Source organism: Clytia hemisphaerica, unplaced genomic scaffold (assembly GCF_902728285.1).
Source record: "Clytia hemisphaerica strain Z4C2 unplaced genomic scaffold, Clytia hemisphaerica genome assembly, whole genome shotgun sequence".
Taxonomy (NCBI): Eukaryota; Metazoa; Cnidaria; class Hydrozoa; order Leptothecata; family Clytiidae; genus Clytia; species Clytia hemisphaerica.
In genome coordinates this window covers 169,877-314,055 of record NW_027103307.1, presented here as the reverse complement: position 1 = coordinate 314,055, position 144,179 = coordinate 169,877, and the positions used below count along the sequence as shown (strand labels likewise).

Here is a 144,179-nt window from a genome sequence, read left to right as displayed (position 1 = left end):
TTCTAACCCTCTATCAATATGGATATTAAACGAGGTCAAGTTATTTGGTAAGAACCTTTACAGGATTGCATGAAATAATGGAGAAGAAATCAAAAAATGAAGTTCTGTCCCAATTACTTTGGCTTGCTGTGAAGTTTCGAATGATAAGAGCTATTGCACAATAACTAAAGTAGACACTGTCATAAATTGAAGCCATCATATCACATCATCAATTGTGATTTTGTTCTCTAAAGTTCTCATTCCTCCAAAGGTTGACCCTAAAAAAAAAATGACCCTCAAAGCGAATATTTACTCAAAATTTTGAAGTCTTCGTTCAAAAGAATAATTTTTAATATGTTAATACCCTTGAATTTGCCGAGAAACTTTTCAAAATCCTAGCAAGATTGAAATTCTCCCCCCCCCCACGAAATGGAATCGATTTCCCATTAATTGCAATAACATTGAGATTTGGTAAACTCACACAATGCATGTTTTTGAAACTTATTCTTCCATCAATCCTGGACCTTCAAAATAGTATTACCGTTTCTTTGTCATATCACATAGGCTTGATCTTCTTTGTTTTACCGCAGCCTCTTTTACGCCCCTGTCTCACAGCCCCGGTGAAACTTTTTCCCAACAGTGGGGATAACATTCTTTTATTGAAAACCCAATGAGGACTTTAAAGGGACTTAAATTTGAAGGTGTTAAAGTAGTTGGTATCAATGGCCACAATTGGCAAATTTATAAAGTTCAAAGTCATGTTAGGTTACATAATCTCAATGTTGGTCAAAATTTATGGGGAAAATCTACGAAGGTAGTTTTCCTAGAATCCTGTATCTGACTTAAATGTTATACTTTTTTGTACTTCATACTCTTGTCCCCCCGAATAGACCCCTGCTAATTGTTAAGAGAAAAAGAAATCCAACCCCCCGCTCTTATTAAGACCCCCCCCCCCGCTAATTAAATTCAAATACTTCAATATTTTATTACAGTGCAGATAGACCTTAAACTTGTTAAAAATTTTCCTTTTTGTTAGTATTGGCATTGGTCACAGATATCTGTAAAGCCCGAAAGGCTAGATAGGCAACTTTAAGCTTTCTCCAGCAAAAAAAAGTGAAGCAAAAATTTGACTTTTTAAATTTCGTGCCGATGGATAGGATCTAGCATTTTAATTGTTTTCGGAGCGCGAGATCAAAAAAAGTAGGCGGCAAACGCTATTTCACATTTCTCAAACCGGTGAAATTGCATATTTTAGTCACGTGACTTTGGTAGGAAATCCTTCCAAACCTAGGCTTCACTTTTCGATAAAAGCCGCAAATCTAGCCCTTCGGACTTTACAGATCTGTTGTATTGGTTCTTATTTTACGTGTTCATTTGTGAAAGTTTCTTTTTTGTTGTTGAAATTGATATCAGTTAAAAAAAATTCTGTCTTCAAATTAGCCCCCCTCTTATTCCATCCCCCGCTTATTATAACTTAGAAAATTTTTCTACCGCCTGCTTATTCGGGATACAAGAGTAGTGATTTAATATCTCGTTGTTAAGCTGTTTGTATAATTCGTAGTTATTTATTTAAGGCACTCATAATGCCCTTGAATATAATGGTTTCAAGTTTCGAATTAAACTAGAAGTATTTTTTTGGTGGAAGTTTTATTGTTTTGTGATGACAGAATTTTTCAAATTTAGTTATCTCAACAACTCTTTTCATGCATGCATGTTCCGTTCAACCAATTTTTGACGAAATTTCTGGTCAAAAAATTGAGTTTCGATGGTAATTTTCAATTTTCAATTTTCGAGTTAAAAAATTGAAAATTGAATTTTGATTAAAAGTTTCAATTTTAGTTTTTTATTGCCAGAAATGAAGTGAAATTTCCAGTATCATCTTTGATTTTCTAATATAAACTTTTGCATTGAAAATTGAAAATAATATTTTCAATTACTGAAAATTCTGTCGTGAAAAATTGAATTTGATAAAACCAAACCAATTTGTAAAAAAGACGTCTCGGATAAAAAATTGAAAGTTGAAAATGATTTACAATCAGTTACAAAGAAGACGAAGGAAACAATAGTTTTATTCAGTCGCTTTTTTGTTAGTCTAATTTATCTCTACCTCAAGGAGTTAGGTCATTTGAAACTTTCTGATTACGCAGTACGTCAAAGGTCCCTTAGTGGGGCCCCCCAGCGGTTTGCGTGAATGCGTGAATGGGCTTTTTTGGTTGCGTGAATGCGTGAAAATCGAAAAAAAATTGCGTGAATGCGTGAATTGAAAAAACTTGCGTGAACGTGAAAATCCATATTTCTATTGCGTGAATGCGTGAATCTGCCCTGTTTTTTGCGTGAACGCGTGAATTTTTCCTTTTCACAGTTTGTAGAAAACCCCAAAGTGCGCACCTATTCCAAATTCAAGGGATGCCAGGTGAAGGTGTACAAAAAAATAAGCAACTTTCAAATTCTCTATTTTTTAAAAGTTAAAACGATTCATGATTTAGATGCGCTTTCTAGCAATCTAGACACCTTAAATTTCCAGATTTTTTCGCTCGGGCCAAACATGTATTGGCCCTCGAATCTTAAATAACTCTAATTTGCCCCCTTGAAAGTGTTTTTTTAAGATAAAACCATGGATATGCATGATGAGTGATCCAAGACCAGGGCCAGGGCCAGGGCCAGCCAGCACCAGAGTCACTGGGGGCAGGAGGCGGCCATGACTTCACCACGTTTTTGCAAATAAAAAGAGACTTATTTCAAAGAAATTTTTACCCATGACTTTCGATAACCTGATTTCTTGGTGAAATTAGTCTTAAATGGAGTCGTATTTAAGCACCTCAGAAGGTTAAAATAGAAATTTTCTCCTGTCGACGCAAAACATGGTTGCGCCTCATTAGTCACTATGTTTTCGGCCCCTCCACGTTAGGAAATAAATTCGCGAGCCCTGATTAAAACCTTTCTTTTTAATTTTTTTTGATCGCTTCGCTCGCAACAAATGTTCATTCTTTTACCTCATTTTACAAGCTATCAAGCGATCGTACCTTGCCTCTAACGAATTTAGACTACATTCTTTTTCAAAAGTGTTAAAGAGAGCATTTTTAGCCAAACGCGAGTGACAGAAATTCAAAAATTTCCTCTCTGCGTAAACCATGGTTGCGCCTCCTTACCCCTGAGCTAAGCTATCATTTGTACAAAAATTCGCCTGCGGCTCATATCTTTTCACTTACTATCGCGATACGTTAACTGCAGAAGCTTCACCTTTTTCCAAACGATCGTGACAAGTTAGAAGAATCAAATATTTTGCGTGATGGCATGTGATTAAAGTTGAAAAATTACGTAACGCTTTCTATTTGGGGGCTTCTTATGACGCTACCAAACACAGTGTTTTATAGTCAGGTCTACAGGAAAAAATCACTACTGAGTTAAGTTTTTCTCAAGTGCATGACCAGATCCGGTCGAATAATATCTCGAGTACAGCCTTGTCATCTTGTCATACTTTTTTATGCAAATCGAACGTTTTACTCCATAATGGCGGAAATTACGTAAATTACGTAACTTAGCGAAATGTGCAAGACCTCTATTTTTGACATTTTCCCCGAATTTTTCCGAAAAATTTCCCCGATTTCCCAAAAAATTGGGTTTGCGTGAATTTCGAGAAAAACTTGCGTGAATGCGTGAATTGCGAAAAATTTTTGCGTGAATGCGTGAAATTTGGGTCCGCTGGGAGGGGCCTCCTTAGTTGACAAGTAGTTGTGCCACTGAGGTTGAAGAAATTCCTAACACAGTCCTGTGCATCCTAAAGACTTAATCATGCACTTTCTAAATAATTACAAGTTTTTTTATAAGAACCAGTAAGTATACTTTGGCTCAGGCTGGGCTGTTCTTAATTTTTTGAATTTTTCAGGCTTAAATGTTCTTACGATGTTTTTTACTTGAGAACTTAAAATAGATTTAAAATCAGTACTTTTTTAGAAATCTGAGGCTCAGATTGTTCTTAATTTGTTCTTAGGTTTTGGCCTAAATTCCAGCCTCGTGTTCTTGTAAAATTGTTCTTATAAAAAAGGGCGTTGCTCAATAAAAAAGGCACACTGCAGGACTGTGTTTGCAGACAAAGACCAAAGAGTATCCGAAGAGTATATATTACGTAAAGGAAATTATTCCAACGTGAAATTTATGTCATAGTGTATTTACCCAGAAGGAAATTAAACTGGAAAAGATCTGGGAACAGCAACAAACAATAAAACATTCTACATTTTTGTTCTTTTTTGGTACCGATGAAACACTACTTGTTTTGAGCATCTGTTTTCATGGAAAAGCAAGCGTGATAAAAAATTGGTTTTGTTTTGTCAATTCAATTTTTCACGACACAATTTTCAGTATTTGAAAATATTATTTTTAATTTTCGATGCAAGAAGTTTATATTAGAAAATCAAAGATGATACTTAAAATTTCAGTTCATTTCTGGCAATAAACAAAACAAAAATTGAAATTTGCTATCAAAATTCAATTTTCAATTTCTTAGCTCGAATATTGAAAATTGAATATTACCATTGAAATTCAATTTTTTGACCAAAAATGTCGTCAAAAATTGAATGAACGAAACATGCAAATCCGTGACCCGAAAGTATCATTTGATTTTTGATTTAAAATCAAATCAAATTTCAGAAGAAAATTGATTTTCAATTATCCCTCACCAATTAAAAATCAAATTTCAAACCAATTCTTGATTTTTGATTTTTAAATCAAATATTGCATTTATCTGAGATGAGAGCCTGTTCTTGGGAAGCACACTTGTCCAAATGGGACTCGGTTATCTTTCCATGTCACAGACACACACACATGGTACATGAAATTTTGTCCGACTGAAGCAAGCGTACAATAATGAATTTTAAAAATCACTTTAAATTTATAATATTTGATTTAAGATTTTTAACCTCTGAAAAGAGGTACTTTGCGCATAGATACCGGGTGTTTAAAAAAGTGTGAATGTAAAAAAACTAAAATGAGTACACTTTTTTTATAAGAACAATTTTATAAGAACAATGAGGCTCAAAATCGCCAAAAAATAAGAACAATTTAAGAACAATGCTTAGCCTGAAATACTAAATTTCAAGCAATTTAGGGGTAAAAAGGGTAAAAAGGGTAAAAATTGGGTATAACGTCTAAAATACCTTAATTTTACCCTATAAATAAGAACAGAATAAGAACAATTTCAGGCTCAAACTGTCAAAAAAATAAGAACAACCGAGCCTCAGAAAAGTTTTACTGGTTCTTATAAAAAAAAAGTGTATGGTTAAGCTCTTAGATTAATTAACTCGATAACTCAACTCGTCTCTTGTAACTCGGACTCTATTTGAGTTGGACCAGAATATATTTTTCCATACAGGTATGAAAGCTTCACTAGAACTCTCAAAAAAAAAATTTTCAGAAGTGCGCAGTGTCTGTTTGAGCCTTCTGGGCCATTGACCCCAGGACAGTTCCAGTTCTTATAAAATTTGTGAACTGGAAGTGTGTCAGAGCTGAAAGTACTCCGTGAGCCTTAGGGGCCATCGTATTTCCGCACGAAGATTCTTGTCCCCGCTCCGGAATCTTTGTAATTTATCTTTATAATATGCCTTGTATTTTTGACGACGGATTGAATCTAGCAATTCCTTTGATTTCGATAGATATTTTTTTACGAGATTCGGCGGTAAATTTTAGTATCAATCTAGTCATTTGTGAAAATCAGGGTGAACCGCTCAAAAGCACGCAACTTTGATGAGATTTGCTTGTTTCAATTCCCATTCAATTCCCAATTCCCATTCAAAGAGATTTTAGTCCTTCGGGCTTATACTTCGTTGGTGTTTACTGATGAAATAGCCTAACTTTCCAGTCCTGGTCTTTTTCCGCTAGAAGGTGTCAAAAGAATCTTAGTGCGGGAACTTATATCAAACGACGACTTATATAAAAAATGGCGAAAATAAGAACATGTTAAGAACATTTTTAGGCTTAAAACTCAAGAAGTTAAGAACATCCAAAGGCTTCAAATAAAAAAAAAATGTGTTATGCAGTTCTTAGATTAAATAACTCGATAACTCAACTCGTCTCTTGTAACTCGGACTCTATTTGAGTTGGACCAGAATATATTTTTCCATACAGGTATGAAAGCTTCACTAGAACTCTCAAAAAAAAAATTTTCAGAAGTGCGCAGTGTCTTTTTTGAGCCTTCTGAGCCATTGGCCCCAAGGATCGTCTCACAGCTTTATTGAGGTTTGATTGAAGATAATCGCTGACTTGATTTATTGTCGAATCGGTCTATAGTCGTCCAGAAACACGCGGCTGCGTCACTTTTCAGAAACATGCGGCCGCGTCTTTTTTCAGAAACATGCGGCCACGTCTTTTTTCAGAAACATGCGGCCGCATCTTCTTTCAGAAACATGCGGCCGCGTCTTTTTTCAGGAACATGCGGCCGCATCTTTTTTCAGAAACACGTGGCCGCGTAGAATAACACATGGGTGTGTAATTTAATTACGCGGCCGCGCTTTTTTAGATGCTCCCACATATTTCAACATGCGGCCGCGTTTCTCAACAAAAACGTGCGGCTGCGTATTACAAAAGAAACACAACTGAAACTACAAGGTCCAATTCAGCCACGGTACGTTTTTCTATAAAGAATAGTGTACTTTGACTGATGATCAACTATTATTAAGAAAATTAATTTCCCTTTCTAGACAGCCTATGTGAGTGTTTCTAATATACATTTACATAAACAAAAGAAACCCGGGGGGCGCACTGGGTTTGCCGACTGACGGTATGTGTGGCGAACAAATTGGCTTTTAGAATCGCAGCCTTACAGTGTAGCAAAAAATCGGTGAAATTCATACCCTTACAGTGCATTTTCATCCTTTTTCAGAGCAAAAAATTCAGACAGATTTCATTTTTGTAGGATCATTTTTTTAACTTTTTTTAGGTCTTATACCTGAAATTTTCTCATCACACTTTGAGGAAGGGATTTTAATTTTGAAATGCAAATGCATAAATAATCTCTTTCGTTTTAATTAGATTTATTTTATTCTTCAAAAAAAGACAACTTTATTGCCGTTTGTTAAAATTGATTACATTTTTGTAGGATCATTTTTGTAACATCTAGTTTGGGAATTATACCTGAAATTTTTTCATCACACTTTGAGGAAAGATTTTGAAATGCAAATTTTCATTATTTTTTTCGTTTTTTACATTTGAATGTCAGATTCAAACTTTGTTTGCATTTATAAAGATATTGTTTTAAATTACAAACTTGATTAAAAGTTTACATCGTCTCGTAAATCTAAGAAACTTTTCGTACAATTATTATTAGAACTTTTTCGTTTCATGATGAAGTATTCTAAACCCAAAGCATTCGAGGCATATTATTAAATTTTTCAAATCAAAACTTGAAAAGAATTCTCTCGTAAAAAATCTCGAAAATGCTAAAAAGAAATTGGAAAACTTATGAAAGTGAAATGCTTTAAACGATAAAATGTTAATTGATTAATTAATAACAATGATTTAATTAAAAGATGTTCATTTGAGAAATTCATTCAATTCATAAAAAATTTTTGTCATTGATAAAAATCCAGCATGTCAATATGACGCTCTCATCTTTTCGACCAATTTCATTATGAATATTTTTTAACCCTAGTTTTAATGGGTGGGGATTTCGAATTTTATTGTTTACAGCTCAATGATCCAGTGGGGATTTCCAAAATTTTAATGATTTTCCCAGTGGGGATGAGGGTTCAGTGTAGTTTTTCAAGCGGGATGGAATTTCAGACTAATTTTCTCACCGGGGACAAATTTTCGGCCGATTTTTCGGAGGGGTCCCACCGGGTCTGTGATATGGGGGTGTAACTACCCCATTTTCTTAGTTCACTAGGAGTAAGAAAATACCCCATCATCATAACTTAATTCCAATAGATTTCATTTTAGAGAAGATTTATTTAAAAAAATCCTCAATTTGGGAAGTATCAATCAACTTCGATTCAGATTTTTGTTGGAAAATATTAATCCAAGTTTCAATTTAATGTCTATAAATGATAATAAATAGGCTGCAGTATGTTCTGAAAAAAACTTTTTATGAAGTTGAACTATCGTTAGGGCTACAATGCTAAAAATGAAAAAACTACATTTTCGGGGTTTACTGCATTCTCGGGGTCAGGTGCTACATTTTTACTTTTTTCCAACAGGTGAAAATTTGCTGATGACATCGCTTTTTGGATGTTGTCATCAAAATTTTTTTCTTCCTTGAAGTTTGTGTCGTGATGGAGAATATCTGTACCAAAAAAGGCTGGGGCCAATAGGGTTAAAGTAAATTCTTATAAAAAGCATGTAAAATGCGTTTTTCGCTAGCTTAGGGAATATATTAATGTGAGAATAAATTAATGCGGTATTAATAAATGCGGGATTAATTAATGCGAATTTGGCCCTAATTCGCAATATTTAACCCGCAATTCCTAATATTGTGTAATTCGCATTAATATAATCCGCATTTTTGTTAATTCTGCTGTCATTTCAAATGTCCAGAGTATGATGTAATCTTTGCATGTCTCAGCCAATCAAAAGTTTATTTACTCGGCGTTTGTTTGTGACTTTAGGGAATTGGTGTATTAATTGACCTAGCGCGCAGTGGAATGGGTCTATAAAACGCAACTGGTCGAAAAGGTTTGACTTTGTCGGGGCCTGTGTGCGCAAATATCAATTGACGAGGCCAGGCTAAAAACCGAATTATATGACTTACTATTACATGCATAAAAAAAAACCACAAATGATTAACACTTCCGGCTAGTTCGAAAAACGGGTCACGAGATACGGGTCACGGGGCACGGGTCACGGGGCATACAAATTACAGACCGGAAAAAATATAACGATATAATGACGTATAATTCATAACACGTACTATATAACACATATAATAGTACTACTACTAGTATAGTATGTCTGAAACAATTATATATGAATAGTATTATCATATCATGAAAATTTTTTAAATAATATGTCACCCTTTGGTCACCCACAAATTTTGACAAAATGATATTGAATGACAAACTATTGTCAAAATCATGAAATATAAGACCTCTGAACCAATTTACAGCAAAATGTTTTTTCATACTCAATAGGATGCTAATCATGTGACTGGATTGACATGTTTTAAAATGATTAAATGCTGCAAGATAGGCCAGATAGTGGTTTTAGAGATATGAGTATAATTACGTCATTTTTATTAATAATAATAATAATAATAATGTTTTACAGATTTCCAGGCCACCGTGCATGCACATGGGCCTCTATAAATCGCTCATACATTGGTTTGGTTTATTACAAAGGTTACTAAACCGATCTTGTTTTACAAAATATCTTTTTTAAATATAATCCTCCTTGAGGACTTCCTCGCACTCTCCATTTGTAATCGCTCTGCGGCATTGCTCGATTTCTCTCGTTTGCTTTACTTCTCCATTCTTTTACTTGGTCTCTTTCCATTATTGTTAAATCGTCTGTGATGCTCATGTTGGCGTACTTGTCGTACTGCTTCAATTCCCTTAAGTTTCTCATGAATTTGTATTTTACATGCCCGCCATTAAATACAACTTTGATTGGTCGTGTACGATTTGATTCTTTACCAATACGGGAGACGTAAGTTGGCTCTGTGTTTATTTTAACTTCGTTTAGGAGTTCGTTTACGAAATCATTTTCATCTCTATTGCCATTCTCTTCCACTCCATGGATGATGATGTTAGCTTCCCTTGATTGCTTTCTCTGTTCTTCCATTTGTTCTTCGACCTTTTCGCTGCGAAGTATTTGTTTCATGCTGGATATATTTAACTCGTCATTGGTTTTCGTGATTTCGGCAAAACTTTTCTTTGAATTTGTTTTCGTTTTGTTATCTGTAGGTTTCGCATTCATTGTATCTTCGATTTTAGTGGTAAGTTTAGTTTCCAGCGCTAAAAATTGAGCTTGAATTGTATCGGCAACATGGTTCCTTTCTTTAACGTATCCCTGACATCTAGCTTGTAATTCTTTAACCGCAACATTCAACTTCCTTTCATTCTCGTTTTTCACCTTGATAATATTTTCGCACGCTTCAATTTCTTTACGGCTATGTGTGCAGCTTTTGATTTTCTCTGATTGGTCCAAGATTTTTCGGTGTAGCTCTTGATCGATGGAACAGCAATTTATGCATTGGTATTTTCGATAGCCTTTATTCAGGAACATTTGTATTTGGTAAGATGGTAGTCCTGTGCATGCATAATGCAGTGTTCGTTGACATTTATGACATTCTAATCTCATTTTGTCGTCATCTTTTATGCAATTTTGTTCTGTACATCGATTTGCAACATTTTCGATTTCATCTCTTGTTGAAATTCTGCTAGGCGATACCGTTTTTTGTTGAAATTTGGTCGTTTTTTTCATGTTTTTCATGAAAATTTATAATGGTAGGTGGAAAATATTGACACATTTATAAATTACCATCATTTTTACGTTATTATACATTAAAATTAAATTCATACTCAAGGTGATGGAGGGGATATAATGAGATATGATTTAACAATAGCCACACTATCATTTTCTTGAGAAAGCTCGGTTTTCAGGTGATGGGAATTGTAAAATGTATATTACTTACGTATAACATATAACATGTATATAGCAATAAGAGGGAATTATTGATAATATAAGCTTGTTATATGTATGTAATATGTTGCGGTGTTTTCTGGTCTGCGTTGTACACGACACAAACTTCGAAAGCACGTGGAAAGCACGTGGTTAGATTTTGACGTTTTAAATAGTCATACGTGGATAAAACACCTTCAAATTGATTTTTTCGATAATTTTTAGCGTTTTTAAAACATTTTCTGTTTGAATTACTTTGATCAGAGCTGCCCCGTCACCCCGTGACCCGTTCCCCGTAACCCGTGCCCGTGACCCGTGTTTCGAACTAGCCGTAACACTTCCGAATATGGTCAAATCTCTCCCATAAAATCGGAAAAGATACATTAGTCAAAAGAATAAATTTTAAAGCACTTAATAATTCTTTATCATGTCTTTATTAATTGTTTGCCCGATTCGAAAGAATTTCCTCCTTTAAATCTAAAATAAGTTGAATGGTGACTCTGCAACATAAAATATGTTGAAACTACTAAAACTACTGGGCCGCCTAAACGCTACTTAGGCTTTCTTGTTCCACATTAATTTATTAATTTATTTTTGCATTTATTTTATCCCTAAGGTAAATCGGATACCGCATTGTTTCGGATAAACTAACAGAGAACTTATTATTTTTCTTTAACTAAAGCAACAAATTATGATTATTAGGAGCATTTAAGGAAAATCGCTTACACAATTTCTTTTCCAAATTTAAAAGATTCTCTCCTCTTTACGTTCCTCTTTCTAAAAGGTACACAAACCTACCACGTGTAACAATGGTAATAACGAAGGAAATAGTCAGGTAGAATTGCATAACTACCCGGACAAAAATGGTGTAGAGAAGATATTTTGCGCAGAGGTCCAGGAACATATCAGGAATCACCAAAAATCCAAGCCCCAGGAACACCCTCAAATTCATAAGGATGGACATGGTACTTTTTAATACAATTATTAATGAAGATACATCCATAACTGTTCTTAATTTCTAAGACTTACAACCTTTATACCTTGTTTCAACGATGAAAACTCAAATACAGGCTGAAACTGTTTTTATTTACATTTTTGAGCCTTATTATTCTCATAAAAATGTTCGAATAGAATGCGTGTCTTTCTTAGAAGATTAGAAAATCAAAAATTAAAAATCAGAAATTGAAAGTGATTTTCGAAATTCATTACAGTATGTTTGCCTACGTACTTTTAGTCGGACAAAATTTCATGTACCATGTGTGTGTGTCAGTGACATGGAAAGATAACCGAGTCCCATTTGGACAAGTGTGCTTCCCAAGAACAGGCTCTCATCTCAGATAAATGCAATATTTGATTTAAAAATCAAAAATCAAGAATTGGTTTGAAATTTGATTTTTAATTGGTGAGGGATAATTGAAAATCAATTTTCTTCTGAAATTTGATTTGATTTTAAATCAAAAATCAAATGATACTTTCGGGTCACGGATTCATGCACACACGTCTTTTGCACCTGCTCTTAGTGTTATTTTTGGTCAACTGGCCGAGTAACTTTCTTCAGAAGCCTTTGAGCCGCTTAGCAAAACTTTCTGAAACTTTTGACTTCACTTTGGTTTGTTTTTGATTTATTCATGATTTATTTCTGATTTATTTGTTATTTCTTATTTATTTTTGATTTATTTTTGATTTATGATTTATTTATGATTTATTTTTGGATTATTTTTTATTTATCTCTAATTTTTAAATAGAAGTAATTTTATGGAATTTTTTTTTTTAATTATAACGAACTGATTATCAAGATCATTGTCAAAAAATTAAAAAAAGTTGAAAAGTCAATTTTTTTTTCGAAAGATTTTTTATTTATTTCTGATTTATTTTTGATTTATTGATTTATTTCTGACTTATTTTTAATTTAGGATTTATTTTTGATTCATTTTTGATTTATGATTTATTTTTGATTTATTTTTGATTTATAAACTTGTGCACGAGATTTATCTTAGTGATTTGTCCCTCGAATTTGGAGAGAAGTCAAAAGTTTCAGAAAGTTTTGCTAAGCAGCTTGTTAGCCAAAGAATATGGCTCCGATTTTTTTCCATATTGTTGGCAATGGAGCTAGATTAACCTGCACATCCCTTTTCCAAACTTTATGAAGTGACATGGTTATAAAGTTTTTATTGAAATATTTTTATCTTTTCATCTTAAAAATATTCTTTGTCTTTTAATGTGATATTGCGATTTCCCAAAAGTCATTACGCGTAAAATACACCCCCTTCTCACAGACTGACTGGGTCCCCTTTGCCACTGGAAAAATTGCCCAAAATATCGTTCCTAGGGAAAATTATACCCTAATTTTTGTCCTCACTGAAAATTTTCATATAAAAAATCCTTACTGCAAAATATTGTGCCATTTTGTCCATCCCCACTGAATTTCCCCGGCCCTAAAAACATGAGCATATCAATCCCCATCGAGTTTTGCTCCGTTTTTTTACCCCAACTGGCTGAAAAATCCCACCGGGTCTGTGAGGAGGGGTATTAAATTTCTTTCTCGAGATTTCTAAGCCATTATAAAAAACGAGTGTAGAAACTACGCCAGGTCTGTCCTGGCGACCAAATTCGTTGCTGAAGCTGTTATCCCTATCATAAAAATCTTTTCTAGTGGTGATGGTTTTTTTACGTGGGTGATTTTTCACCAGTTTTTTTCATTGGGGAAAGGAGCTCATTGGGGGTGTGACTCTGAGCTCAAAAGTTTGTGGGCTAAACATTTATTTTATGGAATGATCAAATAAAGTAATTCTATCCTATTTCTTTCAGGTTATAACAGGTTCATCACGTTTATACGACAATGTTGTCATGAGAAGCCAGATATCCTCGGTTCTTTTCTGAATGACGTCACTAACCGTCAAAAACATCCTGTATTTTGAAACCACACAACCTATGAGGAACACTTTGAAGAAAAACTTCCTTTGCTAAACAAAATTGTCTGAAAATGTAAATTTTAAGCAAAAGCGTCACGATAAGAAAATACCATGAGTACTGTGAATTGGGTCTCTTAAAAATTTCAATTCGAAAATCATTGAAACAGTTTACCGAAAGAATTTAGTTAACCCAATGCCCAATGGCTCATCTATAAAAATACACCCAGTGGGTACTAGGTTTGAGAGATGACGGGTATATGTCGCCCGGCTTTTGGCGGTCGGACCCTTAGGGAACTTAAAACTTAAATGGAGTAAAAACTCGAATTTTTGTGAATTTTGTGACCCTGATTGGGATATTTTTTATAGAAATTTAGTCCTTTGAGGGTCACAATATAGATTCTGAGCTGTTTTTACAGCCCATTTTACAACCCATGGAATAAAATCATGCGATTTTTACAAACATTTAGACTGAAATTTTTTATAAATCAATAATTCTGAGAAAGATTTCGAATTCAACCTGCATGCTGGGGGCCAGTTACTTTACATGTCGGAAAATTGTATAATTTGGTTCATCCGATATTAAAATAAGAAAGTCTGAAATATTATTTTAGGCTAGTTGATTCAAAAACAAAGCTGGTTTTACCTAAAATTACCCAACAAGCTCTTAAAGCTTTTCAATGTTATTAAAAGAACAAGACTCAGGAAGCCTTTTCTGCGCAATTTGGTAAAAATGGACGAAAATGCAACGATCCTCGTAAGAAACATTTTTCTAGGCAACAGTATTCTAATGATTGCCAAATCCGGAGGAAGATCAGATGAAAATCTTTGCAAAAAGACTGCGAGTGAAAAAAAGAGCAACCGTGTTGTGACCATTGCCTGATTAGCCTTGTTTGTCCGATTGAAAAAGATAGCGAGTAATTTGGTTCAGTAAGTTTCGGTACTATTCTAATTCCGAAACAATTTTTGAATGTCTTATAAAGCGTTTTCTGTGGCGGGAAGTATGTATATTTTAGCGTATGCGAGTGTATAGAAAATTAGCAAGAAATCGAAGTCAATTGCTAAAGAAATAAAAAGAAAAAGATCGAGGGACCGAAAATAAAAATCACATGTCGATGTTGCACAACCCTGTGACACTACAACACTAAAGGACTTCAAAAATACGTTATTCAAAAAATTTAAAAGTTCTAAAGTTATAAAGTCACAGCCATTGAAATCTGTAGTTAAAACCACACCAGAGTTCGCACTTCATTGAAAGTAACGGTACGTCTTCTGGACATACGCTGAACATGGACACGTAGTAATCAGTGGTAACCATAATATCTTTAAATACACCTTAAGTAATCGTATTTCTAAAGTGGCTGTATCACGTCATTCTAGCTGAATTGAATCGGCCAATCAGCTCCTTTGGAGTGATAAGATGACCAATCAGAGCTTACTTTCCGTTGATGTTGACAGACATAACATATATGCATGATGTCATCCGACACTCTTAAAATAAACAAATTATGACCGTATAATCAAAATGGACAAAAGAACCATCAAATTTTACGGATCATCATAAATTCTTATTCGAACAATGTCTAACATAAAAAGGTATAAAAGCTCGATCAAAATTTGTCTGACACATGAGTACATTTTGGTGAGAAGAGAGAAAGAGTTAAAGGTTAATTGAACGCTGAAAGTTTTCCGTCAGTAAAGAAGATGAAGATTCAATTAGCTTTCTTCCTCGTTTTAGTTGGTAAGAAACTTTTCTTAGTCCTCTTTTTCAGATTGGAAGGCTTATGAATTCAAATATAGAAGGTTTGGACCCTTTACCAAAATTTCAGTACGCCTATCGTTTGTCGCAGTAAACTTTCTCAATAAATTTTGCATAAGCAGATCGAGCTAAGGATGTTTGACTGTTGCATTGTTGATTTTTGTCAATTTCTGATAATCAGTCTATGCCTTGATTTCTAGGGTTGGCATTGTCCGAAGCTGGCAAAGGTAAAGGGAAAAGAAGGAATCGGTTGGCGCAAGCATGCAAAACCTGGACCAAAAGATGTCAGACATCTTTAGAGAAAGGTGCGGACAAGAAAATGTTTTGTGTATTTGATGGAGAAAAGTATATAGATGTGGAGGACACTTTTGCATGCATCAAGAAGGACGTCATGGTTTGCAGCAGGGAGAAAAAGGTGGTCCACCCTGGATCATGCGGTCAATGTGATGAATCTTTGTTTTGTAAAGAGAAAAATAAACCAAAGAAAGCAGGCAAAAGAGCGGGCAAAAAAAATAAGGGACGCAAAAACAACAAGAAAAAAGGAGGTCGAAGAGGAATGAAACAAGTTTGTGATCAAACCGGTAAAACATACGAAAGACGTTGCGATCTCCATATGGCAAGATGTCAAGGTGTCGCCGAAAACATTCCCTTCGCTGATCTCCCAAAATACTCGCCAAGAAGTAAGTCCTTTCTGCCACTTAAATAAATCAATACACCACTGTCTCGCACAGCCCCGGCGGAACGTTTTCCCACAGCGGGGTTAAAGTTTTATTGCAGAATCCCAATACGGATAGATTGTTCAAAATATAAAGAATCCAGTGGGTTTTTTTTGGAGTGCAATTTTTTACAATTAATTTCGAATGATGATGTAATCAAAGTCTGTTTCACAGTGGGCCGAAACTTTGGGTATTTTACCATGGGAGGCGAAATTTTGACCAAATCTTTTATTTGGGCTGGGGTCCCAGCGGGTCTGTGAAACAGGAGTGTATCAATGCTTTATTAGCCAAAAAAGTTCTTCTACTTTTATCTCCGAGAAAGTTTCAATAAGTCTCAAGAAGCCTTCATATTGACATAGTTAAAAGGTTGACATTTAATCACATTTTTCTAAAACTATAAAACTTGGATAGGGGCATTATGATAAACTCCATTCAAGGGGTTTGGCATTGAATAAGAAATGCAGATTTACCATCTCAACGTGAAGAATCTCTAATAATCAATTTTTCTTTCTCTAGAATGCCCAGCAGTGGAACCAGAAGCTAACCAAGCTTGAAAATACGATATCGTGAAATGTCAAGGGGCTTCAAATGTGTAAATAATTTTTAACAATGTTATTTGCGATTTTCTGAGTGAGGAAGTATTGAATTGATTCCTTTTTATTATATGACCCTTCCATGGGAATTTATTTTCAAATTTTAGAATATTTAATCTTGTTATTTTAGACGAATTGATACAAAAGAGATTTCAAATAAATCGGTTGTTATCTTTCCTACTTAATCTTCATCGATAAGACAAAGAATGTCAAACGAGGGGAACCACTTTGACCATTTTTAGAGAAAATGAGAGTTCAAACAAACCGAAAAAACTCTTGTGATCAGATATCTTTCAAATCGTCGTAAAGTAAACATATTGACCACATTAGACACTTAACGATATCATATTTTGCATCCGAATCGAATTTTAACTGTTAGGGTACAACATTTGACTGCAAGTACCAAAATGTTGTGTAATTCTGGGTCAAATTTTTCGGGTAGCACGTTCCCGTTGACCGTCATAACCATTTGTGTTAGTGGTAACTTTGTAAAAGTTTTGCTCCTGAAAATTTCGCCAAGAATAACATCACATCCCTGTCTTTCGAATTTCGAGGTTATTTACCCAAAGGTCATTACTCGAATGATCATCACGTACGGGGAAAAATATCTCAAATTGTAGACCAGGCTATTTTAAGCACTAAACTCTTCTAACAAATTTCATGTCATTTCAAAGTGTTTGAGTTTTAAAATGACTAAAATAAAGCGTATGTACAAATTTATATTATTTTACATTAAAAATAAAGACCGCGGCTTGAATAAATATTTTCAAAATAAATAAGGAAAATAAACAGTGAACTCTTGCTAATTCAAACTATTTTTATTCCAATCTCTCTATAAATCGAGATTAATGAGATTCGTCGTTCGAATTAGCGAGAGTCCATTACACACCAGTTGATTGATTAACCAGAATCGAACAAAAAATACACGAAAAAATTGAAGAAACGAAAAACGACGAAAAAAAGATTAAAATAGGGACTTGCGTAAGCGTTCTCAGGGGGTGTTGGAAAATCTGTGCAGTAGAGTAGATTTTTATGACAAAGTAATTATCTATTCATAACATTTAAAGATAATTACTCCGCAACAACATAGTATACTGTAAGGTAACAAATTGTGCTCTCCTACACAAAAATTCCAACAGCCCTGAGAAGGCTACTGTGGTGGTCGGAATGAGTGGCTTATATTGGAAAAATCACCAAATCTTAATGAGTAGAGGTCGGAATAAGGGGGAGGAATGAGGCTGGTACAAGAAGAATTGAACGATAGAAGGAGATGTTGAAAATATTAATTGATAGAGGATGCTTTCAGTACCCGAGATGAGTTTTACGACGAAATTAGAAAGGTGAAAGCTTGTTAAATCAGCTCCTGAAGTAAATCAATAGGCGAAATTTTTGCGATGTTTCTTGCCTCTATTCTGTTCTTTTTTCAGTTCTCGCTCCAGCAGAGCATTATAAAGCCATGATTTGTCTGGAATGTTCATATCACCACCAAGTTCTATGGGCAATGCTTCTGGTTTGATGTACTTCTGCAAAGCGAACATGTCTTTACCATGGTAGTATATCTGTAGAAAGAAAAAAATATTGCAAAAATTTAAAACCCTTTACTTTCCTTTTTAGAGATATGAGTGTTAGATTCACGTCTATGGCTTGTAAGTCCTGGGTATGAAGGTTTAGTCTTCACAGGAATCATAACAAAGGGCAAGGAAATTTAGCCACACTTCTGATTAACTGGTTGCGATATTTTATTGCTCCGATTATTGAAGTTTTCAAGACGAATAACCGCACCCACTTAATTGCTTAAAATTTGGGATGGAAAATATAATGGTGAAAGCCAGTACGGAGATTTTTATCAGAATGATTGCTTCATTTGCATTCTTATCAGCTCCTTATCAGCTAAAGGAACTGCTGAGACAGAAGTGTCTTACTTTTTAAACTTAGTAAACCCCACTGTGAGCTAAATGTTAAGTCATAAACAAAGATTAAATTATTGACTACTTACCCTATTCTGAGCTTTGATTTTCAAGGAGGGTTTGATAAGTGTTAACATCACCCTCACATACCACGGCTGGTTGATCAAGTGAATCCCTTTAAATCTGGCAGGAAAACAGTTCTGGAAAACATTGACAGCGTCCAGTAAATGTTGTTTGTTTATCAACTTTGTGTCTCCTAATTTCCATCCCGTAAAGTCGATCACTAGAGTTACACCAAACATTTGTGTCCTTTCGCTTTCGATCAAATATTCAACAGTCAGTAATAACGCTCTTAGAATGTCTTCAAAAGTATACAAAGAAGTATTCCAGTTGCCAGAAAACAAGAAAATAACACTCCTTCCTAACTGGTCCCTTACAGGCGATACCATCGGTAGTCCATCTTCAAATACAGGTCGTAAACATGACACTTTCAGCGATTTGAAAAACATTTGATGTTTCCGTCTGAACTGACAATAATTACAAAGCAGCTCGAAAGCTTTATCTTTGTTGTATTTGCGCGCCCGAAGAAATCGTACGAGAAATTCATCATCGTCACGGTTAATCAGAATATCGGGACGAAGTTTGATACGATCTCGGATGGCTTCGATATCCAGAGAACGGGTATCAATGTTTTCATTCAGTTCTTTTAAAGCAACTTTAAAGCAATCCTCTTGATTTTCTATCTGGTTCATCTTGTTACGAAAGAGAAAAACAAACCCCAACAATATATCTCACAACATCAAACTAGCATTTTATCTCACGAGAAACTTTGTATTGACATTTCATGCTGTTGAAACTTCGTCCTGATGTTCAAAAAAAATATTCCATTCAGTTATAAAAGTTGTCTTGATGTTAATAAAATAATTGACATTACATAAACATGACAAGATGACTCTGTACTCACAGCTGGACTTATATTTAATCTTTTTGTCACAGATGAGAAATCTATTCACAAAAAATAACGACGTCATTTACATAATTGGCAATGTAAAGGCATCTCATTAGAAGTTTTTGATAAATGAACAAAATCAAGCAGTGGCTTTTTAAAAGGCGTAGGTAAAGAGGGGGACGATGAATCTCAGTAAAACCTGTTACCATCAGTTGTCTGGGCTAGAATAAAATATCATTTTTAAGCCAGTTATAACTAACATATCATGTGATTTGCTTGGCTATCATATAAAAGCTGGATTGCAAGTAAATGTGCCACAAGATTTTGAAGGCAAAAAAAAACAGATTAAAATCAAATCATACTCATTACAGCGCAAATCTTCTATACACGTTTTTTCATAAGAACATCCAAAATTTTTGAAACCTTTGGATGTTTTTAACTTTTTAAGTTTTAGGCTTAAAAATGTTCTTAACATGTTCTTATTTTCATCATTTTGTGAGTATTTTTGCCCATGTTCTTAAGAAATGGGGTGTTTTAGGGATTTAAAAGTGTTCCTACCATTTTGGCCATCAAAGCCTTATGTTCTTATGTAGTTTGTTTTTATAAAAACGTGTATTATTACCACAATATGTTCTACTACCGTATTTCCTGTAGTCTCTTCGTTCTACGAGCATCATTCTCTTAAGAGCGCAGCACCCGAAATCGTGAAAATTGTGAAAACGTATGAGAAAATGATGATTTTTCCATTTTTCACATATTGATTTCTAGCCCTTTTTTAGCGCTCTAATACCCTTTCAAAAGAAAAGAAGATTTTGCTTTTAAGCGCAACGAGTATGTACGAGCAAAATATAAGTGCATCAAAATGATACCATTCGAAAAAAAAGTGCAGTTTTAACCATTTCATCCAATTTGTATTTCTACTTGGTACTATTCGCCATACTTTTCACCCTCCATGTTTTTCCAAGATGTCTCTCTTCATATATTATATTTGAGTCTATCTTTCTTTTGATAGAGAAGAAGAAGAAGACGACGACGAGTAAAGAAAAATCACCTGCTTCGTGAAACCTTTTCTTCGCTCTGTTCTTCCTTTTCTCCTTTTTTCTTTTTCCATTTCTATTTTTCTTCAATGAAAAGAACAAGATAGAGTGGAAATATATTTTCAATTGATCGTAGCGAAAATTTTTGACGGTGAAAGAATAAAAGGGCGTTATGTGCCATGTTGATTAAAAAAATTGAATAATACCTCTCCCTAGTCACACGAGCGGATGATTTAAAGCTTCTAAACCACTATGTCCGACATTGATAATATGTTCTCATTCACGTTAAACTTATGTCTGAGTCAGAATTCTGTGAGTGCAACTTGTGCATGTCTGTGTTGGTGAAAAAATATATCATCCTTTTAAAGTTCAACAATATACAAAACAGAAAAAAGTAGATTTTTACATTTTCACCAAAACCTTCAACAACCCTCCCCTGTCAACATCATTCCCTGGTGGTGGGGGGGGGGTCGCTGACGCTCAATTTTCGAAAAATTAAATACTAAACTTAGAGATATTTTTTATTTTCATGGTTTTTGTACAACCTCGTACCAAGAGAAACTTGCACCACTTCCCGATCTTACTGAAGGACGCGAGCGCTACCAGAATCAGCTCTCAACAAAAACAGGTCTCCTCTTTGACGGTGATCTTGATATTTTAATAGTGCAAAATTTGCTGCTCAATAACGGGGAGAGTACTTTCACATCTAAATAGAAAAGGTGTTCGCCAAATACCGGTGAAATAATGCATTTCATTGGAAAAAAGTAAGTAAGCAGCCTCTATTCTGTTATGGAATTGTAAAAGAAGAAAAAAAACAGTATATGTGCAAAGTTTACAGACGTCAAATGGCCGCGGTGGTTATCGCAGAAAAAATAGTGACGGTGAAAAGTTTGTAACTTACGATAAACATTCCGTCATCGTTTTTTTTCATCTACCGGGTGGGCCATAAAATCGGATTTTTGGGGTCATATTCCACCTTTTTACTGTGCCCTCTAAAAATTTCAGTTGTGACGGAATCAAGTTCTGAAATTTTGATGGCACCATATTTTCAATTTGTCTAAGAACTGACGTCAAAAAGATTTTCATAGATAAATGGAAAAATACCTCGTGTTTTATTATCGTGCGTGCACTGTATTTGTAGGGCGCGACAAAAGAAAATCATCGGAAAGTCTTCGAAAACTTTGAATTGCTGATACAGTTTTTAACGTACTTATCAGACTTCTTGCTTCATCTCAACTTTTGTTCGTTAAACAAAGAAGAACAGAAAGAGCTGGTGCTTTAGCAGAAAGATTTTGTCACAAACGGAGTATCGAAAAGATGGTGTCTCAAGATGAAAAGGACTTTACACTTGATGTCTTGATCAACCATCAAAACAGCAAGTTTATGGAAAGGGTGACATGATTGATATATGGAAAGGGTGACATGATTGATATATGGAGACAAGACACTTGGCAAGATCAGAAACATAAGACTCGCCCAATTAAAGCAAACTACCTTGGTATTTCAAAATCATCCATCTTTCTAGGAAAGACCAATCCAGCTTGCGATGCTACATCCTGCTATCCAGCACCTACAGATGACATCACTGAATCCTTGGTACTCGCTTCCATCCAACGTCAACCTAATAATATCCCACCAATCAATTGGGATCAGCTTTTCGGAGAAAGTCAAGAGAATTACTAATATTGCAATCACTAATCGAAGCCATCCGTATCCAAAGATGTAGTTATTTATGACGATCGTGTTGCTGTCCCATCATCACTTCACCCGGTTGTCCTTGAGACGCTACATGCTGTCAACCAAGGTGTGTCAATGATGGAATCTCGTTCTCGTGCCATTTTCTTTTGTCCTAGAATGACAGCTGACACCGAACAGGTGCCGAAGAACTGTCAAGCCCCGTCACAACCATGAAGCTGCTTTACCCTTCACACAACCCTCAAACCATTTGAGAAAGTTTTCGCAGAAATTGCTGGACAACACTATCTTGTTGTTGGCGATCTTTTGTGAGCTTGATGTGATGTCTTCATCTGCTCTCGTGGATCGCAACAATCGGGTGATGTAAGACTGAAATCGTGCCTTCAATATTACTTCGCTCTCTATACTCATTGTGAAAATATATTGGGAATGTAGCTTATTTTTTCGTTTTTCGAAATTTGGAGTTCGGGCGAGAAAGTCACTTTTGGGCTAATTGATAAGTTTATTCGAGTATTTCAATTCGAGAGGGGTTTATAGACTTCCAAACTATTGTACCATTTTTGAACTTTTGAATCCTTAGATACTAAGGTCCTAAGTTTTAGGTCTAGCATTAAAACTCTAACCTTCCAACCCAATTTAGAGCGTTTGTGGTTGTAGGAATTCCCCTTTTCTCTCAAATATTACGACCATGATTGTAGCAAGATATGTCATACGAAAGAAATCACCTCCTAAATCGAAAATAGACTTCTCTACTATTGAATTATTTCATGAGAAAATGTCTAATTCACTGAATAACATATTAAAAGCTATGAACGGAATACTGATTTGAATAAAGTTTTCGTAGATTGTGTGGAAACAAATGCTCTTTTGCTCTCTTCCTAGAGCAAACAAAATACCAGACATCTTAGCACAATGATGAAAAGCTTAAGCTCTTTGCAAATGTCTTCATTTTCTTCTTCATTAATTTTTTTCAATGCAATTTTTGAATTTTCAGATTCAGGAATAGTTTGTCTAACAGAAAATGTATAACATGCCATAGCTTTGTTGGTTACATCAGTCAGAAAACAAATTGTAAACACGACAATTATGAAAAACTCACTATATGGTCATAGCCCTTAAATTACTTTTCAATAGAAAATCGGAAATTATTCTTTTAAATGCCGACGAAAACTGATAACGGCCATTCGTACTAAGATAAAAATACAAGTCGGATAAACACATTGGCAATAAGCAGACAACTTGATATAACTTTTTTGGACGTGTCTGCAGCCAAGAACCCACCTTAAAACCAGTTGAAAGCTCTTATCCAACCCAAAAGTTCATGAATAATTTTCAAACACACTTCTATTCAAATGATTCGTCGAAAGATTCGAATTCAGATGAACTGCACGATAAAATCCCGATGTTTGTTAAGGAATTACAAAAACTGTCTGACGATCTGAAAATTGATCCACCCGGCATTGAAGAAATAGAAAAACACCTTCAAGCTCTGAAACCAAACAAAGCCTCTAACGACCATCGCAACACTCCGATAATGTTTGAAGTTATTCATCGAATAATTCTCAATCTATGGAACAATTTAGATCTTCCAAACATGTGAGGTAACTTACACTTAAAAACCATTGGAAAGGGAATGGGTCCAAGAGAGATCCGACAAAATATCGTGGCATTTGCATTGGGTCAACTGTATGCAAAATAATCATCAGCATTGTTAACCTAGATTTTTTGACCTGTTATTCTGAATTCTTTAAAACCCTTACTCCTAGAATTATCTATGTACTCGCTGTTCCCTTAAAACGTCAAACTAAATTTAGGACCCCTTATGCTAGACATTTGAATGTGTTGTTCAGCTAAAATCTACTTTCTTCTCCCTAGTAAAAGTGTATTCATCTACAGTTCTGTACTTCATCCGCTTTTCATATCTGCTGCTCGACCCTTCCCCATTATCTTATGTGCTGTACCGCTTGCTGGCTCGCTTTGTTGTTGCCTGACGTAGAAAATACGATTTACTGTTCATCAAATACGTCATCATCTAAAAATTATTATTTGGTGATACAGGGTGATATCCTTCATCTAAAAAGATATCATCTGCTGTTCATCGATGATCTCTATCTCCAGATAATTTGAAGCTGGATGCTTCTTCAGTTACCTGGCGAGCAGTATGGTTTTCGACCAAACCGTGGGACAACGGATGATATTTATGCGATTAAAAGAACACAACAGATAACAAACCGTAAACAACAACCAGTTATATCTCCTTTTTGTTGAATTAAGAATTGAACATTTGACCATATTCCGTGAAAATGGCTCTTCAAATCTATCTCACGAGAGAAGCCCTCAAATGTTTCGGATTCTTGGGACTCTTTACAGTTCTACATCCCTTACTTACTAAGATGTCACATTCCAAACAACGTCATGTGTCAGACAAGGAGGACCTGAGAATCCTTTTCTTTTTTTTTCAGATTCTGTTTCCCGACCTGATCGATTAAAAATGAGAGAGATAAATTCAAAGCTATGTGGATCCTTCTTGTTACCTTTGTGTGGATACGCAGATGATCTCCTACTTTTCATGCTCTTAAAGCCTAAAAAGCCTAATTACTTCTTCAGTGCTCTCTTTTCTGATAATTTCTGATTCAAAATTCTTAGATTCCTTTTCCGTCAAAAATTATTGAACAAAGTTTCAATGGGCTTTTCCAGAAAAAAACGTATATCCCCTGTTGAGGAAGGCCATCCCTATGTGGCTGGAAATGCTGTAACAATTTCAGGTTTAAACTCCTCTCTGAATTTTGGTAGAATTTAAAAAGCTTGAAATGCATTACTTCTCCGTACCAGGACTTCAGAATGCTTCAAATCTCCTGAATATAGTCTTCTCCAGATTCGGTCTATCTATAAATGTGAATAAAACAGAAACAATGATTCTGAACCATTCTCTAGCAGATTACCCTTCAAATGTCATTAACATCGACAACAGACAGACAGAGAGCTCAATAGTGTCTCAGAATTCAAATATCTCGGCTCATACATCATCTAAATATCACGGATCATACATTACAACCATTACTATTGGGTAGTAATAAGCACAGGATACAACTTGTAACTTCAAAATTCACCCAAATGGACATGCAGTCCTGAAAAATACAAATATTGTTTTGGGAATGAATTTCTAGCAACTATTTGATCAATTTAAGTACATTTGAATTGCATTTACAATTTCAATCCACCATTCTCCGTTATTTTTGATCTGGAAGAGCTATGACCATGAAACTTGGTAAGATGCTCACCATCGTGACACAAATTTCCAGGAAGAAAAAAAAATCTGATGACGTCATTCAAAAAGCGATGTCTTCATTGCAAATTTTTTTTCCCGTAGACGGGCGGAAATATCTTTAATGGTCGGAAATATCATAGCGTAATGGTCGGAAATATCCAAAACTCTGAAAATTTGAAAATTTAATGGTCGAAAATATCATTTGATGGTCGGAAATATCATTTGATGATCGGAAATATCATTTGATGGTCGGAAATATCCAAAGCTCTAAAAATTTGAAAATTTAATGGTCCGAAATATCCCGCGCTTTTAAAAATGCTTCATCAGCAAAAAATGTAAACAAAGAGGGTAGCAAAGGTGGTGTTGTGTGGCCAACTCGTTGTGTGTGCCAGACAAGCCTTTTAGGGAGAGAAAGCGGCACTGACCTTTTTTTTCACCTTTTCCTTTTTCACCTAAATTTGTGCTCATTTCGACCCTATTACTCTGGGAAGCTTGGAAAACTGCCCCTATGGAGTGGTATCGATGTCAAAAATATCCAGTTTAGATAATAGTTGGAGATTTAAAGTCTATTCACGATAAGTGTGCACTCTTTTTTCATTTACCTATAACTTTTGAAGGAATTCTTCAATCTTTATAAATTTGGTATCGCTGGAAAGATATTAGCGAGTGGAACAATTTGAAATAAAAAAATCTTTAAAATAATTCTAAAAATGAAGATGAAAATGAAGAAGAAAAAAATGAAGATCTTGTAGAAAAGTGCTATAACTTTCATTTTCACTGGAGAGATTCTTTGATCTTTGGAGGTCATCACTGTGAAGAAATTTCACTAAAATATTTATTCAATACAAAGTTATGATACAAAGTTGATAAGTGATTGACCCCAAAAAACAGCAGAAAACAGCAGAAAACAGCGTTTTTAGACGTCAATTAGCTTGTAACTTTGTTTGATATCTTTTGACTGAATGATTATTTTTGAGAAATTTTTTCACAGTGATAACGTTCGATAATCAAGGTTCCACTTCAGTGAAAATGATAGTTATAGCACTTTTCTACAAGATCTTCATTTTTTTCTTCTTCATTTTCATCTTCATTTTTAGAATTCTTTTGAAGATTTTTTTATTTCAAATTGTTCCACTCACAAATATCTCTCCAACGATACCAAATTTATAAAGATTGAAGAATTCCTTCACAAGTTATAGGTAAAAGAAAAAAGAGTGCACACTTATCGTGAATAGACTTTAAAACTGATTTGGTCGGTTTAGAAGGTGATTGGGGGTCGGTTTAGAAGGCGATCGGGTTGGTTTAGAAGGTGATTGGGTCGGTTTAGAAGGCGATCGGGTTGGTTTAGAAGGTGACTGGGTCGGTTTAAAAGGCGATCGGGTTGGTTTAGAAGGTGATTGGTTCGGTTTAAAAGGCGATCGGGTTGGTTTAGAAGGTGATTGGGTCGGTTTAAAAGGCGATCGGATGAGTTTATACTTCTACTCAGTTTAAAGATCAATCGGAATGAGTACCGGTTTAAGTTGTTTCGGATTGCCCGGGGAATCAGAATACTTAGTTCTCTAAGTCTAGTCTGGTCTGGAAAATCTCACATTTCACTGGATATGATTATGATAAAACCACGTGACAATTTTTTTCCCAACACATCAACACCACACATCAACACCAACATCAACAAATCAAGGCTTTCAACGCGCCATTTTTGTTGTTTACATCCCCAGCTTTATATTTATTTTACAATTTTCCAGGCTGTACGTCAAATCTACAGACCAGATTCACAAAATCGTAATCCGATTACCCGAAAAATCCGGCACTGTAAACTGGCAACTTTTTCGATTGGTTTGTGAGTAACAATCGAGTTCTGAACCGACCCAACCATTTTTTAAACTGACCAATCGACTTTTAAACTGACCCAGATTGTTTCAAACTAAGCTAATCGACTTTTAAGTTTGCCAACTTTTTAAAACTGACCTAATCGCGTTTCAAACTGACCCAATCGCGTTTTAAACTGACCCAATCGCGTTTGAAACTGACTCGATCGATTTTAAAACTGATCATCTTTTAAAGTGACCTGATCATCTTTTAAACCGACCCAATCACGTTTTAAAGTGACCCAATCGCCTTTCAAACCGATCCAATCGCCTTTCAAACCGACCCGATCACCTTTTAAACCAACCCAATCAGTTGTAAATCTCCGACTATTATCTAAACTGGATATTTTTGACACGGATACCGCTCCATAGCCCCTTAAAGTAGGTCGTTTTACTTTGAGCTTCATTTCTCAAAATCGTATGAATCCTGAGAAGCTTATATTGTTTATGTACTTTGGCGTAAGCCTTTTGGGAACTTTCAATTATAAAATGGAAGGATGGCTAAGAAAATATTGATTATAATTTTGAGACTTGTTTTAGATATATTCTTTGGTTACAATGTTCCCTCACACTCATTTACACATTTACCCCAATATAAATAACTTGTTGTTTTTAAACAATATTCACATCTTGAAGAAACACGCTTGTCAAGGTTTCGCTTTGCATGCAACATGGCGCTATAATGAAACGGCATATCGGAAACATCCACAAAATCTGTTCCAGATATTCTCTCGTCCTTTACTTTTCTATCTTCTTTGGGTTGGAAATTCTTGAGAGCTGCCCATAGAACTTGTAGTTGACACATACCCTTTCGTCTGCTGCTCTTACATTGATGCATCATTCGAAATAAATCATCCTATCAATGAAAAGAATTTAAGTGACATGTTTTTACAAAAGTAGATTTTTTTCGGTCAGAAAACGGACAACTTAAGTTGAAACTTTGTTAAAACACCCAAGTTTCGAACATTAGTGCGCTTGTATCAAAAGAACTTAGGATCCGATGTGAAAACACACCCCTGTTTCAATGGCGAATTCCACTGGTAAAAAAAACTAGTCTTATCAATCAATGTTCTTAATGTTTTTTATTTCACAATTTTTATGCAATTTCCTATGGAATTAGGTGTTTCAGGGTCAATAAAGCTTTCAAATGCTCTTAACTTTATCTTAATATTTTGATCATCGAAGCATTATGTTCATAAATTGTTCATATACAATGTATAATCTATAGTAATGTGCCCTCCCGGTTATTACCATAATGGCTTTATGGCAACTCCTGAACTTGGGCACAGGATGTTCATGAATTGTTCTTATATAAAGAAAACGTGCATTATCCAGCGCCTCAGTTTAGTACTTACAGTTGTCAGTGGCTTCTCTTCTTCATAATTTTCTGTGTCATGCGAATAAGATAAACAAATGAGACAACCAATAAGAATGAAAGTAGTGATATTGTCCATAACTCAATGGTCAGAGATATGCCGATCTGAAGATTGGATAATTATACTGTTAGAGTAAAAAATAACACTTAAACAACAAAGTGATTTGCCAAATGAAGATTTTTATCAAACGATAACACTTTTTATATCAAACCTGCTCTTCGGATATATCTTTTGAAGCTTCATCGGCGGCTTTTCTTCTCAGTAATATAAATTCGATGTTTTTGGTGAAAGATATTGCCAATATATCTTTTTTTATTGCAAAAGAGTTTCATGATTAATGTAAAATACGAAAATTGAGAATTAAAATTTAATTGTTTTTTCTGCTCGTACATCGTTTAAACAGAAAAATGTTTCAAAAAGCGGGGAACGATCAATATGAACCTTCGCAGAAAATAGATATGAGAAATTAAATATTGCTTCCTTTATTTTGACGTCATCAGTTGGCTTTTTTGGTACTGAATGTTAGAATATCATTAGCAAGAGGTTCCTTATTTTCCAATAAGATATACAGTCAAGTCAAAGTCTAATGAATGGAACCAACCTTGAAGCCCTAACTTTACGCTTTCTAATGAGCACCCCCCCCCAACTTTTTTCTAGCGTCTTTCTATTACGTGATTCGAAATTTTTTTCTTTGTGATTGCGTGATCAGAGGTCAAATAGTCTGAATCGCAGACCTCTATAGCTATACTTCTTACATAAGAAACTTTTTTTTCGCTAGAGGATGAGCAGAAGCCTAAAGGTCAAAACGTGATCTTGATTTGAAATTTTTTTGAACCGTGATGCGTGATTTGGACTTTCTCACAGGGATGCATGATTATCCAAGTTTTTTGCAATTTTACGTGATCGTTATTGAAGACAAAAAAAGCGTGATACCGTGATCAGACCGCTGGGAGCCTCTTTAACAGAACATTGTAGCCTAAAGCCAGATAATGTTCTCAAAATATTCTTATTCCCACCATTTTCTGAATATCTTTATGCAATTTCCTAAAAGATGGAGTGTTTTAGAATCCGCAAATTAGCACGCAGGTTTTGGAACAAGGCTAGGTAAAGAGTTCCAACACACAAGGTCCCATTGAGCACTTACGAAACCAATGCCTCCTCCAAATCAAAAGTTGTCTTCCGATTGAAAAGCCAAAGTACTTCCTCAAACTGTTCATTGATCGAGGGCTTGAATTTATTTTTCCAAAGTGGCCTCTAAAGTAAAAGTAAAAAACTAATCTTTGCAACATTTAAAATATTTGACCGAACAAAAATGACCTTTTTTAATTTTCATTTAAAGTTTCTGAAAGTATCCGTCAATCAAAAAGTGGCTTCTACCTTTTTCAATGATGGTCTCAAATGTCAAATTAGCTTTCTTTCCAATTTTTCTTCCATAATTTTTGAGAAAAAAGGGAAATTCCCACGAAATCTTACAACCACAAACGATTTGGAAGCGGGATTCTTTTTTGCTTTTAGAAATTCAAAACAAAATTGAAAAATCTCCATTTGTTCAACTTTGATTGTATTTTATTGAAAAGTACTTTTTCACTGGTCAGCGATAATTGTAAAACTTTGTGATGAACCCAAATTTTTTTCTATGGATTCCTTATATGGTAAATAACATAAAGTTTCAAGTCCATAGCTTTTCTAGATCAAGAGTTATGCAAGGCTGGTGGAAAACACACCCCCTCCCCTTGAGAACAGGAAGCTCCAAAAAGCCTGATAATAGTAAGGGTTAACTCTGAGTTTTAACGCTAGACTTAAGAAGGACTTTAAGATCTGTCCATCCAAAAGTCCAAGAATGGTCCGATAAGGCTCAAAATATAGCCTGGAAGTCTATAAACCCCTCCAGAATCGAAATACAGTTGAACTCGTGTAATTCGAACTCCTATAATTAGAATTATCACCTAATTCGAACCAGTAGCGACCTGGCTTAATTTTCTTGGTGGTGCGAACTATGAAATTGGCGCCCATGGTATTTTTGTCCTTATTTACACCCTCCATCATTAAGTGAAAATATTAACTGTAAGAGCAGTGACTGCGGTTGAAAGTAACGCCCGAAATCTTTAAGTTAAAAAACTTTTATTTATACAAAGGTAGTAGTAATGATAACTTATTATCTATTTCTTTGCTATAATTTGAAATGTCATAGTTTTCTGAACAAGAAAAATCTTTCATTTCTCAACTTTTAAAATGTCTAGATATGCCCCAATTTAAACCGATTCAGCACCAAAAATAAAGCTCCTCAAATAAAAAACATGAGCTGTTGATACTTGAAATGGAAATTTTATACCTAGAAAGTCAATTTGGTCTATACTTTTGTTTTCTAAAACTTTATTATAAATATTAGCGGATTACACCGTTGGTCTTACTTTACGCTCCTTGAAAGATCAATGGCTGGAAGAGGCCCCAAAATTGTCAGGAATAAGGGTTCTTTGTAATTTTGGCGCCACAGGCCCGGGGGGCACTGGGTTTGCGGACTGACGGTATGTGCGGGCCAAAAATTGGCTTTTAAAATTGCACCCTTACAGTGCAGCAAAAATCAGTGTAAATCACACCCTTAGAGTGCATTTTCTCCCAAATTTTCGATCCCTTTCGTCAGTGGCGTGGTGGGAAAATTTCTCTGGGGTGGCCAAGGCAAATATGGCGCCTTTTTTAAAGATTTTTTGTTTTTGGCGCCCCTCTCTATACGCTCATTATGAACACAAAAAAGAGATTGTGCGAGCGAAGCGAGCCAGAAAATTTTGAGTTTTTGAGGTGATGAGGGGCGCCATTTTTGTTTTTTCATTTGTCAATCTTTCGATATGGGCGCCTGAAAAATCCTTCTTGGCGTCCCTCATTTTTGGGCGCCCCTTCTCAAAAGGGCTCCGCTGGGGGGCCTGGCCCCCCTGGCCCCCCTGCCACCACGCCACTGCTTTTGTGCTAAAAATGATCAAAATTCTAGCATTTTTGGTCAAAATATCTAGATTTTTCAAGAATTTTCTGAAATTTCTACCCTTACAGTGCATCTCTAGTTTTTCCGACCCTTACAGTGCATTTTAAACATATTGGAATAGGTACCCTTAGAAACCACACATACCCGTCGGTCCTTTTGCCCAGCTGACCCCTCCCTCCGGGGCCGCAGGCAAAAAATTTCGGTGTAAGAAAGGTCAAGCAGCTTAAAAGATCTTCTAAAAAGGAGAAAGTTATTCATCATAAGACCACAAAAACAACAGCGAGCATCATCAAGTTTCGATCTTTTTGACCATCTCTCATTTTGGGGGTGAGCATCCTCTCTAACCCCTGGTGGATACACAACACTTCTCTTGCTTTGGCTTTCAATGTTGTTTCTTTCAAATTTGTTCGCGATTCAATGTTGATAGTAGTTTTATGAAAAAATTCAAGAGAAAGGATGCGACAGCGTAAAATAAAAGGAAGCGCCTCAAAAAAAAAAAAATTAACATTACATTTATTAGAAGGCGCGTGACGTGTCGAAGGGCGCCAAATCGCTCAGTCATAAACATCAACAAAATTTTGGCGCCCACTTGGAAAGCTCTTTTGGCGCCCCTCTTAGATCTTTCTGGGTAGTTTTATGTCTGAAAAATTCAAGAAAAACCCATGTAATGCACTGCACACCCTGCCAGGTCGCCACTGATTCGAACAGATTCTGTGGTCCCCTCAGAATTTACCTTGAAAACCTTACAAGAAAACTCTTTTAATTCGAACCCATGTAATTAGAAAAATCAATTAAATCTCATCAAGAAATTTTAATCATTGATTGACAAGACTATCAACGCTCTAAGAAATATAACCTTTTTCGATTCATCCCACTGATTCAGAAGATCTCCGGGGAGATTTCCAAGAAACGAGAGCAGAAAATGAAACAATCGATAATATCAAAGACTTTTTTGAAAAATTATTGATTGACTTTTAAATTTCAAAACATGTCTGTTCATTGTTCTAGCTCGAAAATACAGAAATTGTTCCAAAATAAACCTGGGAAAGTCATTTTTCATCAAATCAGGTCAAAAATATGAAAACTCACTGAGTTCGAAACTCATGTAATTCGAACAAAATTCTCGGTACCTTGAGAATTCGAATTACACGAGTTCAACTGTATTCGAATAAATTTATCAGTTAGCCCATAAGTGACTTTCTCGCCCAAACTTTAAATTGCTAAAATTCTCAATATATTCTGACCAAGATTGTACTTCGGGGAATCAATTAATTTAATATTTTATCGGGTCATGCAAGTAGTGAGGTCAATTTCGTGTACACCGTCCACTATCTTCCCGGGGGGGATACTTAGGCAAATGGAGGGTACGGTATGTGCCGCCCTTAAGGGTACCTTTTTGAGAACTTCCAAAGTCCCGCTAAGGGTCGGAAAAATCAGAAAATCAAATGTCAGTCCCACTAAGGGTCGGAAAAATAGGACAAATTCAAATTTTTACCCTCTGAAAGATCGAAATTTGGTCAAAATTGGTCAAATTTGTCCCGCTAAGGGTCGTAAAATTCCCAAAATTTTTCTTTGTTTTCTCCTTTTTAGTCCTGGTAAGAGTCCAAAGTTGGAAAGTCGGGCAGTACCCCCCGTCAGGTTGCAACCCTAGTACCCCCTCCCCCCCCGGGCCCCGGGGTATCTTCCCTTGCGACACGGAAACACTGCAATCGATTAGTGGCGCCTTCGGAGAGGCCTCACAGTTTTATGGTGACACATTCATTTTATCTAGAACTTTTTTGAAAATTGAAACTTCAAAGCTTTCCTTTAGCACTCATTACGCATATTTTGGATTGTGAGAAAAGTCGTCTGTGACGACGTTTGGGAACGCTAGTATTGAGTAAAAGTTATGCAAGAACGTTTGATCCGATTAGAAACTATTTTAACTATTTTTATAATATTTTGATAATTGACTGTTGGTCATAAATAGTCTGTCCATCCAAAATCCTATTTGTCTTTTTGATTTACTCTCGCATGGGATCCAATTTCCATTTTTATCTTTCTATATAAGAAAACGAACAATTATGGACCAATAAATGCTTTTAGCTCTCACCCTAACTTGATCCTCTAAATTCTACCAAATAGGCAACATGGGCATAAATCCATGCTCATTCCAAGCCCACTCATAACACTCTTTTTGCAAACTGGGTACCATTTACAAAATATAAATGCTACTACTAAGTTCTGTTTGTCATAAATCGAACAAATTTCCATTCCCTGTCAGTGGTCATGTTATTTTTCAAAGGAAAGATTTTTCGGTGAGGATAGCAAACCATCCTTGTGTTAGCTCCTAAATTTCTGTATCTGTGCTAGCTTCATCCTATGAGATATGTGTAACGCTATTTGATATTATGAACGCTAGTTTGTTTTAATATGTTATGCTAATTTGACGTAATGGCTCTCAATGGTCTGCTTTAATGCATGAATGGGTATTTTTAGTTGCGTGAAAATGTGAATAGAAATCATGCATGAAAACCCACTTTTTGATTGCATGGATATCTATCTGTAATTAAGCTGACCTTCAGTACTACTGATGCAGGAGTTTGTAAGCTTACTACATCTAGGAGACTTATGTAGTAAGGTTAATCAGGGGGTAATGATCTTGAAGGATGGTAAAAAGTAACCATGTATTGATGTTGAAGGTCGAAGCAAGTACGACATCAACACGAAACTGATAGTGGGGAAGAAAATTGTTCTTATAAGGAAGGAATTTATGAATAAATTCAATTTCAGTTTCGGATTTCATCTCTCTTACTCCTTTCCCCTCTTTCCTCTTTATTTTGACCTTGATGATATTTACACACAAGTTGATTTTTTTGTCATGTCAAGTCCTTACATTGTTTGCTATTCTTTCAAAAGTATGGAGGAAAAGATATTTGTTTTGATTTGTAAAAGCAATGTGAAGGTTAATGTAACATGTACTTGTCAATGAGTATGGGATTATACAGAGGAAGGGATATTGCAATACTAGGAGCTTTAGTTTGTAACTTTGCTGGTGCATGACTATAGATTTTGGAGGTTTAAAATTTATTTACCAAAGATTTTCAAAGGCAATTTTAGTGATTTTCAGAACCTTTGATTTATTTCGCATTTGAAATTTAGATTTTGAGCAAGATTGATAATTATTTGATAATTCTGGAATTTTTATTTTCTGGAAATTCCCTGAAATTGAAGTAACTGTCCTGCATGATGCCGATTTGTGATTTTAGCAAAATTATTTCTTTCTTTAGTTTACATAGCGCAAATTCGCAATTTTCAATAACTCTTTTATTGCCCCTATTTTACCCCACCTTAGTATCTTAGGAATGTTATATTTTTTGTTTTCATGATATTTCCATTTTGATTATACTGCGTTTGATTAATAACTTAAATGGAAATTTTTTTCTGCTCTTTATCTTAAATTCTATTGGTTATTGGTTAGCCCGGGGGGGGGGTACTAGGATTACGAGCTGACAGGGGGGAGTGCCGCCCGACTTTCGAACTTTGGACCCTTACCGGGACCCTTACCTTAGGTAGGACAGCTGTTGTGGATTTTGCCAATTGTGGTTTTAAAGTGGCTACACACATTTTAGGACGTTTAAAATTTATTAAGCCTTTGGATACTCTTTTTGAGCTTTAAAGTTAGACCTTAAGGGCTCTGACCATAGTGAGTTTTTGATATTTGCCACGTACAAAATATAAATTTCTACTTGATGTAGCACTCAAAACCGTGGCATGTTATACATTTCTGTTAGGCCAATTATCCTTGAGTCTGAAAATTTAAGAATTGCAATGAAAAAATTTGATGAAGAAGAAAATGAAGATTTTTGGGAAAAGCTTATTTTCGGCGAAGAAAAAACATTTTGAATTTATTTTGCAGTAGATGGTGTATCTTTTACCGAACTAAAAATATATTTTCGGAAAATTTTTCTAAAAGCTTATTTAACTCAAAATTTTGAAAATAGTGCTTTTTGACCCATTTTTCACCCCAATGCAACATATTATTAACGTCTTTTTAAAGTTCATAACGTCATTTTTGCAATCAAATTCTTAATTACTCTTTAAGGGATTTGATCAAAAAGAAATTTATTAAGGCAATTCTTTGTTAATAGTGTTAAAGAACCTAAAACATAATTTTTATGTTCTAATACTAAAATTCAGAGACCATAAGCCTAAAAATGTTCTCAAAATGTTCTTATTTTCACCGTTTTGCGAGTATTTCAGTGTAACATCCTAAGAAATTGTATGTGTTTTAAGAGTCCGCAAAATCTTTAAATGTACTTAACATCGAAGCCTTGTGTTCTTATAAAGGGGCTATAAAGTGTAATAGTAATATGTAACATGCTTTTTCAGCCTTGTTATTATTTCGGACGTTAGATGGATCTTGTGCGAAGGTCTTCCGAGTTTCGGTTGCCAGCTAAGGTGGTAGTTAAAGTAAGTAGAAGTAATCAAAGACCCTTAATGGGATACAAAATAATAAAGACGTAACAGAAACGATCCAGCATTATTTTACAAATTCTTACTTTTCTAGAGGATTTCTACCGATAAAGTGCTGGAAAAACTGTTATTTTGATGCTCATTCTTCAGTCTTCTACTCATAATTTATTTCTGGCTTTATTTTGAAATTTCATCAAAATTTTCCTATTTTCTGTTATAACATATATGTAAATATTAATTATCGATAGTCGAAAACTTTAGACTTTGCAAAGTCTAAAACTAATTAAAGGGCGAAAAAAGGAATTAAAATAACCAAGAATTAAGGAAAATATTCACGCCTTTATAAGCGAAATAAAAATTTTCACTATTCTTTGTTTTTATTCAAAAACATTGTTCGTTTATCTGCCCTTTCCCCATTATTTTGATTTTAGTTTCACCTAAGTTAGATTTTCAAAAGAACAGCCTCGACAATTACAAGAATTGGACCCCATAAGGTTATGAATACAAGAAAAAGAAAAAGTTCTTCAATGTTTTATGAAGACGAAATAAAAACTTTGTCTTCATTGATCGTCAATGCAGAATCAATGAATATGAACCATTACAATAAGCAGGTGTGTTTGAAATATTATAATACCATAGAGTATTCTAGTTACCTTTTCGTCTACCTAGAAATATAGAGTGATGTTGCTTTTATAAAGGTAAGTACGGATCAGATGAAAGCTGACTTTAAGGCGAGAAAAAAAGTAGAAATTGTTTAAGACAGGAGAGTCTAAAATATCCGTTTAGCAGGTTTACAGTGAAGGGGCACAGGGGTTCAGCAAAAGCGTATGTCTACGTTTTCTGACGTCATTTCCATTTGTTCTCTCCGTACAAGAGAAAGGGGAGTCAAAAATTTGGGAAATTCTTGCGTACGTAAAATATGGAAGACCCCTTTGCTGCTTCTAATTCGTTTTTTTTTCTGGATATACAAAACATGTCAAAAACATATAGGATTAAGATTCTTTTGCTCTGAAGCTGCTTAATGATGGTTGATATATGATTTCAATATCTCATATTTTTCTTTTTTGAATTTTTAGAATATGAATAAAGATGAAGACTGAAGATTCGGAAAATGAATCAAATCGTTCACTCGAATCAGCAGTCGGTAACAAAAACGTTAAAGTTGATGGCCTGAGCATGAGTCAGGATCACCAAGCATTCATCTTCAATGAAATCAGAAATGATGTTGATCATTCCAAAGATGATGGTTTTGAATCTGACGTCGATATTTTCTTGGATACAAATGAAGACGAAGATGTTCGAAAATTGCTGACTAAAGATGAACATTCGTTGATGAACAAAAATGAAGATATGTTTAAGAGAAGTGACAGATTTTTTGATAAAGATTGCGACGATGATTGCACCAGGACACCGCTTTCAAATGTTCATGAAGATGTTCTGAAAATTTTTGATCAAAATTCTAAAGATCATTGCCTAAAGTTATTGGATAAAACTTTCGACGAAGAAGTTACTCAAAAATTGTTGATTAATGTTGAATCCCCCAATGTTACTTTGGACGAAAGTAACATAAACGTTTTACATAAAAGTTTTGAAAAACTATCAATTGAAGCCAATCCCCAAACTACCAGCAATGTTTTACTCTCCCGAGCAATTGATACAAATTGCACATGTGTACCAAGTCCAAGCTTTATCGGATCATCAAACGGGTTTAAAAACATACTCGATGCAAGTCAAACTAAAAATAAAACAGTCTCTCCGAAACATAACTTATCAACTTCTTTAAAACACCAGAAAACGACAAAATGTAAATCTCCCAAATCAAGAAATCTTGCGTCTAATTTTCCACCAAGGGTATCGACGAAGAAGAAAGAAACTCCTCCAACATCTTCAGAGTCTTCACCGAGCACTAGAAGTGAAAATCAATCTAACGAACTAACGGTAACCAGACAAGCAATAGACCCAATAACAGTAAAAAGACAACTGTTCCAAAGCCCTATAAAGAAAGTAACGCACGACTCCAATATGAATAAACCAAATAAAACAGATACCGAAGATTTCAAAATCAAAATGAGACATTTAAAAGAAGCCTCTTTGTTGAAACAAGCAGCAAAATCAAGAAAACGCACGAAAAAATCGGTCTGAGCTTCAAGAAGATCAAAAACAAAAAACAGCAACATACTAGATATGGAGCTCCAAGGAATAAACGATTTCAGTCTTGCAATGGTCTGTGGGCAATAGACGAAGAACCTGTTACTAATGGATATAAATGCTCCTCCTGTGGCATGTCTTTTCGATATCTATCAAACTTGAAATCACATATCATTTTAGTCCATAACATGGATAGAACAGAAGATTCAAATGTGATTTCGATTTTAAACTTGGAGAACTCAAAGTCTCAGATCTCAAAACTGAATACAAGACATAACTCTGAAATTATGAATATTGACAGTAAAGACAGAACTAAAAATGGGAATAGAATGTTTTATGACCAACTGTTGTTTGGTAAAAAGAGTTCACTTTGCTTCTGTGACATCTGCGAGAAATTCTTTAAATTTGATATTAACCTTCAAATGCATAAGAAATCGGTCCATTCAACACCAGCAAGTTAATTTCATTGACTTTGAATTATTTGGATAAATTATATAAAGTTTGATCGGGTTGAAACCTGATAGCCTAAAATTCTCCCGAAAAGTGATGTCACCAACGAGACCATTCTACCAGCAGAAGTTGTCTTCCATAGAAGATCTTTCAAAACTTTGGTCAATTTCTATGGTCAAACAGGCGATTCTCTGAAAGTCAAATGCTAAATGTTAAATTAAAGGGAACTAGATCCCAATGGATTAAAAACTATTCAAGCTACGGTGGAGACATTCGAGCATGGAGATTCAAGTTGAGTAGACTCGAGTAAAGTACGTTTGAATGATCATTCGGTTTTATGAATTGTATAATATGTGAATACACTTTGAACTTTTTAATGTAGACTTTTAGTTAATTTTATACAAACTTTTATATAACAGTGCATTAGAAATCTGTACAAATACGGTTAGAACAAAAGATAAAATATTAATGCTTACAAATACAAAATGATACATGTTTTATTATAAGCATTGTACTTATAAGCATAGCGAGGCTCAGATATAGCAATTGTTAAGCATTACCTGAGCCTAGATTTTCGCTGTTTTTTTCTGGGATTTTACGGATTTTTGGAAATTCCCTAAAATTTTGCTTGAAATATAGCATCCATCAAGCTTTTTTCAGCCTTGTCAATCTGTCAATTTAAGCATCTCCGAGTCAGTCTTTGGATTTTTGTATGCTTATAAAAAGACATGTATTGGCTTAATATTGATCTTTTTTTCTAGAGCTCCTTTGGGAAACAAAATTTGACGGTCAAGAATCAAGTCAATTTCGAAATCCTAAGAATTACATACCGTCAGTAACAGACTAAATTTGGACCCATTTAAATGAAATTTTGAAAAAACGGGATCCTTACCAGTAACTCGCCCCTGTACTTTATTTTATTTGCATGACCCTCTTCCAGTACCAGATATAAAACCCTGAAAAACTCATAATAAGTAATGAAATTATAATACAAAACATCGAATAGCTCTCACTAGCAATCAAATATTTTTCTCGTTATATAAGTCTTTAGTGGTGGCATGTTGTTGTTCATTGGAGAACATTCACTGTTATTGATGTCCTAACGCCGCTTCTCGCTGAGATTAATACATTTCTGCAATTGGTCGATTAACTGGTCCAGCCTCGTTTGTCTCTTCAATAATAAACATACGATTGTCACGACCTTGAGGACTGTCATTCATCGCCATATTTTGTCGGGACGTGTTCAAGTTAAATTGTCGTTCACGACTTTGTTTCTTCTTGAAATAGATAAAGAAGACGATGAAACACAAGACAACGACACACGATCCAATGATAATTGCCATCTGCCAATCTGCCATTGAGTTTTCATCTCCTGTTTGAGAATCTAGCGTACTGGTGATAAGACAGGCTTTCGAAGTACCTTTTTCGAAGCATTGGCAATGTTGTTGTGAGAATTCACAACCTGCTTTACACGTCGAGACACTGCATGTTCCGTTAAGTGTTGGTACTGAATGCGATGGCGATATGGTATGTAACATAATTATTGAAGATACTTCCAAAGGATAGTGAGAGGAAGGTTGAAGCGTCCCTGCTTGGGTGGTTTGGTCAACATCATTGCTGATTGAAGGCATTGCATGAGGGTGTTTGGAAGATGTCTGATGGTCAGGCTCTTGCATTGACATACTGCTTTCGAGCTTTGGTTTAACAGTTGAAGGATATTGGTGATTTAGTATCTCTGTTGTATGATCATTAGATTCAGAAGAGATCACTGGAGCTGCTGACGATTGAGGAATGATTGAAGAGTTTGTGATAGAAGTAGACGGTACGCTCAGTTTTGAGACGGGAGTTGGTTCAATTGAATTTGCTGGAATTACTGATGACATGTCTAGTGAGGAAGAGACAGGCCGGAGATTGTATGAATCGGACATTGACGGGGAATAAATTGAGATTTCTGAAGATTGTGCCATCGTGCTTTCGGTGCTAAGTACATTTGTGCTTATTTCGTAATTTGAGCTTGGTGATATGGCTGATTCGTGCAGTAAGGATTTTGTCATAGTGCTCAGTGTTTCAGTGTGAAATGCATTTGTGCTTGATAGTGTTGTTCTCTCAGATACCGAATTAGATTTTGATTTGTGAAGTCTATTCGATGAAGATACTGAAGTGCTTAAAATCATATTAGAGCTCACAACTGATAAATCACTATTTGCAAGTACTGTTTGTGTTAAGTGGGATGAAGGGATCGAATGCATTATTGTACCTGGTGAAGATGATGCTGAATCTATGTGATTTGTGTAAACGTGATCAGAAACCGAGTCTGTCAGCAATGTCTGAAACACCTGTATCTCAACTGATTTCGATTCACTCATTGATGAGCTCACAATGTTACTCGATGGTGATGGTGAGGAATTGTGAAGAATACTGCTTGTTGACGATGATGATGAAGATGAGAATTTTGGTGATGATGAACTTTCAATATTTGTTGCAACTACTGATGAAGATGATGACGATGATGATGGTGATGCAAATGTTACCGATGTCGTAGGTTCTGGCGGCATCGGGGGCCAAAGATCACTCGTCGATTCTCTAAAACTTCCACATACTCCTGTATCAGTGCATGGCGACGATGCAATATCTCCTTGTTGGTTTGTTTCTGGATTAATACACGTTTGAGAAATCCCGAATGCGGTGAAAGCAGCCTTGGTTTGACAACAACATTTAATACCATCGTCAATTTCAATTGTTGGACTGCTTGTTAAAGGTGTAAACGCGTGCGAGGAATAAACTTGGATGTCGTTATCGGAGATATCCAAATGCTTTAAGTTTGAGAGTCCAGCAAAAGTGTTATTTGAGATTCGAACCATGTTGTTTGATGCTAGATTTAATTCACCTAGATCTTGTTGATTTTCAAAAGCGTGATCATCAATTTCTAAAGGAGCATTAGGTGATAAGCGATCAGCTCGAACATGCCTTAATAACGGCGAGTTGCTGAAAAAAGTTCTTTTGATTCTTGTCAGTTTATTGTCGTTGATATGTAGACTGGTCAATTTTGTCAAGTTATGAAAAGCATCATCCTCAATAAAACTTATGGTATTACTCCCAATACTCAACAGTTCTAAATCTTTTAAATTGGATAGTTCAGCTCTTTCAACTCTCTCTATTTGGTTTCCATCAAGATATAACTTGGTCGTCGATTCTGGAATCCCATTCGGTATTTTCTTTAGAAAGTTATACTGACAGATAACTGAGGTCAAATAGCACGTGCAATCTGCTGGGCATGCGTAGATGATATTGACAAAGATTTGCAGAAATACCAGAAAATGAGTAGCTTGCTTCAACCACATATTCCAATATATTTTGATTTATTTTCTTTGTACCATTTTGAATCTAAAAGAAATAGATGGAAAAATGTTAAAAAATAAAATTCCAGGAGATAATATATACAGCGTAGTTATATCAAGCCTAGATCACAACCGAAAAATTAAGATAATGTCGAATCGTTACCCTGATTAATAAAGCGTCCTCCTCAGAAGTAAAGTATGACCCACTACTTTTTTCAAGGATGAACTGAAATGTAAAATACTAAAATATAATACTTCTTGCAAATGTTAAATTTCAAATTTTTTAAAAGACCTTATGAGACAATGTTGTCACGTAGAATGAACATCTTGGCCCTTTTAGTTAGATGTCGTCGTTCATAGTTTTGATCCTGCTGGCTTGTCTAAATCAGGAAAAACTGACTCGCCCTTTAAGAAGATAAAATCAAAATTTGACAATAAATTGAGTCACGTCTTTGGTTTTTGATCACCTTTGGTGGAGACAAGGTCAATTATGCAAAACCATTTAGCTGGTCTTAACTCATAGTTAGATATACTGATAAAAGTCACGCTACATCTAAGTTGGTCTTATTAGATAATATTGAGGTATACATTTATGAAAATTGAAATTTTAGCGTATGTCGAAATATCAATTACTAAAATTTCCATTTTATAATATGTGGGTAGCGCAGTCAAATCTTTAATTTAATCTTGAAGGCTTACGATTTTTACTGAACTTTAACTCGAGAACACCCCTCACTGTCTTAGTGACCTGATGAAAATTTAGTTGGGATTTCGCAACTCGTAAACTACTTGATCCTGATAAGAAAAGACTTCAGCGTAATGTTTATGTATTCTTCAACAGGGACAGTTTTCAGTTTTCCAGTGGGGAGCCCTGTCTCACAAACACGGTGGAACTTTTTCAAAACTTGCAGTATGAAAAGAAGCTACACGTTTTTTTTTATTAGAACACCTAAAATTTGGCTGAGCCTGGATGTGCTTCACGGTGGTCAAAATAGGCTTTTTTATTACCACTTACTTAATGACTTAAATCCATTATCCTGTTCTTTATCATTCTTATAGCCTTAGAATAATTTTTTTTGCCCTAAATATTTTTCAAACTATTTTCAAAAAAAAATCAAAAATTTTTTTGAAAAAAAGTCATCACGTGACCGAAAAATACGTCATCAAAATTTTAACGAAAATTTGAAGTTGGTATAATGCTTATAGCAACATTTCCAAACGATAGATCTTGACGAGTTGTGCTTAAAAATGGGGTCACTTTTAATTTCAGCTTTTGATTAACTCAAGAAATTTAGAATTAAAGGTATGACCATATATGGTAAAAAAACGGATTACAGAGTTTAAACTGTATGTTCCCGATATACTTAAAAGCTGAAAACTGACATGAAGGAAGTTATGGTTAAAAGGAAATTTTCTATCTTAAGACTTAGGGAATTAAGGCTTTTAATTTTCTGCTAGGTCTGATTTTTTACTAAAGACGGGGGTAAAAATGATGGTTTTCCGTTTTTGAAAATCGGGAAATCGGGAAATCTAAAAATTTTCAAGACAAAAATTTTTCTTTTATTATTTTGAATTTACTTACCAAGTTTGAAGGCATTTTGATGATTCTACAAGGCTCTGTAAACCTAAACATAATTCGCTGTGTGACGTCACAGGCTAAGTCTATGTGGGCAGAATACAGCTACTTTTAACCACCGTGCTTATTTTCTTGGCAGGTTTCCGCCTATAATGTTCTTAAATGCGTTCTTAATTTTTCAGACTACTCTAAATCGACAATATCATGCAAAATAAAGAGCACTTAAAATTGGTAAAATTTGGACAATATTTGACTCTCGATTTTAGAAAATCCATCCCTGAGTTCGGTTAAAACTGCTTAAAAAGAGGAAAATTGTAGTTTCTTGTCATTTTTTACCAAACTGAGGCTGGGCATGTTCTTACGATGTTCTTAATTTTTTGACAAATTTCAGCCTCAATGTTCTTATTATAAACTGGGTTCTAATAAAAAAAAAACGTGTACAGTTCAAAAACATAAAATTTAAGATAAGAAAGCAGGAGGTAGCTCAACATTTTGACGGGGTGGAGGAGTGGGAGCAGGGGAGTGTTGACGTCAATAAAAAAAATTCCTCAAAAAGAGATGGTGCATGTCTGGGTAAGACAGCAGTTCCCATATTCATTAATAAATAGAGGATCTAGTCGTACTGAAAAGTCCAAAATCTTGAAAATATATAATCGAATTCAAATAAGCAAACTTTAAATCAAAAAAGGAGATTTTCCAGGTGCCAATGTAAACTGTATGAGTCATTTTTTCGAAACAGTAACTTCAATTCTCAGTAAAGTCTCGAAATTCTATTATTCTGCCAAAAAAAGTTGACGACAAATAAATCAGGAAAAATAACAGCACAAAATATGAAATCCAAGAAATTTTGAAACATTTGAAAAACTTGAAAAAAGTAGATAATAATGACTTGAGAAAAAGGTTGAAATAATATGAGGGGAGAGAAAAACGGTAAAATTTATTAAATAATTGATATGATATTTTATCAACCTACGTCTGTACCCTATTAGATTCGGTTTTAGGATGGATAAAGATAGTAACTTTTTATTTAAGTGTATTTGGGGTCTTTTGATCTTGATTGTGCCTTAACCGACGCTTTTAATTCTATCATTAATTTATGAAATTTATGGCTTTCTTGGTCCCGTTAAGATGAAAAATTTCCAAAAATGGTCACTGAAAACTAAACATTTCCATAAAAGGAATAAAGAACATTTTATAAGAACATCCAAAATTTTGGATGCCTGACATGTTCTTATTTCACCATTTTGTGAGTATTTTTGTCCGTTTTCCTAAGAAATTGGGTGTTTCAGAGTCCACAAAGCCTTAAAATGTTCTTAACTTGTTCTTTTATATTTTGGCCATCGAAGACTTATGTTCTTGTACAGTTTGTTTTTACATAAAACGTGTTTGTTGCGATAGTGTTTTACCTGCATCTGATGGCACCCTTTTATTTTAAAAAAGTTTTTTGCTATTCTATTTATAAAAGAATGAGGTGGTAGTTTAAATCTAAATCAATCTTAGTGTTTTAAAGAATATTTAAAAATACCTGCAGTATATCTTCGAATCAAGGTCAAAACATATTTAGAATTTTAGGTATTTAAACGGTTTTCAGAATATAAAGGTCCGGTGAAATTGCTGATATCAGTACTTTTACATTATTTTATTTTCGTTGGATACTTCGACACCCCCTTCTCACAAATCCTTCCTACTGGAAGAATTGGCCAAAATATCGTCCCCGGTGGAAAATTATCCTCCAACTTTTATCCCCACTGAACAAAAGAATTGAAACCCCTTTCACAAAAACTATGAGAAAATCAATCCCCATCGCGTTTTGGTCCGTTATTTTTATCCCCACTGGCTGAAAAAATCCTACTGGGTCTGTAAGAAGAGGGTGTATTTTGATTTGGGAGCATGCAAGCCGCACATCTTATGTATAATAGGGGGACGAGTGGCCTCAAATGCTACATATGAGATTCGAATCTAGCCTTCTGGATATACGATATTGCTGCATTCTATTGGTAAAGTCCCGGGGGGGGGCACTCATATGGTCCGACCAACGGCATGTGCCACCCTTAAGGGTAGTTTTTTCGGACTCTTAAAATGCACTGTAAGGTTGTACTTTTCATAGAGTGCACTACAAGGGTCTTCTTTCAGCTAAAACACTGTTGTTGAGTTGCAAGTCTGCCAGTAAAAAATATTAAAATCTTTATAGTTTTGACTCGCACCAATTTTGATTGGTTTTGCGCATTGTGTGGACATCTAAGTCTCATTTTCAGGTGGCTTTAGCAAAATAAGATATGAAAACAAACTACACTGTAAGAGTCAGAGACAATCGGTAAAATGCACCGTAAGGGTACCTTTTCACTAGACGAGGGCTGCACTGGAAGGGTCCGATTTCGAATGTCATTATTTTGGTGGCACATGCCGTCATTTAGAAATCGAGTCCCCCCCCTCCGAAGATAAAATTAATCTCAAAAGATGTCCCCAATGAGAATGATATATCATTTAAAAAAACCACACGAAACTCGCCATTGACAAGTAACTTTCTCACCTCAATTGTTGATTTTGATAAATTTAACGTGGTAGTCCCAATATGCTATCAAACGAGAGATTTTATAATGGAAGCATTTAGAAACTATCCCACTATAAAGGAAATTCTTGATGAAACTCCAACTTTGCCTGACATTAAAGCTTAGTTTCCTCGGTAAGATATATTACATCGGGTCAACTCACTAGTCCGACACTCTCTAGTCCGACAGCAAAACAGTTCGAATCTTGACGAAATTGAATCAACCCAGAAGTTTGTCTACTTCGACTGCTATTTTGTCCGAAAATTGTCGCCGATCCGTTATCATAACAAGCCTCAACTTTTGTTTAACAGCGGTCTACCCAAAATTAAGACGTCGTAGAAACGAACTATTTCGCCAGTTCATCCATTCCTCTACTTTGTCATTAATCAGTTAACGCTCTCACTTCCACCAGCAAATGTGTTTTCTAATTGCGACTAAACTGAAAGAACGAATTTATTTCAGATATATAAGCAGTTTTTTGGTAAGCCTGTGTAAAGGACGGACAGGCTTATTCCCTGCAATATGAAAGAAAAAATTATTTGGCTGGCTAGTACAACATGCTGCTGTTGTTTTTGCTGAAACACACATTCTTTCTATCACTCGTTGTCGGACGAAATCTGTTTCGGAAAACTGGCGCAACGGTCAAATGTATTGTCGGACTTTTTTGCGTTCGCGGACTAGAAAGTTTCGGACTTCTGAAAACTCCCCATTACAGCAAACAAAAAAAGATCATCTTTGAATTATGTCTGAGAGGACTGAAAAACTAAAGATTCAAATAAACATTAGACTATAAAGTTTCATCCAATTTTATCCAACAAAAACCAAGAAAGTTTTATGAAAAACAAAAAAACTTTTAGTTCCCTGATATCTGCTTGAAAGATGAAAATTCATCATCAACGGAGCCATTTTTCATTATGATGGAAAAAATAAAGATTTCAAAAAGAACTCAGCGGTAGGTTACCCCTTTAAAAATATAATTCGAGAATGAAATATTGCTTTCATAAAAAACCTTCTATATAGAATTTGCTTAGCTTTTAAAAACACTTCTGCAATAAGAAGAACTAAGAATACTATACCTAACTCAAGTAACATTGATTCAACTTTACAAAATTACCTTTCTGTCAGAATTTTTCTTAACTTAAATAAAGCCATGGTACAAAGCAAAGAAAAGGAGACGAAGTGTAGAAAAATCCTAAATAAATTATAACATCAGTTTCATAAGGACAAATGGGAAAAGGAAGTGATATGAGAGAAAAAGTGTGAAAGCCGTCTTATCTAGGACAAAAATCTTTTCTTTTTCGAACCCACTAATATCATAAAGTATTGAAATTTCAAGATAACATTTAGGGATATTGATAAGGGTCATTTTGAAAGGCCATTTATATGAATGCGTTACCTTGACTATATTTCAATTTGGCAAGTTTTATACCACTCAAGAAGACTTATTTGCATTATTTTTTTAAATATATGACGTCATCAGTTACGACATTCCACTTTTTACCTAAAGTGTCGTAAAAACAAACTGCCAAAAGCTTTAGGTCATGTTAACCTATTTGCAATCAGGGGTATGTTCTAAGAGTCTTTTAAACGACGCGCCTTACGCGCCCAAGCGCCTGAATTTCGACGCGCCTTTAAGTTTTGACGCACCTTCTTACGCGCCTTATTATCGATGTGCCCTAAATTTTTGACGCGCCTTATTTACTTAGCTTATTACCGACGCGCCCTGAGGTTAAGTATCAGTAGATAACTCAGGACGACGGACGAATTTTTGAAGCCTTCGTTCGCGCTACGGCACTTTTCTACAGGCTAACCCGAAAGCTAGGCAGACATACCCCGGGCAAAAATATCGGATTTGCTCTAGAACGAGAAACTGAACGGAAACGTGTTCTAGAGCAAAACCGATATTTAACCTCGCTATTAGTTCTTTTCAAAGCAAGTAAGGAATTGTGTTTAATGTCAGCATATTTATTTTTCTTATAAGCATCTTCTTTATAAGAAACCAATCAATAACTTTTGATTTGAGGGGATTAGGCTTTCGGTAAGCAGTATTTTCAAAGCAAGTAAAGGGACTGTGCTTAACGTGGGCATATTTATTTTTCTTATAAGTATCGTCTTTATAAGAAACCAATCAATAACTTTTGATTTGAGGGAATTAGGCTTTCGGTAATTAGTTCTTTAGCAAAGCCAGGAAAGAATTGTGCTTAACGTGAGCATATATATTTTTCTTTTAAGCATCGTCTTTGTAAGAAACCAATCAATAACTTTTGATTTAAGGGAACTTGGCTTTCGGTAATAACTTTTTTCATAAATCAAACATAGCATACTTGTTTTTACAAGCATCATTTTCGTAACAAAACTTTCAATTAGTTTCCTTCAATCTGAATCTCCTATAATTCCTAACAATTTTTCTTTAATTATGTGATGCCGAAGCTTTTGTCAAAAATAGTTTACTTCATTTTGAAGAATGGTAGAATATGTATACATAGGCATTACATTATTATTGGTCAGATAGGTCTGATTGCGTAAGCATACTTTTAAAACTATTGATTTAAAGATGCATGGTAAGCAGCATTAACTATCGCTATAAATGCCACTATAGCCCTGAATTTATGATAATTTAATAAGGAATGCTACTTTTAGCCTGAGTAATCGCCCTACCGTTACGCTCTTTTATTTATTTATAAGCATAACGCTTAAAAGCACAATTTAGCTAAAATTTGGAAAATAATAAGGCATAATCAATTAAGTATGAACTCGCAAGAAAATAACACACTGAGAATTCAACCAGAAAATGAAATATTGATAAAACCATGTGTCATTGAGTCTATAAATAAATTTTTACGAAGTGTTTTTGATAAATATGATAAATGATAAAGAAATAAAATCACTTCTGTTTCATGAAGAATGCTAAAAAATTTGGATTAGAAATCAGAAAAAATGAAATGAACCGCCGTTGTTGTCGTCTTTTTTTTTGAATAATTTTTTGCAGAACATTCGCCTTTCACGTGCCGGGGGGCAATAAAAATCACGTCAAAATTTACAAAAATTTAAGGTAGTAATACTGTAAGGCACGTCAAAAATTTAGGGCGCGTTGATAATAGGGTGCGTAAGAGGGCGCGTCAAAATTCAGGCTCGTAAGGCGCGTCATTTAACAGACTCATGTTCTAATTATCCGATCATCGTTTGTTTAGACACCCTTTCAGCATTCCATTTTGATTCTTAGGTATCCAGTATAAACTAATTGTATTCATTAAACTATACCCATCGGCCATTGGAAGGTGGGGTCGAATATAATTGATCCTTTTTTTTATTTGTTATGTTCCCTATTTTATCATATAAATACTTCTATATGATTTCTTAGATTTATTTTTCTTCCCTTTCTACTTTCTTTCGATTTCTAAAACATTTCAAGACAACGTCATAGAAATTTGGTCACACGGTTACCAATAGCAACTACTAAAACAAATATTAATAATTTAATATTCACCTTTAAAAATTGTTCTATTTACCACGTTAAAAAATCATAATAAATGTTATTTAAAGCCCTCGTTATTGTAAGAGGGTCTATTTTAAGGGGATTTCGGTTTGTTCAAATTAGTCTAAGCATGTTTTTAAAACTTGAAGACAGCACCTTTGGAAGATTATGCATCCATGCCCTAATATCTACCGTGAGTTTCACAGTGTCTGAATAAACACTGTGGATAAAGAGCGATACTATTCAACGCACATTCAACGAGAAAAAAGTAGCTTTGGAAATAATACAGGATTTTCGATGGAAACCGAGCCAATCTAATCACAACAAACGTACCGGGTGCACTACAAAAACGTTTCTTTCTTTAAAGTTACTTTTCTTGAGGTCTGAAAATTTTAAAGAACCATTCCTTTTTCATTGGGAAGAATAAAGGAAAACTTAAATTTATGGGTCAATTAAAATCGGATCATTGGATCAAAAAATATACCCAATTGAATAAAAAATTGAGTGAAATATTGAAAATCGCATTCACTTTAAAGACAGAAAGTTATTTGTGGCGCACCCGGTAGAAAAGATTCAATGTAAGAATTTTATCTCAGAACATAACATGCAGATCTTGTTCTTATGGTGCTTAAAATCCTTGGGACAGAATTTGAAAAAGAAACACTTCCTCTACAGTTTCCCTTCCCTGAAACATCAAACTCCAATGTGTCGGTAAAATCTGGTAGTTCACTCCTTGTTCAATGTGATTCAATGTGAAACTTTCAGCAAATTAGAATGAGATCAAGATTCAGTTAGAATCAAATGTTTACACAGTAGCGGCCTGGCTTAATTGTCTTTGTGGTGCAAACTATGAAATTGGCGCCCCTGGTATTTTTGTCCTTATTTGCGCCCTATACCATTAAGTGAAACTATTAAACTGTAAGAGCAGTGACTGGTTGAAAGTAACGCCCGGAATCCCTGAGTTAACAAACTTTCATTTATACGAAGGTGGTGTAAGTGCTAATGATAATTTGATATCTATTGCCTTGTTATTTCCTGGTCTTACTTTACTCTCCATTAAAGATCAATGGCTGAAAGAGGCCCCAAAAAATCGAAAGTTGGCAAGAATAAGGGTTGTTTGTAATTCTGGCGCCGCAGGCAAAAAAATTTGGTGTAAGAAAGGTCAAACAGCTTATAAGATATTCTAAAAAGGAGAAAGTTAGTTCGCATAAGACCACAAAAACCACAGCGAGCAGTTTCGATCAATCTCTCATTTTGGGGGTGAGCATCCTCTTTAACCCCTGGTGGATACACAACACTTCTCTTGCTTTCACTTTTAGCAATTAAATGTTGATAGTAGTTTTGAAATCGTAAAATAAAACGAAGCGCCGCAGGCGAAAAAAATTTACATTGCACTTATAGAAGGCGCTTAAAACGTGTCAAAGGGCGCAAAATCGCCCAACTAAACATCAAAAAGAATTTTAGCGCCCCCTTGAAAAGCTTTTTTGGCGCCCCTCTCAGGTCTTTCTGGGTGGTGCACTGCACACCCTGCACCCCCTGCCAGGCCGCCACTGTTTACAGCTCTGAAAATTCAGTGTGCTTCTTCCAGTGGGGAGCAAATGTTCAGTGAACTTTCAAATTCTGAGTTTCTTGGAAGTTTCCTCTATACGAGAATGTGCAGACTATTTTAAAGACATTAGTTTGAAGATATGAAAAGTATGCACTTCTTTTATGCTGACAAAGCAGAAACAATCAAAATCAATGTCTCAGTTTTATTGCTAGCGTGTCACATGAATGCGGTGAAAAGTTAATCCGTTGTAAACAAATGATGAAATGTTAGTCTAATATATCTTGTTGGGCCTTTTTGGCGTCATTTTTTTGTGAGCTGTGTAGCTATAAGTGTCGCCGTAAGGGATCGGAATTAAATTTGGAACAATTTGAGCTTAGGTGTAATCAGGGCAGGCGTAAAAGAAGCAAGCATTGATACAGGGCAGGTGTATAAATGGACGATAAATAATTTGGAAGTTGTGCAACCAAAAATAACTCCTTTGGTGTTTGTAAACTATCAAACAGGGCGTTATAATAATACGCCTCTAATACGCCACTAGTATCCAAAACAAATATTTATAGTTCATGAACTCAAATTAAGACAGAAAAAACTTCAGACTTTTGAATAAATTTGTAACATGCAAACGTTAAAATTTATGAGATGTACTCCGTCTTATTAGCTTTTTTAGGGGGAATAGTTCCATTCCCATGCCAAATCGTGCGAAAAACAATGATGGAGATATTTTTTCAAGTGGAATGAAACGATTTTCAAAAAGATGAATCGTTTCACAATTTTGGTTAAATGTTTTGGCATTATAAAGTCTGTGATTTATTTTTATTTTTGAGGTATAATTATTCAAGATCTGGAGTTTTGAAAAGGGACCAAGAAAATGAATTAAAAAAATTATCTCATTGAGTGAAAAATCTCAGATATTTTTTGGATTTTTGTTGCTGCCAATTTGAAAACTAATTGGTTCAAGGTTTGACGACATAAAAATCAAGCCGGTATAGTCAAAATGGGTTCAAATAAGCAAGGTGAAATGCAGAAAACTGTCAAAGTGAAAATCGCAAAAATAAACAATAACAACAACAACAACGCTAAGAAAACAAAAGCACCCAACCCACCCAAAATAAAAACAGTCATCACTACAAAAACCAAAGTCAAAGAAACGAAAACAAAGGAGACAAAAGTCAATATAAAAAACACTCCAGGAAGCAGTAAAACCACCATAAAAACAACAACAAAAACTGGGCAGAGTTCAGGATCTACTGTAAAATTACCTAATATCAGCATCCCAAGAATACCTACACCCACAGTTGCATATGCTCAATTTAAAGCCTTGAAATGGACTAAATGGACCAAGATGGTTTTTGCCTTTCTTATTTTATTGTTTTTCATGCAAATAGTATGCACATCGACTACGAGTTGGGTTGCTTTTGGATCAACACAATCTCATGGATTGTTTCGTGTTTGCAAAGAAGAAAGTGTTGGATCAGGGACAACAGAATGCTCAGATTATCAACATTTGGCTGGTAAGTTAAACACTCCCGTTTTATAGATCTGCTTGGAATAGTCATTTACCCACCGTAAGGTCCCTACTGGCAGTGTCCAGTTAAAAAATGAACGTAACGTAACATACCTCTTTCCCTGGAATGATTGTTTATTATATAATTGTCATGGCTTTACATAAAGTAAAGGGTTTAGAAATCTTACAATATATATTGTTTTGTTTGAATGTGGTCTAAAAGGGAGTGACATATTCTTCTATTCATTTTTCAGACTTCCAGATTCAAATGCAAGCATTAATGATGGTGTCAATCTTCATGTTTTTGTTTTGCTTCGTTTACCTCATCTTCTGGATGAAAGGAAGAAATCTTCCACTGATCGTTTTGGCTGTGCTGGTTGAGATTACAGGTACTTATTTGTCACGAGAATACTCCCTTGTTTCGGACGCTCTTATTACAATTACATTACAGTTGACGCTCTCTAATTCAAATAGCTATTCGAAACGGTCCATTATTCCATAACATTGAAAGTCACTTTAAACAAACTCTCAACTCTCTATCGATAGGCTCCGTTATTTGCTGAATATATAATTGCCCTTAAAATAGAATTAGAGTGTCAACAGTACATTGTCGTTATGGTGACTAGATTGCTTGGTTTTGCGATTCTGTGCATATTTAGGAGAAAATTGACTTCGACTTAACCTACTTCTTTTTTTTTCAGCCTTACTAATCGTGGTCTCAGCTTCTATATTCACTGACAAACATTTCTGTGCGGTGGGACGCTCTAAACTTGGAACATTTGGTTGGAGCTATTACCTAGCATGGGCTACAAGTCTTGTTGCTATAGTTACTGGAATATTGGTCACCAAAGTAAGTTGATTGGTGTACTGTAACAAGAAAGTTTGTGTATGGTAATGATATAGAGTAATGGTGATTCATAGTTGAGAGTGGAAAAATTCATTTTCTTTAAATTAATCTGCTGAAATAGCAAACCAAAAAGACATTCCCTTTATTTATAAACGTTTCTTTCGGCTGCCAGTAATTTTGATTGAAAGAACCTAATTCAAAAAAGTGGCAGGCTGAAAAGATTGATCTACAATCAGTGCCATAACATATTGGCACTTTTCGCTAATTTACCATTTTACGAAAATTGAAGTTCGAGCGAGAATGTCAATTTCGGGCCCTCAACTTGATTTCAACGATTATTTCGATCTGGGAGGGATTTATTGGTTTCTAGGCTATATTTCAAGCCCTACTGGACCATTTTTGAACTTTTGAATCCTCACATCCTAAGGTATAGTCTTAAGTCTAGCGTTAAAACTCAGAGTTAAAACTCTACCCTTCGAACCTACTTTAGAGCACTTGCAAATCGATTGTGGTTTCAAAACACCCCGGTGGGTTTCCTTTTTGTGCCAAGTTTTTCGTCACTGATTGTAGAGAGAGAGGTTTTGAACGAGCCCAAACATGGTTGAGGTGAGGCCTGTTGAAGTTATCATACTATCAAATGTTGAATGATTGGTAGAATGTTGTATTTCTAAGACAGAGGGTTTCAATAATTTGCAGTTACCTTGAAATAACTTTAAATATATATCTTTAAATTTCGTAATATTTGTAAATACTAAATGATTTTTTGAATAGGAAAATAAAATGAAAAAGATATACATAATATATCTGGATAATAAAAATATGTTTTGTATAATAAATCTATGTTTTTTAAATTGTATGAATAATCAGAAAATAAATTATATTTGAAAAAAAATAAATACCATTGTTATCAGGTAATAAAATATTTCTGTAGGTATTTCAAAGAATTGGAAATATCAAAATCAAGGTTTTGAATAAAAAACTAAACACTAATATTTCAATTTTATGAAGATGACCGTTAAAACATTTTCATGCTACAAGCCAGGGTTCTCTTGTCAGGATTTTCCAACAATTTTTCCAAACCATTTAAATCGGTTGCCATGGAAGCAAGCGTCGAACCTTCTCTCAGCATGTTGACCATACCCTGTAAAAAAACAAAACAAAAAAAATTCACTTTCTGCTTATGTTACACCCCTGTTTCGTAGTCTCGGTGAAACTTCTTGCCGCAGTGGGGATGGAATTGTTTATCGAAATGGGGATGGAAATCCTATTGTTCTCAAGTTAAAAAATCTAGAGGGGTTCATAGTCGCAATAGTGCAATCTTTTCCATTACATTTTTAAAAGAAATGAAAACAACTGACCCCGGGCGCTGAAAGACAAGAGGTGCAAAAAGTTCCTCTGTTTACTAATTTCGTAACTTTCTAAAGTAATACTAACACCTTAGAATTAGCAGTTTTTAGAAAGATATTTTGTTCAGTTTTGTTCGAGTCAGCACGCTACTGACGCTAACGTGACTTAACTTTTTAGCATTTCAAAAGAATTTAAGAAATAATGTAAAAACGTTTATTTAACGCACACTAACGTTAAATGAACGTTGATACAACATTGCGTGTCAGCTTACGGTTGAAATTTTGCTGAATGTTGATGTATGCTTTGGTTTAGGAATATCCATCCTCTTATATGCATTTGAAGCTTTGGATGCCATCTTTGTAATGAAGTCTTCAAAAGATTTAGATTCTGGCGTCCCATAGATTCTGTTCAATTCACTTTTAATGAAATGCGCAGCAAATTTGTCTTGAGAAGCAATACGGCCATCGATGATCTGATTCCAGCGTTTGATACCTGTCAAAGACGTAAAAGATTGTTCTTATTTGGACAAGAACTGAGAAGGACAGCCCCAGAAGACACAAAATACTGAAACAACGTCCATTCTATGCCTACTTAATCATACAGAACCATCGGAAACATTGTAAAGTCCTTTATGCGTTAATAGGAATCACAAAAAGACAAAAACATAACATCTCAAGAATATAATTAAGCCCCAAGTACACATTTTTATAACAACAAATCATACATAAGAACAAAAGACTAAAAGATTTAAGCACAATAGTTAATGACATTTCAAGGCTTTGCGATTTCATAGGAAAATGATGAACGAATATTCCTAGGCTTAAAACTCAAAAAGAGCATCCAAAGGCTTCAAATAAAAACATGTAGGATCAGATAGACTAAAATAACATGTATTGATGGTAACAAGTGGCTTTGCGATACCTTGCTCGGTGATGTTACTCCAATGATGCATATTTTGTTCGTCAGTACTATCCATCACAACACCTCGTTCTATAGAATAAAACGAAAACCACCAATACTTAACAACAATAGCAAGTTGAGTAAGTTACTTCAGCCCGCATTTGATTTGCGTAAGGAGTTGCCTCTACAAATTTGAACGTTTACTTGGCGGATTTACCTTAAGTTACGTGACTTTGGCTAAACCTGAATAAGCTCAATACCAACGTATCAATGACCACGCGATATATTATCAGTAGAAAATAACATAAACAACAATTGAACGTTTATTTTAAAACATAAAGACTAAACGATCCTATCGTCTGCGCAAGGTCATTAAAAAGGGAATATTTTAGGAGAATGGATTAATTTGGAAAATGGAGGTTATCCCGAGTTGAAGTAAACAGTTACGAAGGTGTTTACATTGTTTTTCCAAACTCTGAGACCGCTATTCTTCCCGTTTCACACCCACTACGGCTTTTACATTATACACTTCGCACATACATATTTTCCGTGTTTTCTATCCCTCTAACGGAAGATACTATCGATACTACATAAAGACTTACTAATAGTTTCAATATGATTTCTCATATTAGCGATTTCGCTTCCAACAAAATTCACCACACTATCCATCGTTTTTTGATTTTCGCCATAAGAGTTAATCCATTTCCTGACGTATTGCATCATACCTTGCATGTTGTCAATACCGTTACGAGCTACAGCGCATGCGTTGTTCTCTAAACATAAAAATTAACGAGAATACTTGAGTGATCGGCAGCAAAGCCTATTCGGTTAAGCCTTTCTTAATCCGGACGAATATTATTTTATTTTATAGCAATATATTTCACAGGTCTATTGACTTCTATGAAACAGAACTTTTGATTTTACATTTTATAAAGTTTTTCCTCCCATTTCTTTATCAAACGCTCTTTGAAGACTTGTAAGGATGTTGCTTAAACAATGTCTTCTTCTAGATCATTCCAAAGTTTTACACTTCTCTAAAAAAGAGTGCTTGGTAGCCTCTCATACCGTGTTCAGGAAAGTTCCTTTGCAGCTCATAATAAGGCTGACGTTGTGGTCATGTCGAAGAGAAAATTTCTCTGATCTTATGGACTCGTGATAAATGTGGAGGTTCTACCACGTCACCAACTTGTCACCTGGTCTTTAGGCTGGGTAGTTTGATGAGTCGTAACTTATCTTCGTATGAGTAGTTTCTATGGCAACTAACTAGCCTTGTAGCTCTTTGTTGGACGCCCTCGATTGCATTGATATGTTTGATTAGCCTTGGAGACCATACTACATGTGCGTATTCCAAATTGGGTCTGACAATTGCAATGAGAAGCGTTCGAAACATATCTGTTGCGAGAGGTTCAAAGCTCCTGCTGATCAAGCAGGATCAAACCATCGATGGAGTTAGCTTTCTTGATTTTACTAATTCAAAGGTCAGATTAATATCGATTATCACTCCTAGATATTTTTCTTGGTCAATAGAACTGAGTGATCCTGCTATGGGATACGGTAAGCACATCTTTTGTTCCAAAATTTACCCAGTTTTAAAACAAGACATTCTAAAACATGAAATTCTAAAAGCCAGACCTTTGACCAATTTTCCATGTCATTAATATCTTTAAAATACTTTATCTTCGACCAGTTTTGTATCTTCAGCAAACAGGAACATTTCTGCTTTCGTAGTCTCTGGTAAAGCATTGATGTACAAAACAAAAAGAAGTGGACCAAGTACACTTCCTTGTCGAACTCCACCAAAACTTTACATCTTCTCGACAATGTTCCATTTACCCTTACATATTGATAACGATCAATGAAAAAGGACTGTATCCAGTTGAGCTTTTATCGTCTGACTCCAGAAGCATCAAACTTATTCATCAGTCTGCGATTGGTAGGGTGACAAAAAGGCCTTCTTCGCCTTCAACCACTTTGAGATCGAGTCCGAACATTTATCAAGATATTTAAGTACATAAACCCATGTTGTTTACTAGAAAATAGTTTCTCATCTACCAAGTGTTTCATGTCACCTCAATTAGTCTTCCAAGTGATAGATGTAACACTGACTGGTATGTAATTTTCTGCTAGATTTTTGCTCCCTTTTTTGTATATTGGTGGCACATGAGCAACCTTCCATGCATCTCACAGTGTTATTTCTTTAAATGATTTAGTCATAATCATGTGGAGCGGGACAGCTGTGTAGTCGACTAACTCCTTCAATATAGTTGGATGAATGTCCCTCAGATTGACTTATTTTGGATTGAGACTTGTAAGTTCTTTCTTGACCATTTCGAAAGTGAGATTCAACTCTACTTTAGAATTGGTGCGTGATTGAAAGTCTGGAAGACTATTATCGGGCTTTTTGGTAAATACAGTATGCAAGCTTATTACTTTTTCCGTACTATAACCTGAAAATACTTCTTCTAGAAGAAGTTCTACTTACCATCAACTTTTTCAAGTGACATATTTCTGAATGGAGCCACCTTGAAAGCGACATACGGGTCTTTATTCTCAGCTAATACCCATGGAGAATTTTTCTTAAAAGAAGCCACCGTTGCTTCCGACGTAACGTGGAAATTTGACGTCGGGTAAGATGAGAGACGTGATACGTCAAGTGATTTATCATCGATTGATTGGATTTCATTACGTTTGGTTGCGTAAGAATCCATCTCTTCCTCTAAATCCTCGATCATCTTCGGCACGCTGAAGAAGAAGATATAACAAGGAATAATCAAATATATGACTTAACGGCAAGTACTCTATGCTACCAGAAAACATCGAGAGAAAAAAATTACAGAACTTTTGTACCTTTATTTTAGGTGAGAGTCCAAAGGGAAGTTTAAGGTTGGCTTTAGAATGTTAGGCAGTGTCTTTTGTGTGCGCTGTTTTTTTTCTAAATTCAGTATTTTGGCTTATTTTGGACGCATATACGTGTCTCTCGTGGTATAAGGATTAAGTCAACGCAAAATTCTCCTCCCCTTTAGGAAAAACCCTTTACGATCTCAAGCCGGCTATCCTGTGTAAGAAGAAGTCGGAAATTTCTGGGAAAGTCAGTGGAATCTAGTCAGGGAAGTGAAATCTTAAATTTTAAACGACGGTAATTCGCCGATGGTTCATCAATAACATTATAATCACTGTCTCTGCCTTTAACTTTTACGAGATGAGGACTTCGGTGATCATTTAAATCAAAAGTGGAAAAAGATCACAGAAGCCTCTTAGGACAAATATTTTTTAGTCGTATAAGCCTCGTTATGAATGAAAGTTAACGGTTCAATCTTGTACCTCTCAGCTACTTGCTGTAATTTTTTCTTATTAATTAATAGGTATGCATGTATGAGGACTATAAGAAATGGGGGTTTATTTTCCGACTTTATTTTTGATAATGTCTGCTCACTGTAGTCACGTAAGTGGAATTTTTGAAGTAGCATTGCTTACTCTAGTTTGACTTCGGAAACAAATGTTTTCAGCTGCTCCAATTCATCGTCAAATGCATGATGGGAAATAGTGTGGGCGGCATTGGCGGAAAAATCGCCCCCACCAAAACAAATGGTCAGTTCGGCGTCAGCAGCCGCACGGCTGTAAGAGGTATCTGGTGTTGAGATCATATACGAAACAGTGAAGGGTAGACATTCTGGATGGCTAAGGTAAAACGAGAAACATTTTATCGTAAGTTTTATGGAGAATATCCTTTCAGAAAAGTAAAGGTTTTAAAGGTCTATGGTCAAGGAATCGTATTGGAAATAAGCTTTCAGAACGTTCAAAGATAGAATTTGAAAGAAAAAGAACAATATTCTGGAAGACTTTGGAAATTAATAAATTTAGAAGTTTAGTTTTGATGCTATTCTAGATTTTGCTTCTGATTACTTGATTTAGCCAAAGAAGTAACAATCTTATTACTTCTTTGGTCTAGCATATCTGTGACACGTGACACGTAGACGTGTGGACCAACTGTAATCTTTGAAATTGACTTACTCGATTTCTTTGAATTTGAAATTAGCAGTCATCTTCGAAACTTTCAGGGCACTTGATGATGATTTCTCAAGTTGTTGGATGAAAGGATCTTTTCGTTCAGGTGCTTGATAAGAACGTTTGTTAGCATACATATCAGCTATTTCTTGTTTCTTCGACACCGTTGCAGATGCAATCTATGAAGAAATACAAGTTAATTTAAAGAATAATTTTAGGCATCAAACCCAAACAAGTTAAGAACAAACGGCTTTAGACAATCTTTTGACGACGTTTTTTACAAAAAACATAAACTTTCTAAATTTTGATTAATTCATAATTCTCATGACGTTATAGGTTATACCCCGGACGTTTGCTACTAATTCCTTTTTTTTCAAATAACCAGACCTTTTTGGATGCTCCCGTATAAGGGGGGGGTGGCGTACGGGTTTGACGGTGTGACGGTATTAACCCTTTTTTCTGTCGGTGTTTCGGTGTTTGAAGAAAAAAGTGACGGTATTTCGGTGTCAAACATGCCATGCGGTGACAAAATAAATGATTTTACCAAATTTTGCTGTCGGTGTTGACGGTAATCCAAGAAATATGGGTCGGTATTTCGGTGTCTCCGACCCCCGTACGCCTCCCTCTATAAGATATTGCGTCATGAATATTATGAATTGACTTACCCCAGCTTTAGTGTCTAGTGATCTCCTTTTAGCGAATGATTGAACTCTTTCCGATTCACATTTGGATAAACAACCGACATTCGACACTCCAGTGTATTTGTCCTCGTTGAAAGATACACATCTAGCCTGTCTTCCATTTGCAGCCTTGAAACAATTTTGAACATCCAGACCAGGCATTGAAACTAAAAGATTATATTGCAATGAATCAATATTTATCTTTTTCTAGACCTTTAAAGGGTGTCTTTTCCGTATAACTGGACTGTCATTTCTTTTTTATTAGAACCAGTAATATTTGACTCAACTTCCACTCCTCTTTTTAGGATTTTTAGGCTCCTCAATTTCCTCGATCAAGGGATTTAAAGCTGTTTCGGGCCAGAATTGCATTAACCATACCGAGTCCTTTGAGGCTAGAACTGTTCTCCGGGGGAGTCATTTAAAAGCCTCGACTACCAATGTTTTTTCGACTGATTGTAGATAATGTAAAACATAAAATGCATTCTTCATTACCTAAGGGGCATTCTTCAACACATGATTTGGAGTATGCTTGGATTGCTCGTTCTCTTTCCATTCTCAATACAGAAGCTTCTTGCCGAGCTCCATCTGCAGCTAGCTTCGATTGATGCTCCAATGCTTTCAATTGGGCATTTAGGCTAAGAATATAAGTAAATAGGGAATTCCTTCAAACTCTGGTGAAAAAAGGGGCTTATCCAGGGATATTTAGAAGGTTTTTCCCCTTAAAACTTATGCGTAAAATAATTCTTTTGCAAACGGTTAAAACTATGATAGAGTATCAACACGTTGAAGTAATGGAAAAGCAAACTACGTAAGAACATAAGGCTCCAATGGCCAAAATATACAAAAACAAGACAAGAACATTTCAAGACATTGCAGACTTTAAAACAACCGATTTCTTCGGAAATTACGTAAAAATACTCAATGGAAATTAAGAACATTTTAAGAAAATTCTTTTGGTATAAATCTCAAGCAGTTAAGAACATATTTGGTGTGCTCAAAATTTTAGATGTTCTTATAAAAATGGGTATTACAAAGTCAGTTCTTTACCTATTCATGGTATCCAAAAGACTGTTAGTTCTTGTGAGATCATATTCTTCTTTCAATTCTTTGGCAACGCCCTTCAAATTTTGTGAAAGGTTGTCCGTAACATCTAGAGTCAGCTGGAAGAGATAAATCCAATTCAAATGTTAATATTCCAGTATACTAAATTGCAAATATTTGGGGATCCTACCTACCTTCATGTAGGCTTAAACGGCCGTCTCCCGCCTGACTGAAATCGTTTGTATGTGTCGAAATTTGATCAATTCTTGGATGATCAATTCTCGGATGATCAATTCTCCATTCGCTATAAGTGAACTCTTTTTTGCTATAATGTTCTCGACCATGTAATTGTAGTGTGTTATTGTAGTGTGGAAAGCATGTAATTGTAGTATGTAATTGTAGTGTGGGAAGCGTGTAATTGTAGTGTGTTATTGTAGTGTGGAAACAATGTAATTGTAGTATGTTATTGTAGTGGAAACCATGTAGTTGTAGTGTGTTATTGTAGTGTTGGAACCATGTAATTGTAGTGTGTTATTGTAGTTATTTGCTTGAGATTAATTTCCAAATGATAGCAAAAAATGATATATATTTCGGAATGACAGCACACTTTAAGCAAATGGGCTTTAGGGCAACTCTCAACCAAGAATAAAACTACATACATCAAATTCAATATTTGCAAAGCTATTGCATTCGTCTTCGTCACACACTCCTTGTAAATTTAAAGAGCCAGTCACTTCATTGTAAAGGTCTGTGTTCTTTTGGAGGGAGTATACTTTAAGTGGGCAATTGTTGGTACATCTTGGACCTTTGACGACGTCAATTGTTGCAGACCCGTCATAACCAACAAGTGAAATGTATCCTGTAAATTACAATAGAGAGACTGTTGAGTTAAAGAGGAACCTTTCACCTTTCTCAAGCAAGAAAAGGTGAAGCCTTGTTAAAACTTGAGCCGTATTGGAGATGACGGGTTAAATTTAGTGCTTTCACAGTTCTCACACGTCGTTTTATGGACATTTAGCCAAAGATTCTACTTTCAATCCGCCGTTTGTGTATAAATCACGCCTTTTGGAATGGAAACAGATGTCTTCATTTCTCCTTCATATTAAGTCCTTTCTTCATTTATTTTCTATTCAATTAAGTCTTGTTACGATCTTACCGGACAAAGTTCCTATAGGATCATTAGAACCATAAGTGAGGGTGAGTTTGGGTCCATTTGTATAATCAGATTTTGAAGCATAAAACTCGAGGGCTGTTTCTCCTTGTTCTCCCTCCTTATTTGAGACATATTGATCTGAAAAAAAACAACAGAATAATAATCGTTTGACTGACTGTATTTGATAATGACAAGAACAAATACGGTAGCAAATAATCTACCAAAACAAACAAGGAAAATTAAGCGGGAAAAAACGGGTGTAGGCTTAATCGGAAAAAATTGGAAATGTACTCAAACTCTACTCGCTTGTAAAAAGATGAAAGATTTACCGAAATTATCGAAAATCGGATCCTCTTTTGGTTTGTAGGCTTCATTATATTTCATTCGTTGTATTATCGGTGGTACTGTCATTTCCAGCTGAACTTCATCAGTAAATGAAATCTTGATGTTATTATACCCTCTGGACGACCCGTAGAAATGGAATCCAACGGCCGCTTTGATGTCATGTGATTTGATCTCCCATTGTAATTCTATGGTAAATGAGGATCAGAATTTAAACACAGTTTCTTTTAAAATGGTAAGCAATCCACATTGAATTAAAAGCTATGACTATTATGAACTATCACTTTTCAGTAAATAAAGCTTAAAGTGAGTATCTAATGAAAGAAATATTCGAATTAACAAGATTCCCTGTACACACTTGAGGCAGCGATTTTGGTTTGATATTGTTCTTCAATGACACCAGAGATTGGGGGAAAGAGGATAAGAATCGACGCTGCCGCTCGCTGTTTTCTCATTGTTGACCATTGACCCATTGAATTCGGCGTCGTTTGAAGTCACTAGGCTAGGCAACAATTTGGCCGAGAAGGTACTGCAAAAAAATGGCGTCATGTGCAGTATTAAAACGGCTAACTACATATTTGTTTTACCAGCTTCTTTTTGTGTTTGAATGCAATGAATTCTTTACTAGTAATTATTTCTATTTCTACAATATAATCTGTTACATTGGTTTCGAGCATTCCTTGAGGAAAGTATTTTGGCTAAAACTGAAACTTTTGGCTCGACTAACACTGTATCCGCCCTGTCCAAAATGAAAAGTGCTTATAAAAACCAAAATCCCCGATGTTAGAAATATTTTTATTTCACTTTCGATATCAACCACGGCTGCCATTTTTTGCTTGTACTTCTAGTCTTGTGCGAATAGAATAATCAAGCGCTCCGATTGGTTCAGAACTAAAACAATCGATCGGGCGTAGATATTTCAATAGAACAAAAGGTTTCCTAACCTAGAGAACAATAGCTGAATAGCGCAATTCTTATCCTCTTTTCCCAAATCTCTGATGACACTCGAGGTTGTTTAACGTGTATCTAAGTTCACAATGTCCATATAATTTTAGATGAATGTTGAAACAACATTGAGTGCCCGTTGAGCACGGATATACCTCCTTCTGGATGATTTGGTGGGTTGTAGGTAAAACAACCTTCAACTTCAATATCTCCAACAAAATGCTTCAACTGTTTCCCAAAAGCTTTGAAAATTTTCTTAATGGTAAGACCCTCGACACACGCTAACAGTCGATTGAAACGATTTGTGTAGTGGATGAATTGCTGGCTGTTTGTTGGAGCGATCTTGTCATCTGATTTGGGTAGGTTACCAATGAGTATGTCGCAATTGAGCTCTGGAAAGGAACAGAATAATTCCGTAATGGAAAAAATTACGTGAATTAAAGTTAATGTAACTTCTATACTTCACTTAACACTTTTGCAAATTACCGACAGTAATTCAAAAGAGTCATAACTTGATACAGAAGATTTTGCTCGCATTTTAGGATTCTTCGTATAATTTGTCGAAAAATTCCGACCTCAGCAGCGAAAAATAACTGACCAAGTACTTCCATGTTGTGTGCGTTCGTAATATCTTCTCGATTCTTTTTGAACGTCGTCATCTCAATGAATGGAATACCAAAGCTAGAGGAAGATGCAAATCTTCTATTCATGTCCGACTCAAATGATTCCAAGTATACATTTTCACCAATGAAATTCAATTTAACTAAAAACAGAAATGTTAAAGACTGTCAGACTTAGTCCTTGTATGCCTCGCAGCTCTTGACACTATTTGTACTAAGGCTTTCAGGGGTGGTTCAAAAGTAGAGCGGTTTTTCCTGTACTACCTCTTTTAATTGTTAATTTAGTTGGAATTTTTGACAAACGAGAAACCTGTTATAAAGGAATGAACAAGTCGACATAAGAAATCTTTCGATGACATCACTTGTCATACTTAAGTGGAGAAACAATCAATAATATTGTCTGCTATTGTAAACTAAACAAAGGTGTCAGCAACAGTTTAAAGGGCTTATCTTATCCTAAGTATTCTTTAAACTACTGTTAAACCGTATATTTGAAATAAAACAATGACATTGTACTGAAAATGTGTTAACCTTACTGCCAGCAGAGTCGGTTGAGATATTTACTTTACATACAATCATTTACTCACCAACTCCATATACGCCTGCAGTCTTTAAAAATCCAGACATGTAATCAAAATTTGCCTTGGATTTCATTGGTGTAAAAGTTCTGCTGAGATGTTTTATTCCTCTTCTTCCTCCGCTAAATGGCGCTTTTTTTAAAGAAGAAAAACGATACATTAGTTAGGGTGAAAATATCTGACATTTCACAAAACAAGAACATGACACACCCAAAAGATGTTTTGGATATCATTTTGACTTCATTTTTGAAGTGCCGTTCCCGTTGTGTCAGGTTGCTTTCAGGATTGGTCATGAGAGATATCGATACGATTAAAATGGATCAAGATCGACTAAGATTAAAATGTTCGCTGCCAACTACGACTAGACCCTGTAGTAGAGGGGTCAAAGTACCGACAATATTGGTAGTACCTTAATGGCAAAACTTTTGCTTGCTTTTTTATTGAGTTTCTAGAAACTGTATGGATTGGTGTTCAGTTTTCCCCGGGGGGGGGGGGCAGTCAGGCAAATTGACCAACGGGTATGTGCGGCGGTTAAGGGTATGTTTTTCATAATATCAGAAATGTACTGTAAGGGTGGACTTTTGATAAATGCACTGTAAGGGTGGAAATTTCAGCAAATCTGGGAAAAATTGCAAATTTTTGCTCGAAAATGTTGATTTTTTTGCTCTAAAAGAGTTTAAGATTTGAAAAAATGCACTGTAAGGGTATGAATTTCACCGATTTTTTTCTGCACTGTAAGGGTACGATTCTAAAAGCCAATTTTTTCGCCGCACATACCGTCAGTTGGTAAACCCATTGCCCCCCCCCCCGGGACAGTTTTAAAGCATTCGAAACAAAACTTCGGACAAAAAGGGTACAGGAGCTTTTGAGAGACTTTCGATGAAATTTATAAGGTCAAATAATCAATTTCTGAGAAGAGCTTAGCAGTAAACGTGTTAATCAGAGACAATTTGATTTGTAGCTGATATGATTACCCTGTAAATAAACGTTGATGATAAGATACTTACCATTTATCAGACTGAAACGTCCAATTTTCAAGGTAAAACTTTCTGTTAAGTAGGATTTCAACATAAACGTATGATCTGCAAAGATACGTCCATAATACGTCCCTGGAATGAGGGTCTTTCGGTTGTTTGCTATATACAAGAACTCACATACTGCGTGGTAAGTTTCTGTGTTTTTTGTGTGACAATCAGAGAGATCAAGGTTTGTCATTTGAACTATAAGCCCACCGTCGAAATCTTCTCCTACATGTAAGAAAAATAAATAAAGTCAATAAGGGGATAGCCCAAAAGATGTTTAGACAGTCTTCTTACGAGGTCTATGACTGGCTTGGTAATAATGAACTGAACGGAAAATTGTAAGTAACCGGAATTCGAATCGGAACATTATGTTTTCAGGCGCTGAGAGCCTTGACTTATACTTATAGATGATTCTTTCAGCTGCCGGCCATTTTGATTTAGGATCTTGTTCAAAAAAGGTCTTGAATATGGCTTTTCAACGAACCCAACATAACTTATTTTCCTCAAGCCAAAGCTGAGAAAATTGCATTTCAAGTTGAAACAACTTACTTATCTTTATACTTATCTTATCGTATACAGTTTAAAATTTACAATAATATATTCTCCAAAATTTTGCCATCTTAATTAGATATTTTGATACCGATCAGTAGCATTGGGTGGAGCTTCTTATTATAACGATCCCAAATTTGTAGTATTTTTTATTTCTTGGTAAAACTACAGTATTTAGTTGTTACGCGTATTGAAACGTAGAATTTAACATGTAAAAGAATTAGGATATTCTTGTTATGAACGTACTAAGAAAAATTCCTTTAGCATCTTCTTCGGCTGTTCGACAATTTCCAATCTTTTCAAACACAGGATCTCTATTTCTTTTGGCAGCTTGTCTCATAATGAGTGCTATGAAAAATGAATGACAAAATTTTACTGGTACTTTTAGACATAATGAACAAATATTACTTTGCAGGAAGGAATTTGATCACACGACGTATAAAAATCCATCTAATTTGATAGCTGGGTCAGCTCTTTCTTTTGGACCCTGACGATCAATAATATTAAGCTCGCTGACTCAATGTTAAAGCTAGTCTCAACTGCAGACCTATTCAAGATGAGCAGGTAGTATGTATAGAAGATATGAGGAGCACGAATTAGTTAGTGAATATCAAAAACTTAAACTAATCCCAACTGACATCATTATTTTAAACCAATGTCAATTGAATATAAAAATTTCATTGCCATTTAGTTAAAACAGCCTCCATTTAGCGTCAAAAACATCCACATAACATTAACTGAACGTTCTCGACGACTAACAGTAGCGAGTTACGGGAGAGTTGCCGTATTACTTCGAATATCGCCCCCTCGAATAAACGCCCTCCTTTTAGGGTAAATTATTAATGAACACCCCCTCAGATAAACACCCCCTTCGAATCCACGCCTCTTCCTAGTATGATATGAAGAAAAAGATATACAACAATAATTCTATTGTTTTTTTATTCGAACTGGTTTTGACCCATTTCTACATCCTTAAATTGACATCTTTGTACTCAAATAATATTGCAAAGGCAAATTAAGGCTCAAATTTTCGTTACTAAAGTGACCTTGTTCATAAATTATTTAATAATTGCCCCTTCTTATAAACGCCCCCTCGAAAAATAACCCCTCCTAAAATCCAAATTATTTAATAAACGCCCGGGGATTATTGGAAGTAATACGGTAATTATATGTATTTTCAACGACGGTGAAGGTTAGCTTCTGATTTGTCTACATCCTGATTGATTGATGACAATGGTAAATGAGCACTTTTACCATCCTCAATCTTTCAGGTCAAAACTGCCGGTTTTTTTAAATCGCTTCAGTCACTCTGCCGTCCTCAAAAGTGCATATTATACCAAATACATATTTACCCGCTACTACCTAGCTGGCATATGACGCTGTTTTAATGTTCAGCACATCCCTTACGTTAGATGAACATTATATACTTACTTCCATCTGAAAAAACCTTCCACGTGGGAATCAAACCAGGCATATACATCTGAGACAAAAGTTTTGCAATTTGAGCTTTCTCTGATTTATAAGCACAAAATGCTAATTCTGCTCCAGCCATCTCATTTGAAAAGTAGACAAACTGCGCTCTGCTATTTTCGAAGCCAGGTAGAAATGATCGTCCTTTGAAGCTAAAGATTAAGTAAATCTCTTGTAAATAATTGCATTCTAAAACCAGGGATCACGCTACCGAGGGGCCAGGAAGACAATGGCTTCCTACTCACTTTTTTCAAATAATTTAATGTTTCTAAAATACAACGATTTATACTTTTAATAGCTTTGTTTTGGGGAAATAAAGTCTGAAATAGCGTCATTCCAAAGCATATAATATGGGTCAAAATCAAAAGTTGCGCCATTTTTTGGCGTGGGCCCTTCTTATAAATCGAGCTAGATATCCAAGGTTACCGTGAAAAACACAGGTCAAAATTGACGCTGTGCCGACGAATCGAGATTCCATCCAAGATCTTGGATGAAGTTCAAAGTTGATATTTTGATTCCTGTCGTTGAAAACACAAGTCATCAATGCTTTGTAAAAAGAGTCAGTGATAGAGAATCATAACATAAAGTATGTCTATTATTTCGATTCAATTAAAGTGACATTTCCATAATTAAAAGTTTTAGTAATTACTGTTATACATTTGGGGATCATGTAAAAGATTTCTTTCGAAATAAACTCATTTCATTTACACTTGGAGGTTTCTGGGGAATTCGTAAATAGTAAACTGCATACTGATACAGTCTGCTAGACATTAATATGGTAATATTTGCTCTTCATCTTTGATTTTTTCTACAGTGATTAGATTGACACATGCGCAATAAAATTTCTATTATTGGTCTTCAGAGGTTAATATATTCTTTGAAAACTTAACCTCTGATACTTAGGGTAATCCAAGGTTGCTTAATTCTGTTTTTTACTCTTTTCCAAAATAATAACACCCATGTCTCTGTTATTCATTGAAAATTTAGTCCTTGCAAAATCAAGTCAGTGTTTTTGTGAGCGATTTTCCCGGAAAAGGTTGAGGTCTGAGCAATTTCCTAAATGGGATGAAATTACAGGAAATCCTTTTCTCAGAGGACAATTCATTTATACATCCAGTCTGGAGGAGATTCCCAGGTTAGTCTTACTTCGTGTTCTGACACACACCGTTGGTTCAACGTTCATCTAACATTTATAATGGACGTTGCGAATATTACTTAAACGTTGAAACAACGTTATGTGCCAGCTTTGACACATTTTGCATATTCGCATATTTGTTTCCACATAAATCTAAATGATTTTTACTTACAAGGCAGATCTCTTTTTGTTAAAGAATAACTCAATCTTCATATCACCAAGTCGGAAATCATTCAAATTCGAGAATTTCTTTTTGGTCCATTCTGGTAAATAATCAGCACTAGCTCTGCTTTTCACTTCTTTGGCAGCGTGTACGTTGTAGTCTAACGTGGTTAGTCCAACTCTTTCACCACCCTTGTATTTGACTTCAACCTTTGCTTCTAAGTTCCAGAAAACCTCCTTGCCATTTCCTAACAGTAACAAAGAATTGAAAGAACATGGATTCATTGATTTAATTATTTATTACTGCTTTTCTTTTAATTTTTCAAATTACCAACCATTCAAATCACTGATAGGTTTGTATACGATCCTACGATTCTATTAGGTACTAAAATTAAGCCGTTCCTTTATTTGGCTGTTAGTCACATGATTGTGACGCCTAGATTCTCTTCTTAGGGCCTATGTTAGCCTTTGTACTTACGGGGCCTCTGTATCATGCATGCCGACCGAGTACCCACATGTTTTAGTCACCTGTTAGCCTTGGTACTTACGGGGCCTCTGTCATATACCGACCGTGTACCTTACTTTCCTATAGGAGTGACCCCAATATATCCGCCACAATTGTATATAGCAATAAGCCTACATTGACATGAAATATATAATCTCAGGGTCAACGGACTCATTCTCGTCTCCATTTCTTGTCGCCCGCCCACTAATCTTGCTTTTAAGAAGCTATATGGGCGTTAAATAAACGTAAAGTGTTTACGTTGCTTCTTCCAACCTGCTATGTAGCTTATTGACACTTTCCTCTTGAAAAAGAAATGATTTAACTAGAAGTAAACCTCGCTGAAAATCTAATCTTAAGTGGATGATTTTAAGACTGATTTTGTTACCTTTAAAGTTCCATTTAGATTTTTGGTTTTTATCGTAGCATTGTGAGATAATTGTATCTCGCATGAACATTTTACTAAAGCCAGAATCATCATCATCATCATCATCATCTTCGGCAGCTCCGGTAAAAACTGTGGTTGATTTTTCGTAAATCAATCGATATTTTTCTGATGGTTGGAAATTTTGGCACACCTCGGCTTTACCAGTGTCACTCTATATAGCGATGTTAGTAAGAAAAGGATTAATGGTCGGCTAGCTCAATCAGCAGAGCATTGTCAAATATCTTCAGTAATCTCTAATTTCACCCAGTGTTACTGTTTTAAGACAACGCAAAAAGCTCTTCTGTTTTTATCACATGTTGATTATCATCTTGATATTGTTGATTATTTTCTTAATATATTCTTACTTTTTTTGCCAATTTCATCGTGAATATGTTCTTATAAAGTATATTCTTATGAACGCATGTATTAAAAAGAAAGCCAAACAACTTACCCTTGATACAGTGATGGAGTCGAGTTTGACAGGAACATCGGTTCCAAATATGTTAGGACTTTGCAATGCCAAGTTGTTTGGGAAAGCCATTTTTTCAAATCCAGCATTATATTGAAACTTGTTTCCAGTCCAAGATTCGGGGTACTTAATCTCAACATTACCATCCAAGTCAATGCAGGCGTTGATCAACATGGGACCTTCATATTCTCTGATAAAAGGAAGAATGGCTGATGTTCTTTCGTTACGGAATCTGAAACAATAGCCTGGAAGCGCAAATTGCTCATACGCACTCAGTCTATTTGATTCATCAGTCCACAACATTGGTGTGAATTCATCTAATTCTTCCTTGAGGTTTGGGAATTCAACACCGTGGTTTGAGATGTGCAGGGATGCAGCAGTTGCTTCTTTAATAAGAGGAATTTCTGCCAGTTTTTCAGCAATATCGTCATCGACTCCAACCAATTTGAATATATTATCGTCGGAGTAAACTAAAAATGATAACAAAAGATTGGTTTTAAATTACAATCAATTTACCATCAAACACTATTCTCAAAAGATTTTAGTCTTTACTTAAAATTTATAATGTTCCGGCTATAAACTTCTACAGAAACTTGAACAGTATAAGAAGCACAAAATTTCTTTGATGTTGATGACACTACCCGTTATAAAAGACATCAAATGTTCTTGCCTTTTTGAGTTCAAGCCTAAAAATATTCTTAACCTAATCTTATTTTCACCATTTTGTGAGTATTTCTGCCCAATTTCTTAAGAAATTGGGTATTTTAGAGTCAGCATAGCCTTACAATGTTCTTAACTTGTTCTTAATATTCCTAACATCGAAGGGCCTTATGTTCTTAGATAGTTTTTTCTTATAAAAAACGTGTATTAAGGCTACGACAAGCAGATTCAACATAACTTACTTCTCTTAAGGTCAATAAGCGCAGCTATACCACATGTTGGTTCCAAATCATGCTGGCTATCTTTATGCTTGGACGATTTGCAGTAGATCATCAAAGGGTTGAATTTATAAGTTAGTGAAACAATTTCACCACTCGTCATGATTGACATCCTAGATGAGACGTATGCGTCCCAAGCTCCATTTGCCATCAAGATCAATTTTAATTTTGGTTCATAACCCCCAGGAAAGACAGCATTATCTAATTTCAAGCTATTGACAAATTTATCCTTTCTGTGGAAAACTGAATCACTATCCAGACCAAACATCTTGAGGAAAGTATTGATTTTGAGATTCCCTGTAGCAGAAGATGAAATATAGATATCAGACACGTCGTCCAAGTGTTCACGCTTTGATCTTGGTTTCTTGATATCAACGGATTCACTTTGATAATATGTGATCTGGAGCTCACCAACACCTTCAAATTCGATGTCTAAGTGTGGTTTGTCAGTGGAGACTCCATCATAATAAATTGTCATTTGTGACATACTTATTGAAGAGAATTTTAACCAATCATAGCCCTAAGGATAAAAGTTTTAGCATCATCATTAAAAATATGGACATTTCCCAAAAAGTTAGACAGAGGAGTTTTACGTACTGTTGGGAAAAAGTATGTAAAAAAGCATAATGGTATATTTAGAAAACTTTCTTCTCGTATGATGTTCGAAGGGTCATCATCATGCAGGCTGAGGTTGGTGATGGAAGTCTATTAACGAATAGAGCTTTCACTGAAATTTACACGTGGAAATAAAATCAGATCAAATCGAAAATGATAAAGTGTACCCGTTGCGTGGTGACAGTCCTCCATGATTTACTCAAGAAATTTTCAATCTTCACATATGTTTCCGTCACTGTCAATTTACCGCCCAATCTACCGGGTAACATCACAAAGTTTCCAGATTGTGATAAAATACCCCTTGTTAATGATGCTAAAAGATTTTTCTCATCGGGGAACATATCTTGAAATAATCTTTTGAATATATCACCAACGTTACATTCCACACCATTATTTTTAGTGAAGTCCTTGAATTCTCCTGCTTTGCTTCCTTTCGAATATCGGCATGTTCTGAAGGTAGGGTCAAATCGATGTTGGCTCATTAATCTAAGCTCTTTGAGAGCCGTGTTGATTCCAGATTGGCTTGCACCTGTTTATAAGGGGAATAAAAACGAAAAGCTTAAAATTTAAGTTCTCAACTTCAGTTGAGCTACAATCTGATAATGTCTGTCTGTCTGTGTGTCTGTCTGTCACAAAAACTTTAGGGCAGCCTGGAGACTTCAAAAATGTTTGAATTTGGCTGAAATTTGGCACACTCTTTCCTTGGGTAAATATCTTGGGGTCATTTTTTCATTTTTTAAAAAATTTGATTTTTGGAGCCTGGGGACGAGTTTTTCGCCAAAACGAGGCTAAAACTTTGGGGCAGCCTGGAGACTTCAAAAATTGTCGGATTTGGCTGAAATTTGGCACACTTCTTCATTGGGTGAATATCTGGGGGTCTACAATTGGGCCTATGAAGAATTTGAAGACACTGAAGTTGAGCCCAGTTCGTTGCGCACGTTCGAATATTTGTATTGATCAAGCATTTTGAGAAAATACACTCCTATTTCACTGCCTCGGTGGAAATACTTCCCAAAGTCGGGATGAAAATTTCTAACAATAACCAATCGAATAAAGATCCCAATGTCTCATGAGGTGTAAACAACACAATTATCATTGTGAATATGTAATTTTATAGCAATGAAATCTGTTTGAAAACGAGGACAACAATAAATTTATGCATCTCGAGAAGAGTGTATTTTATTGACGAATATATTTTGCCGAAGAAATTTCTACTATTAAATTATGAAAGACCGACCTCGTTTTGAAACAGTGCTTGCTTGGTCTTCAGGATCACCAGAACCATCTCCTTCGACTTCATTGTCACCAGCTGCAATCGAAGATGGTATAATATACAGTAAACTCTCACTTATTCGAGTAGAAACCTGCTTAAGAGTCTTTCTATAATTCAAACTAGTTTTTAGTCCCCATCAAGGGAAAAACAGTATAAAATACTTTCTATTATTTGAATCTGTCTGTTATTCGAATAAATAAGAAGATTCCTCGTTCGACTTGGAATTAGCGAGAGTCACGCAACTGTAACGCTTTATGCGGGTTTAGGACAAACCCTTAGAATCAAACGCGACAACCTATATGCTACACATGTGTTGCTTTTAACATTCATGAAACATGAAAAGAAAATCATGGAGGTATTAAGGCTGTGGTTAATTTGCTTATTACTGAACTATGATTTGGGGGAAATTTTGGTATGGTAACATGCAAAATACTGAAAAAAGAAACAGATTTTATCAAAACTTACAAAAAGTGTTTTTACCATATAGAATTTCTCTTGACCATGCCAATGATAGACGAGTGCGAGAAAGTCTAGAACTAGGTTACACTCACGAAAACGGCAGACATGATATTACAATGCAGTATATGTTTTTTAAGAGCATCCAAAGTTTTGGGATGTTTATAAATATTTGAGCTTTATAAAATGTCATTGAAACGTTCTTATTTTCACCATTTTGTGAGAAGTTTTGGCAATATCTTAAGGAATTCGGTGTTTCACAACCCGCAAGCCCTTAGAATGTTCTCAATTTGTTCCTAATATTTTGGCTAAAGAAGCCGTGATTACTATGGTTTGTTTGTATGTAAAAAAATGTGAATATGTTTACAATCAAACAAACCTTCTTCACCAGAATCACTCTCAATGCCATCATTGCTTTCTTCATTAGAGTTTAGTTCTTCTGAAGTTGAAGTTTCAGTTGATGGTACCGGAGACTGGGCACCAGTAAATTGTTGTACTTGATCCTGATTGGTTGATGGGTCAACCTCAACCTTAAGATTTGTATTTGAAAGTAAAGGATTGTTATTTATATTGGTTATAGTGCTCACACCTCTAGGTAGTTTTATTTTGATTATTTTGAATTTTAGTTTTTAACTTTCAAAATTGTGACCTCGTCAAGTGCTCCTAGTCTACTTCACTAGACTCGACGTCATTTAAGATCATCAAAGCAAAGTCCAGCAAGAAATAAGCTCTAGTCTAGTTACTAGGTTATTAAGTTTGAATCATTAAACAATATATTATGACAGTTGCAATAATAACCTCTTCAAGGTGCCGAACCTGTTGTTGAAATGCTTCATTTTGCAATAGAGTTCCTTCTTGTGCGTTGAAAGTCACATCTCCATCTTCTTCTGCAAGCAATCCTTGTACCAAAGCAATAAGTACAACCAAATCAAAGAAAAGTGTGAATGGGGCTTTATTTTTTAACCTCCTCATCTAAAGTAAAAAAGGATAAAAAGCAAAAAACGTAACAGATAATAACAGTGCGATCTAGACGGCACAATAAAAGCGAATTAAAGAAATTGCAAAAGAGTCGTCTCCGACGACGCCGGAACAGCTAGTTTTTTTTATAAGAACATCCAAAATGTTTAAAGCCTTCGGATATGTTCTTAACATGTTTCTATTTCCCCCCATTTTGTGTATTTTTATCCATTTTCCAAAGAAATCGTGTGTTTTAGAGTCCCAACAGCCTTAAAATGTTCTTAACCTGCTCCTGGTATTTTGGCTATCGCCATATATTCTTATATAGTTTGTTCTTATAAAAATCGTGCATGTGTAAATCTTCTTTAATCCAAATTTCTATTTCAAATCATAAAATAAAAAAATAAAAAGATCGATTTTTGGCAGAAATATGTATTTGTGAACGGTTGACTGCATGCAATAATTCATTTGTGAAATTTTGGAAGTCAAAATATTTCCAAATATTTGCTAAAATATTTCCAAATATTTGCTACTTTGAATGTTGAGTATAGCTATAAAGATTTTTCTTATGGTGGAGAGTTTTGATTTTTGATTGTTTCCCTTATAAAGGAATCTGAGACGCTCCATTGCAGTGAATAAAAAGTTATGTTTCATTAGTTTATAAATTGGTCAGACGTAATTCATGGTAGTAATTTTATAACAGAAAGCAATCAAAATATATCGCAGCTTCTGGGTCAAAAAGAAAATAAAAAACAGAAAATGTTATGAATTCTCTTACCAGGGGGATCTATGCACTTATTATTTCCTTTGCTTTGATGCATTCTCGATGTTGAGTCTTGACCCATATGTTGTTAACATGTTTCCTCTAATCTACAGCACTTCTTGAAAGTGTGTCTAGATTCATTCAGTCTTCTTTCATTTAATCTCTCCAACATTTCGGTGGTCTGTCTATTTTCTTTTTTTCATGAAATACACCGCTGTCCCTGTGACCCAGTGGAATCCACCCCACTCGTCACCCCAGTGAAAAATATTCCCAAAAATGGCCCATTTTTCACCCCACTGGATATATCACTCACCTCACTGGAATCTCGTAGCTGAAAATGACCCCATTGAAAGAAGGAAAAATCCAAATATTCACCACACTCAAAATATTCTGATTTTGACGTACCCCAATAAAATTTTCACGTCAAAAGGTTCACCCCACTAGAATCTCCCCTTCTTTCATGGAATCCATGACTTGAAAGTGAAATACTCAAAAAACCTTAAAAACTTTTTGCTCGCTTCGCTCACAATTAAAGTATCAAAACTCTATAACTGACCATATTGTTGTTGAAGCTACTGTCTTCAGTAGATAGCAAGTTATGATCGAAATATCGAAATATATTTCATGTGTATGATAGGGGGGGGGTTTCACTTTTACGGTATGACGGTATTGGGCCTTTTTACCCCCGGTAAATCGGTATTACGAGAAAAAAACGACGGGATTACGGTATTTCATTTTCTACCGGTATCGGTAAATTGCCTGTTTTTTTGTCGGTATTTCGATATTTTTATCAATAAAAAACGGTATTTCGGTATAAAACTATTTACCTTTTAGATTCTTCATGAGTTTCATGCAGAAAAATTTTCAAAAAAGATAAGTCTATTCCGCTATTTTAACCAGTAAAATTTTCTTGCTCGCTTTGCTCGCACAATCTTAGATTTCCTATTGACTTATTGTCATGGTGAGGTTATTCAAAATAAGCAAAACTTTACGATATCTAAACAAATATTTTCGTCATTTTTCTGCGGGCGAATTTTTTAATGACAACTTTTGTGATGCAAATACTGCATCCAACGAATGAGTCTAGATAAAATGTTCTCCGTCAGCACTAAATGATATGGGCGTCTCTCCGTATTCACTTATATTGCTACTACAACACAATACAATGATACTGCAGTACAGTAACAGTAAAAGTTGGTAGTTCTAAAAGCATCTTGTGCAGCATCGAACGATTAAAAAATAATTCACATCATGATGCACAATCTAGGCATTCTAAATTTTAATTTTTTTCTTGGGCAAAACTCTTGGAACGCTGCACCGGGTACGGGAGGTACGTCGTTCGCCGTACCATATTTTTGCCAACAAATGGTCAGTGTTAAATAAAATCAAAAATTGTGTGACCAAACAAGGTATACTTGGCTAACAATAGTGTATTAAGGCCGTTTTTCAAAAACAAAGGAGAGCGAAAAATTTTCGCGCTCGCTCTGGCTCTGGCTCGCTTCGCTCGCGTTCTTATTTTCCATTTATTTTCTTTGCTCCGATAGGGGGGGTTCAACTTTAGAATTCGCGTCCTCTAGTTGCACCATAGCACCACCTCTATGAAGCCTGTGTTGAATCTACGGCTTCTCTGCGAGGAAGAAATTATTGGGGGAAAGGCTTCATTTTGCATTTGCCTCACGTAACAAGCAAGTAACTTTGGCGCGGCAGACCTAAAATAATGCTTTATGAAAACTCAAATAGCTGTAAAAGAGGCCTTGAAAAGTCGACGATATCGAGAATAAGGTCACAAAACTAGCAAAAAACTTTAGATATTGGCGAAAATGTTTGGTATAAAAATAGGTCAATCTGTTTAAAAGAAACCATAAAAAGGTTAAATTTAACCCAATAAGGTCACAATCGTTTAACCAAAGATGTAAAAGCAAAATTGGTGCGTGAACGTGAAAATGGTTTTTTTCGCGCGTGAATATGTGAATTGGCAAAAATTTGTGCGTGAATACCTGAATTGAGGGTTGACTGGGGGGCCTCATAAAGTACAAGACTTGTTTGTACAGTTTCTGATTTATTACTACACGATAGATTTGATAACTGAAAATTCATTATTTTCGAAAAAAAACATAAATATAATATCGGTATCGGTATTAGGCTTCCTTCACCGACGGTATTACGGTATTTGACCCAAAATTTTGTCGGTATGACGGTATTTAAGACCCCTGAAAATCCCCCCCATGATAAGTCCTAATTTTTGAATAAGACTAGTACAAAATATGCAAAATTACTGGTTGATTTTCTAGTCAAGCTTCACAAAAAATGGGTCCGTCGCAGTCGATTAAATTAAAAGTTCGATCATGAAAGTTCGTCAGTAGCAAAAATGATGACATTAAGGTTAGCTATATAATCTTGAATAAAATGTTAAAAGTTCCAAAATTTGCGAAAAAAGGGAGTGATATTAGCCAAATACGATAGTCCAAAGTCAAAAATTTCCTTCCGTCGGCGCAAACCATGGTTGCGCCTCCTCCAATCACTATATCTTTTTAAAAGTAGGTTCAATACGTCTCCTTAATTTTCAGAGGTACTTCCGTAGATGCCCCACTTTTACTTTGTATATATACAACATTATTTTGTCAACCTACACAGTTTTCCAAAAAAGCAATCAAAAATATATTCCCTGGTTTAAGAAGGGCTTCATGCAAGTCCAGGCTATAGTTTTCAATTTGGTACCTTTTAATAATATTAGAACATTAATGAATAATAGCAACAGAAGCAGAAGCAGGTGGTGCAGCATATTTTTAGAAGTATGTGTTCTTATCTATCTAGGAGACAACTTCTCCTGAACTTTTATTTCAAACAATGTGTTCTTATTTCTAGGAGCCCTAAACCTCATCATTTGTATACTTAAATCTATCATCATTTTATGTTAGGATGTGTTCTGGTATCTAGAACAAAATCCTTAATTATTGCCTAGAAAGATGTGTGCTGAAAGCTTCTCCAGTTTTCTAGGGTTAGGGAAACAAGAACACGTCAACAAGTAATACCACTGTCTCCTTATTCAAGAACAAATCAATTCTTTCATAATATGAAATTTCAGAACACATCAAGATTTCTAACCTTAACAAGTGCGAAGAACACGTCCAAAAAATCGCTTCATCAACTGCTTTCGAAAGATAGCACTATTAGATACTCTACGTCAAAGAATCACCCATAAATTTCTCTTACCCCAGTTAAAATTAAGAAAAGATTTTTCACCCCACTCAGATTTAAAAAAATATCTTGCACCCCAGTGAATTTCAGTTTTTTCACATCCTACCCCACTGGGTGCTTGACATCCACCGGGGCATAGAGACAGGGGTGTTGAAATCGTCGTTTTGATGATGCAAGTTTCGTCCATTCGACATACATATTCGAACCAGTCTTTTATTTCTTTACAAATTTTAAGTGGTTGCGCTTTTTGCCGGCTCTTTCTTGGGGAGAGATTTCATTAATACTCTGTCTAACAGTGAATCTGACTCCCAGTAACTTTCGGACACTGTTATTTTCGAATACTCTCAGCTTATTTGCATCTTTTTTTGTAAGTGTCCATGTGGAATAGGCTTCTATGTGGCTATCGGAAATATGAAGGCATGGTACAGTCCTGTTTTTAGTCTCATGGAGGGGTCTCTCTTTGACCATACGTTCTTGTTGCGATTGCCAAATGCTGTGTATACGAGAGCAAGTCGTCTGTCATTGTCTTTAGTAGTTCCGGGAATGACAGATCCCAACATTGTAAATTGGTCCACATTCTCGACCAATTTACCATTAATAAAAATTTCTTTCTCGTTCTCTAAAGAAAGCACTTTTACATTTGTCTTCGTTAATTTTGATGTACCTTTGTCAAGGTGAAATCCAAATTGAGTGTTGATAGAAAAGTTTTTAGTTTTTCTATCGTATCTTCTCAAGGAGAATCCGATTAAACACCTTTCCTGGTAATAGTAGTGATATTGGTAATTTTCAGGGTTACTCATGTCACCTATTTTGTAAATGGGCGTGACCATCATTTTCGACCATTCAGAGGGGACTTCATTGGTTTATAAGCCTGAATAAGAAATCTTGCGTAAAATGTATACCATAGAGGCTTTAAGAGCTTCAGGGAATATACCGTCGTGTCCAAGGGCTTTCTGTGTTTTCATGCAATTAATTACTTTTACATTATCGTCTCTCTCAATGTTAAAATTTTCATTATTTGAATGATCAATATTATCTATCATTTCTTCTTCTCTTGGGAATGCTTTAATGAGATGTTGTACATCCCCAAGATGTGACCCCTGTCCTAAGATGTGAAACATACCCAAAGATGTGACCCGTTTGCCTTAAGATGTGACCCAAAAAGCTGACCCAAGATTAGACCCAACTTGACCCTAAGATGTGAATCAGATTCACAAGAATCATCAAATCCACCAGCGGATTCACCAGAACCATCAAATCCACCAGCAAATTCACAAGAACCATTTAATCCACCAGCAGATTCACCAGAACCATCAAATCCACCAGCAGATTCACCAGAACCACCGAATCCACCAGCAGATTCACCAGAACCACCAAATCCACCAGCAGATTCACCAGAACCATCAAATCCACCAGCAGATTCACAAGAACCATCAAATCCACCAGCAGATTCACCAGAACCACCAAATCCACCAGCAGATTCACCATAACCATCAAATCCACCAGCAAATTCACAACAACAATCAAATCCATCAGCAGATTCACCAGAACCACCAAATCCACCAGCAGATTCACCAGAACCACCAAATCCACCAGCAGATTCACCAGAACCATCAAATCCACCAGCAGATTCACATGAACCATCAAATCCACAAGCAGATTCACCAGAACCATTTAATCCACCAGCAGATTCACAAGAACCATTTAATCCACCAGCAAATTCAAAAGAACTACCAAATCCACCAGCAGATTCAAAAGAACTACCAAATCCAACAGCAGATTCACAAGAACCACCAAATCCAACAACGAATTCAACAGAACCATCAAATCCAGTGCTTATCTTTCAAGGCCTTTCCAGGCATCTTTGGTTTTGCTTCAAGCTCCTTGATATGCTTAAAGAGATCATGAGTTTTATTCTCTAATTGGTTTCTACAATTGTTGTCTTTCTTTTTATTGCGTCAATTTTGGCTTTTTCACGGCTTTTTTCAATGCTTTATTGAGTGTGTTGTATTGTGACCTACTTTGGTCATTTAAAGAGTTTACAATCATACTAGTAATTTTACATATTTGCAACGTAGAAAATTAACATGATGTAACCAACAAAACTTTGGCATGTTATACATTTTCTGTTTTGCCAACTATTCCTGAATCTGAAATTTAAAAACTGCAATGAAGAAGAAAACGAAGATTTTTTTATTTTTTCGAGAAAAACAGTCATTATTTTTGGTAAATCAATTTAGAAAAGTTTTCCCAAAAATTCGAAGTATTTCAATTCTTTGCGGAAATTTAAAAAAAAATCGAAAGAAAAAGGTTAATTACCCATTGAAACTTAGCATTTTTTATAAAAGAGGGTAGTAACATTTCATTAATGTTCATAACATCATTTGTAATTAAATTCTGAATTATTCTTGACGGAATAAATTACCAAAAAACTTGTATGGCATGTTTTTGTTAAAAGTGTCAAGGAACTCAAAACAAAAGTTTTATCTTCAAATTTCTTAACAAATTTACGGTCAGAGCCATTGAGTTGAAAGCCCGACGGGCTAGAGTAGAATCTGTAACCTTCCCCATGCAAGGAGAAGTGAATCCACTTATTTCCCACCTAGAACGCGTCTAAAACACGCCACAATCACGATGACGGATCGCATCTAGTAGTTCCTTTGTTTTGAAGACTGCATTTTTTTTTAATCTATCGATAACCTTCTGCCGTGTGTCGCATCCGTTATGCTGCTCCCCATAACCCTATGCACACTGGCGTCTAAAAAGAAAGTTGTTTACCGCAGTAAACGGAGACTCAAAAGCTCTTCTTTTGTTAGCTCTCTGTTCTTTTGAATTTCTCCATTTACCCTTGATCAACTTACCATTAGCCTTAATTTCTGAGCATCAAGCAGAGAGAGATCAAGTACCATTTTTGTACTGCAACAGCGTACAACCTTGGGCACATTCATGCTACGGGTGCTAAGTAGCTACTGGATTACGCGAGAATTGAAAACTAATTATTGACCATGTAATTACTTTTACACAGTCAGAGAAAAGAATTCTTTTGAAGGAAACTCGTTTTAGTGATTCTCATAAGTCTCAGAAGAGTTTTAAATAACTGGAATTAGAATTCATATAATCTACTTGAGCTTTGCATGGGGATATGTGCTCTCCATGTTTAATTCTTTGGATATCGGCGTGATTGAGACGTGCGCGATAAGTTCGTAAAGTTCTCTACGGCTAAAATTTGAGAGAAAGCTGAGCTGCGTTTTTCACGACAAGTATTGGGGTCTGGAATATAAATTTAATGTTGAATATTAAGAAGTGTTAAACTTTTGCCAGATATAAGAATTTCTGTCGGAAGCAAATGATGCAGAAAATTTCCCAGAGTGTTAGAATTTCGGTTGTGGTTTATTTCACTTGCGGTTACAACATTCTATATGGCTATATTTGGTCAATTTAGAGGTTTGTATGGGGTGTGTTGGAGGAATGACTGTTTTCACACCTGCACAAAGAAACATAAGATGAAATTACATTTTGATTAGTTACATAAGTTTTTGATATTTTGTAATAGCAAACATAAGTAAAGAAAACGCCACTAGTTTCATCTAGCCTAAACAATACGAAACTTTGACGATTTTTCATACCTCTTTGACAATTTGATAGTGCTTCATATAAGCCCGTCTAAGTATCCCGTAATTTTATATCACCATGTTCATGATGACGTTATTTTCCCATTATCCAAACTCCCTGAGAACAAATCATACAATCAGAATCTTAAATGTTTTAATGTTTTTCAAGCTTTAAAGCTCGGGAGAAAATGGCTGAATGGATGAAAATGTCATATTATTTAGGGGGAGTTCAGTGGCTTCCAAGATATATTCTCATCCCTCGTCATTTCCGTTTTAAAATTTTGGAATTCAAAGATTCTAAAGATCCTAAAACTCAGAGTTAAACTCTACGTTCCAGACGTAGATTAAAGCATTTGAGATCTTTTTTTTTCAATTTTGAAGTATCGAAGATCATTCACCGTGCTATATTTTGCGAACTGTTTCAAATCGTTTCAGTCGCTCTTCTGTCATTTTAGAGCTTTAAAGCTCACTTTGCATAGACTCAATTATTGCCTGACTTTCAGAATAATTTATAACGGACTTATTTATTCAACTTCGACACCAGGAACACGTACTTAGTGGGAATTGTGAAATCTTGTGAGTAAGTCTTTCTTCTCTGATTCGATCCCAAAGAGCTTTTAAAGATTATGAAATTATTTAACCGTTAGTAAATATTTCGCATGTATCACTAATTTGGGATACTTTTTGTTTTGAAATTTCTGTTTTAAAATTGTTGCGTGACCAAAATTTGAACAAATTTGTTAAATTCTATGAAAATAATGAGTAATGAAAAGATTTTGTGAATTGAAAATCTTATCAAAAAAAGTTTGACAAGTAAATATTGGAAATCAAACAATTTTGTAAATGAACTTTTTTATTGCATAAATCAGCTGAACAAATTACATGAATTTAATTTTAGTATAAAGTTGAGACTATTAACCACCATATCCTCATGATTAAAATTTTTTAAGTAAATTTCCAAATTTTTTGATATCTAACAAAGTAAACTTAACGATTTAATAGGGGGAAAAATGACCAGGTTGATGACGTCATTATCTTTATGTTTTTGGCTATCTTTGATATTCACAGAAGGTGAATGCCATCCTGACTTATCTCCTTGTTTTGAAGATACACGTTTAACAAATGGTTGCAGTATTCCATGGGGGATCGAATTTCCCTACAAGGAATTCTTCAAACCCGCTTGTGAAAGACATGATGTGTGTTATGTTTGCGTGAGTATATGATTCATTATTTAACATATCGTCTACCATTTGCTTGCATAGCATATTTAAACAAAATAAAGAATAACTTTTCCTCTAATCTGGCGTCGCGGGAGTACAAATTTTGACGAATTGTTTGATTGATCCGACTTCAGTCAGTGAAAGAGGCCTTTCTTGCACTATCAGAAAAATTAAAAGCGCAATGAATTGACAAACACCAGTTTATGCTTTGATAGGCACGAATAATAAAATCTAGGATTTCATAGGATCAAGGACACCTAAAATCGAAATTAGAAAAGAACTTTGAGCAATCGAGAATGTCCGCATCCCTTTAAGTACCACTGGCATCATATGAGAGTGGTCGATCCCTTCGGCCCTGTATCGGTTACTCTGGACCCGGGGGGTACTTAAGCAAATGGAGGGTGCGGTATGTGCCGCCCTTAAGTCCCGCTAAGGGTCGGAAAAATCAGAAAATCAAATTTCAGTCCCAGTAAGGGTCGGAAAAATAGGAAAATTTCAACTTTTTACCCCCTGAAAGATCGAAATTTGGTCAATATTGGTCAAATTAGTCGTAAAATTTCCAAAATTTTCCTTTGTTTTCTCCTTTTTAGTCCTGGTAAGGGTCCAAAGATCGAAAGTCGGGCGGCACCCCCCCCCCCCCCGTCAGCTCGCAACTCCCCCCCGGGCTCTGGACCATGGAGAGAAGCCACGGAGTGATGATAGTTAATGGGTTAAACGACAATATAAATCGAATTTTAAAAACCTTTCCTCTTGTCGACTCTCTATTATTCGAATCTTTCTATAATTCGATCTTAATCTCAGTTCCCGTCAGTGAGAAACTGTCTTAAGGGCTCTTACCATATTCAAAATATTGGTTCTTTTTGTTTTGAGTTCCTTGACACTTTTAACAAAAAATTGTCTTTATAAGTTGTTTCTGTATTTATTCTATCAAGAGTAATTAGCAGTTAAATTACAAAAATGACGTTATTAACCTTAAAAAGACGTTAATAAAATGTTTTATAAGTTTTTAAATTGTCTGCAGAAGATTGAATTCTCTAAAACTTTCCAGAAAAATTTTCTAAATTTATGTTTCAAAAGTTATGACTCGTGCAAAAAATTGGGATGAAAAATTGGTCAAAAGCCACTCTTTTCAAGATTTTGAGACAAAGAAGCTTTTACAAAAATTTTCCGAAAATGTATTGTTAGTTTGATTAAAGATACACCATCTCGTGCAAAAAGTTTTTCAAAATTTTTTTTCTTCGCCGAAAATAAGCTCCTCAAAGTTGAAATACTTGTCTTCGCAAAAGTCTTCAATTTCTTCTTCATCAAATGTTTTCAATGCAGTTTTTGAATTTTCAGATTCAGGAATAGTTTGTCTAACAAAAATGTATAACATGCCGTAGTTTTGTTGGTTACATCAGTCAGAACACACATTTTAAACACGACAGTATGAAAAATTCACTATGGTCAGAGCCGTTAAAATAATCTTTATAATTCGAATTTCTCTGTTATTCCAGCAAATAAGATTTCTGTTATAAGATTTCTGTTGACCTCGAACCCGGGGGTGGGGGGGCACTCGATTTCTAAACGATAGCATGTGCCAGTGATGTGCCACCAAAAAAATGGTGATTTTTACTGTAAGACTTGCAATTTAGCAGTCCCCAAACACACCCTCTTACAGTATATCCAGCTAAAAGAGCACTCTATCAAAAGTACACCCTTAGTGTATTTTGAGGGTCTTGAAAAACCTACCCTTAAGGGCGGCACATGCCGTGGTTCGGACCATATGAGTCCCCCTCTGGGAGTTCGAATTATCAGATATCAACTGTATTTTATTTCTTTTTTTCAGGGCTTCACTCACAATGTCCAACGTAAAATCTGTGATAATTCTTTCTACCAAAACATGGTCTTTCTCTGCCATAAACGAGAAGAAGAAATGAATAAACAACCATCAATGCTCTCGACTGTTTCTTGGCTTGATATTTGGAAAACATTAAAAGGAAGTTGGTTGGTCGGTAAAGGCATGTTAAAATGGTTAACACAACCTTCAGAATCTTTAGAACATTGTTTGAATGGAGCAAAGATTTATCGAGACGCTGTTCAAAATTTCGCTATGAAGGAATATCAATTACAAGCTAAAGAGGATTGTAAAATGCCATGTGCTGAGTATATGGTTAATCCAAAGAATAATCTAACGGTAGCTTAGGGCAATGTTGTCTCGTAGGGGGGTGCGATACTAGTATATTGAATGTATTTTACGGGCTATCATTGGATATAATACATTTTTCATGTGATATGTTCAAAACCTTAATGTGTACCAAACTTTTTTCCACTTAAAGTAAAGAAAGTACGAAAAAGAAATCTCATGAAATAATTTTCGAAAATAATTAAATTCAATTTTAAAATTGTTGATTTAACATTTATTGTCTCAACTTTTCCTTAGAATCAATCCTTGCTTGAACCATTTTTAAATCGTGTCCTCTTTTGAAAACCGACCTCAAACGGCCGCTCATCACATCGCGTTTGCTTACCTCGATGTTCACGGGATCTCAGGAAATAATTTAGTAAAAATAGAGGAGCCAGCCAAAGCATCCTTGTCTCAATTACTCTTTAGTTGCCTGCGATTTGATTTCTCAGCGGTAATAGAAATGAAAAAATCTAGTACACACTTTTCGGTTAGAATGTCTTAACTTCGGCTAAGCCTGGACATGCTCATTCTCTGTCAATTTCGGTTCTAACATGTTCTTATTGGCGTTCTTGAAATTGTTTCACTTGGGTAAGCAGAGTTTTATCGGAATGGTACTTGTATCGGCCCTCGAGTTGATCAAATCTGCTCATCAAAGTTTGTAGTAAAAAAAATACTGCAATTACGAAAGTTTCTGATGAATTCAGATAACTTTAAGCGAATTTAGCTATTTCTTACAATTGACAGACTGCCCATGTTCTTACATATAAAAAGAATTGTGTATTTTCTCACTTGATATGGCCGATTTATTCATTGCAACAGCGAGTTATTTCATCTACAACGCAAGGTTGGCATGAAGCAGAGGAATTTGATTTCATTCATTCACAATTGCCATTAAGGTAAAGATTGAAATCGAGTGAAAATTATAATGCCGGGATGCCCGGGATCAAACTAACTGAAAACAGACCAGTTTTAAAAGAATAGTTTTGTGAAAATACCAAACCTAAATTTTTATTTAGAAAATGGTTGTAGTGGTTTCGTCTAACAACTTTTCATATTTAAAAGACTTGTCAATTTTAACCCTTTAAGTGTCACGGTCATTTTTTTCTAAGTTTTTTAAAGAAAATCGCTAGTTCAAACTACAAAGGCTTATATCTTCGGATCTAAAAGGAGTTAGAAGCTCGTTTATAGTCCGTTGGATAGCTTAGAGTCTCTTCTTTTTTTTGGCGCCTTTGGCGGTTGCTAAGGGGGGGGGTAGGTAAGGGAAATTAAAGTGACCTGACTGAGTGATGTAAAGGTGGTAAAACTTCAAACTTCAAACTAATTCGCTGGAGGACAGATTCAAGTTAATCAGGGCCAAATTTGGAGGTTCTGGGACCAAAAATGATCAAAAAACGATCAAAATCTTGGTGGATTTTTGTCAAATTTTTGCATTTTTTTGACTTTTTAGCTTAAAATCTCCTTTACTCACTTTTGATATTTTTTTGCTTGGCCATGAAGCCCAATCCGATTCCTACGTGTTAGACCAAAAATGACGATTTCTAACTCAGTGTGGGCATTACAGGAGGGCTTAGACTAGTAAACTAGTCGTAGAAAACAGACCCATATACAAAAAATTCAAGCTCCAAATAAAAAGAATCGAAGGGGTGAAGTTGCGTCTCTTTTCTGAATTTCAACGACTAGAAGCTACTCCCTCAAAAAATTTTGTTTAATTTTACAACTTTTTTTAGGTTTTTGAGAATCCATCCAACTTTTTTGACTAAATGATATTTCATAGTAACCCAGCTGGCACAAAACGTTAAAACAACGTCCATTTGACATTCATAACGTCCAAATAACGTTATTTGAACGTTAAAACAACGTTGTTTGCCAGCTGGGAACATTGAACATGGGAACATATAAATAAATGAGCATTTCTAAAAACGCAATAAACAGAAAGAAAAATAAATGCAATCCCGCAGGGGTCAGACATACAGAAATCAGTATGTCTCTCCTTATGATTTTAGGTGAAGAAAAAAAGGCGTTGGAAGTAGCTTCTAGTCGGTTATTTTCCTTTTCTCTCACGCGCGCTGAATATTTAATTAGTGTTTACATTATTTAATTGACAGTTTTATTATAAGGTTATAAGACACCCCTGTCTCAGTGACCCGGTGAGAATTTTTTAGCCAGTGGGGATAAAATGAAGGCGCTAAATGTCAATGGGGATGGAAAGTTCCTTGCTTTTGATGAGTGGGGAATTATTTTATTGTTTACAGCGCAAAAATCCTGTCGGGATTTCCAAAGTTTTGGTGTTCCTCCTAGTAGGGATGAGAGTTCAGTGTAGTTTTCCATTGGGGATGAAATTTTAGGGTATTTCTCTCACCGGGGACGAATTGTTGGCGAATTTTTCCAGTGGGGAGGGGGTCCCACCGAGTCTGTGACACAGGGGTGTTATAAGTAATGTCTGATATATACGACATTGGCACTTAAAGGGTTAACGAGGATAAATTCGAAGCTGCGCGTCATTAACTATCGCTTTTCGTTAATTTGGTAATTTCAATTATTCTCAAATTAATTTGGTTCGTAGATTTGTGGTTTTAATTTTCGCTCATCGCAGCTTCTTTCTCTGCAGTGACTAACACCCTATTTTATCACAACAAATAAACTAAGGAAATAAAATCGATTGATTTAATCACTCTTCAGCATGAAACACGAAACAAATTAAGGATTTTCTTTTTGATGATAGAAAGTGATTTTTTTCATACGGCGTGGAAGGGGTAGAAAAGTAAATGTTCTACTTTCGTTTATTTGAAAATACTGTGTAAGTAAATGGCAGGAGACACGTTAGATGAACCACAACAAACAATTTCCATTTGTCTATTTAAAGGGGAAGATAAGTGCAACAAGCCAAGAACTGGCCGTCATGGAAAACGTTTCATCACTGAAAGAAAGCCAAGATCGAAGGCCAAAGCAAATTATACTTCTAGAAAAATTAGGCTCTTCCTTATTTTCTTTCTTACCATTAGCAATTCAGATTTTTTTGGCAAAGCGGTTTTACTCAGTAGTCACGTTCGTCTTTGCTGACTATTTTTAACACCAAGTCTAATCAAATCCAGGCTAGATATGTAGTTACCCCACGTAAGTACACATGGAAATCTGAGTTAGAAATATTTTGATCGATAACGGAAACTTTTCGTCTGATCAATGTCCGTAAAGCCTTTAAGGGTCTTTAAGGCCAATCTATCGCACAGAGCATAATTCAATGGCAAAAATGTATGTTTTAGAAGAAGTTTTTTTGGTTAGGAGCAGTGATCACTCTTTCTCGATATCTTGATATCTCTTAAGCTCCAGGTCTTACTTCAGTTACTTTTCCATAAATTTATTCTCTAAGCCACAAAAATTTAAGAAATTTTTGTTGATCTACCAAACTCCTGTCATCATTTTCAGCCGATAACAATTAGAGATTATAGATAATTATCCATGTGCGGCAAGTAGTACAAAGATTTCAGGTGTTTTGAACTTCAGACAACAGAAATATGTTTTCTAATTGCAGCTTGTCTGAAAATACCTTAAATTCCTGCTTTGTGAAATTCCTTAATCATGACCCAAGATGCTTAATTTTATTGAAAATCTAATTAACAAAGAAATGTTTTATTAACGGATTACACATGACACCGAATAAATCATTGCTTGTTAGAAAAATCTTTTTAACATATCTATATGAGGGATATCATTTTTTGGATATATGCTCTTTCTAGAAAAGGGGGGGGGGTTTCATGGTTTGCGGAGGAGCGGAATCGGTCCTTTTTTCGGACGGAGTGGCGGAATTTGACGAAAATTTAGACGGAATTACGGAAATTGGGTTCTCTGACGGAGACGGAAAATTAGACAATTTTAGTGCGGAAAAACGGAATTTGGCAAAAACACTTGCGGAATTTCGGAATTAGCAAAAAATATTCTGAATTCGCGGAATTTTTGACAAAAATCTTGAATTTTAAAGGAATCTTCGGTGACGGAAAAAAAGTTTCCTTTTGTACGGTATGACGGAATTTGACAAATAATTGGACGGAGTGACGGAATTCGGGACCCCTTGAAACCCCCCCCCAGAAAAGGGTTAGGTCAGTGTTTTTTACACTTTTGGTAAAAACGTGAAAATTTGGGCACTTTTTTAAAACCAAATTTTAGAGAGCAAGTTTTCGTTCATTATCAAATTTAGTGGTTCTATTGGAGAGAGAAAAGATTAAAGATTCCATTCCTTTTTAAATGAACTATATAGCGTTATTGTACTAAAAGTAACGATCTTTCAAAGTTTGGAGCAGTTAATCATAAATTTATTCCATTGGGAAATGGAAGAAATATTCCATCGGCAATAGCTCATTGAGTTTTTAAGCTTTTGGGCTAAAATTTGGCTGGCAGAAGCCTTTAAGCGTTCGCAATCCATAAAAGGAAGAATTATTCCATTTAGAGCAATTCTGGAGGAGTTATTCCACTTTTTCGTTGGATAAATCATTAACTTCATTCAAAATTTTATTGGGTAATATTTGAGAAATCATGTTCAAGCAAGCATTTGTTCAATCTCAAGCATCCCTAGAATTGAAAAGTTAACATTTTGTTGGAAATGGAGCATGCAGGGATTCCATATTTCACTTTTTGCATAACCCCTTATCATGGTACTCTTTTTTATTAGTTTGGTAGAAAAGGTCTCATTTCAAAAGTATCTTTTTGTAAAGAATAATTTTACACCACCTGATAGTAAAAAGCCTGCTTTATCCGTAGGGTAAGATATAAATTAGTTTTCACGTTTTTGCCAAAAGTGTAAAAAACACTGACTTAAAGAATTTCGTTGTTAAGTCACTTGAGTTCCTCACACCATTGAGTTAATCAAGGCCCTGAAGGGGCAAGAGCTGAAATTCTTGGATAGGAATTGAAGCATATTGACCCAGGTGATTTTCACGATGACGCCAGATTGAAAGTTAAATCCATCTCAAGATTTCGAAAAACTATACCGTGCGAATCCGTCATTTTTGAAATAGTACAAATCTGGTTATCCGGTATCGCAGGTAACGTTCCGAGATTTACCTTGAAAGCCAATAAATTATAAATAGTCTTTGTTTTGTTCATGTTATCGATGGTATTGAAGAAGAACGTGCAATATAAACACAAGCTGTTCACATTATGTCATCATCCATAACTACTTTCCCCATCAACAGGACGTATTTGGACACAAAAGATGGAAAGGATCCAATTATTCAATCATTCATTTGATTGAAAAAGATAAACTACAGTCAACTCTCTAATTCGAATCTTTCTCTAATTCGAATAGGTTTTTGGTCACTTGAAGGTCAAATTAGAGAGATTGAACATCATATTACTGTTAATGATGCTGAAGTATATTTGCTTTCATTGCCGTGTACAAATTCTAATTTTGCCTGCCATTATTTAACCAATACTTAAATTCTAATAATTGATTTGTCGTTGAAAAGATAGTTCAAAGCATTATAATTTTTGATCAAAAGAATTTAATTCAAAGGTTTTATGAAGATGAAGATGAAGAATGAAGAAGAAATGAAATTTTTAACTTTTGTCTCAAAGTAATTTGATGAAACCCCCTGATTCTTTGCTGTATAAAATGGTCTCATTCAAAGTGCATCAAATTATTTATAAAAGTACAAATTATCAAAGTACATATCTTTATCTTTAACAAAAGAGGTTAATTTCGCGATTACCTATTAATCCCTCTTTTTATACCATGTGAAAGCCCTTTACTAGTAGCATCTTTTGATGGGAACGTGATTTTGTTGCTCAATAAAGACTCGCTTGCATAAAATCCTAAGTGATCCAATTTATTCATTTACTATTATTGTGGAACCGGTAGATGCTCTGTATTCCAGTACAGAGGTACCGAAATGTCGAGAATCAGTGAAAACATTTCTCCAATTTTTTATCCGTCACCTGTCGGTCGTCGAGCCTACAACAGCAAGAAGCTGTTTTTAGAAATCACAGACCCAAGGGGTGGGGTTCTTCACCCACAAAATGGCTGCCAGTAACGTGTGAGCCATAAAGGTCCCTTCTTCACACCCTCGAAAGTCCCTCAAAGGTGTACAAAAATCATTAAAAAGCAATTGAGCCTCTGTAAGGGTTCCAAAATTAAGAAAATCAAAAATCAACTCTCTCAAAGGCTCATCAATGCTTGAAATTTGGACCAAAATTATCGCTGGAACTTTTTGGAAAAAGTCTCTCTTAGGATGGCAAAAATGTATCAAAATGGACAAACTTTTCGAAATTCAGTGTCTCTAAGATTCAATTTTCGAACCTTTCAAACCTAATACGAAGCCTGGAGATCCATGCTATGATTTATTATTCTACATACTGATGGCGAAATATATAGCATGGTATGGGCTGAGAGTTTGAATTTCCCAGATCCTAATAACGGTAGAAAACATAGCCAATCAAATTTTGTTATTCTTTTACTGGTCTTAGATAAAGTTCTGAAATCTGGTTTTTATTTTAGTATGTGAGGACAGTGCTAAATTCGAATTTCTCACTGTAAATTTTTTGAGGCAAAAATCTGCGTCACAGGTCATACCCGTCCTGTATACATCAGATTATGAAAATACAGGACGGGTCTCCTGTCTAACCTAATACCCTCCCCCGAATCATAGAACGTTACATTGAATTGCTAAATTATATAGGCTCGCCAAGAAAATATCATACTAAGTTGTTAAACACGTGGGTGTGGCATATATTTTGAAGACAGAATTATTTTGAAAAAAGTTGCACGTGTTTGACACAACAATTTTCTACAGAGAGTCTTTTAGAAAGTACGTCAACGGTAGTAATTTAAACAATGCAAAGCTCAGGCATTAAGAGTTTCCTTTCCTTTCTTATTCTTTTTCTTTCAATGAAAACAAGGAACTTGCTGAAAGGAAACAAGATAGAGGAAAACAACAACAACAAATTGTAAAATGAAACAAATGTACATACTCATTAGTAGAGCGTCCGAAAAAAAAAACACTTCTACGTCCGGAATGGTGGAAAATTGGAAAGTTTTGGTAAAGTTAATCTGCAGATAAAAATAACGAAACCGTTTTAATTTGTGATAGATTTGGATGAAGAACTTGAAAACTCAAAATTATGGAAGAAAAAACGAAATATGAAAGTATATCGGAATCAACTTTTAGTTCAATTGTGTCAAAATTAATCATCTCCAAAACCAACAAGGTGGTTAAACTGAATAAAGTAAACGAATTTTAACGAAGGATAACATACATGTAGGGATTTGAAATTGTAATGCTTTTGAAAAATAGTTCAGGGAGAAGATCTGCAGGTTTTGAACTACATTGTAAGATGGTTTTCTGGTCATAATCCCACTCCTTTATCATAATACCTTTAAGATGTAGGGACACCTATCTTTTAAGAACAACTTTAAAAAGTGTGCAACATATTGCAAACAAAGAATCACAAATTCAAACTAAGCGATAGAACCCAACAACTTGGTTTTTCATGTAAAAAGAGAAAACATCTTGATTCTAATTAAATTGAAATCAATTTATAGACTATTTAGGATTTAAAACACTGGGAATGTATACTCTAGTTAAAATTTTATTTTCGTGCATTTTTATGCCAATGATTAATTCTCTTTCAATACCTGCTTTTTAAAGCTAATGTAAAAGAAAAGCCATAGCTAGCATAAAGATTCGAATAAGATTATATGTACAAATTTTCAAAAAGTTTGGCCTTACGGAAGCAATATCAAACACTAATTAAGCCCTACTGAACCAATTAGAACGTAAATGAGACCGAATTAAGTATAGGTCACCATTCAAGTCACCAATAAAAAAAGCGTGTCTACAAAATACAAGTCTCCATCATTTTTCTATCATTACACTCCCTTTTCAAAGACCCGGTAGGGTTTTTCCAGCCAGTGGGGATGAAAATAACAGACTGAAACTCGATGGGGATTGATATTCCCGTATTTTTTATAGCTGGGGATTTCAATTCTTTTGTTTTCAATTCAGAAAATTCAATGGGGATGGGAAGAAAAGCATCATATTTTGCAGTGAGGATTTGTTTATTTGATTATTTTCAGTGGGGACAAAATTGGAGAATAATTTTCCACCGGGGACGATAATTTTGACAATTTTTCCAGTGGGAAGGTTTCCCAGTGGCTCTGTGAGAAGGGGGTGTGTCATTGTATTGGAAGTGCTCGAATCAATATGGAAATGAAAGAAACTGAACTCTTCATTTAAACCCTTCGTTTTTAATGGCTAGAATTTCACCTTAATACTCATGGGACCATAAAATTTGTCCCTGGAAAAAAAACACGTTTTCTTATAAGAACTTCTAAAGGCTCTGGATGTATCAACTTTCTGAGTTTTATGCCTGAAAATGTTCTTAGCTTGTTATTAATATTTTGGCCACCGAATCCTTACAGTTTGATATGGTTTGCTGTTATAAAAGAAAACGTTTACCACGGAAATATTTATATCTCCTACCTTTTAATTCCCATGAAATTTCATATTTTTCATTTTTCTCTCTCAGTACAAATTACCGACTTACAGGTGGGGGATTCTCATTTAATTATTCATCAAATAGTTTTCCATGTGTTAAGGGTTTCACCGGGAACGAGCATCCAGAAAAAGGCAATTTTTGTCGTGACTGAAAATTTATAGGGTGTGTGGTGATCTCTGAAAATCACAACTTTGTGATATTGACGCGTTTTCACTACAAAAGTCTCGATCAAAACAAATCAATTATTTTAAAGACAGATGACTCGTTGACTCATCAGTTAGGGCAAGCAAAAATTACATTTGTGAAATTGTACAAATATATGTGGGTGATTTTTGTATGGTCGCTCTTATCTGAAGCAAAATCTTAGATAAACAAAAACAAGATATCTTTAGAATAATTTAATAAAACTTTTAATCACTTTTATCCTGACTTTATGCTTGATGAGAGGCTGTTTTTAAAATGTTTTCGATCGATTTCTGATTGAGACGTATTCCCGACATATTCAACGATTCGATGGATTTTATCCCAGCACACAACAAAAAGTGGCCTGAAAAAGCAACAGGTTTCTTTTAGGGACAACAAAGAAATGTCATCAAGTAGTTTTGATTTGGAAAATATTCGCCATAGAAGTATAAGAATAGGAGAGTTTGGAATTCTATGGCCTAAACCTATGGAAATACATTGATTCTCAATTTTGTTTTGTTAGTTGCAATCATCGCTTTATTCCGGTTTAGAATTTGTGTAACACCCACACACACAATGAATTAACACCCACACACACAATGAATCAACACCCACACACACACAATGAATCAAGATGATGGTGGCAACGCCTTTTCTATTCTCGATTTATCTGTTAAATCATCGTCACTCAATCACAGCTTAACAATCAAATTATTCGAAAATTGAGTAGTTCCATTAATGACGTTTACTTTCAGTGCAAAACGATCAAGTACGTAAAAAGCCTCTGATCTTTCGGATGTTCTTAATTTCTCCTGTTGTCGTCTCCAATGACTGAGATGTTATTGCTTTTAGAAAATCATGATATTATTCAGTAATCTCTTAAGAAATACTGTAATACGCATTTAGTGTCGAGTAATTTCAAAAGATCTCCTGATAACTTTCTCAAATTTGGGATTGAACAGGCTTGTTTAGTTTGTGTTCTTATATTATTTTGTTCTTATAAAAATTGAAGTATAATTACTTCAGCTTTCGAATTGCTTACGCACGTCTGAGCGAACCGAAGAAAATTCGCAGTTAATTGTTTTAATTGCAAGTTACAAATATCATTTGTCGGCAGAAACAGAATGTTAATTGCATCAATAAAGAGATTGAAATATTCGGTTACCGGTAAATAGAGGAAAGCAGTCGCAAGCTTCCGACTTTTGTATAAAACAGGAAAAAAGGACCTTTCCAGACATCAGTCGACATCAGGCATTTGATGCGATAAGAAGTGAAGTTGAACTCAAGATATTCAAATCAAAGAACAAAAATGAATTCCATTAAAGTTATCATGTTGGTCATTCTGTTGTGTATTGCATGTGTAAAATGCAGACCGGCTACACTTCAAGATGGCGGTGATTTGACACGTGTTTTGAGTGAGGCGAACCGAATTTCAAGACGATTCACAAGACGTGTTTTGAGAAGTGAAGAATATTTGACTGAAAGTAAAGAAGAAATCGAACGTGAACGTTTGCAAAAGGAGCTGATAAAGAGGTTGAGTGGTAAAGATGATGATTTCCACCCGTTCGGTGATTATCTCTTCTGAGGTACATGGCGATGACGAATCTGTTGTGAGCTACCAAAAAGACAACCCTAAAGAAACAAATACTGAAGAACCTTTAAACGATATATTGAAGACATTAAGAAATAACTAACATTGTTTATAGCGTCACCTTGCAGGCGAGGTGCCTTATGTACACATGCTTCGTTTCTCAAATATGTATCTTCCAACATTTAAATTTTATTCAAAAACGTAAACCATAGCTAGGTATTTTCTAATTGGAATTATAGTAAAGTATTTTAATATAATTTGTATTTATGTATATAGAAATATTTAGAATTTAAAAATATAAGAAATTGGAGAAAACTTTACTATTGTCACATCTTGTATTTAACTTTTTTACACCTCTGTCTCAGGGACCCGTCAATAATTTTCAGCTTTTTAGGATAAATTGAATTTTTGATAGATTTGAATAATACGAATGAATTCTCAATATTGGTTGAGAGATTTTAATCCTATTGTTTAAATCTAAGGAATTTTATTTTGTTGGGATTCTCCATATTCTGCTGTAAGGATGAGAATTCAATGGTGTCTTAAAATTTGGAAAAAAAGAACGTATATTCCTTTTTGGAGGATTTTGCAGATTATTTCCGTGGATAGAGGTTCCAAATGAGTCTGTGACAGTTAAATTGATCGTTTACCAAAGCGTTTAAAGGAGATGACTTTTCGTGCTTGGTTTTGATCTAAAACTCTCAGACTTAAATTAACCTCGTCGACTTGACTCAATACTATTTCAACATCTATTCTGTAAAACAACCGATTGGTGTTTGAAATCGTTAATTGTCTCATTTATTTGCATCTCTGTTACGAAAATAAACGCCTTGTATCAAGAATTGATACTTCTAATAATATTAAAGTTCATCGTCCACCTCAGGCAAAACACACTGTCGAATATTTTTAGATACCCGATAATAAAATATCTCTTCTGTAGCAGCGAGCATAAAAGAAATTAATATCTTTATTGGTTCGACTGTGAGAGACATTTTTGTAAACCATACATTTTTGCTTTTTTCCGACAGGAAATAATTTTTTTCTTCCTGGAAGTTTATGTAATGATGGGGAACATCTACTGTGCCAATTTTCATGGACATAGCTCTTCTAGATCAAAAATAATCGAGGGTGGTAGATTCTACCTCCCCTTGGGGCTACAAAAATAAAAAAGGTTGGGGTTGATAGGGTTTGAACTACATCAAAACATCAGCCACATTTCTAAAGGCTCCTTTCCTTCGGCCTTTTTGTTTAGAAATGAACCTGTGTTTTCATTCTCATTTGTTTTTGTTTTTTTGCAATGTCAGTATTTTCCATAAATTATACGCGCATAGAAAAATATCCAAAACCCAACGAAAATTTTGTTCAATAACTCGGCGTGAATCGGCCAATCAGATGCACTTGCATATGCAGGGAAAAATATCTCTGCAGATGAGTTGGACCAGACTGTAAACCAGAGATAAGATCTTAAAAAAACTAGACGGTGAAATAGTTTACGGTCTAGATATCTAGGCCACCCTAGATGCTAAAAGTCCATAATGTGCTTAAAGCGGAAAGGAACAATGAGCTTTTGAAACTCGAAAAATTACATTGTGAGAAAACAAACTTTATAATAGTTTATTTTTGTTTTTGAAACTTTGCCAATATTAACTTCAAATCGTAAATCACAGGATGCATGTCGAAATTGCTCAGACAAAGACAGCTTAAAAGAAGAAAGGTAATTATGGCCTGCAATGGACAATTATTCGAATTCCCCACAATAGAGTACATTATATATTTATATCTAATCATCAAACGAAGGAATTAAAGTTGTTGCGAAATGAAACAAAGATCTTCAAAGTATCTATTGGAATCTATTCTGATGATCAAAATTAATTGATTAGAAAAAAAGACGTGAAAACATCCTAAAACGTGAATTGTAAAGAAAATCATAACCCTGGGCCCGGTTGCGTTACTAGGGATTCAAGGTGACGGGTATGCGCCGCCTGACTTTCGGACCTTTAGTAGGAGTCAATTAATTCAGGGATATGTTATAGCGGAGCTGGATGAAGGACGAGAATTCCTTAGCGGATTGCTTCTTTGTCTTTTCTATTGTAAACTGTTGATAATAGAAATCCATCTCTGTCCCCTTGAGTGTTCTGTTTTTATAAGAAGAATGAAGCAGAAAAAGTATTCATGCAGTACGTTTGGACGTATATTTTACTATGATGTTCCCGATTTTCATCAAAATAATATTTGTAGAAGATACCCCAAAAGCTCCTTGTAAATGAAATCTACTTTTATCAGCGTGTGTTATGAATTTGAGAAGCTTTCATGATTTCTCTTTAAAAATTTCGGATGTACATATTTTGACAAATATTGTTTCAATTGACTTGAAATTTTTTCCATAACATACTGATTTGCTATTTGAAAATATCAGTTAGAAAGTGATGCACCCCGCGGTGTAGCGCGGTATTTCAAATGAAAAAGTACTATTTATAATCTTACAGAAGAAATTTCTTATAACTTTACTAAAGAAAACAATGTTTTTCATTTTTTTAAATTGTCATTCACCAATGTTTTACAGACCTTCTTGATAATTAAACGTTTTTAATCGTGAACGATAAATGCAGCAGCAGAATCATTGGCTAAGAGGAAATCCAAATTTCACGAGTTTGTAATTAAAAAAGTTAAATTTCATATCAAGTTTTAATGTCAGGGACAGAGATAGAACAAGGCTTTTTTAAATGTACGTTATCCAGCTCCGCTATAACATATCCCTGATTAATTTTACCAGGGATTTTACGAACCTTTTGGGAATAATTTAACCAAATATCAAACCATAAAGGAGCCAAAGATGAAATTATTGCTATTTTTCCGACTCTCAGTGGAAATTTCAGTTTCAAAAAAGGCACTCTTTAGGGCAGCACATATCTATACCCTTACTATCTTTACTTGCCAGGGTAGTTGCCCCCTCCACCCGGAATAGTAGGTAGAAGCACTAAATCTTTTTTAATCGAAATAGTTTTTAATAATTTGTCTTTTTGGCGTTTCTCTTAAAAGTGATACAATATATTGATACTAGATTTCTGTAGTCTTCCAAAAAGTCAAAATTTCCTTTCGTCCTTTACTTTTGGCTCCTGTTCTCGTGTTTCCATATGAAATGAATAATTCAACTGTTAAATGATCTGTTATTTTTGTGGAGTGTACCGAAAAACGATTCCCAAATTTTCATCACCATGAAAAGTAACCTTTCTGCTTTGAATATTTTAACCTGTCCATAAACCATCTCATCATTTTTTCTCTTCGTTTTTCATATTCACTTTCCATTAAATATTCTTCACTTCTGCTCACCCTCTTGGTAAATTTCGATGCCAACTCTATGGTAATTGCTATTTGTACTTTCAAATACTCTTCATTACCTTTAAGGTTTAAGATTCCGTCCTTTTCAAAATTATTAATGTTGATGTTATGTTTTCTATTAAACGCGGTGAAGTCCAAATCCACTGACGGGTTCTTATCTCGAGGTTGACAAGTAACAGAGCCTCCTCCGATGAACGTCACCAGTAATACAATGAAAATCTTTTTGAACTTCATTTTGTTCTTCTACCTAAACTGAAAAAATAAAAATGTAAATATCAAGGAATACATCGAATAATAAATAGATTTAGTTTGTTTTTAATTGTGACAACTCGCAGTAGAAAATCCAGAAAATCTTGACTTTAATCTTGACTGCCCCTCTCTTGGCTGTTTCCCAAACAAGGTACCCAAATAAAACTAAAGCATTACCAAGCATGCAGATTTTCAACCTTTTAACTTTTTAAGGAGTATCAAGGACAATAGAATGCCAAATCCGTAAGGACAAACAACATTTTGTAACACTAAATAGTCTCTTGTTGTGCAATTAGCAAGGAATAGATTTGTTAGTTTTAAAGCTTCAAGATGTAGACATCCTTCTAACGTTTATGCTATGCAAATGACATTATATGAACGTTAAAACGATGTTTTGTCCCTGTTGGTATGTTTTATTTATCCTATTACGCATTTCAGATTAGTTATAATTAAAGGGGTATTTAGAGTGACTTTCTTCACAAGCTGTTACAAAATCTAAAAATAAAGCAGATCTCCAAAACAATATTTTTGAAAAAGAATTTCCTATGTTAACCATGTGGTATAAATATATTTAATGACAGCAGACGTGTCTATCCACAGACTCGTTTACCGCCTTTTTAGCATCCTTCTTCGCATGTTGTACAAATTCGTTAAGTCTGAAGAAAAGGAAAACCTTACTCGGAAATTAGAAGAAAGAAAGTTTTATTTACTCAAAACTATATGCGACCTTTTACAAATCAACATCATTGTTGCCACCGGAGGAAGCCTAAACCTTCTGAGGATGGCATTCATAGCTTCACGCATAAGGAAGTTGGGCAAACATCTTATAATTTTGCGCGCGTTTTTCAGTATTTTAGTTCCGCTTAACGGTAGCATTCTTATCTTACGGTCTCTCTATTGTTTTATCATCATCAAAAAGACTATTCCGGAGTTATTTTGATCTGATACTCATTTTGAAATGTCAGTTTGTCTTTTTCTTATCCCTGGAGAGTTAATTGAATCTAAGGAAATTCCCTTTTCTGGGAAATTCCCTTTTTATACCACTAGTAGTTATTAAGCGATCTTCATAGGTTAAGAATATTACTCTACTCAACGTATTCGAACAGTTATGTTGCTAAACGTGTACATTAGTAAAATAACATATGAAGAGCAGTATCTTCAGATATAAACGCTTTTTATAAAAAAACCAGTAAGTCATATGATTCTGGCTGGGCTGCTCTTAAATTTATATGAGTTTTTCAGCCTTAAATGTCAATATTAATTAAAATGGAAACATGTACTTCTCAGTAATTTCTGAAATCTGAGGTTCAGATTCTTCTTAATTTGTTCTTAGGTTTTGGCCAAATTTCAACCTCGTATTCTTATGAAATTGTTCTTATAAAAACGTGTAAGACAAGGCACGGATGTCACTCTTTAGAGTAGACTGTAAATCACTCCCTTGACACATTTGTTAGCATTTGAAAGAATTTTGTCTCAGATGAGATGTCACTCTTAACAAAAATTACTGTAGGGCTAAGATCATTCCTTTTGAACGCAAATTCAACTCTATGTGTTCGATTTGCTACGGTGGCAGCACCTTAATGAAAGTTATGGCTGGTAGTAATCTATTTTCTTCCCAAACGAAAGTACAGGAACTGCCGACAAAGTCCTTGAAAATCAAATGTGTCAGTGACATTTTGTGTGAAAAAGGTATTTCTTAAAAAAGGCAAAGCCAACAATCTATGGGAGTCCTCCATACTTTGCCAAAAAACAGGTAGAGGGGGGTCTTTGAAATTTCGATAAAAAGAGTTTGACTATCCAATAATGACCTCCTCGCCATTGATGACAACATACAGCAGTATCGAAAGATAAAGAAAACAACGGCAGGTTCTTTTGAAATATGAATTCAAGATAGGGTTAACCTCGAATCTCCTTTTGTGAAATCAAGTTACTTTGTCTCGTTGACCCGTTGAGGTAATCAAATAGTCAAGATGTTTAAAATGCCAATCGTCCGATGAGGATAAATATCATTTTAGAATGGGACAAACGAGTTGGTACAGGCTTACCATCCCATTGCGAGTTTCGTTGCAATTTCAAGACGTAGAAAAAATTGACATCAATTTTCATTTGATGACTTCAAAGGAAACGTAGATCAAAAAGTCTCAGTTATATAGGAAGGAATGAGTAGAATAATTATATTTTTGTCGTCAACGCTAGATTCGTGATGGAATATTATATAATGGTAGCGACAGATTTTAAAGTTGTTTACTTCCTTTAGGCAGCTCTCCAGTGTGTTATAGTTGTTCAAAATATTCCTTTAACCGCGTAACGACAGGTAACACTTCCTATGCCCAGTAATAAAAATATATGTTTTTCCACAGATATCTATAAAGCCCGAAGGGCTAGATAGGCAACTTTAAGCTTTCTCCAGCAAAAAAAAGTGAAGCAAAAATTTGACTTTATAAATTTCGTGCCGATGGATAGGATCTAGCATTTTAATTGTTTTCGGAGCGCGAGATCAAAAAAAGTATGCGGCAAACGCTATTTCACATCTCTCAAGCCGGTGAAATGGCATATTTTAGTCACGTGACTTTGGTAGGAAATCCTTCCAAACCTAGGCTTCACTTTTCGATAAAAGCCGCAAATCTAGCCCTTCAGGCTTTACAGATCTGTGTGTTTTTCCTGCTTGATTAAACTTCCTGTATACATAGCCGAAAACCATTATATTTCTTAGTAACAAAAACGACCTCCTTCACCTTAAAAGCTAAGATCCAAAGTTTTCAACGGGTTTAAATGTTTTACACACTCCTGTGTCCCCCCCCCCCCCCATTTTAAAAGTTGACCAAAATTTCGTCCCTGGTGAGAAAATACCCTACACGATTTCGACTATTGTTTTATTATCATGTAAAATGGTTTACACATAAAAGTAGAAATATTAATGCAAATGGACTTCAGGACTATGAATGTAATAAAAGTTATCTATTTTTCACTTTTTTTACAAACGAAACCTTTAAAAATGGTAGATTCTTGCAGTACGTTAGCTTTCCCTGATAAGAATTTTGATTATGATCGAGTCAAAATTGGTATACCCATGAATTTATTATAGACACTGGAAAAACAACGTATAAAACGGTGGAGAGCGAAGCATTGTCTTTCTTTTGTTTAAGGAAACAATCGAGGATCTAGCTTTGTCCGCAAAGGACAACTGTCATGGCGGCTCGAAGCTCTCTGATTTAGAAAAATGATTAATAATCTCTTTTCTTTAAAGTCCTCTATCTTTATCTTTTTGTACTTTTACTCGCCAAAAATTTGGAAATAAATGCTAAAATACTTAACGGATACATGTATTAAATCTGTTGTGACAAAAACATCATCAGACAAGAAAAATCAAACAAAAGGCCTAAAATGACACAGAATTTTAAGCTGACAATATCTCTCTAACCACAGATATCTGTAAAGCCCGAAGGGCTAGATAGGCAACTTTAAGCTCTCTCCAGCAAAAAAAAGTGAAGCAAAAATTAGACTTTTTAAATTTCGTGCCGATGGATAGGATCTAGCATTTTAATTGTTTTCGGAGCGCGAGATAAAAAAAAGTAGGCGGCAAACGCTATTTCACATCTCTCAAACCGGTGAAATTGCATATTTTAGTCACGTGACTTTGGTAGGAAATCCTTCCAAACCTAGGCTTCACTTTTCATTAAAAGCCGCAAATCTAGCCCTTCGGGCTTTACAGATCTGTGTCTCTAACATCTTTCTGAGAAGAGCTAAGATCGACATATATGAGACTTGAGTGTCTTGGCTTCACCGTGGTATGAAAATATTTTGGAGGCTCGTGGTGGATCGGTGGTTTTATTAAGGTTAAATTTTGAAAATTTCTGGTGTCAACATTCAATTTTTCATACATAGCATGTTTTTTGTACCTTTCTTGCAACTTGAAAAGTCATAACGATACGTAATTAGCAATTATTTTGATGCGGTTGCCTCTCTAAGGAAAACTTAATTTTCATTTGGGAATTGAAATGACTATGTTAAGATGAAAAAAATGATTAAAATGTTACGAAAAATCGTTTAATGAAGGAAGGAGAGTCAACCATAATGTCATTACTGCGGACAAGGCTAGAACATGAGAAATCAATGAAAATATAGCTCGTTGGTTATCCAGTGTCTATAATAAATTCTTGGTATACCATAATATTGAAATTCATTTTTTGCCAAAACTATTCTAGTGAGCTGCAAATAACCAACAAAAACAGGAAGTCATTTGTGGAGTTTTGGACCTTTAATGATTTTTTCTCCTTGCTTAATAGGCGTGACTCAAAAACGCATTTTCGGTCGTTGAATATGAGGTTAATGAGACACTCATTATAATAGTTCTGTTATCTAAAATATCCGTTTTTGGAAAAGAAAGATATTTTGGGGAAGAGAAAATCCGTTTTATGATCGAAAGAATGTTTGTATGAAGGTTGCATAGCACAAGGAAATGATATTTTAATGACATCCGTTACGGGAGCCATACATCATGTCACGACCCTCTCTCTATGGCTCTCTCTGTCTCTCTAACCGTGACAATCACAGTCTGGATTGTTAACAATCTGAAAATCAACCTAATCTGAAAGGGATTTGCGTTTTTGAAAAGATTTTGTCTCAGTGACCCGGTGAGATTTTATTCACAATCAGCAGGTAAAGATCTCCCTATAATTGATGAATATCTCTTGTCGTTATGATGGATGGGGATTTAAATTTTTTTCACAGTAAAAAGAAATTCAAAATATCTATTAACAACATGTTTTGGTATACTCTTTTTTATCAGGGCACCCTATAGAATCCAGTAAAGATTCTTAAAATATCAGAGGCTTTATTTTCAGTTTGGGTAATAGTTTAGTTTTTCAAGGTGCTGAAATTTCGGGTTAAGATGTACGATCTAACGATTTTTGAAAATAATTGAGTTTCAGCGAATGAAAATTTGTAAATTGCCTAAATATTTTATCATGATTAGTATAATTACGCATGAATTAACATATTTTATGCACGGATCGCGAATCGTGCATCGTAAATCGTTAGATCGTGCATCTTAAATTACACCAACCCTGAAATTTCTGGGCGTATTTCTCACTGGGAATGTTTCTTTGGTCAATTATTTTCAGGCCTGAAGGATTTTTAATGAGCAATGATTAAAAACGTACGTAATATTTAGAACAGACTTCAGCAGTGCTGTAGGAAGCGTTTTGATACTAGATCCCTATGTCGGGCTGAGGTTTAGTGAAACTGTGAGGGCCATCTTTGTTTGGCATAACAGGGGTTTGAAAATTTAAGTTCTGCTTCAAGTTATCGACAAAATAAAGAATGAAAAATCAGTAATATATCGGAAAATTCAAAAACAACCCGAAAAACTATTGGCCTCTTTGCCCAAACGGCAGCTACAGCAGTTGACTTGTTTTGGGAACCCGATCTAGCGGACAGGTAAGGGAATCAACAAATAAGACAAACAGGTTACATGAATTATAATATATATTTTTGTTTTTTTGTCAAGTTGATGATGCGTATAGTATTGTTTTTACAAAATTGGTGTATGAAAAAATATGAAAAATAGATAGTATAGCTGTATAAAAATCCCTAATGCTGAAATTTTCAAAACAGATCTAAGAATTTGCAAAATTATTTCTGTACCAAAATCAGGAGGAAAAGTCCTTGGAACATTCAACAGTCGTAGTGATTTCTTTCCTACAAGTCAATGCAGAGTTTCTTGTAAATATTACATAATTTAATCATTCATGATTCATTTTCTTTGCACATTTTTGTGCCTGCTATATCCACTTTGAACAATATCTAAATTTTGCTAGTAAGGGCGTATGCAAAAAAGTTGATAATACCTATTTGCTATTATAATATATCCGTCTTCTCACATACCCGGTGGGGACCGTCTCCCACTGAAAAATTTAGCAAAAATATCATTCCCAGTAGAAAATTATACTACAATTTTTTGTCTCCACCAAAAATTACTGAATAAACAGTAGTGGCGGCCTGGGAGGGGGTGCAGGGTGTGCACTGTACACCCCAGACAGAACTAAGAGGGGCGCCAAAAGAGCTATTCAAGGGGGCGTCAAAATTCCGTCGATGTTTAATCTAACGATCGTTTAGCGCCCTTTAAAAAATGCAATGTTAATCGCTTCGTTTTAATTTGCGCTCTTGCATGATTTCCTCTTGACTTTTCCATTTTTCCATCAGTCGGAAACGACCATCATTATTAAATCATTAAAAGCGAAAGCAAGAGGAGTGTTGTGTATCTACCAGGGGTTCAAGAGGGCGCTTATCCCTCCCCAAAATGAGAGATTGCCAAAAAGATCGAAAATTGTTGCTGCTCACTGTAGTTTTTGTATCTTTTGCTGACTAACCTTCTCTTTTTAGGGGTTCTTTTAAGCTGTTTGACTTTTCTTACACCATGAAAATTTTACCTTTGGGGCAAAAATTTAAAAGACTGTGCCCCTTATTCTAGCCAAAAATTTTTGGGACCTCTTGTAGCCATTGAACTTTATAGAGCGTGAAATAGGACCAGTTTTCAAAAACAAAAATATTCATCAAACCACCTTACTAGCTACAAAATTTGATTAATCCGATTTGAGTCCAATTTGAGGGGATTCATTTTTTGTGCTTAGACGTTTTTAGACAGATTCAAAGATGAAAATTAAAAAATTTTCCGTCGGCGCAAACCATAGTTGCGCCTCCTCGCCCAGAAAACTTCGACTTTTCAAATGACAAGGAAAGAGATATCCAGTTACCATTACCACCATTTTCGTATAAATAAAAGACGTTTTTTAACTTCTTAATTCAGGGCCTTACGTTCAACCGAACATTACACTTAAATATTTTCACTTGATGATGGAGGGCGCCAAAAAGGAAACAAACACCAGGGGCGCCAATTTTATAGTTTGCAGCCCCGAAAAATTTAAGCCAGACTGCTACTGGCGGAATAGCAATATCCATATCGAGCTTTAGTCATTTAATTTTATCTCTATTATGGCTAAAAAAGAACTGTGAGCAGGAGGGTGTCACAGTACAGTACCTAACGATTTTAATTTTACTTGTCCTTCATATGAAAAATGAGTATAATAGATTAATTCCATTGATTTAGTTAAATAAATTTAAAAAAAATTAGCTACAACAAATAGAAACTTCATTAGTCCTTTTAAAAGAATAACTTAAACTACATAAACTACCTTCGAAATCATTTCTAATAAATACTGTTTCTTCACGGTCCAGTAAAGTCCTAAAAGAAGAAAAGATTTGAGTTTCATTCATGAGGACGATGGAAATCCTGCTTGAATTGTCTCCTTGTTTAGGAGGTCAATATCTAACATAGTATCTTCAAATAAGCTTATTGCGTTGTGAAATAATTTCTGAATTAATTGGACGGGGCTCTAGAGCACAAGTTTAATCTAATTGATAGATGGCCTCCGGAAAATCAAATACCGTATATTACTTCGAATAAACACCCCCTTCTTTTAAACTCCCCCTCGAAGAAACGCCCCTCGAAAAAACTCCCCTCGCAAATCCGAAATTTATTCGAAGTAACAGGTATTCTAAAAGTTGAATATTGTATCATATAAAGATGAATATTAAGAATTCGACATTCGAATTATCAAGCTCAAAAGGGTGGGTCCCGGTGTTTCTCTTGCTCATTTTTTCATATAATTTCAACCTTTTTGCAATTATTTTAGAGAAAAGGTGCTAGCTAAAGAAGAATCACATTTGAGACATTTTTCTTAAATTCACACTTCAATTTAATCATAGTCATTTTAATTTCATCAAGATACTTACGAAGCAATCATTGCACATAAACGCTCCGTATTTTCACCAGTTTTTGCACTTGTTTCAATAAACATTGCATCGTTTTCCTAAAGGTGAAAAATCATGTTATATTAAAGTGCTAAATACTCAATCGAGGTTCATCCCGGTGATTTCTTTCGGGCTGTACTTTGTTATTATTCAGGAAATCAGAATCTTCCTGATTTCACATGTTTTTTGGTAGAAAATGAACACCTGTGACATGACACAGGCTGACATGCCTCTCTAAAAGAGACAAAACCTTTAAGAAAATATCTGCTCGAGTTTTTGCGGGAATTCCGAATGTTCATACTCAATGTTCATATCCCATAAAACTTCGTTAACAACATAATTCGGAAATCTTGAGCCTTTAGACTTGCTAGAATTCATTGAATAGTTTTGACATTTTTGGAGCATTACTCAAAAATGTTTTATAGTTGAGGACTCACTTTCGCGAACGATACCAAAATCCCCTATTTACAAAATCTCAAAATTTAATCCTAGCGATATTATTAATCCAATCAAAGTATAAAGAAGATTTCTTCTAAAATACAATACAATTAATTTATTCGCATTATTTTCACCTTAGATGCATCCTATTGAGAGAAAGTCATTCACGAAAAAAGTTGACGTCATCATTTTTTCATTTAAAATAGATTTTTGCAAATTTTTTTTAACGTGGCCGCTAAACTAATGTCCTTTTTGGACATGCCATAAGTTACACAAGCAGACATGACTTACAGAAGCTAAACATTCAGCGCGTTTGGGTGCGACGGCTCGTTTATGATGCATGTCTGATTTGTTGCCAACCAAGAACAGAAAAATATTGTCATTCGTGTAATCCTGTAAACGAAAAATAATGTTTGTTATAGATGGCCTTGTGTGGAAGAATTGGTAGGACACCACCTTTCGTCACCGTTGTAAAAAATATCCGAGATTCCGTGTCCGCAGTAAAAAGTGATATTTGATCCCCATCGGGGTACTAAACTAATCCCTCACCTCTGTCAATAATAAAATTCAAAACCACAAGCCCAAGTTGCAGCATACAATTTTTGAGTGTCCAACTGTGTTTTTAATAAATATGACTAGCACAATTCTGGTCATTAGAAGTATCTTATTCGTAATAGATACTTTAATTCTAGCCGAAGACTGAGAACAAAATGAAATAATCCCAAGCATCAGATTTCAGAAATGAAAGATGATGTTATGGTATTTACCCCTTTTAGGTATCATAAGAAAAATAGACTGCTTTCAAAGAACAAAATCACAACATTAGAAATGTCCAAAGAAAATTATACTTGAAAATACTAGATTTACAGTTTTATTTGCCACACCTCTACATGTGCCTCAACTGTCTCAAGCTTTTCGTGAATATTCAATTGGTTTTAGCCAAAATTGAGACTCGTGTTCTTGTGAAAAACAAACCAGAAAAAAAACGTAATTTAACTCACGTGAATCTGTCTCAGCCATTTGCGTGCATTACAAAAGCTACCTTCGTCATAAATGTCATACACCAAAACCACTATATCGGATTTACGAAAATATGAGGGTGGTATACTATTGAATTTTTCAGTTCCAACTGTATCCCAAAGTTTCAACGAGACTGTCTTTTGCTGACATTCAACTAATTTGGTCGCACAATCCATTTCGAGAGTGACTTCCCGATTTTCTTTGAATCTGCCGTGACATATCCGTCGGATAAGCGACGTTTTACCGACATTTGGATCACCTGCGAAAACGACTTTGAATTCATTTGAACGGCTTGACGCCAAACGTAAAGGAGTCTATAGAAAATAGAGGAAATTATCCGCTTGAAATATCTGTAAAGATAAAATTGAGATGAAACGTGTGCGAGGATGATTGAGATGGAGATTTTTCTGTTTACAAGTGCGTGCGGGGTTGTGTGTGGTTTGTTAGTTTGGTAAAAGATGGATAGATAGTGTCTATATAACATTGAGTAACGTAGGACTTTTAGAAAGTCTTTCGATTGTTTTCACTAGCTCGCTAGGCTATTTATGAGCTGGACGAAATATTTGAAGGAGAAAGCCCAAGCGGAGATGCTCGTAATAGAATTACACGTATTACAATGATTTTGGTTCAATGGTAAATAAGAACTGTTTTTATTTGAGAACTGGATTGCTGATACAATGAATTTGAATTATTTCATTAGGTTGTAAATTATTGACGTGCTAGTACTGAACTTACTATTTAAATATTTTAACGAGTGATGAAAATGGGAAAACTATAATATACCTTCGAGTTGCCATAAACTAGTTTTCTACTGGAGCTTGGTGGTGGAATGGAAAAGTTGTTGTTATACGGTGTGGATGATTTATAAAGATTCCTGGAAGATGATGAAGGTATGTTACGATGGGAAGGCAATGGTGTCGCTAAATCGTTGTTCTCTTCATTAATATCTTGTTTGCTTCCACGTGCCGATCTAAGAGCCGTTAATCCCGATGGCGTCTGTATAAACCTATTTCGGTCGTCAATTTCTGTTGACGAGTGGTGAAAGTTTCTCGACCGTTGTTTAGTTAATATCCAAGCAGAATCAGTCGCTTTATTATAAGTAGTTGAGTTTGTTAACGATCTGTTGTGATTGCTATTTTCGTCGTAAGGTGATGACGGCCTATCGAAATCTAAAGACGACGTGGTGCTCCAACTTAGTTGTTTTTCCAGCCCACGTGGTTTGAGACGATTAGTTTTCAACTCTTCCAAATCAGAAGTTAAGTTGGAACAACTTGTTTCGAGCTGCTCTTTCTCTTCTGTTAAATCTTTGAATCGTCTCAATAGTCTAAAATAAAAAGAAATTGTTGATTTATTTGAATTATTCACTATTGTTTTCTAAAATTATTTAAATTTGCGGTCTTTAATTGATGAATTAAATTTTTACCATAATTTATTTTCTTTAAATATTAAAAGTTCTCCTAATTTATGATTGCCCTCTATAAAGTTTAATACGGTATAAGTCAAGCTTTTAGCAAAACATAGAAAATAGTTTTAACGTTTTGCATATTATCTCAATCATCTCAAAATCTAAATATCTTTTAAAAGCTTATAACTTTCCTATGCAAATGAACGGCCACTTGAAACATTTTTCATCAAATTTGAGAGCTGAAACACGTAAAAAGTTTCACTATGATGAAAAGTTGCTAGTGGCCCACCTCCAATGACGGGAAAAAAACACATAAAAATTTCTGAAAGTTTCTGAAACATGCAAAAAGAAATTCAGAAAACTTTTGAAACTTATTATTTTAGTTATGTGACGGTGACAAAAATTATTTTGTTTAGATTTCTCAGATGCAGGTGGGCGACTCGAAACAAAGTTTATCAATTCAATTGCAAATGCTTATGTTTCATTGGGCTTTTCCAGAAATATTCCGTGCCCCCCCCCCCGCATGTTGAGGATATCGGATATCCAGGGGGTTAAATATCTACAAGGGAGCAGGGTGAAGTGTCTTTTCAAGTAAAAAATACGATGGAACAGAGGGGGTTGAGCATATTTTTAAGAGTGGATTCAAGCCTTTACTAAAAGTAGGATATCCAGGGGGTTCGATACTTCAAAAAATCAATATCCTCAACAGTGAGGGTAAAATATTTTCTGGAATAGATATTTTGTTCAGAACTGGTCATCCGAATAACGTGCATTGACCAAAACTTGACCTTAAAATTCAGTCTGGCTGAATTCAGTCCACGGTTTTAACTAATTACTTCCCTCCCTCATTAGTACATCATGTCCTAAACTATGTTATAGTCTAAGACGAATCACTATCGAAGAAAAAAGTCCAAAGCCGAAGAAAATTCGCAAACGGGTTTTTTTGCCGAAAAGAGTTTACAGTCGGTAGAGTTGCCAGTCGTTTCTTCGAAACTCTCCCACCGATTTTTTTTTCGTACACCGCCACAACGCCATACCGCCATTTTTTCCCGCCCTTACTATCACTGTAACGGACGATAACATCGTCTAATCATCTCCTAAATAATTATTTAATCGAGCTTAAGAGAGGGCGGTACCCCTTTTTTGTTATCTACACTGGCTAAAATTCTATACAGGGTTATTGATGTAGAAGTAAAACAGAGATTCTTTAATTTTAATACTTTTCATAATGTTCTTCAGAGTCCGCATGGTTTGAGGTGAGTTGCATCAGTTGTTCATGGAGTTGCTGCAATGCGTCTTCTTGAAGTTTTATTTTCCCGTTCATTGATATGTTTTCCTAAAATTTACAATAATGTAGGTTAGTGTGGACTGGATTCGTAATCTGTGTAATAAAGTAATAGGAATGTTGTTTGATGGTACCATTATTGTCACGGGATAATACCAGTTTGTCCCTTCCATTATTTTTTATGTCTGAATTAATCATCTAGCATGCAAGACTAAGATTGGTACTTCAGTTGGTAAAGACTCTACTATAATAAGTAACGTTTCCCTAGGTCAAATAAATAAGACACGGCTGACTTATATAATTTTGAAGTCTGTCAACATGAAATCTATGATGAGAATTTGCTATTGACAAGAAAGTCTTAAAACCTTAACTTCCAGGGGATGAAATGAAAGTAAAATATAGCTCAGGTTAGCTACATTTTTGTTCGGTCAAAGCTTACATGTTTCAGGTATTCGTTTCGTTCGATTAGCATAGCTTCATTCGCTGTTGAAATCGTGTGCTGCTCCTCAAGCTATGAAGGAAGAAAAAAAAGCTTAGACAAATTATCTTCCCAATTTTTGAATAGTTTTAAACAGCTAATGTTTTAGGATTTTCGCTAAATTTTATCTAATGCTTCACTAAAGACCCTATTACAAAAGTTAAGAAACCGACGCGAGAAGTCCTATGCGGTTTGATCCCATGTCTGACTTTCGCAAAATACAGTGGGTTTTTAAAGTTTATAGTTCTTCTAAAAAATTCCACTGTTTGGAATTTCACCTTTTCCAGTACTTGTTTCAGTTCGTGATTTTCATTGGTCAATTTGCTATCTCGTAATAGAATTTCATTGTTCATCTTCAATGAATCTTGAATCTCCTGGTCTTTTGCATTGATCGCCCTCAAAAGCTCACTCTTGATTTGGTCCTCTTTCTCTGAATGCTAGATAAAAAAGTACAGTTTAAAGTTTAGTCAAAGGAAACTAGTCAAAATTTTCGAAAGCGCCATAGAATGCCAAAGTTTTGGCTAAAATTAAAAATTTCTTCAAAAAAGATCTTCCGATTTGAATTTGAGCAAAATCTGAAGATTGCGCTTTAAGGAATAGTTCCTAAACAACGTAAGAAGACAACCCATCATACCGCAGATCTGGTGTTTTCTACGAAAATTTTCCGGAAGCCAAGAAAAATTGTGGAAATCTTTGCCTCTATCTAAAAACTACACTGAAATCCTATAAATCCAAATTCTTAAAAAGCAAAAGATTTCCAACCAAATAATTTAGCACTTTTTATATTATACCTGCTTGTAAGTAAAATCTTACCAGGTCATATAGAACATTGTGTGATAAGTCTAATTATCATGGGTATCACGATCAAGTATGGTAAGTATCGCACGCTCTCTTCAAAATATAACCTGTGATCGCAAATGTATGAAAAATCTCGTGCTGATTGTCAGCAACAACAAAAATTATGACAACTTAGATGTCATTCGTGTATTCATAAAATGAAAATCAGCGTCATTCTGGACTTACTAGGGGTCTAATTCGAAAGAGTTTAGTACAAATTCCCAAGATTACCTTTTCTTGCAGTTGTTCACGCTCTTGCCTGAGAGCAGTTTCTGCGTCTTCGTAAATCTTACTTGTCTCTTTCTCTTGCTGCTGCGCTTTCCTAGATGTATGATGATGAAATGGATTGTTAGATTGAAACAATAGGGTCTATTACCAAGGAGAAAACTCAATACACCTGACTCAATCTCCTTCAAAGAGACATGTGCACCACTTTTTGGATTTGATACAATTTCACACTTTCGTGAGAGCGCTACCAGAACAATAGAAAAGCAAACTATCCTCTGGGTTCGAGTTTGCAGCTGACTTACGCGCATAGCGTATTTTTTTTCCGTCAGCGGTCTAAACCCAACTTCAGCGGTCGAAACCCAGCTTAGCTGTCGAAGCCCAAACTAACGGCCGAAACCCATTTTACCGGTCGAAACCCATGTTGGAAATGGAAGGGGGATTTTTTAGCGGCCGAAACCCAACGCAGGTGAGTAAACAAACTCACAGTTGAATGATTCTTTTGTTTTGATAGCCCACGAGCGAAAGAAGTCAATCTCAAGCTTTTTCGTCGGGATTTATTTATAGGAATATTCTGACAATTAGGCTAGGTGATAATTAGACAACTCATATATAATGGTGATTTATTTTATAACACAACTTCCAAAAATGTTACATTAGCAAATGACACAACCATTTTAATTTGGTAATCACTTACCTTAAAAAACTCAAAATAATTATTTTGCAATTGCTTAATGACTATACTTCGAGTATTGCGAGACATACTCTCCACAGATTTTCAATAACAAACAAAAGAATCATTCAACTGTGAGTTTGTTTACTCACCTGCGTTGGGTTTCGGCCGCTAAAAAATCCCCCTTCCATTTTCAACATGGGTTTCGACCGGTAAAATGGGTTTGGGCCGTTAGGTTGGGCTTCGACCGCTAAGCTGGGTTTCGACCGCTGAAGTTGGGTTTAGACCGCTGACGGAAAAAAAATACGCGCCGGCATACACCAATGTTTCAACGTTTATGTTCACAACGATCTATATGACGTTATATGAACGTTTAAACAACTTCGTTTGCCAGCTGGGGATGCTTACATTGAAAGTGTGGACTCTAGGTCCTGACATTTCTTGTAAGCTTGCTGAATCTCATCCAGGACTGATTTTAGAAAATCGTCGAAAGGAACGATCAAATCGTGTTGATAAGTCGTGATCTGATGCCATAAGAAGCGCAGCACTTCATTTCTGAAAATAAAATCAAATTTTAAGTTTTTGAATAAGACAGCCGAGAACTTCCCGTTACTAGAACATTATTCTTGATAATATTTCCTCTGATAAAATATACCATAATATTTATTTTATCTCCTTTGCAATTATATGGAGCTCTCGTTTACGCCCTAGAAAAACCTTCTGGTCATCCCCAGAGCAGGTAGCCGACTGCGATCACCCATACAGCGATCGCATCATTTGCATGCATTTAATAGTCTTTTGCATTAAGTGTAGAGCCTGGAAGGAGCTAGAAATGAAACGATTGGATGTAAATTGAAGCTAATCACTTCTTATCCGAAATGTTGCCCCACGTGTCTTTTAGAAAAATCCTAAAGCTGAAAAATTTCCCGCACAAAAGCTAAGAAAGCACTGGATTCAATTTGTCGCTCCAGATGCGGTGAAAAGTCAGAGAAAGGCCTCTCTAGCCCATCGAGTTTTTATTGCACTTAACGGTTCTTTCAGCATGTACAACCCCACCCACGGGCTTTGTTTATATTTTGAAAAAAACTTGCCGTGAGTCGGCCTTTTTCGTTTAGCGAGATTCCTTGTCTCAGTTTGTCCCAGTTTTTTGGTAGGTGTACTCTTTTTAAAAATGAAAGATACCATTGGATTGATGCGTTAAATTTAACGTCACTTTAGTTGAGCTACATGAAATATGCTAAGAATAGCTACGCTCCACCGCAGATAGACACTAGAGATTTGTGTTAGAATGTCTGAGACACGGAATGTTTCCTAACCGTAACAAACCGAACTTCGTGTTACCTTTTCCATTCAGAGAAGAAGCGCTTTGGTGCAGGCTCCGGTAGTTGGATTTTTCCCTTTCTTAGGAAGCTAATTCAATCACGTAAGAATACCCTTTAAAATTAGGGTTCCGAAACGGGGTCATATAGGGTGACGGTTAGTATCTGAAGATTAGGAGCGATAAGCAACTTTCATCAAGCGCATCTATAAGGCTAATTCTGATGAGAATTGTTTTTAAAAGGTACTACTGTTTGATCTCGTAATATTCGATTAAAAAATTTTGGTAACCGAACAAAAAATGAAAAAAACCGAGGTAAATGCTGTATAATTAGTAGTATTACTTACCCGCTAAAGAGAACAGTTCCGCCAATATCATTTAAATATTCTGAGAAGGCTTCATTGAAACTCAATTCCAGGTTCTCTTCTTCTCCCTCTACTAAATCTTGATAATAAGTTGAAACATCCATCGTTGACATAGATTTCTTAATGTTCACATCAATAGGAGGTTCCGAAGTGTATAAAAATTCAACACTACGAGACTTCGATGTGTCTAATTTTGTTTTCTTATGTCGCTTCAAAAATGATGGTGTTCTAATAAGCTTTCGAAAGGAACCACGTTTTGAAGATCGTTTAATACTATTTGATGAATCGTCTAAGTCAAAGGTATCTTCTGTGTCAAAAGACTGTTGAGGAGATCGATGTAATTTACCGAAAATCTCGTCCAGCTCTTGGCTGATCTTCTTCTCGATCGACGATTGATTCCTCAAACCACCCTTTTTTCGACTGCTTCTAACTTTCGGGCTTGAACTTTTGATCAATCGTTCCTTGTGGAAAACCCTTTCTTCCTTGACAGGGCTTTCCTCAATTTCTCCACCGTCGGGTGGCAACCGTTGGCTTAAACTTAACTGTGAATCTGTATTAGCCAATGAATTGTGTTCGTCCTGATAGTCTACTTCATCTTCCATGGCACGTGAATACGAGTTGGACCGGTTTCTTCCGGAAATGGGTAACGATTCTTCACCTTCGTCTGCATCTAGATCTTCTTCATCAATGCTCAATTCACCGTCACTTAAATCACCAGTATCACATAAATTATCATCGAATTCAAATTCTTCTATATCCCAAGTACAAATGGAACAAGATGCTGCTTTTCTTAATTGGAATCCACCATCTATCGTTAGCTTCACATTTAGATTTCTTGCGTTTGCTTCACAAAGTGCACATGAAGTTGTGGCACAAGCTGCTTTTCGAATCGGCGAATCTCTCGTTATATCATCTACACTTTGAAATAAATGTGATCTACGTTTCTCACTTACAGGCAACTCAGCATTGAAATTTTGCTCAATTTGTTGAAAGTCAGTGTTATTTTCGTCAACAGTGTTCGAAACCAAACCGTCTCTATGTGTTGATAAATCGTTGCTATCTTCAATGTTTATTTTACAAGCCGAAGGCTCTAATAAGCCGTCGTCATCATAATAAAATTGTTCATCACTCTGAAAGTTGTTTATGAATTCGCCTCCCTCGTAAACTGAATTCTCACTCTGCAAACCATCGACAGACATAATGTTCTTTTTTCCCAGTTTTTATTATTTAATAAATTGGAACTAAAATATTTCCTGAAACAAGGAAAGGAATTAAACATTTAAGAAATGAAAATTTTTTGAATAGAGTTTATGTTTGAGTCTTTGTTATACTCATGAATAATTTGTGAACTTACATCCCATAATAAAATAATTTGTTTTGACTTTCTTCCCACTGAGTGTTGCAGCAGGTATTCCGAGTGCAAAAAATAACAATCTTGTTTGTACTACTCAGATTGGGCACATCAGGGCAAGGGAAGTTCCCATTTCTAGGTCTTTACGGCTGAAGGCGTTGCAGGTCCGGCGGAAGCAGGGAGACTGGGGAGACTTAGTTATGTCCAAAACTTATGAGCAAATGAGCAAATTCCTAGCGAATTTCATATCATTTTGAGCGTTGCTTCAGCCTCACCACTTTTACGGTTATTCCACCGGGCCTGAGGTGTGTGACGAAGGCTGGCAAATATGACTTTGTAGAAACTGTTTGACCATGAGACCATGACAAAGCTTTATTTAAAAACAAAATATACCCTTTCAGGTGAAAAGTCTGATACAGTTTTCTAGAATGGACACAATAAAATAGCGGTACCAAGCGGTTCTTAGATCCTCCGATATTGAGACACTGCAAAGCGGTACGTCTCTGTATCCCCATTAAACGCGAATAACCACCTTAAGGGAATATTATAAAAAAGACTCCAGTATTCACTTCATGAAATGAATACAATTCATTCCACAAAGTTAGACAAGACCGTGGCCCTGAGAAACACTATGAAGACATGAAGAATTCCCAATAAAAAGTATATGGACGACAATCCTTATTCCTAAAAGCAGTAACACTGAAAACATTTAAGTTCAGTCCATAAAATTCTTAATCATTAAATCAAAGAAACAACAACTTTCCCCCTTTTATAACCGTATTAACATTCTGTTTTGCCAGTAAAGGTGTACGCCTCACATCTATATCATAAGAAACACTTAGAAGTAGTTTTTCAACACTTATTAGACGTTTTTTATAAGAACATGCACAATTTTGGAAGCCTTGGATGTTCTTAACTTTTTGAGTTTTAAGCCTGAAAATGTTCTTAAAATGTTCTTAAAATTTTTCACCATTTGAGGGTATTTTTGTCTATTTTCTTAAGAAAATTGATGTTTTAGGGTCCTCAAAGCTTTAAAAATGTTCTTAGCTTATTCTTAATATTATGGCCTTCGAAGCCTTATGTTCTTATATAGTTTGTTCTCATTCTTATAAAAAACGTGTAGCTGATGATTCGTAAAAGATGAAGCTGACAGAAATAAATTGATGTCTACTTTCTTAAAATCGTATATCATAAAAAAGAATATCTTTAACTTAACCACCACTAGCCAAACTTGATTTCAAAAAGAAAACGCAAATTGAACCAAAGAAAAAGATCTGCAGTGTCTTTAAATATTTTCTCAAATTGTTTCAGAAAGCTAAAGATAGTGTTATATAGATAAAATGACATTTCCATTATAGCCACATATTTATCATTAAAACGAATCAAAATGTCGAGAAAGATCGGTTTTATGTAAGATCTTACAAAATTATTCTATAAAATGAGTTCATGTAACAAAAACAAAATGTGTGTATGAAATGTTGAGAAAATCGCCCTTGGAAACGTCATGATGTCATCGAGAAGATTTACATGATCATCAAAACTAATATTTGATGTCATCACCTTGACCACTGCAGACAAAATACATTGGATTATAAACCCCGGAGGTGTTAGAAGCAAATCCCGGGGGGATACTTGGGCAAAATGGTTACGGGGTATATGCGACCCATTAAACTCTCGAAAGTCACGTTAAAAAAACCCATATCAAAAACCAGTAAAAAGCAAATGTTAGTGTTCAAAAATTAAGAAAGTTAAAAATCAATTCTCATTAAGACTTAAAATTTGGACTAAATCTTGAAAATTTTTGCTGAAACTTTGGGGAAAACGTCTCTCTAAGGGTGGCAAAAACGAAATTCAGTCTCTGTAAAGGTCGATATTCGAACTTTAGCTCAGATATACCCGCCATCTCACAAACGTAGTAGCGAATCTGCCAATATTACCAGCCAGCTTAAATTTCGCATTTTGAATTGCAAATCGTTGGTTTTGTTTTCCTCTTCATAAAGGTTTTACCTAAATTGACAAGAAAACACCTGAGCTAGTTGAGGAGACATTCTAGATATAGGGTTCGATTTCGATTTTAAAAAGCATGGTCTAGCAATCACTCATTCCGTCATGCCTCATCTTTTCTGAGTCCCCCTTGTTTGAGAATTGAGACAGAGGTGTAATATTCTCGTCTAAATTTAAATTTTTCCATCTGAAGCCTCATTGACACAGTAGGCTCCGAGTTCACACCGGGTGAGTTTAATTCCCGAAAAAGTGACATGCAACTTAAGGGCTCTGACCATAGTCAAAAGCAAGATCGGTTACGAGATTTGAAGATAAAACTTTTGTTTTGAGTTCCTTGACACTTTTAGCAAAAAATTGTCTTTATAATTTGTATCTGAATCGATAGATCTAGAGTAATTAGCTATTTAATTACAAAAATGATGATATGAACCTTATAAAGACGTTAATAAATGTTATATTACCCTCTTTTACAAAAAGTGCTAAGGGGGCAGTGGGTTTACCAACTTACGGTATGTGCGGCGAAAAAATTAGCTTTTAGAATCGCACCCTTACAGTGCAGAAAAAAATCGGTGAAACTCATTCCCTTACAGTGCATTTTTTCAAATTTTAAACTCTTTTAGAGCAAAAAAAATCAATGTTTTCGAGCAAAAATTTGCAATTTTTCCCAGATTTGCTGAAATTTCCACCCTTACAGTGCATTTATCAAAAGTCCACCCTTACAGTGCATTTCTGATATTTTGAAAAACATACCCTTAACCGCCGCACATACCCGTCGGTCAACTTGCCTGACTGCCCCCCCCCCGGGTAATGAGTACTAAAAGGGACATTAAAGTAGTAAAATGTAAACATTGCACGAACCATGTGTCATTAAAGAGAACAATTAAACTCACGTGTCCAAAACAAACTTGTAAAACAATTGAACAATCAAAATTAGCCATATTTGGTTTGATTTTTTATTTTGACATGTAACATTTGTTTTGATTTTGTATCCGCTGCATACAGTTTGTTTACAAATTTCGCAAGTACTGTTATGTCCCTTTAAACTTTTTGTTTCGAAGATTTTTTAAATTGTCTGCAAAAGATTGAACTATCTAAACTTTTTCGGGAACGTTTTCTTAATTGATGTTCAAAAGTTATGACTCTCTTTGTACGAAAAATTGGGATGAAAAATTGGTCAAAAGCCACTATTTTCAAGATTATGAAACAAAGAAGCTTTTACAAAAATTTTCCGAAAATATGTTGTTAGTTTGGTTAAAGATACACCATCTAGTGCAAAAAATCTTTCAAAATCTTTTTTCTTCGCCGAAAACAAGCTTCTCAAAGTTGAAATACTTCTCTTATCAAATGTCTTCATTTTCTTCTACAGCAAATTTTTTCAATGCAGTTTTTGAATTTTCAGATTCTCAATTCAAAACAAAAGACTAGCAAAACGAGAGACCCTTGTGTCAATGACCCGATTTATAAACCACTAAAAGATCGGTCAAAACATATCCCGTGAAAATAATTTCCCGAAATCCTACCCTTAAAAAGAAAGGATTACACCAAATTCTCACCCTATACTGGATATACATTGTTTATAAAATTCAAAAGAATTATTACAATATTATTATATTGGGGGCTGCTCTCTCAACAGTAGATATCAAACATTCTTTGAAAATATATTTGTATTTAGACCCCTTCTTCCATCCTTTTGCCGGTTAAAAACTTTTAACGCGTTCTTTTTCTTAAATCCAACCAGGAGACTTTGTGAAACAATTACTAATACCCCCTTCTCACAGACCCGGTGGGACCCACTCCTAATATAAAATTAACCAAGATATCGTCATCAGTGGAAAATTATACTCCAATGTTTCTCCTTTAGAATAAACAAATCCTCACTTCAAAATATTGTGCTATTTCTCCAACTGAATCTTCCGACATCAAAACGATGGGATTTGCAAAATATCAGCCGAAAGAAAACATGGAATGTCCACCCCCATTGAGTTTCAGTCCGTCATTTCTGGTAGAAATGGTTGGAACACTGGTTGAAAAAAATTCTAACAGGTCTGTGAGAAGGGGTCTTTTCCTTCTATCCATACTGGTTAAAAATCCTCAAACGCGTTCTTGGGGCGTTCTTTATCTTAGATCAAGCCAGGAGACTTTGTACATCATTACAGAAGAGTCAATTAGATAGGAACGCCTATAAAACTCCTTTCGTGGCTGAAGTTTATTCAGTCGTATCTTGTCGAGATTCTAACAAAATCAACATTAAAAACTGCGACCTTTTATAAACTTTGGTTTAAATCATGGTAAAGATCTAAAATTGACTTCTTTGGGCATTAAGGGTTCTGTCAAGTTTTGGATTTTAACTTTTTAAAACAAACACTTTTGAATGCGGCGAGGAACTTGAAACGACTTGTAGTCAAGACAATCGTATTTCGTAACCTCAAAAAAGCCCTTTTTATCTAGTTTGTATCGAATAACATAACATCCTTTTTTATGTTCTAACATATACCAACCTGATCGACGGTGAATCAAAAAAGGGTATTTTCCAATAAAACTCACGTGATATTAAATAAGACGATTCAGTTTTCATGATTCTCGTGAAATGACATTTAGTAACCTAATGCGGAATGAAGTACACAAGAAATAAGATCTGCCATATCACTTAAAATACAATTCAGAGAAGACGTTTCATCATAGAGGTATAAAGAAAACAGGAGTTGAATGTGTCGGTAATTGGTCGTTAAAGTCTTTTGATTTCTTTTATAAAATGTATCAAAAGAAATTCTAAGCTCGCCCGATGAAATAAGACTTTTTAGTAGAACTCAAGTTTGCTCTGAACATTCTAATAATCAGTATTGAAGATTCTAGCCTTTTAATATACGAAAATTAGATAAAACTTCGTCCATGAAACAAATTTATGTTCCATTTCGCTATCCGTTCAATTTTGTTTTGAAAAGATATTTTCTCAAGCCAGAAAATGAAAAGTTCTTTATAAGCACACACGATTTCAGACTCAATTTGTAGACATAAAGTCACTGGAGAATTTTGGAGGAAAGTATCAAGCAATAGAGTTCACCTGAAAGAAAACATTGATCGAAAAATCTTATCATTTGATGAAGGATTGCCAAGTTTACAGGCCTTTTTTTAGTCCAAATATTTTCTTACACTGATGTCAGAAACAATGAATCTCGTCTCATCTAATTTCTAAAGCTTAAATGAGCCAATAAGATTTAACCTATGGATAAAAGAGCTCATTAAAAATGCACGATATATGAGATTATGAGCATGCATACATCGTAACTTTTTTAATCGTAGGGCGAGCTTGGTTACAATAGCATACTTCTCCTGTCTTTCTTTATACCTCCATGGTTTCATCTAGTAAACAAGATTTCTGATATGTTATTATTTAAGAGAAAAACCTAGATACCCTCAAATTTGACACGGCTTCTCAGTAAGGAGTTACGTAGCCAGCTCTGTTATAAAACATCATACCACCATTTAACAACATTTCAAATGACCAGTTAGAGTAAATTCTAACTACCGTTGCTATCCATTAATAAATTCATCATAACCAAATATCCACATACATTTTCTTATAAGAACATCCAAAATTTTCGAAGCCTTCGGATATCCTTAACTTTCCGAGTTTTAAGCCTAAAAATGTTCTTAAGATGTTCTTATTTTCACCATTCTGTGAGCATTTTTGGCCATTTTCCTAAAAAATCGGGTGTTTTAGACTCCGCGAAGCTTTAAATATTTCAACTTGTTCCTAGTATTTTGGCCATCGAAGCTATAGCTTATATAGTTTGCTCTTACAAAAAAACATCTACAAATGATGCTAATTCATATGTGAGTTATTACTTCATACTTAATAATGATCGCGCCATTTACAACAGAGTTAATACCGCACCTCTCAGCTGAGATGGTTCCCATAGCACAGAAAGAGAGGAAATGCAAAACTAAGAATATAACTCTCATTGTTATTAAATGTCATCGCAAGAATTGTTAGCATCAAAAAAAGAATTTACAACCTTTATTTCAATATTGAGCTAAAGTTGGCCACGCTAATGAACCAATAGGTCGCTCTATTGGTGTACCCCCGTCGGTCGGCAGGGAAGTACACATAGGTGATTTCGGTACCTAACTCGAGATATTAACCCTTAAAAACTGTGTTTTCAGCCCAGTTCAGCCAGAAACAGTTGTTTTGTCCAGTTTTTGCACTTCTGGAAGCTCAATATCTCGAGTTAGGTACTGAAATCACTTATACTCGCAATATATCAGTAATCTTAATTTTTTGAGAGCTTTCCAAAAATATACAACAGGTCTCCGTGTTTTCAAGCTAAAATTTTCATTAATTTTCCACCCTATGATTTTTGCCCGAGACCGTCGTATTTGTCCGAAAATCACACCAAAGTGTCCGAAAAAAAATCGGCACCCAAGTTAATATGATTCCCCTACGCCTTAGCTTTCCAAAAATGTATAACAAGTGCTTTGACTAAAAAAATCGAGTGATTTTACAAATTTCCCCCTACATCACTCAAAACTTCAAACTATCATTATTAAGAGATTTTTACCTTTAATCACTGATGCTCCGAGTAGTAACACACATCTGTATAACAAACCCATTGGCTACCCTTTGGGACCCCTGAAATACACTCTGAAATCTCACCCACAAACATTCATCACACTAAAGTTCTCAATTTTTTTACTTGATAATATTCCACTCACGAATATCTTTTTAACGAGCACAAAACCGCAACTTGATTCGAATTCTATCAAAAGTTACAGCCATTTTTTTCTCCAGCTGCAAATTATTTCGAGACAGACTTTACAACAATCTCTGCCAAAACATTTCTACTCTTTGTATGTGCTGTTTAGACAAGTTCTGTTAGTAAAATATGCAGCTATTTTTTTTGTAGCTAGCAACACTAAACACATACAAAGCATACGTTATAATAAGGTAATTAGAGATCTATTATGATCTTTTACGATGACTGGCAACAATAAACATCATACGATTTTTCCTCTCTCTCTCTGATTATGGTGACAATAAATGCAATAAAAACAAACAGAGGAAATCCCCATTATTAGACCTCAGAGGAAAGTGCTAAAAAAATAATTACTTTAAGAATCGAAACGCAAAAATGGATAATTTTCTTACAATTAAAGTACACTGCCAAACTTTCGAATTATCTTATTACCAGCTTTCCTGGTGCATTCCTCGGACGTTTCCACTGTTTTGATAGGACAAGTACAGTATACGGCCCCCAAAACGGAGGTTTTCATTAAAATGAAGATTCTGACTTGTAGATTTATCAGAATTAAACGATTTTTGTTTATTTTGAAAGAATGATGGTTATACTTAAAAATGAGCATGTTTTTGCTGGTTTGAGACAGATTCAAAATAACATATTTGCGTTTAAAGGAAATACTTTAACACCAAAATTAGATAAAAATTGCATATAACTCACTCTAGCTCCTTGGATATTAAAAATAAGTTATGAAAACGGGGTATAGGAAACTTTCTACACCTAATACCGTTCAGGAAATGCAAATACATCTGTGACTTTAGAGGCTGGGTAAAAGATAGAGCGTCTTGAAGGTCAACCAGTATTTTGGAGCCCTAGAATCAGCATTGACAAAACCGAAAAGTCTAAATATGAGAAAAAGCAAAAAATCTTGGAATTCTATCACCTTGAGTTAATAGTTTATAACAAAAAATTGACATTATATATAAAAATTTTCGCTGGATCAGCAAAAACGGCATATTCTGTCATTTTTCATTCATCAAAATATAGGAGAAAAATATCTTTAAAGCTTACTATTTTCAGTTTCAGTTAAGCTTTTTAAATAAAATTTTCACAGCTTACACGTTTTTTTTTTATAAGAACGTCAAAAATTTTCGAAGCCTTCGGATGTTCTTAGTTTTTTGGATTTGAAGTCTAAAAATGTTCTTAAAATGTTCTTATTTTCAGCATTTTTTGAGCATTTTGATGTAATTTCTTAAGAAATTGCATGTTTTTAAGTCTCCAAAGCCTTAGTATGTTCTTAGAATGTTCTTAAATTTTTTAGCCTCGAAGCCTTATGTTCTTATAAAGTTTGTTCTTATAAAAAAAGAAACGTGTATTCCAAACATTAATGGGACTATTTTCAAAAGAGATTTGTTTTCAAAGACTTGATTAAGACGTTGTTAAATCAAAATTGTCATTTTGAAAATTTCTAAATTTTCAGTTTGGACTTTGCAATATCGAAAATCTTGAAATATTTCATTAAAATCATAAATTTTACATCCATCGGGCCATAAATTTAAGGGAAAACACAAATATGTTCATAGTTTTTCCCCCTATTACCACTGGGCTTAATGATTTGATTTTAACTACACCTCCGTTTTGGGCGCCCCAAACCTGCATTTTGACAACCAGGGGTATACTGTAAAAATTTTATCAAATAAATTTATGCCCAAAACCCTCTGAATCATATTTCAAAACTATGGTCAAAATTTTGTCTTCATATCTTAAAGATATCTCGAGAAATCGCTAAAATTTCAAACCTCCGTTTTGGGGGCCATTAGAAAAAAGCTACCTACCTTTAAGCGATTGAAAAATATTGTTGAAATTGAAAAATTTTGAAAAATAACTTCCAGGAAATAAAGCAGAGATGTTAAAGGTTTTCATGCAGCAAAAATTTTTGTAAAATTTCTTTTCCTCTAGATTTGAGAGAAATTTTAAATTTGATCGCCGTTTTGGGGGCCACATACTGTAAATACATTGTTTCAAAAATTATTTATTTTCGTACAAAGGCAAAAATACTTAAATGTCTTTTTTCAACTCCATGAAGTAGGCTTACAAAAACACCCGGGGGGGTACTAGGGTTGCGAGCTGACGGGGGGGGGGTGCCGCCCGACTTTCGAACTTTGGACCCCTACCGGGACTAAAAAGGAGAAAACAAAGGAAAATTTTGGGAATTTTACGACCCTTAGCGGGACTAATTTGACCAATTTTGACCAAATTTCGATCTTTCAGGGGGTAAAAAGTTGAAATTTTCCTATTTTTCTGACCCTTACTGGGACTGAAATTACCGTACCCTCCATTTGCCTAAGTACCCCCCCCCCCCCGGGCAAAAACACAAAAATAGAAAAATCAGTCTCTCATACGGTACCTTTTTGAGGGAATTTGGAAAAAAGTATTGAAAGTTTTGAGAACATTTTGGAATTTCAGTCCCATTCAGGATTACTTTTAAAAGAAAGCGAGTCCCAAGCAGGGTCCATCTTTTGAGCTTCATCGGCACACCTCCGTCGGTCGGCAAGGGTAGTATCCCCCGGGAATATTGAACTCTGCCTTTTCCTTACTGTACTCTAATGTGTCCGCGGCTCTTATGAATAACGTGTATTTGGAAAACCCCTTTTTAAACTAAGTGGAAAACCAATATGACCGTTGTCAATTTCCCGTAGAGATTAAGAGACAAAATGAAAGCTTATGACACGAATGACGTTGACGTATGTAAACATGTGATAATCCCAATACTTTTATAAAATCAGCTAATCAATCTATATATACATAAAAATTATCCGAAGCAAAGATACCCATGCGAGTTTATTGGATATTTTAAGGGAAATAACTAGAAAAGGAAGGGCTTCATCTTTTTGCTTCGCCTCTCTTGCAATCAATAATTTTCTTAATTCCAGCAAACAAGACTAAAGTCTGTCTCAATATAATTTGCAGCGGAGAAAAAAAAGTTATAACTTTTGATAGAATTCGAATTAGATAACAGTTTTGTGCTTGTTGAAAAGATAAACAGGAGTGGAATATCATCATGAAGATGGAGAAAATCAACTTCTTGTAGAATAATGCTTTGATCTTCATTTTTATCAGAAATTCTTTAATTTTAAAACGTCATTAGAGAACTATGATTTATATTTTGTTATATTTCTTATCGTTTTAGTTACAACCTTGAGAAATATTATAAAGTAATAAAGTCAAATGAGCTGAGATCTATCTATGATGAAACTTCACTTGGATTGAAGAATGCCGTCTGTTAACTGCCCCGTCCCTGGATGCAACTATGCTACTCCAGACGTAGATGCAGTAGTCGCTACCTTACTCACTACACATGCTACACAGCACAATGGGAATCAAGCTTCTGGCACAGCCAAAGTTGAAAATGTAAAGAGACCAACAATAACATTTACCAACACATCAGAGGATTAGACGTACTTTAAAACACGCTGGGAAGAATAGAAACAAGCTACAGGCGTCAAAAGCAAGGAGGTAATCGTTCAACTGCTAGAATTCTGCGAAGAGAAACTGTGCAAGGACTTGACAAGATCGACCTTTGGCCCATTGACAAACAAAACTGAAGCCATTTTCCTTGAAGCAATCAAATCACTTGCTGTTCGTGAGGAGAATGTCATTGTTGCCCGTGTTACACTTAGTAATATGCATCAAGATCAGGATAAATTGATCCACTCATTTGGTGCCAGTCTCCGAGGACAAGCTGCTGTATGCAAGTATGCGATCGACTGCATAAATTATGCATCCCCCATTGACTACACTGAACAGGTCCTTTGTGATGACTTGTGTCTTGGCATTGCTGACCCGGACATTCAACTCGAGCTCCTTGGCCACACCAACTAGGATATGACATTAGAGGAGATGTTTCATTTCGTGGAAACAAACGGAGCTGGGAGAAGAACTACCACTCGTTTACTTGATAACCAAACTGCTGCTATTAAAAGTAGCTATGTCAAGGGTAAAAGGGACTAAAAAACACCCTCTGACACAAAGAACAATGACAATAAAACTATCAAATGCACTTACTGTGGTACTTCAGGACATGGCACTAATAGTAACAGCCAGTCCAGAAAATCAACATGCCCAGTTTTCAATCACACATGTGGATACTGCAAGCGTCAACACCACTTTGATCACATGTGCCGAAGTAAGGACAAAGTCAAACGCCCGAACATTAAATCAACAGAGTCAGCTTCATTGATGAATCCAAATCCGTATTCAACGTTTTATGTGCAGTCTCCTCAGACACACCGCAAAACTTTCCGCTTACACACCATCGTCATGACAAATCCACCAACACATGGAAGAAATAGTCATCACGCCCACAACCATACATTCCAGTCTCCATCCAGATCACTGATGAGGACTTTACCCAACTAGGATATCAGCCAATCGAATATGAATTCAAACCACTAAATGTTCAAGCGATTGCGCATACCTGCTGCCAAAGTTGCTTAATCGTTTACAAGCACATCCAGCGTATTGGGTCTCGATAAAAAGGACCTACTACCTGTCACCATGAAGTTGAATGCTGCTAACAACCACCAAATCAAGGTCCTTGGTGCCGTCATACTATGCATCACCGGAAAGACAAACAACGGTATGAGAAATGAATCAAGACAAGTCGTCTACGTCACGAACGAATCTGATAAACCCTTCTTGAGCCGGGGAGCCTGCATTGACTTGGGCATCATATCAAACACGTTTCCGTAAATCGGGGAGACCCGCTCAGAAACCAAGGGTACTCATCAAGACGACCCAGCCAATTGTGGATACCCAAAGAGAGAACTCCCACCACCGTTGCTTACTGAACTTCCTTTCGCAGCTACAGAAGAAAACCGAGAACGGCAAAAGTACGTTTAATACTTGCGAGTATCAGCCGTTACCATTGATGGAGGCACCCCCAGTGAAACTGATGATCAAATCAGACATTGAGCCTGTAGACCACCACATCCCCATACCGGTTCAAATTCATAGACCAGCGGCCAAGGAAGTGTATTGTGTCATTTCGTAGGGCACCCCTTAGATCAGGGCAAATTTTTGATATCATGCTCCTAATAGGGTGTAGAATTGCCAAAAAAGATTTGCCCTTCGAATTCCTGCAGTTTTTGAGTGAATTGATTTTTTTAATTAATCGATAAAACTTATCAAGAGTCTCTCCTTTTACTAACTGTTTTTTTTTCGAGGTACGAAAATCAAGTATCTGATGCCACCAACGGATTCAGTGTGAAAATTAGATAAAGAAAATGGGGTTATTTGTTAAGTTTCGACCATCTTGTGCCGAGAAATCGTGTTTTTAAGGCGAGAATTGACGTTTGTAGCGTTTTCCGATGACGTCAGCATCTTGCTGGGAGCATTTTTAAGAGAAATCATTCTCATAGCTGGATAGCCCTGAGTTTTTAGTATCCGAGGATACTAAAAGTAGTCGTTTCCTATTTTATTTCCAGGTGGTAAAGGTGATCCTACTAACTCTGCAATTATTCGTGAAATCTCAAATAGTAATCTCGAATCATTTGCCCTAAAATTAAACAAATCAAACATTTAATGAAATTTGGTGAAATTGAGGAAGGGGTATGGAAATATTGTTTTACATCACATCCAAGGTTTTGTTATTTGGCATCTAGCATTTTATACCGGAAACGTATTTTAAGATAAGGCAATCTCTATACTAAAAGAAATCCTGGGGAAGTTAATTTTACTTTTCGAGGGGTAAATTACTCGAAAAAATCTCGTACACTTCTTAGAAAAATCACAAAAAAATCACAAAAAAAATCAAAAAATCACAAAAAAATCACAAAAAAATCAAAAAATCACAAAAAAATCACAAAAAAATCAAAAAATCACAAAAAAATCAAAAAATCACAAAAAAAATCAAAAAATCACAAAAAAATCAAAAAATCACAAAAAAATCACAAAAAAATCAAAAAATCACAGAAAAAAATCAAAAAATCAAAAAGAAATCACAAAAAAATCACAGAAAAAAATCGAAAAATCAAAAAGAAATCACAAAAAAATAAAAAAATCACAAAAAAATCACAAAAAAATAAAAAAATCACAGAAAAATCAAAAAATCACAAAAAAATCACAAAAAATCAAAAAATCACAAAAAAATCACAAAAAATCAAAAAATCACAAAAAAATCACAAAAAAATCAAAAAATCACAGAAAAAATCAAAAAATCACAAAAAAATCAAAAATCAAAAATCATTTCGTACGCTTTTTTCGAAGTGATTTACCCCTCGTTACTTTTGATGAATTTAATGAAATGGTTCGTTCAAACTCTTCAAACATGTTTTTAAAGATCTTTTATTGCACAAAAGAATTAACAGGTCAAATTCTTACTGCAATAGAGTACGTCAGGATCTTCGAGTAACTATTGAACAAGTTGGAGCCCCAACCATATTTTTTACTTTGTCGATGGCTGCAATCATGGACAAAAGGTTTGTAGACTTCTGCAATATTTGCAAAATACTTTAATATCGATCAAAAACAAGTTCCCAAGAGGTTCTGGGTGCTTTCCAAACCCATCCAAAGCTGTTCATAACCACAAGGGCTTGATTAACTGGCTTACACCAGTATCAAAACGCTGATTTTTTGAAAAGCAATGCAACGACTTCAAAAGTGTTTTTCTTAACTTCCATCCCCTTTCAGACACATTGAAGAGTCATTTTGCTCTATTTTTCATAATTTTTCACTGAAATTTCATTTGTCTACAACCTTTTGTCCTTGATTGTGAGTTCCATTGGCCAAACTTGAGAAACTTGTTTAATTTAAGTGAGAATACTTCAAGTCAAGATTTACTGACTATGATAAAAGATAATCCTCACATTATAGTATGGTATTTTCAAAATAGAACTGAAAAGTTTGTGAAGTACTGGTTATATGAATATTTGGGGGCTTGTTGGCATTGGTTTCGTTATGAGTTTGCAGCTCTTAGAGGTTCAGTCTATTGTCATGGGTTAGCTAAGCTTAAGAATGATCCAGGTTTGGTCGAGTTTAGCAAATTAGCTATATTGGGGCATATTGCTAAGAGCCATATAAACAATCCTAACTGTGAAAGAGATTCAGATTTGCTTGCATGGTTTCGACATTCAAAATGGTGAAGAAGCTGAGAAGACTTTATGTGAATACATTGATAATTAACTTTCCTTATCGGTTACCGTAACTTTGTGTGGTATCTAAATGAGATATCAGCCGAAAGGTCTGGAAAATCCTCTTTAACCGAAACCACGGAAAGGGAAGTATATCGAAGAAGAAAAATTTCAAGAAAATAAATCGAACGTTATCACATCAATCCAAAGATGTCTCAACAAAACCTTGGAAACCAATAATATGTCTCACCAAAACCTTCAGGATCAGAACAAGGAATTGAAAAAGCCGGAACGGGCAGCAGAGACTACAACTAAGCCAAAGGACTCCAAACCAAAGCCACTTAACAAAACAACGAAAGTCGTGGATATTGGGACATTTAAACAAGGAATTATTTCAGATATTAAAGACGGTATTGTCCTTGATATCATGAAAAACATTGAAGAAAGATTTGGCCCATTGTTTGCTAAAAATCAGTCAGACTCCAATTCAGAACATAGCTCTTCACGTGCTTCAAACTCTGGCTCAGAAGTGTCACTATTTGCTCCGAGTACTTTAGATGGAGACAGAAAACGACGATCGTTTTTTTCAGAAGGCCAAAAACCCTGCACAATCTCATTAAACATCAAAACGATTCAAGAAAAGCAACTGAAACCAATGGTAAGTAATCTTGATTCTTTGGTTGGATACTTGCAGGAAAAGGTACAGAACTTCCAAGCTGGCTCCTTAAAAAGCCACTTTGAAAACTGGAAGGCAATCACATCGGACCCATAAATTCTGGAAACTGTCAGTGGTTTACCTATTGAACGTAACAGCCTGCCTAACCTTGCTGCTGACATGCTGGCCGAGGTCGTGAAGGATATGCCAGAGATGATGAGGAATATGGTGAATCCATTCATGATGGGCTTGCAAAACGTTTTAAGAAACAATTTGAAGAAGTCTCTCAAGCAGGAGAGATAAGGAGTGAATTATGCAAGGACTACAAGACACCAGAAAACTGTAAGTTCCTTAAACCCCCAAAAATGGACAATACAATTTGGGACATGAAATCATTTACAGACTCGTACAAGAAGAATGAGAAAAAACTTTATTCTTCACAAAAGTTCATCTCGAAGGCATCATGCTGTGTAACACGAATAGCCAACCTAATTCTCAAGGCAGAAAACGAAATGGTTCATAACAAAGCAATCATCCGCAGTTGCTTGGACGCAATGACACTTTTGGGATTTGCTAACCATGAGATCAACCTCAAAAGAAAGCATAATGCAAAATACTCGCTCAAACACGACGTACTTGATATTTGCAAATCCACGAAAGTGGTGACATCCGAATACTTGTTTGGTGATGATCTTATCACCGAGCTAAAGGAAGCCTAAGGTAAAATAGTAGTTACTATTAAAGCAATTTTCCTGCACAACAAGCACAATTCTTAGAATATTAGAATTACAAACTCTTATAAGTCTTATAAAAAAGGGTATCATTGTCAAAACAGACCATGAGAGGAATGAATTCATATCTCATATCTTCCTCACGCCAAATCCTGATAAGTCCTTTCGTATGATTCTCAATTTAAAAAGGCTAAACAAAGAAACTGAGTATATACATTTTAAAATGGAGACTTTACAATCAATTTTTCAACTAATCACTACAAATTGCTATTTTACTAAGATTGACTTGAAGGATGCTTATTATAGCATTGTCATTTAAAAAGAAGATCAAAAATTACTCAAATTCTACTACAATTGTCAACTATTTAAATTTACTTGCCTACCTAATGGATATTCACATGGTCCATGAAAATTTACCAAACTTCTAAAACCAGTATTGTCAAATCTGTCATTGCAAGACCATATTACAGCAGCTTACATCGATGACCTTATAAATATAGATAATAAATTAGAAAATTGTGTTGAGAGCACTAATGCTAGTGTATATCTTTTGGATTCTCTAGGATTTATTGTTCACCCACTAATATTTGTTCTTATACCAACACAAATTATTGAATATTTAGGATTCATTATAGACTCTAGACAAATGAAAATATATCTTACTGATAAAAAGAAACAGTCATTTATAGATGTATTCAAAGAAATGCAACACGAAAAAGATTTTGTGTCAATAAGGAGGGTTGTAAGACTACTCGGAAAGATTTCAAGTAGTTTTCCAGGTGTAAAATATGGGAGACTATATTACAGGAAAATTGAAAGAGATAAATCAGAGGCTCTGAAAATTGCAAAAGGGAACTTTGAAAAGAAAATGTCTCTCTCATGTCAAGCCTTAGATGAAATTAAATGGTGGCTTGAAAACATTGATCATTCTTACAATGATATCCATATTGGAAATCCAGATATTACCATGAATACTGATGCAAGTAAAACTGGATGGGGTGCTTGTACCTTGAATGAAAGTACAGGGGGAATGCTTTTCTTGGGTGAAAAAGATGAACATATAAATGTCACAGAACTAAAAGATGTGCTGTATGGACTTTAACAAAGGAATGTTCTGCTACCCATATAAAAGTATGTCTGATAACACAACTACTGTTAGTGCTATCAACAAAATGGGTACTTCCAGATCACATAACTGTGATGAAGTAGCCAAGGATATTTGGAAATGGGCCATTGAAAGAAATAACTGGCTTACAGCAGCCCACATTCCTGGCATATTCAACGAGGAAGCAGATAGACTTTCAAGAAAGTTTGAAATCCATACAGAATGGATGCTAAACAAGAAAAAATTCCAAGAAAGTTGCAAACGCATAGACCATGTGCCCACCCTTGATTTGTTTGCATCAAGACTAAATAACCAAACAAAAGGTTTTGTGTCCTACAGACCTGATCCGGAGTGTGTAGCAGTGAATGCATTCACACTAGACTGGTCATGCTTAAAGTTCTATGCTTTTCCTCTATTTAATTGCATAGCAAAAGTGTTAAACAAGGTCTTCAGAGAGAATGCTAAGGGTCTAATAGCCGTACCAGATTGGCCTACTCAACCATGGTATCCTCTATTGAAAAAGTTAATCATTAGAAAACATTTGCTCTCTTCTAGCCCAACCCTGTTTCAACAACCAAATAACCCAATGCTGAAGCATCCTCTCCTCAAGAAAATAAAGCTGATGGTATGTCTCATAGCAGGGAATCATTCAGTCGCAAGAAGTGCTCACCATAGGTAATTAACATCTTAATGGTTTCATGGTCAACAGGGGACAAAATCATACAAACCTCATATTGGAAGATGGTTTGATTTCTGTTCAGTACAGAACATAGACCCTATCAGCCCTCCAGTAGAGGCAGGCGCAGAATTCTTAACCAGTCTGTTCAACTCTGGTGTAGGGTACTCTGTTGTTAATACATCTAGGTCTCCATTGTCATCGATTATTCAAATGCCTCATTGAGTATCATTTGGCGAATTACCTTTGATTACCAGACTATTAAAAGGCATGTTTAAAATAAGGCCATCTTTGCCACGATGTTTTCAATTACCTGAGGTCACTACCACCAATCCCATTGATATCATTGAAGGAGTTGACAATGAAAGTTTCGACATTGTTATGCCTACTAAGCGGACATAGAGCTCAGTCTATCCATTTTCTTCACTTGGACTATATGCATAGAAATACTGAAAAAATTACTTTTTACATTCCAAAATTAAAAAAAACCATATACCTTCTTTTCACCCAGACCCTCTGGAATTTTTAGTTTTTGAAGAAGACCCAGGGATATGTGTTGTCACTCTTCTAAACCACTATATTTCGCTGACAGAAAATCTTCGTAAAGATCAAACGCTTTTGGTTAGTCACAAAACGTTCACAAGTGTTACTTCGTCAACTATTGGTAAATGGGTCAAAAATGTTTTAAAACTGGCTGGTGTAGATACAACTACGCTCTCTGCACACTCGACTAGATCGGCATCTACATCAAAATCTGCATTGAATGGCCTATCATTGGCTGATATTGAAAAAGCTGGTGGATGGAGAAACTGTCGAACTATCGCAAAATTCCACAACAAAGTAGTAAAGAACAATTTTGGTGAATTTTTATTGAAACAGATATAATTCTTTTATGTTATTATTATAACAACTGTTTACATTGTATATACTTGCTAGAAAAGTTATGTTAACATTGTCACTTTTGTCATGGATATTCAGAATATCAATCTAGTTTAAGATATCTATTCTTTGGATTTTCAGATTAATATACATTTCAAACATAGAGTCAAAGAAACGAAATATTGTTATTTCCTTGTTTCTTTGGACCATAGTTAATTTCAGAACTTTTGCACGCTTTTAAATCTCATTTGGATACCAGACAAAGTTACGGGGGGGGGGTGCGAGCCATGACTTTGTGGGTATTCAAGCATGTGGGATTTCTAAGTGCAAAAGTAGTTATATGCTTCCAAGTAGGATTTTCCAGACCTTTCGGCTGATCTCACTTGAATACCCACAAAGTTCGGTAACCTCTAAGGAGAGTTAATCTCAATTACCCTTCAATACTTTTGTATAATTTCCCAATTCGTTGACCACGATCAACCCATCATTATGGTCTTCTCCAAAAGATTTTTTTCTGCCATGTCTCCTGATGTCTGTTCCAAGGACTATGTTGAGTTGATTAACTAGTCAAACCTAGGCCGTTGAAATCTAACCAATAAGAATCCAACGTGCCAAAGGTTTTTTTCTACTGATAAACATTTCTATCATTCCAGCCATTTTCTCCTACTTTCGAATGCAATGTTCATGCTACAGGAAGAAGAATTGACATCAACAAAGATAGAGGACTCAGAGAAAATGCTGTTTAGATTTGTAGAAAGGATGGATAAGATTTATGGTAAGTCTTTCTTGTAAGACATTCTCAAATAGATTATGATGCAATGTTAGTCGAAATATCTTTTTACAAAGCAAGGCATGATCTAGCTGATGTGTATTACTTTCAAAATGTAAGTAGTTTTTAATTGATTGAATTTAATCGATCTTCTCAAATTATTTCTTTAAAAGGTAAAGCTGCCAGTAAATCCAACGTCCATAATGTACTACATTATTCAGAACAAGTCAGATGGAATGAACCTTTATGGGCTTCGATGTCTGGATTCACGTATGAAAATTGGAATGGAGAATTCAAATTTCTGTTTCATGGAACGCAAAAAATCGAACAGCAGGTAATTTATATAATTTTCATATATTTCTGTAATACTTCAATAAATTGAATTGACCTCCGTCTCATGATCAACATTTTGTTATTATTTTCAGATAATTTCGTCAACTAATCTACGTCTTCGTATTCCGGAGATTGCATCATCACTTGTTGAAGGGTCTTCTGAATGGCATTTTTTCCGCACACTTTCATTGCCAAGGTAAACCAATGATAATTTTACTTTGATTGTTACATGCACATACTCTACATGATGGATAAGGACTTGTTGGATTAATATAGAATTTGAAAATGTTATAGTCATTCTTCATTCGAATTTTTAGAACTTTTCTTTAGTAAAATCCATTTGTTATACAATGTTTAGAAATGAAGCAACACGCAAAACATGTTATGGACCGTTTAAAGCTCTTGATATATCGGACCTTAGGTACACTGATAATACTATTTCATAAAGGAAGAGTAAGTATTATTAATTTTATTCCATTCATGAATTTAAATCGTCAATGGTAATGATTTACCCTGTTAATTTACCTTGGGGACACACTCACAAAGTTTCATATATATCAAAATCGTCTCAACTCTTTTAAGTCTGAGGGCTACACACGGTCAACAAGGAGAAACAACTTTGCTGTAATCGCTGAGGTCAATGGTTTGTCAGTCCATGCAATCATCAAATTTTTCGTACAGGTATATATATTTTTGTTGCAATAACTACTTAGACAAGTGATAGATATTTTTGAAAGATATCTCTTCCTTTTAGGTAAACGGAGGAGAACGCAATCTTGCGGTACTGAACATACTAAAGCATTCTAAAAGAAGCGTATGTGGTCAAATAGAAGAACTTAGGTTCAAAATTTCCCATAAGAAACAACTGTAAATGAAATATTTCGATCAATTGGATTTAAACGTAAACATCATTGGTCGGGTTATGAGTTTTTTGGTTTTCACAGGAAGGACCTCTTAAAGTCTTTGCAAATTGTTGATTCAGAGTCTTGTAAAAAAATAAATGAGAAACTTCATTTTCGATATTCAAAATGTTAGATCTAGAAATGCTGGACCGACATCAGAACTGAAGTCTAAACAAGCAATCAATAATAGAAACGGAAAGATAGATGCTGTAGTTGATTATGCCAGTTTTGGTGACATCAAAAGTATGGTTAAGCAGATAGAGCTAAATGTATTATCATTTTTTGAGTTGAAAGCATTTAATTGATACTGTCAACAGCCCTGTTATTTAATTTCGCTGCCTTATATTTCCTGTGTACTTTACTGAATATCCTGGAATCTTGAAAATAAATACTTTAAAAAAACGTTAGGCAGCGAAGTTAAAAGTTGACGGTAGTGTTGAGTGTTAAGTTAGGTCTACATCTTAGGGGCCATTCAAAAAGTACGTTCGTCCAAATTTCCCTATTTTCAGACCCCCCCCTCTCCCCCCTTGTTCGTCAGCGTTCGTTTTGAAGTACCCCCCTTTGTACGTTCGTTTTTATCTCAAAGTTTTTACCCCCCCCCGTTTTTGCTCTCCAATTATCTAATAATTGCTAAACAATTATAACATACACAATTGTTTAGGGGATTAACGATTATCTTCGGTTATCGATTCAAAGAAAAAATGTAATCAGGAGATTGATGGAAAAAGATTTTTCATAGACTAAGTTAAAAGTCACGCTTGTGACAACCCCCCCCCCCCCCGCAAAAGCGAACGTACACAGATCGACTTGACCCCCCCTCCGCCCGTTCGTTTTCGTTCGCTTTTTTGCTGACACCCTCCCCCCCCTCGGCGACGAACGTACTATTTGAATGGCCCCTTATCTTCTTTTTATGTATTGTTACTGCCAAACACATTACTTTCACTTCCTTGAGCCAAGATCACAAATAACTTGTGTTCGCATCGTCCAACCGACTCACAATTGTTTTTAGTCAGAATTTTGGGAAATCTGTTGGAGTTTAGGTGATATTTTTCAAAGAACATTTGCACATTTTGCGCTAGCTAGTTTTTTAGTCATTGAACGTTTAATCTTTTTTCAAAGATTTTTTGTGTTTAGAGCGCTATATAACTGATTTTGCCTCTTAACGTTCCCACAAACAGCAGATTGCACGCTAGATGATTCTTGCTGCCTGAACAGACCTATGGCCATAGTGTATTTTTTTCCGACACTTGTATTACCCACTGACTGACCCATATTTTAAAGCCAAAAATGTCCCGAACACAAGTTATTTGTGATCTCAGCTTTGGCCAACATTTTCACTCTGCTACAAAAGTGGTCTTAAATTTGTTTACAATTTTTGCTTACTTCATTTTGATTGCACCTTGCATCTTAGAATGTTTCGTTAAATAAATATGCTGCCCAGTGAAAGTGAAAATAATATACAGTGCTTTTCGATTCCTTGAAAATTAGTAAGCTACTAAGTTGACGGGTGGTGATAAACAGTTGTAGGAATGATCCTTTACAAAAGCCTGATACAAAATTCTTAATTTCAATTACCTCATCTTTTTCTCGATCTTTTATTCTTTTTCTTTCCAAACCGGTTTCTGTACCTGGCACACAATCCAAAAATTTCTCCGAAGAAAATTAACCAGAAAAAAGTTGCAAAATAAAACACGTATGTGTGTAATACAAGTGTAATAGAAAATTTCCAAGTTTCTTTCGTAAATATTGTCTTCGTTTAGTCCAGGCAATATGGGGCACGAGGTACCACCTTGACGGTGAAAAAGGTTTGAAACTGTTTTTGGGCTCCAACATACCTATATTTTGAGAATCACGATGGTTTTCAGGCTAACCAGGGGGCTATAAGGCTCCATGGGGGCTTGTAGGGGGTAGGTAGAAACATTTTGGTCAAATCTGTTCCCAGGGGTAGGTCACTTATTTTTTAGATTTTTCAAAAACTATTTTAGCTATGATGATGGAATTTTGCATGATGGTAGTGAATATATTGAAAAACATTTCTACAAATTTTTGAGTAAATTTCATCGTTATTTGTCTATTTTACAGACCAGAATATGGAAAAAATCTTTTAGGAACTATAATGTTTACTGAGACACTTTGGAGGTTTCTTTGAATTTTCATGGCTTTATTGGTATTTTACAGACCATAAGGTTAACTCAATATTTTTTAATATTTCTCTAAATTTCACCTTTACCAAGAAAATGACACTTTCGGTTTTTTTCAATGTCTTAAAAATCACAAATTCATTATAGAAATATTTTAAATACGAACATTGAATATGATTGACCATAACATTCTTTTGGCAAAAGCGCGGGAAAAAAAGCTGATATGCGGGGTGATAAAATCGATTTTTCAGCTTTTTTAGCCTCGTTTCCATTCAGACTTTCGTCGTCGTGTGCAACTGTCTTAAGTCCCAATATGGAGAATTTACGCCTGCACCCGACTGTCTGTTGGAAACATTACGTAATGGATTTTTTCCAAATCTCTTTGGAAATCGAGCTCCGGCGTCAAAAACAGTAGAGTGTTTTTATAGGAGGATGAAGACGTGATTTCTTCAAGAAACGTCGGGTGAAAATATAGGCACGGCGCTCCATCCTACTTGCTGATCGGGAAACGTCGCCCGGTTCGGTGGCGTATTGTTGATCGGACCGTACTGCTTTCTAACAGTCATAATAAAGATGGCGGCAAAAATAAACAACTGGTTGCTACTGCTCTTTCGCTTTTTTTCTTTGGTTTTTATGCTTTAATGAGTTGAATTGGATCTTGATTTTTGTGTGATTGTTACAAGAAAAGGTTGATGATGAAGTTTTCTTATTATTCCTTCCTGGATTTGATGTTTCGTTTGGTTTGGCATTGAGAGATTGATGCAATCTCTTGAAAAACAGGACTTTATCAACTACAACTTTCACAACAAACTAACTTCACTTCAATTTTGCCCGTACATTTACACAAATTCTAACAGGCAGTTGACTGAATATTTGTGGATAAATCTGACTATGCTATATTTGAAAAATTAAATACTTGCGACATCAAAAAAAAGTTTGAACTCACTTTTTATGATGGTGAGATGGTAGATGCGGCACCCAAGGAAATGATTGTAGTTGGATATGAACTGGTTAGTTTTAATGTAAAAATTTAAACCCATAGCAAAATTTACTGATTGATGATTGATGTTTTAAAAATGCAACTTGGAAAACTTTTGGTTACGTGAATTTGGACATTTTCTTGCACGTGCGTTTAAAACGTGGAAATTTTTGCTGTGAATTTGTACATTTTCTTCTAGGTGCGTTTTAAACGTGGAAAACTTTTGGTTATGAATTTGGACAGTTTCTTCCACGTGTGTTTTTTAAAACGTGGAAACTTTTGCTGTGAATTTGGACATTTCCTTCCACATGCATTTTAAACGTGGAAAACATTTGGTTGTGAATTTGGACATTTTCCTCCATGTGCGCTTAAAATGTGGAAAACTTTTGGTTATGAATTTGGACATTTTCTTTCACGTGCTTTTAAAACGTGGAAATTTTTGCTGTGAACTTGGACGTTTTCTTCACCGTATGTTTAAAATGTGGAAAATGTTTGTCGTTAACTTGACATTTTCTTCCACATGCATTTAAAAAATGTAGAAAAGTTTTGCTGTCAGGCAAAAATCAAAAAAATGTAGTGTTTCCAGAATGCGGGTGAAGGAAAAAAGCTTTGATGCGGCCGGCCAGAAAAAAAATTTTTATTTGATTTTTTTTATGACTTAAGTAATCTTTATATAAGATCATTGAAATAGAACTTTAACAATAACTTTTATGTACAAACAGTATGAAGTAAGCCCTGAATATACTAATGTATCAACTACTAACTAACAAACAATTCTTGATCTACAAGTGGGAATATCTAACCAAACTACTTTTATAGCTTTTTAAATGCTCCAATTTGATTTTTTTTTATAATGAACTATATAGATGAACCCATAGTCTGCGGCCAGATCAGAAAATTATTATTTTTCACCCGGTTGCTTTCCAGAAACGCTACATTTTTTTATTTTCGCCTCAATTGAAAACTTTTTCAAGCAATATCCTGGCATGAAGACTTTTTTTCATTTTGGAAATTATGATTGCAAATTATGTGACATTTTTTGCATTTGCAGCATGCTTTTGAAAATTACAAAATACCTTCTGCTAGGGGAATTTTTTCCTTTCGGCGTTCTTTCAGATTATGAAAATGTTTCCCAGTATATATGAGATTTTTTTTTCTTCTTTTGCATTACACTTTTTTTATATAAACCAGTAAACTTTTTCTGAGCCTCGACTGTTCTTTTTTTTCTGCACTTTGAGCTTCTATCATGTTCTTATTAATAGGATGTAAGTCATGTATTTTAGGAATTATACCCAATTTTTATTACTTTGACCCCTAAATTGATTGAAATTGAGTAGTTTCAGGCTCAGCATTGTTCTTAAATTGTTCTTATTTTTTGGCGATTTTGAGCCTCGTTGTTCTTATAAAATTGTTCTTATATTAAAAAAAGTGTATGTTTGAAATTATGAAATTGTTTCCCTGTTTTGAAAGTTTTTTACTTTTTGACATGCATTTCAAAAAATATCACTTTTGGATGCTATAATTTTTTACCTTTTTTTCAATATTTTATATATTATTACCTTTTCTCCAATATTTTATATATGAAAGTATATGCAAAATATTTCATCTGTTTTGAAAATATAAATTTTCCTTTGGTTTTCTTATTGTAAAATATTCTCAATTTTTGATGAACAAGATCAATTTTTGTAGATATACATTACCCCCTGATTTAAGAAAACAAGAAAAGAGAAAAAGTATTTTAGGTTGAAATTTTAAGATATTTGAGTTAAAAAAAGTTCAAAAAAGCAGTTTGTTTTGAAAATAGAATATCAACTTTCTTTTGGTTCACCAGAGTTTGTACATGTTTAAAATGCACTGATAGAAATTTTCCTTGCTCTCGCGACGATCATGAAAATTACCAAAAAATATTTGTTCACCATGCAAATATCGCGAAAATAGCCCAAATCATGCCTCGATTTATTTCCCGATCACGTATCACGCAATCGGCTGGGTACAACTTTTTAAAATTGTATCATAAAATGGCTAACTTTCTCATTCCCGGGAAAACATACCTGCCCCGTTTCCGGAATCTTTTTGCTTCTAGGTGTCTCCGGCTAAAATCGGTGTTATAAATCTACTTTTGTGGCGTTTTGGTCCTTTTCCGTATTACACTAGCAATCAGAAAGTATCGCTGGGAATAAGGAAGTTTAGCAATCCTACGGTATGTAGTGTAAAAAACCTTTCGCTTGCGAACACGAGATTTTCGTATCGTGCGTAACCCCTTTTACAATTGATTACGCACGAGCGAGCGCAGCGAGCGAGTGTGATTCTTTTGGCAAAAGCGCGAGAAAAAAAGCTGATATGCGGAGTGATAAAATCGATTTTTACCCTTTTTCAGCCTCGTTTCTATTCAGACTTTCGTCGTCGTGTGCAACTGTCTTAAGTCCCAATATGGAATTTATCACCTGTACCCGACTGTCTGTTGGAAGCATTACGTAATGGATTTTTCCCAAATCTCTTTTTAAATCGAGCTCCGGCGTGAAAAACAGTAGGATGTTTTTCATACGACGATGAATACGTCATTTCTTCGAGGAACGTCCCGGGAAAATATAAGTATCCTTCTTGATCGGGAAACGTCGCTCGGTTTGGAAGCGTATTGTTGATCGGACCATACTGCCTTTTAACAGTCAAAACAAAGATGGCGGCAAAAATAAACAACTGGTTGCTACCGCTCTTTCGCTATTTTACTTTGGTTTTTATGCTTTAATGAGTTGAATTGGATCATGATTTTTGTGTGATTGTTACAAGAAATGGTTGATGATCAAGTTTTCTTATTATTCCTTCCTGAATTTGATGTTTCGTTTGGTTTGGCATGAGAGATTGATGCAATCTCTTCTTGAAAAACAGGATATTTTATCTGGTCGATATTTTATCAACTTTCACAACAAACTAACTTCAATTTTGCCCGTATATTTACACAAATTCTAACAAGGCAGTTGACTGAATATTTGTGGATAAATCTGACCATGCTATATTTGAAAAACTAAATACTTGCGACATCAAAAAAGTTAGAACTCACCTTTTTATGATGGTCAGATGGTAGATGCGGCACCCAAGGAAATGGTTGTGGTTGGATACCTTTCTTATATGTTTTTGAAAATTTAACAAACTTTAAGAGAGCAGGAAAGATACAAATTGAGTAGCTATCAAGTTTAATCCTTTCTCTTTTCAACGGTGTATACCTTAAGTGGATAAATTTTCGCGTGGATTAATCATCGCGATTTTCGCGTATTTTGGCCATTTTCGCGAAATTTTGTCCACGCGAAAAATTTAAAATTATGATTTTTGCCAAAACCCCTAGGAAAATGAAAGAAATTAGGTGAAAAAGAGGCTGATTCGCGAAATTTAGTCCACGCGAAAATTTTCGATTTTCGATTCGCGAAAAAAAGTCCACGCGAAAATTTATCCACTTAAGGTAAATAAATTTATCGATTAAGACAATTTCCATTGACTTTTTTGTCCTAAAGATAGGCACTGTCTCTCTGACGAAAAAAAATAAAGGCTGATAAATTCTGACGTTAATGACAAAAATGATGAAAGAGATTTTAAGTAGATTTGGACAATTTTCCCACCCATCGCAGGTGAAAGAGGATAAAAAATGCTAAAAAATGATATATAAAAATGTACAGGTTGTAATCCAATTTTTTAAGAACATGAGGCTCAGAATGCCTAAAAACTAAGAAACATGCTTTTAATTGGGATTTTTTAAGAAGCTTTCGATCAAAACAAATGTTATTTTTCTTTGCATGAAAAAAAGCTGATTATGTCAAAATTTTAGAAACACTCAAGAAACATTGATGCTGCTTGGTAAAACTAGTTTTTAAAAAACAAAAACAAAAAAAGCGTGTACTTAGGTTGAGGGCAACAAAGCTGTATGACCCTTACCTTAAGGGAAGAAATTTTCGCGGGAATTTAATTTCGCGGTTCATCAATTTTCGAAAAATTCGCGGGAATTTAATTTCGTGGTTGCAAG

General features: G+C 35.1%; 8 protein-coding genes and 3 long non-coding RNA genes across 13 annotated transcripts in view; 5 read left to right on the top strand and 6 right to left on the bottom strand.

Annotated features, from left to right (window-relative positions):
• The window catches only part of LOC136812254 (epithelial membrane protein 2-like), a 477-nt gene extending 448 nt beyond the window's left edge, over positions 1–29 (top strand). The window contains exon 1 of the mRNA XM_067068740.1: positions 1–29. This exon is cut by the window's left edge and continues 448 nt beyond it. Coding sequence (XP_066924841.1) covers positions 1–29 — 29 coding nt within the window.
• A 15,069-nt stretch (positions 30–15,098) lies between these two features.
• On the top strand, positions 15,099–16,722 carry LOC136812404 (uncharacterized). The gene is made up of 3 exons (XM_067068901.1): positions 15,099–15,234; positions 15,453–15,932; positions 16,485–16,722. Exons 1-3 carry the CDS (start codon positions 15,198–15,200, stop codon positions 16,520–16,522), a joined length of 555 nt encoding a protein of 184 aa, XP_066925002.1. The 5' UTR covers positions 15,099–15,197; the 3' UTR covers positions 16,523–16,722.
• Positions 16,723–17,190: 468 nt separating this feature from the next.
• LOC136812396 (clavesin-2-like) lies at positions 17,191–19,540 on the bottom strand. The gene is made up of 2 exons (XM_067068888.1): positions 18,558–19,540; positions 17,191–18,120 (listed from the first exon to the last, which is right to left on the bottom strand). The coding sequence occupies exons 1-2, from the start codon at positions 19,218–19,220 to the stop codon at positions 17,935–17,937; spliced, it is 849 nt and encodes a 282-aa protein (XP_066924989.1). The 5' UTR covers positions 19,221–19,540; the 3' UTR covers positions 17,191–17,934.
• Positions 19,541–27,807: 8,267 nt separating this feature from the next.
• On the bottom strand, positions 27,808–28,844 carry LOC136812223 (uncharacterized). The gene is made up of 2 exons (XR_010847331.1): positions 28,641–28,844; positions 27,808–28,141 (listed from the first exon to the last, which is right to left on the bottom strand). It is a non-coding gene; the product is annotated as an uncharacterized lncRNA (long non-coding RNA).
• Positions 28,845–37,174: 8,330 nt separating this feature from the next.
• Positions 37,175–42,068, bottom strand: LOC136812382 (uncharacterized). Its single transcript, XM_067068879.1, has 2 exons — positions 40,946–42,068; positions 37,175–40,573 (listed from the first exon to the last, which is right to left on the bottom strand). Exons 1-2 carry the CDS (start codon positions 42,027–42,029, stop codon positions 39,810–39,812), a joined length of 1,848 nt encoding a protein of 615 aa, XP_066924980.1. The 5' UTR covers positions 42,030–42,068; the 3' UTR covers positions 37,175–39,809.
• Positions 42,069–52,075: 10,007 nt separating this feature from the next.
• LOC136812371 (uncharacterized) lies at positions 52,076–53,622 on the top strand. Its single transcript, XM_067068870.1, has 3 exons — positions 52,076–52,686; positions 52,934–53,068; positions 53,381–53,622. The coding sequence occupies exons 1-3, from the start codon at positions 52,170–52,172 to the stop codon at positions 53,536–53,538; spliced, it is 810 nt and encodes a 269-aa protein (XP_066924971.1). The 5' UTR covers positions 52,076–52,169; the 3' UTR covers positions 53,539–53,622.
• Positions 53,623–54,233: 611 nt separating this feature from the next.
• Positions 54,234–75,151, bottom strand: LOC136812355 (uncharacterized). Of its 2 annotated transcripts, none has more exons than XM_067068854.1 (27): positions 74,954–75,151; positions 74,535–74,685; positions 73,664–73,735; positions 72,594–72,955; positions 71,776–72,331; positions 70,856–71,343; positions 70,366–70,576; positions 69,486–69,723; positions 68,140–68,330; positions 66,955–67,056; positions 66,145–66,384; positions 65,147–65,269; positions 64,538–64,702; positions 64,095–64,331; positions 62,982–63,182; positions 62,656–62,790; positions 62,159–62,358; positions 61,506–61,618; positions 60,951–61,093; positions 60,444–60,625; positions 59,785–59,957; positions 59,248–59,451; positions 58,256–58,515; positions 56,376–56,546; positions 55,795–55,863; positions 55,145–55,365; positions 54,234–54,667 (listed from the first exon to the last, which is right to left on the bottom strand). In XM_067068854.1, exons 1-27 carry the CDS (start codon positions 75,125–75,127, stop codon positions 54,542–54,544), a joined length of 5,508 nt encoding a protein of 1,835 aa, XP_066924955.1. In that variant the 5' UTR covers positions 75,128–75,151; the 3' UTR covers positions 54,234–54,541. The 2 variants fall into 2 exon arrangements, with proteins under 2 accessions (XP_066924955.1, XP_066924962.1); XM_067068861.1 differs by having other exon boundaries at positions 74,972–75,151.
• A 5,098-nt stretch (positions 75,152–80,249) lies between these two features.
• Positions 80,250–81,982, bottom strand: LOC136812247 (keratin, type I cytoskeletal 9-like). Its single transcript, XM_067068728.1, has 3 exons — positions 81,935–81,982; positions 80,475–80,913; positions 80,250–80,266 (listed from the first exon to the last, which is right to left on the bottom strand). The coding sequence occupies exons 1-3, from the start codon at positions 81,980–81,982 to the stop codon at positions 80,250–80,252; spliced, it is 504 nt and encodes a 167-aa protein (XP_066924829.1).
• A 1,650-nt stretch (positions 81,983–83,632) lies between these two features.
• On the top strand, positions 83,633–86,194 carry LOC136812217 (uncharacterized). The gene is made up of 2 exons (XR_010847330.1): positions 83,633–83,895; positions 85,733–86,194. It is a non-coding gene; the product is annotated as an uncharacterized lncRNA (long non-coding RNA).
• Positions 86,195–106,950: 20,756 nt separating this feature from the next.
• On the bottom strand, positions 106,951–117,030 carry LOC136812336 (EF-hand calcium-binding domain-containing protein 4B-like). Of its 2 annotated transcripts, XM_067068836.1 has the most exons (11): positions 115,759–117,030; positions 114,502–114,648; positions 113,427–113,517; positions 112,637–112,795; positions 112,320–112,391; positions 111,816–111,931; positions 109,974–110,514; positions 109,172–109,504; positions 108,462–108,563; positions 107,715–107,791; positions 106,951–107,163 (listed from the first exon to the last, which is right to left on the bottom strand). In XM_067068836.1, exons 1-11 carry the CDS (start codon positions 116,973–116,975, stop codon positions 107,049–107,051), a joined length of 2,970 nt encoding a protein of 989 aa, XP_066924937.1. In that variant the 5' UTR covers positions 116,976–117,030; the 3' UTR covers positions 106,951–107,048. The 2 variants fall into 2 exon arrangements, with proteins under 2 accessions (XP_066924937.1, XP_066924944.1); XM_067068843.1 differs by lacking the exons at positions 106,951–107,163; positions 107,715–107,791; positions 108,462–108,563 and having other exon boundaries at positions 109,455–109,540.
• An 18,670-nt stretch (positions 117,031–135,700) lies between these two features.
• LOC136812328 (uncharacterized) lies at positions 135,701–136,328 on the top strand. The gene is made up of 3 exons (XR_010847336.1): positions 135,701–135,818; positions 135,986–136,146; positions 136,238–136,328. It is a non-coding gene; the product is annotated as an uncharacterized lncRNA (long non-coding RNA).
• The last annotated feature ends 7,851 nt before the right edge of the window (positions 136,329–144,179 follow it).

Bases quoted from the DNA above. Each gene is read 5' to 3' on its own strand.
- LOC136812404 (XM_067068901.1), top strand. From the start codon at position 15,198: ATGAAGATTCAATTAGCTTTCTTCCTCGTTTTAGTTG. The intron at 15,235-15,452 runs GTAAGAAACTTT...CTTGATTTCTAG, and splicing joins TTTCTTCCTCGTTTTAGTTG to GGTTGGCATTGTCCGAAGCT. The intron at 15,933-16,484 runs GTAAGTCCTTTC...TTCTTTCTCTAG, and splicing joins CCCAAAATACTCGCCAAGAA to AATGCCCAGCAGTGGAACCA.
- LOC136812396 (XM_067068888.1), bottom strand. From the start codon at position 19,220: ATGAACCAGATAGAAAATCAAGAGGATTGCTTTAAAGTTGCTTTAAAA. The intron at 18,121-18,557 runs GTAAGTAGTCAA...TTCTTTCTACAG, and splicing joins AAATCAAAGCTCAGAATAGG to ATATACTACCATGGTAAAGA.
- LOC136812382 (XM_067068879.1), bottom strand. From the start codon at position 42,029: ATGTGGTTGAAGCAAGCTACTCATTTTCTGGTATTTCTGCAAATCTTT. The intron at 40,574-40,945 runs GTACAATAATGC...CTTCCTCACTAG, and splicing joins TTCAGCATCATCTTCACCAG to ACATGTCATCAGTAATTCCA.
- LOC136812371 (XM_067068870.1), top strand. From the start codon at position 52,170: ATGGGTTCAAATAAGCAAGGTGAAATGCAGAAAACTGTCAAAGTGAAA. The intron at 52,687-52,933 runs GTAAGTTAAACA...TTCATTTTTCAG, and splicing joins AGATTATCAACATTTGGCTG to ACTTCCAGATTCAAATGCAA. The intron at 53,069-53,380 runs GTACTTATTTGT...TTTTTTTTTCAG, and splicing joins TGTGCTGGTTGAGATTACAG to CCTTACTAATCGTGGTCTCA.
- LOC136812355 (XM_067068854.1), bottom strand. From the start codon at position 75,127: ATGAGGAGGTTAAAAAATAAAGCCCCATTCACACTTTTCTTTGATTTG. The intron at 65,270-66,144 runs GTAAGTATCTTA...CTTTAAAAAAAG, and splicing joins ACGTTTCAGTCTGATAAATG to CGCCATTTAGCGGAGGAAGA. The intron at 54,668-55,144 runs GTAAGCTGACAC...GTTTTTTTACAG, and splicing joins CATTCAGCAAAATTTCAACC to GGTATGGTCAACATGCTGAG.
- LOC136812247 (XM_067068728.1), bottom strand. From the start codon at position 81,982: ATGGTACTTGATCTCTCTCTGCTTGATGCTCAGAAATTAAGGCTAATG. The intron at 80,914-81,934 runs GTAAGTTGATCA...AGGCCTTGAAAG, and splicing joins CTCAGAAATTAAGGCTAATG to ATAAGCACTGGATTTGATGG.
- LOC136812336 (XM_067068836.1), bottom strand. From the start codon at position 116,975: ATGTCTGTCGATGGTTTGCAGAGTGAGAATTCAGTTTACGAGGGAGGC. The intron at 114,649-115,758 runs GTAAGTAATACT...TTTTATTTTCAG, and splicing joins GGAACTGTTCTCTTTAGCGG to AAATGAAGTGCTGCGCTTCT. The intron at 113,518-114,501 runs GTAAGCATCCCC...TCATACATCTAG, and splicing joins CTAGAGTCCACACTTTCAAT to GAAAGCGCAGCAGCAAGAGA.